Source organism: Sorex fumeus, unplaced genomic scaffold, assembly GCF_029834395.1.
Source record: "Sorex fumeus unplaced genomic scaffold, SorFum_2.1 ptg000034l, whole genome shotgun sequence".
Lineage (NCBI taxonomy): Eukaryota > Metazoa > Chordata > Mammalia > Eulipotyphla > Soricidae > Sorex > Sorex fumeus.
This window is the reverse complement of record NW_026606091.1, coordinates 16,741,400-16,885,578: the sequence shown is the minus strand read 5'-3', so window position 1 is coordinate 16,885,578 and position 144,179 is coordinate 16,741,400.

The window sequence follows — 144,179 nt, the reverse complement described above, 5'->3', positions numbered from 1 at the left end:
ATCAATGATTCACCAGACATTTTACATAAGTTCCAACTGGTAAGTGAAAGCAAGACTCATTTATTTGCTTAATATATGTTTTTGATTGCCATTATTTTTTTTGTTCGTTTGTTTGTTTTATTAGTGAAACACCATGAGGTACAGTTGTAGACTTACAAGTTGTTGTGCTTGGGTTTCAGTTATACAATGATAGAGTACCCATCCCACCACCAGTGCCCATTCTCCACCCCCACCAATCCCAGTATCCCTCTCATCCCCCCATCCCCCATCCCACCCTGCCTCTGTGGCAGGGCACTCCCTTTTGTTCTATCTCTCCTTTTGGGTGCTGTGGTCTGCAGAAGAGACATTGGGTGGCAATCATGTTCAGTCCATAGACTACTTTCAGCAGGCATCTCCCATTCTGGGCAGACCTTCCCAGCACCCTTTATTTGGTGCTCCCTTCTCTATCTGAGCTGCCTTTACCCCTAGAGTGTGCGACTGGCCTCTAAGCCATGGAGTGAACAACCAGGTATTTATCACAGCTGTTCTTGGGTAAAGGTAAAGGCCCTCCCGTTGATCGTCGATTTGCTCGAGCGGGCCCAGTAACGTCTCCATTGGAGACTTTGTTGTTACTGTGTCTGGCATATCAAATACTCTCGGTAGCTTGCCGGGCTCTCCGAGAGGGGAGGAGGAATCGAACTCGGGTCGGCCATGTTGGCCGCTTGTAAGGCGAACGCCCTACCCGCTGTGCTTATTTTGTTACTTTATGTTACCCAGATGATTGCAATCTTTCTATATCTGTTTCTCTCTTTCTGACTCATTTTGCTTAGCATAATATTTTCCATGTAGTACCACTCATATGTAAATTTCATGACTTCATTTTTTCAAACAGCTACATAGTACTCCATTACATAGATGTACCAAACTTTCTTTAACCAGTCATCTGTTCTCAGGCACTCAGGTTTTTTTCCATATTCTAGCTATTGTAAACAGTGCTGCAATGAACAAACAAATGCAGATGTCGCTTCGACTATACTTTTTTGCCTCTCCGGGGTATATTCCCAGGAGTGTTATTGCTGGGTCAAATGGGAGCTCAATTTCTAATTTTTTGAGAATCGTCCATTCTGTTTTCCAAAAGGGTTGAACCAGTCGGCATTCCCACCAGCAGTGAAGGAGGGTCCCTTTCTCGCCACATCCGGGCCAGCACAGGTTGCTTTTTTTCTTTTGGATGTGGGTCAGTCTCTGTGGTGTGAAATGATATCTCATTGTTGTTTTGATCTGCATCTCCCTGATGATTAATGATGTAGAGTTTTCTCATGTGCCTGTTAGCCATTCAGATTTCTTCTTTGAGAAAGTCTCTGTTCATTTCGTTGCCCCACTTTTTGATGGGGTTGGATAAATACCCAAAAGTCCATGGCTTTCCTATACGCAAATAGCGAGAGAGAGAAAATGACATGAAGAAAACAATCCCATTCACAATCATATGCCAGAAAATCAACTACCTAGGAATTAGTTTAACTAAAGAAGTAAAGTACCTGTACAAAGAAAACTATAAAACGCTGCTTCTTGAAATAAAAGAGGATGCCAGGAAATGGAAAAATATCTCCAGTTCATGGATCAGGAGAAATAATATTGTCAAAATGGCAGTACTTCCCAAAGCACTGTATAAATTCAATGCGATCTCTATTAGGATGCCCATGACATTCTTCAAAGAAATGGAGCAAACACTCCTGAAATTTATATGGAACAATAAGCCCCCTAGAATAGCTAAAGCAGTTCTTGGGAAAAAGAAAATGGGAGGAATTTACCTCTTGAACCTCAAACTCTACTACAAAGCAGTAATAATTAAAACAGCATGGTACTGGAACAAAGGCAGAGCTGCAGACCCATGGAACAGGGGTGAATATACTGACATCTCCCCTCAAACATATGATCATATAATCTTTGATAAAGGAGCAAGAAATACGAAGGGAAATCCTTTTTAACAAATGGTGCTGGCAAAACTGGATGACTACATGCACAAAACTGGGCTTAGATCTCTGCCTAAGACCATGTACAAAAGTAAGATCAGAATGGATCAAAGACCTCAACATCAGACTGGAATCCATAAGATACATTGAAGACAAAGTTGGCAAAACCCTCCATGACATTGAAGCTAATGGTATCTTCAAAGATGTTACCCCACTGGACAAGCAAGTGAAAACAGAGATAGACAAATGGGACTATCTTAAACTAAGAAGCTTCTGCACCTCAAAAGAAACAGTGACCAAAATGCAAAGACAGTCTACAGAATGGGAAAGGATATTTTCCAAATACACATCTGACAAGGGGTTGATATCAAGGATATACAAAGTACTGGTTGAACTCCACAAGAAGAAAACAGCCATTAACTTTTATCACTTATTTTCAATGTAAGTGTAAATGGAGATACAAGGGAAGAATATTGTTGCTTTATGCATTGAATGAGGAGCTATGGGAATCAGATAGTACAGCTGGTAAGGCACTTGCCTTGTATGACTGGCCAGTGCTAAAACTAGCACTGCTTATGGACAGCCAAGCTCTGCCAAGATGACCGTTGAGCACAGAGCAGAAATAAGTCCTGAGCACAGTAGGGTGTGTCCCTCAAACCAGAAAACCAAACAACAAGAAGAAACCAACAGAAGTGAGGGAAAGAGGGCTTGCCCTTAAAGATTGGTCACATCTATTTTTTCCAGGAAGTTCATACATATGGCATAGAATTAATGTAGTACAGAATAAATCAGCTGATTCTAAGAGAATGTGAAGCCATAGGGACAAAAAGTGGACTCAGAACTATTTTCATTGTTGGACAGAAATCAAAGTGAGTGACAAAAAAAATTCTATTGTTGTCTCTGCTCTGTTTCCACCAAGGAGCAAGTGCAGACAACTTGTCAGTAGTAATTCATGTAGGATTCTCAATTTTATTATTCCCTGGGATATTGAGTTTTTGTATTATTGTACCTTTAGAGTCAATCAGATACTATTGCTGCTTCTTAATTTCTTACCTGGAATTTCATGTTATGGAGCTAAAAGCAGCAACCCAGGTTTCTTTTCCTATAAAAGATTATAGAATGAGAAATTCTATGATCTTACTGGGGAAAGGAGATCTTCAAATCCTTATTTTTGTAGAACACAGCAATAGCTGTGTCACTAGTCTTTCTAGAGCTAATCAACTACATACAAATAGGCTTTCTTAGTGGAGATCTGTATTTTTCTGTATATGTTCATACTCTGTAAGAATCTTATTTTTACATTTCTCTTAACTCATTCAGTGAGTTTCTAAAGGTATCACAGGGCGAGTATGATACATATTTTTAATTTACCACAGGTATCTGTCTTTCTTTACTTCCTGTGGTCTGAAATAAATATAATGGAAGCTATTGTGAAGAACTGATTATATTGACAGCCACATTTAATTGTGTCTCTCTTCTTTGCCCTGAAACACTGTAGGTTGTCATTTTTCCTTTTCAAGTGGTTAAGTATCTTGTTTTGTTCAAAGGAACCCATACAAACACTTGGGCAATTTTGTTTCTTTCCTGTTCCCCTTTCTTCATGTAAAAACTTATTCTGATTCATTTTCTAGAGAAGTAGAGACCATGCAGCATGAAACCCATTCTGCACAGCTGAGGTAATTCTAGAGACTCAACACCCCAGAATGCACATTTTCCAGACCAGAATTGGTTGATTTTAGCTAATCTCAGTGAAGCAAATGTGAACTCAGTGAACCTGAAGGCTCTTGGACCAAAAACTAATTTTTTTAAATACAGATTTTGTGATTGCTTGTTGCATTATGGTAGGAATCGTTATCTAATCTACCTGTACCATTAATCTTTTGGATTAATTGTGAGTCTGATTCATACTACTCTTTCCTTTCAGAATCTCTTACTGTCACCCAAGTAGTAAAAATATCTATTGTTTCATCTACCCCTGCAAGAACTGCTACCTTGTGCTGTCATTGTTGCATGTTATCTAGTAGACTAAATACTAAAAACTATCTCAAAAATAAAAGTATAGGGAACTCCTTGAGATGTACCAGTTTTTCATTCTTATCTTTAGCTTTACCAAATCTTAAAGCACCACAAACACAGAACAGCAGAAGATGCCTCATATTTGTGGAGATTAAAACTCTGAAACCCAGCTGTCATTGAGTATATAATGGTTGGAGAATTCTAGGGTGCACCTGTTTTTATGTCTTTCACTTAGATTCTGTAACTGTTGACAAATTCTTGGTATTTGTGTTTTGCAGGTTCTTAACTTCAATTTTTGTCTCTGTTATCCCGTGATGTTTTCTTTTCCTGTTTTCACATCATCTTATAAAAACAATAGTCCCGCTAAATTGAAGACACACTTTACTCCAGCGTGACCCCATTTAAAATAATCACAACAACAAACCTCATTTCTAAATAAGATCACAATCTGAGAGTCTAGGATAGGATTTTGATTTATCTTTTTTGGGGAGACAGTTACATTAGTAAAACCATTGATTTGTTAATGTTTTAAAAAAATCTGTTTCATAAGTAAACATTGTGTCCATAATTTTTGTTTTGTTTTGTTTGTCTAATCAAATAAAAATAACTTGGAAAATTTTTCTCTTTTATAAAATAGCTTATTTGAGATAAAGACAATCTATAATATATTTTTTGGTCATATTCAACTATCAAACTTCTTGAGCCAACTCTGTTTTCTGTTTTCTTATGCCAAAGTTCCAGACTCCCAGAAGTAAAGCAAATATTGACCTGAAAACACGTTGTCCAAATAGCCCAACATTGTAAGCCTCTGTTATCAGTTATGAAATGATTTCAGTGCCACAATACCATATGCCAGCAAAGTCCACTCCTGCAAAGGGGTCCTTCCAAACAGGCAGCCTCAGATCAGTTTGGTGGTGCTTTTAAACCTCACCTGAAAAAGGATGTGTGTTAACCCCTTTTTATGACTGAATGAATGGCTGTCTTTACTTACTACATATCGTTTCTACAACCATGTGTTTAGAGCCTAGATTCTCTCAGTACAATTATACTTTGGTCAGGGAAAATTTTTAAGACTCTTTTTATGTCAAGACAATGCCAACAGAGTGTTGATTTCAAGCAGAGAGATCAGCTTAGGTTCCTATGGAAGGGGAAGGAGTGTTATCCAACCCCATCAGCCTGACAGATCTCAGAGTCAGGCCTGGGCCCAGAGGGTCTGTAGCTTCAGCCTTACTGATTGCTTTGTTTTCTGGTTTTATTTTTCTTCAACAGAGGTAGGACCATGTGTTTTAGACGGAAACTTTTAAAAAGTTACTTTTCACTGTCCATTGTCTAGAGAGAAGCTTGGTGAGGAAGGAGTATCCTATACTATAAACATAACGCTGCTTTCAACTTTTTAATATGTTTCTCTTTAATAAACCTTCAAATTTAATACAAACTGTGAGTTACTGTGTTATTGATAGTTTAGTTTTAGAAATATAATATTTCAATACAAATCACATGACCAGGGTAACCCCACCCCCTCAGTGCTCCCTTATTCTGTTCCCACTCCTAACTCCTCCCCATTCCTGTGCCAGTCAAATTGACAGGCATATTACAAAGTTTTAGCGGTTGTACCTTAGATCTCATGTTTTCAGTTTTGTTGAATCTATGTTTTGGATATATGGCTTTACCACTCATCCATAAAAGGTAAAGGTAAAGGTAAAGGCCCTCCCGTTGATCGTCAATTTGCTCGAGCGGGCCCAGTAACGTCTCCATTGGAGACTTTGTTGTTACTGTGTCTGGCATATCGAATACTCTTGGTAGCTTGCTGGACTCTCCGAGAGGGGCGGAGGAATCGAACTCGGGTCGGCCATGTTGGCCGCTTGTAAGGCGAACGCCCTACCCGCTGTGCTATCGCTCCAGCCCACTCATCCATATCATCAGTATAATTGAAATCCTGATGCCTGTTTAATCATTACTTCTCGTTCTCTTCTCCCCGCTTGATTTCTTCCTCTCCCTATCCTTCTCCTCTCTAAAAACTGGGGTCAAAGATGATCTAGGTATCCCTCCCTTTACTATAATGTATTTCCTCAGCCAAAATCTGGTATACCAAGATAAATGAGATCCTCCTGTGGTGTTTTATGTTAAATTATTTGCATGTGTTGAACAATCCTTGCATCCTTGGGATGAATCCACTAGAACTGGGCGTATGGTTATTTTGATATGTTGTTGGATTTGAATAGCAAAGATTTTGTTAAGGATTTTTGCACCAAAATTTATCAGGGAGGTTGGTCTGAAATTTTTTTTTGAAAGTGTCTCTGTCTACTTTGGATATTACTGTAATATCAGAGCTTCAGAGAAGCTGTTAAGAAAGATTTTATATTTTAGAAGAGCTTAAGGAATATAAGCAGTAAATCTTATTTGAGGTTTTGATAGACCTCACCAGTGAATCCATCTGGACTGGGACTTTTTTTCTTGGGAAATATTCTTTAATTACTCTTTCGATTTCCTAACTAGAGATTGTCCTGTTTAGACATTCCTTATTCTCCTCATTTAGCTCTGGGAGATTACATGACTAAAAATCTATCCATTTCCTCTAGGTTCTACAGCTTAAAAGCATAAAGTTGTTTATTGTGACCTTTTATTATACTTTGAATTTCTGAAGGATATATTATAATTTCTCCCCTTTCATCTCTGATTTAATTTGAATATTTTCTCTTTTTTTCCTCCTGAGTCTAGCTAAAGGTTTGTCTATCTTGTTAATTTTTTCATAGAACCAGCTCTTGGTTTTAACTATTATTTGCATTTCTTTTTTAATTCCTATTCTATTGATTTCTGTTCTAGTTTTTATTATTTCCATCTTTCTATTACTTTTTAAATTTGTTTGCTGATCCTTCTTAGATTTTTGAGATGTGTGTTTAGGTTGTTGATTTGGGTCTTTCCTTCTTTTTAAATGTAGGCATGCATTGCTATGAATTTCCCCCTTCGTACAGCTTTTGCTGTATCCCATAGATTCTGGTAGCTTGTGTCTTCATTCTCATTAGTTTCAAAAAATATTTTTGTTTCTTCCTGGATTTCTTCTTGAATACACTTGTTGTTCAGTGGTGTTTTGTTCAACTTCCAAGTGCTGTAAGTTTTTCCCATTTTCTTTCTTTGGTTATTTTCTAATTTCATTATATTGTGGTCTAAGAAGACAACTTTTAAAATTTCTATATTTGTAAATTTATGTATGTTTGAGTTATCCACTGCTATGCTATATATCCTGGAGAATTTTAAGAGTATATTCAAGAAGAATGTGTATTCTTGATTTGGGGAGATGCAGAGTCCTGTATACATACAACAATCCCAGTTCTTTTGGCTCCTTGTTTATGGATTTTATCTTGTAACTGATAGTCTGTCTAGTTGATCTGTCTGGGGGGAAAATGGTGAGTTGAAGTATCTCACTAGTATCCTGTTTCTTTAGGTTTGTGAGCAGAAATTTTATGAACTTTGCTGAGCCTTAATTTGATCAAAATGTTGATGCCAGAATTTCTTGATCTATTATTTCCTTGATCAGGAAGTGTCTATCATTATCTCTAATTATGTCCTTTAATGTATTTTGGTCTGGTAAAATTATAGCTGTTCAAGAGATTTTTTTTTTGCCTTCCATTAACTTGTATGATTGTTTTTCCATCTTTCAACTCTAAGTCTATATTCATCCTGTGAGTTTAGGTGTGCTTCTTGTAGGCATCAAATGGTTGGATTTTCTTTCCTGATCCATCAGCTTCTCTGTGTTTTTTATAGAGGCGTTTAGTTCTGAGACTATTGACCGATAGGAGTGTGTTGCCGTGTTGCAGTTCTTTTTGCAAGTGTCTATTATAAGCAGCCTTTTAGTAATTCTTGCTGGATTGGTTTAGTTGTTGCAAGGGCTGCCTCCTGTTTTTTGTCTGATATGATTCTTATCTGTCCTTTAGTCTAAATGATAGTTTTGCAGGGTAGTTCACTCTAGGCTCAGAGTTCATTTTCAGTCAGTACTTTGAGTGTAACATTCCACACTTTCCTGGCTTGTTAGATGTCATATAGAGGTTCTGTTGCAGTTCTTAATGTTGTTTACCTTATATTTGAGGATCTTTTTTCTCTTGTTCCTTTAAGTAGTCTGTCTTTTCTTTTGATTTTACCATTTTGATTACTATGTGTCTTGATGCTCTTTTATTTGAGTCTATTTTGTTTGGTATTCTTTGGGCCTCTTGACTCTGTGCAGGAGATATCAGGATAAAGATATCAGGAAATTCTCAGGTATTTCCTCCACCAGCTTTAATTCCCATTTCTACTTTTCCTCTCCTTTTGGTATTTCTTTATTTTTTTAAAAAATTTATTTATTGAATCACTATGAGAACAGTTACAAAGCTTTGATGTTTGAGTCTCGGTCATACAATGATCAAACACCAATCCCATCACCAGTGCACATTTTCCACCACCCAAAACCCCAGTATACCCTCCATTCCAACCCTATCCCTGCCTGTGTGGCAGATAATTTTCACATTACTCTCTCTCTACTTTGATTGCATTCAATATTTCAACACCAATCCCACCATTATTATTTGAAAATTTCCCCCGACACTCAGACCTTCCAAAAAGGCAATGCTATACAATTTTTTTTGTACTGGTGGTTTTGAATAGCATATGATGTCACGTGGCCCGGAGAGCACCCGCACTGTCTTGGAATTCTAAAATTATAATAATTAGGGTCTGGAGAGATCTCTGCCAAGAGCTTCTCGGTTCTGAGATTCATATGTGTATCTCTGAGATCATGGCCATTAAGGAGCTTAATAAGTAGCTGTTGGCTGTTTGTTAGAGTCATCTCAGGGTCCCTTGTGGCAGGGAAGGAGAAGGGCTGGCTCCTCCCCTATCCCATGAGACTGGGCATTAGCTGTTACTGCTGCCCCATACTTGGGTTTTCCAATGAGTTCTGGAAGATGGAGGCTGCTGGAATTCAGGATTCCTGAGGGACAGGTGAAGGGATGGAATCTGCTCCCATCTGGAGTGGCCCGGTGAAAGTGACCTAATACAAAGTCCACAGGCATTTCTGTCAAGAGTCGCTCAGTTCTGAGATTAGTTTTATGTGTCTCTGGGCTCCTTCTGGTATTTCTTTTTTTTTTTTTAAATAATTTATTTCTTTATTGAATCACTGTGGGAAAAGTTACAGAACTTTCAGGTTTAGGTCTCAGTCATGTAAGTATCAAACACATTTCCCTTTACCAATACTTATTTTTAACTGTGAACTCCAACAGAACCCCACCTCCCACCCCTCCCAATTTCTGTGAGGCAGATGAGTTCTAGTTAATACTCTATCTACTTTGACTAGATACATTGTTTCAATAGAAGATGCACAATTATTGTTTAGAGTTTACGACCCCCCCCCAATCAGATATGCTGAAACAGCGTTGTGAAATGATTTGCTTTCTACAGCTTGGTTTAAGAATAAAGTGATGTCGCGCGGCCACAATAGCGGCTGCGCGGTTTTGGATTTCTGCTGTTTTACTTATTAACCCTGGAACTATTTCTATTAAAAGTTAGATAGTTAAGAGATTGGTTTCTGTGCTCTGGAGTCGTGGCCGTGCCAGAGAGCCGCTCGTGGGGGGCAGCTGGTGACCTCGGTCGGGCGTGAAGGACGGCCCAGAATGCCCCCCTTCCCATGAGGCCCCTGCCGCCCCCTGCCCCCGGCTCAAACCTGCTGTCCACAAGGCTCCCATGCAGCCGTCATCTTTCTTTCCAGAGAGGAGCAGGCGAGCGGGACAACACCCTTTCCCCTCCGGGCAGGCTTGATGGCGCGGTTTAACACATAGTCCATTTGCTTTTCTGCTCCAAGCGGGTGGCTCTCTGTGCTAAGTCCTTGTGCCTCCGGGTTCGTGGCCGTGCCAGAGAGCCGCTCGTGGGGGGCAGCTGGTGTCCTCAGTCAGGCGTGAAGGACGGCCCAGAACGCCCCCCTTCCCATGAGGCCCCTGCCGCCCCCTGCCCCTGGCTCAAACCTGCTGTCCACAAGGCTCCCTTGCGGCCGTCATCTTTCTTTCCAGAGAGGAGCGGGCGTCCTTCTGGTATTTCTATGATTTGAAGATTATTTGTCTTGTTATTATTGTCACAAATCTTATATTCTATTATATTCTATTTCTTTTTTTTTTTTTTTTGCTTTTTGGGTCACACCCGGCGATACCCAGGAGTTACTCCTGGTTTATGCACTCAGGAATTACTCCTGGTGGTGCTCGGGGAACCATATGGGATGCTGGGAATCGAACCTAGGTAAGCTGCGTGCAAGGCAAACACCTTACCTGCTGTGTTATTGCTCCAAACCCCACTATTTCATTTTTTTCTTGTTTTTTTTTTTCACTTTGTTATTGGTAGTGGCTAGTATTTTGTCTTCGATATCACTAATACAGTTTCCTGCATGTTGAATTCTTCTGTGACTTGCTACTTATTTTTTAACTCCTTTAATTTCATTTGGAATTATCAAATATGGAATTCCATATGGCTTCTCAGATATATTGGATAAGTTCATCTTTAGGTTGGTTGAATTTTTCTCCCACTGACTGCTTTAGTTCCATGGCCACTGTATGAAGCATTTATATTGAACTCCTTATTGATAAGCCTTAAGGGCTTATTTGAATTCAATGACCTGCCAGAACTTCTGTTTCTGTCTGCCAGAATAGGTGGAATACTTAGTTTTACCATTATTCCTAAAGATTTGTGGCTCCTACAATTTGAACTACATTGTTAGATATCTGAGGTCTGATCTAATTTGTTATTTTCTAGCAGCAGTACATTTCATAATCTAACACTGTCCTCCCGTTGTTCATCGATTTGCTCGAGCAGGCCCAGTAATGTCTCCATTTTTTTGAGACTTGTTGTTACTGTGTTTGGCATCTTGAATACGTCACAAGTAGCTTGCCAGGCTCTGTTGTGCAGACGAGATACTCTTGGTAGCTTGCCGGGCTCTCCGAGAGGGGCGGAGGAATCGAACCCGGCTAGGCCGGGCTGGCTGCATTGCTCCAGCTTCATAGCACAGCGGGTAGGGCATTTACCTTGGACGCTGCTGACCCGGGTTCGAATTCCAGCATTCCATATTGTCCCCTAAGCACCACCAGGAGTAATTCCTGAGTGAAAAGCCAAAAATAATCCCTGAGCACCACTGGGTGTGACCCAAAAAGCAAAATTATGCATAATCTAACATAATTAACTTAATTATGTCTAACAATGTTAGAGCCCTTAGATGCACATAACTGGTCATATAGTTCAGTATCTAATATTTCATTTGTAAAGAGGTGTTGAAATAGTCATATATGAGTAAATATATTAGTCTCAAGTATACCCCCGGAATTGGTGGTGGCCACACAGTTTTGGATTTGAGAGAAGTTTGGTAGGGCTTTCTCCATCTGGGGGACCCAGGAAGAAATCACAGATAGTGCAAGAGTCATGAGATGGGATGGTAGCTGTAGTTCTTGAAGTACCTGGATCTAACTTTTTAATATGTTTTTATAATTCTGTCTACTAAGAGTGAGGAAAGATTCTGTAGGGGCTAAGATTACCTGAAGGATAACTCTAGTGACAAATATGTATTATACTCAAAATTGCCTTTTACCTATGATTTTAGCCTATTGTCATTGTGTCTGGTAACTAATTCTTTCTTTAGGATGAGTTATTTCCAATGAGACTTATTAGTGGGCCTGTCTCTCAGTGACTCTCTTAGGGGGATTGTAGTTAAGGTACTTCAAGTTTTTTCTTCCACTTATGAATTTGGCCAAATATATGCCTCAAAATAGGATTAACAAAATTAGAGTTTAAACCATTTACCATTCTCAAAAGTCACCCTGTTCATTGAGAAGAAAGATAAATAGCTCATCAATAATCAAATAATAATTTCCCCATAATTAACCTAAATGCAAACAAGACACTGCTGCACTGTCCTCCGTTGTTCATCCGTTGTAACAATCTTAAAAGAGAAACTAAAAATATTTTTATGGCACTTGTCCAAAGGTTTTATCTGGAAAAATTTTGGGATTCATTATGTTAAAACGTACTTTAAGTAATGAAGTCTATATGTTATATCTTGTGTCAGAAACAACACCCAGATTTAATGACTTTAAGCCATAATCATTTATTTTGCTCACAGCACTACAATTTGGATAGAGCCCAAATTTCCTTTCAGGTTTGTTTCTATGTGTTGTACCTTGAGTAATCTCAATCAAAGAATGGAGAAATTACTTATACGTTGGCCCAGGTGACTTTCTGACCAGTTGGTGATCATCAGCTGGAAGTTCAGTTTGTATTATGGACAAGGACCCTTAGTTTTTCTCTACATAGTAATCTTCATTTACTGGCTTCTTCATTACACAGGGGCTGAGTTTCCAAGAATGAGTATGAGAACAAGACAAAAATGCCTGGCATTTTTGTGACCTCCCCCTAAAGTTATCAAGGGTCTCACTATGTTCTACTTGTAGTTACAGAGGCCTTTTGTTTTAGTGGATGGGCAATGTATCTATTTGTTGTTGTTGTTTGGACCACACCTCCATAATGGTTAGGACATATTCCTGGATCTATTCAGGGTTCACTCCTGGTGAGGATCAGGGACCATATAAAGTGCCAAGGGTTGAATCTTGAAAGGCCACATGCAAGGCAAGTTCCTAACCCATGGCACTATCTCTCAGGCCCTATCTCTACTTAAGGGGGGAAGTGACAGTGTTTCAGAAGAGCATGTAGAATGACAGATATTTCTCTCTACTTTGGAAAAATCATCTGTGTAATATAGTTCTAAGAGACAGATGATTTAAGATTAAAATTAGTAATCTACAAGTCCACATACATCAGTATATTATGTTATTCAAAGCAGTTTTTTCAGTTTTCATTTTTCATGAAGGAAAGGTAAAGATCTATGAGTTCACTTAGTAACCAATAAAAGGGTTGGGTTTTAAAACTGGAACATGATTAAGATTTCCCCCAAGGGTCTTATGGAACCCAGAGAATAAAATGAGCAAGACAAATCAAAAGGCGTTTGGTAAAGAAAGCAATAATGTGTCAAAGAAATCCACCACAGACTCCTTTTCCAAAGATTCAAGTGACTTCAACTTGAGGCTGTGGAATTCAGGTTTTATTACTTGGTCAGTACCTGCTATGTGGTTGTGAAAGGGGGCAGGTAGATTAAGACATTCAAATTAAAGGGAGGTCATGAAGGTTCCAGGTTTCCACATAAAAAAAAATGGGTATCCGTGATGGTGGAAAATGGGCACTGGTGGAGGGATGGGCATTTGATCATTGTACAATTGAAACCCAAGCACAAAAATGAGATACCATAAATTTAATTATAGAGTTGATAAAAACCAAGTACCTTTAGTATGTTTTGTTTCTTTTCTTCTATTGAAACTGCCTTGGGAAACAATGTGGAAAACCACTGTGAATCAAAGAGATTAAACACAACATTTCATAGATTCAAAGTGCTCATCTAATAAGAGTGCAGATCCATTTCTCCTTTTGTGAGTTTGAATTATTTCAACAATGAAGGACACATTTATTAGACCAGCAAATTTAGATTGTCATGTATTCTAAAAAATGAGCAGATAACCCCGTCCCCCCTGCATGCATATGTTCAAAAGAATAAACAAACAAAAGGTTATATACTTTTCTCTTTCTCTTGTGCCCAAACATTCATTTTATGTCATGGAATTTGGGGGATTTTAGCTCAACTCTGACATTTTAAATTTGACTTTAATTAACTACCTGCTTTGAAATGTGTATTGTTATTTGCAAAAATCAAGTCCCCTTTGGAAAGTTGAAGAGAAAATAAGCCCAAGAATTAAAACTTGAAATACTCCATGTTCATCATGTGGAGTAGCAATTATAACCATTACTTGAAAAGCAGTATTCAAATTAGATTTCATCTTAATGTTTATCAACCAGGGTTAGTATTCCCAATGGCTTTCACCTGTCCCCCAAGACATTTTGGATTGACAGAACTTTGTATGTGTGATTGGACATGTGCTCTATTGGCCAGAGATCTTGCTAAATACCCTAAAATACACAAGATAACCTCTAAAACAAAATTTATTTCGTCTAAAATGTCTAAAATTCACTCAAAAAGTGCTGAGATTGAGAAACTCTGGTTTTAGTTCAGACAGAAGAAATCTTCCTGTATAGCTGTTATGAAAGACTTTGTCTCATTTATTGTTGCCAAAGCACAAAATAAGGCCCATATATATATATATATATATATATATATATATATATATATATATGGTTGTATTCTTTTTTCCCACTGTTTCTACACTCACAGCTGGATAGTATCATTAACTTAATATATATATTATAGACACAAAAGAATTAACCAAAATTAAACAAACACAAAAAATGAGATATAAACATGAAATTAAAAAGTTTTTATAGGCTTATGAATAAGCATGCCTTTTTACTTATTTTTTTCCTTATATCCCTTTATTGGGCTGGAGCGATAGCACAGCGGGTAGGGCATTTTCCTTGCACATGGCGGACCCAGGTTGATTCCTCTGCCCCTCTTGGAGAGCTCGGCAAGCACCAAGAGTATCCTGTCCGCATGGCAGAGTCTGGCAAGCTCCCTGTGATATATTCAATATGCCAAAAACAGAAACAATAAGTCTCACAATGGAGACATTACTAGTGCTTGCTCAAGCAAATCAATGAACAGTGCTACAGTGCTACATCCCTTTACTGCTATTGTTTTTGTTGTTATATTGACTAAGGGTCACACACATGGTTGCTAGTGGTGATGGCTGCTTTCTTTTTTTTTTTTCCTTTTTTTTTTATAATTTATTTATTTATTGAATCACTGTGGGAAAAGTTACAGAACTTTCAGGTTTAGGTCTCAGTCATGTAAATATCAAACACATTTCCCTTTACCAATACTTATTTTTAACCCCGAACCCCAATAGACCCCCACCTCCCACCCCTCCCAATTCTTTGTGAGGCAGATGAGTTCTAGTTAATACTCTATCTACTTTGACTAGATAGATTGTTTCGATAGAAGATGCACAATTATTGTTTAGAGTTTACGACCCACCCCCCACAATCAGATATGCTGAAACACCGTTGTGAAATGATTTGCTTTCTACAACTTGGTTTAAGAATAAAATGATGTCGCGCGGCCGATAGCGGCCGCGCGGTTTTGAATTTCTACTATTTTACTTATTGACCCTGGAAGAATTTCTATTAAAAGTTAGATAGTTAAGAGATTGGTTTCTGTGCCCTGGAGTCGTGGCCGTGCCAGAGAGCTGCTCGTGGGGGGCAGCTGGCGACCTCGGTGGGGCGTGGGGGACGGCCCACAAAGCCCCCCTTCCCATGAGGTCCCCGCCGTTCCCGCCGAGCCCGGCTCAAACCTGCTATCCACAAGGCTCCCGTGCGGCCGCCATCTTTCTTTCCAGAGAGGAGCGGGCGGGCCGGTCAACACCCTTTCCCCTCCGGGCAGGCTTGGTGGTGCGGTTTAACACATAGTCCATTTGCTTTTCTGCTCCAAGTGGCTGGTACTCTGTGCTAAGTCCTTGTGCCTCCGGGGCCGTGGCCGTGCCGGAGAGCCGCTCGTGGGGGGCAGCTGGCGACCTCGGTGGGGCATGGGGGACGGCCCACAAAGCCCCTCTTCCCATGAGGTCCCCGCCGTTCCCGCCGAGCCCGGCTCAAACCTGCTGTCCACAAGGCTCCCGTGCGGCCGCCATCTTTCTTTCCAGAGAGGAGCGGGCGGGCCGGTCAACACCCTTTCCCCTCCGGGCAGGCTTGGTGGCGTGGTTTAACACATAGTCCATTTGCTTTTCTGCTCCAAGCGGCTGGTTCTCTGTGCTAGGTCCTTGTGCCTCCGGGGCTGTGGCCGTGCCGGAGAGCCGCTCGTGGGGGGCAGCTGGCGACCTCGGTGGGGCGTGGGGGATGGCCCACAAAGCCCCCCTTCCCATGAGGTCCCCGCCGCTCCCGCCGAGCCCGGCTCAAACCTGCTGTCCACAAGGCTCCCGTGCGGATGGCTGCTTTCTTTAGTTGTGGTACTTGTACACACTTGGTCATTGGGTGCCAGAGATTACACAATTGGGGTACCTGGGATTATAGCAACAGTGTTAGGGATTACACTTAGCTTTATGGGCTGGTGACAGAGATCAAATTTGTTTGGTTGACCTTATGCCCACAGGGAAGGTATTCCTTTTATTTATCGGAAAAATTTTTTATATATTTTTGTTGTATCTGCCTGGAACAATAGCGCAGCGGTGTTCGCCTTACAAGTGGTCAACATGGCCGACCCAAGTTCGATTCCTCCGCCCCTCTCGGAGAGCCCGGCAAGCTACCGAGAGTATTCGAAATGCCAGACACAGTAACAACAAAGTCTCCAATGGAGACGTTACTGGGCCCGCTTGAGCAAATCGATGATCAACGGGAGGGCCTTTACCTTTGCCTGGAGCAATAGCACAGTGGGTAGGGTATTTGCCTTGCATGCAGCTGATCCCGGCTGGATTCCTCTATCCTTCTTGGAGAGCCCGGCAAGCTACCAAGAATATCACACCCACATGGCAGAGCCTGGCAAGCTCCCCATGGCATATTCAGTATGCCAAAAAGACTTATAATGGAGACATTACTGGTGCCCACATGAACAAATCCATGGACAGTGCTACAGTACAGTGCTTTGTTTTATCTAATCTTCCAAATACCTAGCATGGAATGTAAAGGGCTTGTATATATAAAATTAACATGATTTCAAAATATTATTCATGAACAGCTTTGTTAGCCTCATCTTTGCATATTTTAATATTATAACAATATAACAATATATAACATGTAGCAAATATTACAATATTGTCACAAAATTTCATTTTTTAATTTTTTAAATGAATCACCATGAGAAATAGTTGAAATCTTACATGATTGAGTTTCATTCATAAAATGATTGAACACCTATCCCTCTACCACTTTACATTTTGCACCACCTATGTCCTCAGTTGCCTGAGGCATGCGCCAAACCACGCTGGTGAATTAGCTCAAGAGTTTTCGAAGACAGGCGTTTTTTTGTGGCTATCTCTCTCTTGGCATTCCTTGCACATTCATGGAGGTGCTGAACCAGTTGATCGTATTCCTCGTCAATGTTGTCAACAATGGTATCTTCCCATGTTGCTGCAATAATGCCAAAGAGTTCCCAGTTGGTGGTCATTCTGAGAGTTCTCTTTTTGAACTTTGTAGCCCTTTCTCCCTGCACTGTGAAGTAGAATTTTGCACGAAGGAGATGGTGTTTCGATCCCATTCGAAATTTTGGGATAACAGCAATATCAGTCAGGCCAAGACCCTCGATTGAATATGATGTGGTCTATTTCATTGTGGAATCGTCCACCAGGAGACTCCCATGTCCATCGTTTAGATTCTGCCTTCTGGAACTGTGAGTTACCATGGATGGTCCTGGTCGACATGATGAACTGAGACAGTCTCTCACCCTGTTCATTCCATTCTAGGTCATGGGTCCCGATGTGAAGTTCTTCAGCTGATCTTCTCGGTCCTATCTTGGCATTAAAATCACCCACAATGATCTTGTAGAAGGTGTGGTCTTCTTTATAGAACTTCTCCAGCTCCATGTAGAACTTCTCGATTTCTCTTTCATCATAATGAGATGTTGGTGCGTAGACAACGAAGATAGAAACTGCAGGCAGTGAGCCACATCTATTCAAATGTAAACGTCCGATTTGGGTTGTTAGGCATTCGAATGAATCAATGCTCATGGCCAAGTTTCTTTTGACAAGGACACCGACGCCTCCAACACCTCTTTTATCACATGCTCCGAGGAACAATTCCTCTCCAGTGTTGAAAACGGCATGGTGAGATTCCTGCTTTTGTCTCGGTCAGACCAATGATGTCGTACTTGATCTTTTTTAGCTTGTACCATCAGGTCCTCGATGGATGCATCTGATGCTAGTGTACGTGCATTGAAAATGCAGATGATCATTTTTGTCTTTCTTCATTGTGGCAACCTAGTTCGGCCTTGAGATTTTGTCGCATGGTTTGGCGCATGCCTCAGGCAACCGCAAGCTAACTTCCGAGCTTGCAAAGCAGTGCAGAGATGTGATTAAGGAAGACCTCAAAGAGAGAAGAACAGAAGTACTGGTAGATGTGGCAGAAGCTGGGAAAAGTATTCGTAACACCCGCCTGTCCTTCGCCAACTACAAGACCAAGATGACTGCCCTCCGCCATCCTGATGGATCCATCACATCCTCCAGAACGGCAATGGAGAAGATTATCCATGACTTCTACTCAAATCTCTTCGACAGCCATGTCCACTTGCCGACATACCAAATTCCACAGGATGGATATGTCATTCCCTACATTCTCCCTTCCGTAATCCAACACGTCATTTCGTCCGTAAAGAAACAAACAGCACCTGGCCCAGACAAGGTCAGACCTGAACACCTGAAGAAGCTGCCGTCAGTACTCATCAATACACTGGCTCGGCTCTTCACTCGCTACCTGTCTGAATGCAAGGTTCCGTCCCAATGGAAAACCAGCAGGACCGTACTACTGTTCAAGAAGGGAGACATCCATGACATTGGCAACTATCGCCCGATCTGCCTATTGTCTGTCATCTACAAGTTGTTCACTCGAGTCATCCTAAATAGGATTGGCAGAACACTAGATGAAGGACAACCATGCGAGCAAGCTGGGTTCTGCAAGGGGTTCAGCACCATCGACCATATCCACACGATAACCAAGCTCATTGAGGTTTCTCGGGAGTTCAAGATGCCGCTCTGTTTAACGTTCATTGATTTAAAGAAGACCTTTGATTCTGTTGAGACGGAAGCAGTCATTGAAGCCCTAGCAAATCAGGGCATTCAAGCCCAATACATCAGGATCCTCCGTGAGCTGTATTGCGGATTCACTACCAGGATCTCACCATTCTACAAAGAAGTGATCGCTGATGTCAAGAGAGGGGTGCGGCATGGTGATACCATTTCACTGAAACTCTTCAGTGCCACCCTCGAGAACATCATGCGACGACAGGAATGGGAAGGAATGGGAGTGAAGATGGATGGTCGGCAACTACACCACCTTCGCTTTGCTGATGACATTGTTTTAATAACACCAAACATCAGCCAAGTGGCACAAATGCTGGCCGACTTTGACCATGAGTGTGGAAAGGTAGGACTACAGCTGAATCTTACGAAGACAATGTTTATGAGAAACAGCCTCGTTCCTGACGCCCCATTCGCTCTCAATGGAACGACCATCTCCGAATGCAACAGCTATGTGTACCTAGGTAGAGAGGTCAACATGACAAATGACCTGGCACCCGAGCTGCGCAGGAGGAAGAGAGCGGCTTGGATCGCCTTCAAGAACGTCGAAGAAATAGCTAAGAGGACGAAGAACCTCCGGCTCCGGGCACATCTCTTTGATTCCACTGTTCTTCCTGCATTAACATATGCCTCAGAGACCTCGGATGCCGGGAATCAAACCCAGGTAGGCCGCATGCAAAGCAAATGCCCTGTCCGCTGTGCTATTGCTTCGGTCCCCTACATCCCAATATTCTTAATACTGAGTCACTTCCCTAGGCTCCTGGCTTACTCCATTTTATTTTATTTGTTTTATAGGAGCATATTTTAATATTATAACAATATGGGCTGGAGTGGTAGCACAGAGGTAGGGCATTTGCCTAGTGTGCAGCCAGCCCCACGGAGCCGGGTTCGATTCCTCCACCCCTCTCGGAGAGCCTGGCAAGCGACTGAGAGTATCTCGCCCGCATGGCAAAGACTGGCAAGCTACCCATGACGTATTCAATATGCCAAACAGAGTAACAACAAGTCTCAAAATGGAGATGTTACTGGGCCCGCTCGAGCAAATCAATGAACAATGGGAGGACAGTGTTTGTTTGTTTGTTGTTATTATATATTGTTATAATATAATATTATAATATAACAGTATATTATAATATTGTAACAATATATAACTACAAGTAGTGCTTGAAGGCCCAGCTGTTACTCCCTGTGATAAGGAGTGCAACAGCTTAGAGGCAGGGGATATAATGCTGCTTAGACCCAGCATTGCTGGAGGCTGCGAAGATCACACCCAAAGGTAGTGCTACTATAAAGCACCAGGCTTTGACCTGTAGCATCAAGCATGCAGTATTTGTACCACACCACTTTGAACAATCATCCATGGCTGATGTTCTGTTGCTTTTTTTCCCTTTCTCTTCATCGTTTTTTACAATCTCCTCATGATTTCACATTCCAAAATTGTCTTATATACTGATATGAAGAAAGAATCATTCTTTTTTTTTCCTTTTTGGGTCACACCTGGTGATGCACAGGGTTTACTCCTTGCTCATGCACTCAGGAATTACTCCAGGCGGTGCTCAGGGGACCATATGGTATGCTGGGAATTGAACCCCGGGTTGGCCACATGCAAGACAAATGCCCTACCCGCCATGCTATCACTCCAGCTCCAGAAAGAATCATTCTTAGAGTGTTGAAAACCTCCTTAAGACATCTGATTGCCTAAGATTCTTTGATCTATCAGACGGAGATTAAAATTTTTGTAATCTTTCTAATCCCCCATTCCATCCTTGCGCTGAGTTTTTTCTCTTTCAATAGGATTGCACTACTTCATTTATTATTTGCTCAGAACACTCAGTTTTCTGTGTAAACCTAATTTGTTTGAATAATTGAACTTTGAGGTAATAAATTCCTTGACCAATATTTATGCTACAAAATTGATTTGATTAGTATAAAATATATACTGTTCCAGAAAATATTGGACATCATTTATCAAAATAATTTTTGGGGATATATTAGCTATCTGCACATGCTTATGGGCTCTTCATGGTGGTGGAGTCAGAGGATCAAACCCAATCATGCAAGACATGTGCCCTTTGTATTTTTAATCTGATCTCTCAAAACACTTTTAAATATTATATTGCTATTTTGACTACATATCCAAGTAGTCACATTGATCATATTCCAAACAGATTCGTGAATGTTTGTTTGATCTTTGAATATTGATAGCCTCTCCATCTATCTCTATTTTAGAGACAGAAACAGTGCAGTCAAATGTTATTAGGAAGCTCATTTCTATATAGATTCCCCTCCCCACCTTTCTAAAACTATGTATGTTTGTTTAGTAGTTGGAGAACTTTATTTCAGAAACTTGGAAAACTATACTAAATATGTCAAACCCATAACTCACTCTCAAAATATTGTGCCCCATTTAGTGAAATAAAATTGTTATCACTGTAACTGTCTTCCCATTGTTCATCGATTTTGCCCAAGTGGGCCCAGGAACATCTCTATTTTGAGATTTCTTGTTACTGTATTTGGCATATCAAATAAGTCATGGGTAGCTTGCCAGGCTTTGCCATGTGGACAAGATACTCTTGGTAGCTTGCCAGGCTCTCTGAGAGGGGTGGAGGAATCGAACTCGGGTCAGACAGGCTAGCCGCATGCAAGCCGAATGCTCTACCACTGTGCTATTGCTCCAGCCTATATTGGTTAAGTTCTGGATCATAGGAAACCAAAAAAGATCAGTTATTACTTTGTAGTAATAATTTTAATGGTTAAAATGGTAGAAAATAATTTATTTTCTATTTATCCTGAACTTTAGAGATGGGATATTTGGCAAGACTCCCAGAACACTCACCTTATCACCCTGAGAAGAACAATAAGATTCTGTGCTGTAGATCCTTTATTGAATTTAAAGGTCAGCAACAGACTTACTGTCCTGCTGAAGTTGAGGAACCACCTCTGCAAGCAAGAATTTTCTCATTTTAGAACCTCCTTTACATAAAGCCTTCTGTTGACTCTAATCAGAACTTTAATTTATTCAGAGATAAGGCAAAGGGAGATCTCAACTTCTCTGATGAGAGGGATCTGAAGAAATTAGGAGTGAGCAAGAAAATATCAGAGTGTCAGCACTACACACATTTCCTAATGGATAAGATCTTTGCTTTTGTTATTTTAATTTTCTCTTCATGGAATCAGATAGACTACGTGCCTTCAATAATGATCATGCAAAATTGCTAACCTTCTAGTTCTCCTCACAAGTTCCTAACATTATTTATTTTTTCTTTTTTAAAATTTATTTTTATTAAAACACTGTGATTTACAAAATTGTTCATAATACAGTTGTTTCAGGCATAGAGTGTTCCAACACCATCAGTGTGACCTTTCCTCCACCATTGTCCCCAGTTTCCCTTCCAACCCCATCCCCTTAGGCACATAACAAATTTACTTCATGTTGCTTGTTCCAACAAACCTTAAAGGAATGGCAAATAGAATGATTAGAAAATAAATTAGTGAAAAACAATTTGTGATTGCTATATTATTTTAACCCATATAAATAAGGAAATTTAAACCATTTAATACAATATAGTAAAATGCCCATTTTTCATGCACATAAGAGTTTTCTTAAAGGTAACATAACTTGTTTTTTTATTATTTAATTATTTTTTTATTAGTGAAACAACATAAGGTACAGTTATAGACTTACAAATTTTTGTGCTTGGGTTTCAGTTACACAATCCCCATCCCTCCACCAGTGCCCAACCTCCACCACCACGGGTCCCAGCATCCCTCCCACCCCCCATCCCCCCATCCCACTCTGCCTCTGTGGCATGGCATTCCCTTTTGTTATCTCTCTCTCCTTTTGGGTTCTGTGGTTTGCAAGAGAGACATTGAGTGGCAATCATGTTTGGTCTATAGTCTACTTTCAGCATGCTCTCCCACCCTGGGAGGATCCTCCCTTTATTTGGTGCTCTCTTCTCTATCTGAGCTTCCTTTACCCCTAGCATGTGTGGCTGGCCTCCAAGTCATGGAGCAAAATTCCTGGTACCTATCTCGGCCACTCCTGGGTGTTAGTCTCCCATTTTGCCTAACATTATATTTAAATTCCATTTGGCTCCAAAGGAAAGCCTGCTTCACATTCATTCATTTATTACCCATATTTATGTAAGCATATATAAAAGATAGTGGATATGTGAGAAATAAAGGGTATGTTAACAGCACAGTAGCTTCTGGTAGCATAAAATTCCATTGGAAATACTTGACACAGTGAGAAAATATATATAGGATAAATATAGAAAATAAATATAGTTTCAATATGGTCATATAAGAGCAATGGCTGCACATAGAAAGAACTGATGATAAAAATTTCAGGTGTTTGGAAAGCTGCATGAAGGAGGCCCTTGCTCTGGATCTTGAGGCATAAGAAGCAGAGAATTAGTCAAATGAGATGAGAAAAGCTTTTCAATTCATGTCAAATGCATATGTGATGATCTGGAAAAGACAAATAGCAGATACTTTCTTAAATTATTACTTCTGACTTTCATCCAGGGATTCAGGATTAATAAAATTAAGCAGGATATAGAATCAAATAGACTTGTTCAGAAAAATGGACTTCATCTTACAGAAGCCATATTTCTTCTCTGTTATATTAAGACATCTTCTTTTGGCCAAATGCACTTCTCATCATAGAATGGTTCCCTAGAAAGCAGAGAGAGAGAGATATTGTGAGGGTCTGGAGAGTAGAGAAAGTAAGAGAAAGGTAAGGTTTTTTTCTTATAGAAAGAAGGAAGAGTAAGTCAAGAAAGAAGATTGTGATGTGGCTATTATTGTTAAGAAAGCATGAGGGATAGACCCAAAGAGCACATCTGTCTCCTTGAACAACTCCTCTCAGTTCTGGAAATGGGAGAACTGTGGTACAACCAACAAAATAGGAAAAGGTAAACCTCTAAATATTTAAAGAAGAAAAAATTTCACCCACATCACCTATATGTATGGTATAGTAGTTTTTCTGTGAGACTGGAAATGATTAGAAATCCAGCAACAGTAATAAGACTCCTGTCACATGAAATTTCCTTGGGTTGATTGCAGAATCTATTTGAAAGTAACTTATGTAGCACTGTAGCACTGTACTTTCATTGTTCATCGATTTTTCTAGAGTGGGTCCAGTAACGTCTCCATTGTGAGAGTTGTTGTTACTCTGTTTGGCGTATTGAATACGTCACGGGTAGCTTGCCAGGCTTTGCCACATGGGCAAGATACTCTCAGTAGCTTGCCGGTTCTCCGAGAGGGGCAGAGGAATCGAACCTGGGTTGGCTGGGCAGGCCGCTTGCAAGACAAATGCCCTACTGCTGTGCTATGAAAAATAATGGAGGCAGACAGAAAAATAACGGAGGCAGACAGAAAGAGGATTGTTTTTCATACATTGAAGCAAAAATTAAACACCAGTGGTATGGGAGGGAGTATGTGTGTGCATGTATTTATATGTGAATAAATACACCTATTCATATGTCAGTGTGTATGAGTTGTACATTTTATACCATAAGCTTATAGAATAACTAACTATTCATTCAAAGTGTGTACAGATTCATTAATCAAGATAGTAAAGTTTTTGAAATAAGTTTGAGAGAGAGAGAGAAAGAGAGAGTGAGTGAGAGAATTAGCAAGAAGAGAGAAAAAGGAGATCAAGTATAGAGAAATTAAGTTTATCATTTCTCTGAGCAGGCTGATTGTTGTAAATTTCCATTCAAAGAACAACATTCCATTCTAAGAGAATTATCAGATGCTTATCCAACCCAAAAGTGCATAAAGTCAGTTTTTCTGGTAGAATTAAGCAATGAAAAATTGTGATATTTAACAAATTTGGCTGAGCAATAGTTGACTTTCAAAATTGCCATCGAGAAGGGAAGAAAAAGGAGAAGATTAATGAAAGGAGCAATGAAATGGAGTTTTGAAGCTTGGGTATTTTTTTTTTCTGCAGCATTTTGTACTTGCTGTGTGATCTCAAGTAAGTTAATAAAGTTCTGTGCCTGGTATTCTCTCTCTGAAATATGGTCAGTAATGTCTCACAGAAATTAGTAGAGTTCTTTTAAGAGTTTAAAAACCATATTGAATTTCCAAGATGACAAAGATTTTTGACTGTTATTTACTATTTAGCATCCTAATAAGCTGTCTTTACTTTTATTGATTACACAAGACCAGGTTGTTCATTTGTAGTCCATTTCTCCTTTTTTTCAATCTCTTAGTTTAATGACTTCTAAGTTGTTATCTCCATTTTTTCTCAGTTCCCAGTCCTATCTCTTTTTGAAGCTTAACCCAAGAGAATTTCTGACTCTTCAATGCTGTCTGCACTCTAATTTCACTGGGGTAGCCAATATATTGATGGGCAGGGGAGCAGGCACAATCTTATCATTGCATATTTTTGTACCACTTGTTCCTTTTATGCTAAATATGTCTTCTTTGATTAAAGAACTTCCCCTAGTTTTCCTTTGGCTGCTTGCATTTTTCCATGCTTTTTATTCAAACTCTTGATTAGGGAAATAAAAAGCCATTGAGGACCAATGAGGACCAACCAGCAGATATGAAAAAAATTCTGCAAAAGGAAGTTGTGTGTGTGTGTGTGAGAGAGAGAGAGAGAGAGAGAGAGAGAGAGAGAGAGAGAGAGAGAGAGAGAGAAAGAGAGAGAAGGAGAGAGAGGTAGAGAGAGGTAGAGAGAGAAGTGAGAGAGGGAGCAAGGGAGGAAGGGAGAGAGGTAGAGAGAGATAGAGGGAGAGGGAGGAGAAGGGAGAGAGAGAGAGAGAGAGGGAAAATGGCTAAAAATATTCACAGTCACTTCCCATAGGTGGGGTTAGGATTAGGACAGATTATTTTCTAGTGTAGCTTTGAGGAAACAGTTGTCTTCTTCGCATTATCCTCATGCACCATCAACTTTAAATAAAACAATATAATACTGCTTCCCATCCTTTGTATACTACAATATACAAACTATAATCTTTTTCACCATACCTTGATACTTTTGGCATCCTTGTTATATTAATAATAACTTCATCTTTCGGATCATGAATTTTTTCTTCTGTCACTTGATTCTGAAGCAATTTTGTCTTCTGGGCTCTCTCACTTAAAGTGAAAGCTATTCAAAGGGAAGGACACTTTTCAAATAACTTTTTTTCTAATCTATAAAAACAACAGCCTCAGCTACAACAACAACACTACTATTTTCTGGTTTGTGATAAGAAAGGAAATGAAAGTAAAAGTAGTCAGCCTGGTTATCATTCATACTCTATAGGATCAATGACACTTTGCAGTAGTATTAACTAAGTCAGTGCACATATATTAATGGGTTCCACCCATTGGCTGCTGCTGAATTCAATGACAGCAATTGTTTGCTTTAACCACAATTGTACTACATTCTCAAAAAGAAATTAATGACTTTTTACGAGCTCTTTAGGCCATTTGCTTTAGAGTGCGCTTTGCAAAAAGAACATCTTCCTTAGTCAATTTTTATGCATCCAGACACCAATCTAACTTGCATTGCTTTCACAATAATGTATATGGAGAACATAGCCAAAGCCACTTAATTCTTACTTTAGTTCAACTTCCACATAGATTAACCTGAAAGATAAATATTGACTAAAGCAAGGACTTGCTGCCTTCATGTTTTGATTTGTAAAATGAGTGTCTCCTTGAAATCTACTGATATAGCTTCCATAAAAACTTGTTTTGTGCTTTCTTTATTTTCATTTGTAATCCAATTTCCAATTGCTACTAGAACTTAATTTCGTGTCTATGCATAACTTGAAACTGTAGGGATTGGAAAGCTGAGACTAAGTTATGGGAGCCTTCACTGTAAACAGTGATGAAAGAGCTGTGCAATCTCCTGGTGGCAGCTTGCCCTCTTGATACCTGTGTTTGGTGGTCTCCATTCACTCACCCACTCGGGACGGCCCATGCCATAGGCAGGTGAAAGAGGAAACGAGGCCGCCAGGCTGGTTAGTAATCATTTGCCATTTATTCCATTCTCCCCCATGCTAGTCTCACACTGCCCTTCATTCCAGTCTCCTCCTCTCCTCCTATCTCTCCCGGTCATCTCTCCATCCTCCCTCTCGCATCCCCATCTCTCCATGTGCCTGCAACTGCATTCTTCCCCTACGTTAATCTCCCTATGTCCCCCTTGTTAAACTTTCTGCACTCCATCTTGCTGCCCTGGTCTCTCTCTCTCTCTCTCTCTCTCTCTCTCTCTCTCTCTCTCTCTGTGTGTGTGTCTCTCTCTCTGTCTCTCTCTCCACTCATAGGAGGTAGACACACCCACATCTCAGGTTAGGAAGCACATTAACATAGCAAAGCCCTTCATTATTACCCATCAGGCTCAAGGGCAGAAATACCACCAGTGAGTATTTCTGCTCTCCTTAGTCCAATAGGGCGTCTGCCTTGCATGCAGCCAACATGGCCGACCCGAGTTCGATTCCTCTGCCCCTCTCGGAGAGCCCGGCAAGCTACCGAGAGTATTCGATATGCCAGACACAGTAACAACAAAGTCTCCAATGGAGACGTTACTGGGCCCGCTCGAGCAAATCGACGATCAACGGGAGGGCCTTTACTTTTACTTTACTTTAGTCCAATAACTTAATTAACATCTTAATTCCACTTCTTAATGTTAGTTATTTTGTATGGATACAGTAAGAGATACAATGAGCTTGTAGGGTAGCTCTCCTGGGGACATCTCGCTATAGATCTTAGACTACGGTGCTCAGGCCAGATTAAACTTTCCAAATCCTAGCAGGATCCTAATCCAGCTGTTACTTTTTGGATCATGACAGAATTTGTCCATGACCATGCTCTTAATTTATAGTTAAATACTATGGTGCTTTGGCCTAGGCCCATTTCGATGCCAGGGTAGCTCACTGCTTGCCCTGGGCCCATCCTGTTCCTTGTCCGGACTCTGCTTTGGGGATGCTAGGAAGTAAGGGCAACTGAGGTTAAGTTGAGAGAACAGATGCCCAGGAGATAATATTATCTGGAGTCAATTAACTCCCAGGTTACAGAAGCATAGCATTAGCTGTCTTCCTTTGTCCATATAAAAAGGACATTGCCCTGAATTAACTATGGAAAGGATTTAAGGAGAAGAGGAAAGCAACATGTACAAGTTAACAGAGACAAAGAAAGAGGTTACAAATAAACACAGAGGAATGGGAGCACTTTGATGGGAGTAACACTATATACCAAAGTTCCCTGTGGAAAGGTTGAAATGACAAACAAATGTTATCCTTCAAGGTATGAGGAAGCAGATAAACATTAATGATGAGGTAAGCCTTAATCTGTGTATTTTTGAATTAGGGGACCCGTAGCATTCAAGTTAAATCATAGATACTATTTCAGCCAAGCATGCCTCAGAACTGCAGAAAATAAGAAATGATAACTTAAAAAAACATTTCCAACAACCCTTAGCTAGATGCTTAACCTCTTTTAGTAAATTTTGTTAAAAAATTTCTTTAACTGAGTGCTAAAAGGAGATGAAGTGTCTGCCTCAGAGGTAGGATGGGGCAGGAGGAGGGAAACTGGGAAAATTGGAAGGGAATGTACACTGGTGAAGGGATATAGGTGTTGGAAGAGTGTATGACTGAAATCCAATTCAACAACTTTGTAACTGTGTATCTCATGGTGATTCAATTAAAATAAGGATTCTTTATTCCTGCATGTACATTTCCACTGATGTATATTACTCTTATCCCTTTTTCACATTTAATGATATAGTGGTATTGCTACTCTTCTTTATTTTAAGTTGAAATCTGTTCTTTGCATGGTGGCCAAAAAATAAAGAAAATGTACATTTTAATGTCCTATTTATTGGCAGCAGGCTATTGAAAGCTCAACTCTTTCTATGAATATTCTTAATACTTTAGGATACATATAAAAATGATAGCTCTAATAGTGGTGAAAAACTCAAATCAGGACTTTAAAGGAATTGTACTTAATATATTTTATGGGCGTAAAAATACTTTGTGGAATTGTATCATATCTTTATTTCTGTACTCCATGCACAATTTAATAGCTGCAAACATATCTAGAAAAACCACAAAGCTAGGTTGCTTAGGATATGGTTCAGTAGTGGCATCTTTGTCTTGCATTTTGGAGCCCTGGGTTTGAATCGCTTCACCAACAAAACCCAACCAAAACCAAAAGTACCTCACAAAACCAAGAATCTTTGAAAAAACGACAAAAGGATCATTTGTTAATGTGAGCATTATTGCTCACATGTGAGGTTAATGTGAGGTTGTTGTATTATATATGTGAACTTCATAGTTGACAGATTGGTGACCTCAGTTGGTGCAGAGAAAGAGACGGAGACAAATAAAAGTGAAGGAAATAGGATAAATTTATTGAAGAGCGGTCCCAGAAGGAGCTCTGTGAAACTCCGATGAGGCTGGGGAAGAGCCTCACCCTGGAAGAGAAGAAGCAGGGTTTTTAAGTTATCTTGGACGGGAAAAGGAAATAGAGACCAGTGGAACCATTGACCTGGTCTCCCTTCTGTTATTTGGTGATGGGACAAGGATGGGGGTGAAGCTTAGTATGTGGCCTAGTGGCTTCCTGACAGCAGATGGGCGCCACAAGTTCTGTCTTCTGCGCTGAGGCCAGAGTGATTAGGGAATGTCACTCTTTCATCTACCAGCCGCCATTCATTCCAAAGTAAACCTTAGAGTATTTTTTTTCTTTTTTTTGGTTGTTGTTATTGTTTTTGGATTCCATTTGGCAGTTCTCCTATCTCTGTCCACAGGATCTCTTCTGGTGGAGGTCAGGGTATTATTTGGGATTTGAGGAACTCAAACCAGCGTCGGCCACATGTAACACAAGAGTCTTATCTCCTGCACTTCTATCTGGTAGTTTTGACATCTCTTTACATCTGAACCGCTCCTCCTAGGAGGGAAGGTATGTAAACTACAATGAGTGGCAGTTCATTATCCAGTCTTGGCAGAAACTTCTGTTTCTGTCCCCAGGGATTCTCTTCTCAGGTACAAACTTGAAGAGAGTGCTTCAGGCTTAAAGAGGCCAAGTTCCATTTCTCATAAGCCATCAGGAGAGGCAATTGTGTTGGAGTCAAAGGTGAAAGAATAAGGCAAAATAGGTGTCCTGGTTTGAGGGGTTACTAAAATGCCTGCTGTTTGAAATCCTGTGACTATAAGGGTAATAAAACTCAATCTTGTCAAACATATTGAAGATATTGAACCAAGGCTTCCCTCTCTCTAGGTTTCTATCTCCTTGACCGTAAAATTCGTAGGTGGTATTGAGTTGGAATCGAAAATTCTTTTCAGCTCTTACAAACCTCAGAATCTAAGCTTGGTGGCGAATCTGAGTTCAAAATCAGGATTGAGGTGAGAGTGGTGGGAGAGACACTGTGCTGTCATCAAAAACCGCTGTAAGATCCTTTTTGAAAAATTTCACCCTGAACATGAAAGTGATTTTCTTTCTCAAACACTGGCTCAGCTTCAGACCAAAGCACTTCCTCCCAGTATATAGGGTGGCAGGAGCAGTTTGTGGCAGACTAAAGTGAATACTTTATGTTTAGGTGGGATTGAACACATGTAAGGTAACTGTAACTTTGATAGAAAGTGTTTCAGGGGGAGTTGCAGAAGAGATGAAAGCACACATTTGTATAGCATAAGCTTATAGAGTGTGTTTCAGAGGTACCATTACTCAAAGGAGCCATCTACACATAAAACAAAACCCCTGTATGCTGCACAGTTGGACCTTAGTGATATTCAAAATTACTTAATGACCATGAATGACAAAAATCACTGATTCTCTTGTGTGATGGGTTTATTTATTGTTATGAAATTTTATTATTTTATTGATCTCCAGTTACCTGACCCCAAATGTATGTTTTAATCTGCTTGTTTAGCATTTTTATTCATAGTCATCAATAGTTTTAAGTAGTCAAATATTTCAGTCAGAGGGGACCATCCACATACATCACAAGTATATCACCAATAGAAAAGAATTTTGTAAAAAGAAAACATGTCTCATGTCATTTGATAAAGGAATAGTTAATGTTAAGAAAAAGAGAAAGAAATGTAAATAATTCCAAACAAATCATGTTCATTGTGAGAGATATAGTTGAGGAAGTACTATACTATATTAGATTTAAATAATATTATGCTTTCAAACTAAGATATGGACAATGAAAATGAAAAGGAAAACATTGATTAAGAAGATATTTAAGAAATGAAATTCGGTGAACCTAGTAATGTGATCAAAGGAGGAAAGGGGAGAGAGGAGATATTATTTCCTAAGACTTTTTGGCTTGGGGACTTGAAAGATGGTTTAATGATTGGTAAGTAGAGGGTCCTGAGTTCAAACCCTGATATTACCACATATGATTGTACAGTCCCACTGTTTGAGATGCCTGGTGAGAATGGCTCTCAAACTTGTGCAGTGACTTGAAAAGTACCCAGAACAAGGCTTAGTTCTTGATTTTGCATCCTGGTGTTTCATTCGTGCTTCGGCAATCCTGACCACATCAGGGTCAGAGTCCCTAATAAGAACATTTTAACTTTGACTTCTCTCTTATAGCTTTGACTTCTCTCTTTTAGCTTTGACTTCTCTCTTTCCCTCTTTCACAGGGAACAAGAGACACAAATCTGGGTTAAATGTGTTGTCCTGCAATAGCCAAAGTCATCCTCAGATTGACTGGTTCCAAGGAGGTAGAAAGTCATTATACACATAAAGCTTTTACTTCTAAGCTTTTTTTCTTCAATATTAGTTTCATGTGTTTCTTCTTTTTGTTTTAATGTGGATCTCAGATAGGGAAAAGGAATGCCTCACCAGGTTGCTGTGTGACACCCTAGCGACGGATCCTTCAGATTTCGGCTCAATGCTGACCATAAGATTTGGCTGGGAACAGCACAGGGGTAGAGATAAAGAAGACAGTTTCATAGTAAAGTTCTAAACATGGAGGCTTGTTTGTTGCAGGGGAAAATTATACATTAAAGCAGGTGTTCTTGTGAGAAAGAGAGGAGGGAGTCTTCCCAACTTCTGAGTTAGAGGTCCCAAGGCAATAACCAGGGGGAATGAGAGATTTGTCAACATTAGGTATAAGTGCAGGAGGTCAGCTTGGGCACAATTTTTTAATGACCATCCCTTCTCATCTTTTGTTTCACTTTAGAGATTCTATACCTAGTCCTTTAATAGTTTCACAAAGAGGTCTTATAATTACTCTAAATTGTAATTCAAAAAAATTTTGGTTTTTTGTTTGTTCTTAAATCTTAGGAGGATATAACTCCAGTCTATTTTTTTTTAGGGGAGAGGCTCAGAGAATCTTCATTTTCTTGGGGTGATTTTGTATCCTAAATATTTTGCCGCTTGTGAGATTAGAGTTTTGTCTGGAGATACAATCCTCACTGCTTACGTTAAATTAATGATCATTTTGTATAATACTTATTGATGGGGTTAGAGAGGAGCAAATATTTTATTAATAGACAACTGAACCTCATTCTAATTGGAGTTATATTAGTTTTCTCTTCAAGTCCAGTGATTATAGGTGTGGACTTTCCCAAAAAGCATCCTTTGAATATAACACCATAAACCAAGATACTACTGTGGTTTATGCCAGTGAGCTATAATGGTTTGCCATTAGTGGATGTGTGGATGCCTTGGAATCATTCATAACATGGAGACCTTGTTCCCTGTGGAATTCTCCACTAGGTTGGATAATGGGGAAAATTGGGCATTGCATGGTGATTGGCAGGGTACAAATTATCTATAGAAAATAAATCTTATAATGAGAAGTTAGAGTTGTCATAGGGATTTGGGACATATAGAATATTAGTAACAGTGGGTAAATAGATAGGATCTATCAGGAAAGTAATTGAAGTTACTCTGAAGTATTTTCTTGTGATATCCTAAACTAGAAGTCCATAGTTGCTATCTCAAACTAGATGCTCCACTACTTCTAAGATGTGAGGGAATATGAGGTGGTTTATTTTTTTTTCTTTTTGAGTAACACCCGGCGATGCTTAGGGGTTACTCCTGGCTTTGCACTAAGAAATCACTCCTGGAGGTGCTTGGGGACCATATGGGATGCTGGGAATCGAACCTGGGTTGACTGCGTGCAAGGCAAACGCCCTACCAGCTGTGCTATTGCTCCAGCTCCAATATGAGGTGTTTTAATGGTTATAGAAGTTATTTGCACCAGGGAAGGTAAATACATCAGGTCCTTTATAACATGGAAAGTGTGAATCCTAAGACATTTGTGATCTCTTCCCATAATGAGAATAGGACATTCTAGAACATATGAAAAAAAGAACATATGAAAAAAATTAGGTTTGAGCATATTGTCAACTGAGAGATTGAGTAAAATGTTTAATTTTGGAATTCACTTTAATACCTATTATCAATCAGATCACGTTGTAAAAGGGCCCACTATACTTCACTATGTTCAATTAATACAGAATAAATGGTACTAGTATCATGGAGAAATGTAATAGTTGCACCTGCTGCATTGAGGATTACATAGGCTCTTTCAAGGTAATAAGGAATTTCCTTGGAATTAGAGGTCTAGAATTCTGCAGTCCTCTATGGCTGAGACTATGTGAAATGTTGGGTCCTTATGACCTTTGGTGAATTTAAAAATAATCCCTTTTCCAGTGTCCTCCTTATTTACAAGAGTACTTCTTATTTTACCATTGTTTGGTAGAAGGTTTTATAATAAAATAACGTTTAGGCTAATGACCAGAATTTCTACATTTTAAATGGAATTTTCTTCTGTATATTAACCGCTGGGTGAATCTCTCCCAGGCATGTCACCCTCCATAGCTAGGACAAGTAATTGACCCTATCTAGCCCATTTATCTCTCTCTGTTTTGGGGACTTAAGGCCTGCATTCCCAGAAGTAATTTTTGGAATTTATCCTAGCACTAGGACATATAAAGTAATGAAATGTTGTCCCTGAAGAGATTCACTCTCCTGAGTTTTGGTCAATGTGAATTTTCTGAAGGCCTCTGCTAAGCAGTCCTTGTAAGAGAGTTGGATTTTTGTTTTTATCCTGGGTGATTTTCTTAACCTTTTTTATAATTAACTGGGTTTTAGATGCAACATTTCATCGCTTCCCTAAGGAAAAAACAAGATTATGTGGTTTCAGAGTTCTAAATCTTTTCAACCTGTTTGATTCTGAAGGATAGGGTTGGTAGGCAGATAGCTGAAATGGTGTATTTGAGCTGGAGGTATCAGTTGAGGATGCAGGAGAGAAAGGGATAGAAGTACGATAGTGGAAATCATTAGTCACTTTTTAACAAAGTTTTGGCCATAAATGGAGAAAGTTGTCTAATAAGTAAGGTTTCGTGAACCTTCTCTGGATGAAAATCACCCCAAAGTGAAAAAAGACAAGATCCATACAGATGAGGCTTCTCAGCAAGCATCAACAAAGTTTGAGCATTGCTTTGTTTTCTGAAAAATAGGTCTAACTGTAAGATCATTAAGAAATCCCTTCTTAGGCCAAAGTTATCATCTAGAAGTTCACTTGCAGCCATACCATTTGCTTATTATTATTATTTTTGAAGGTTGTTGTATGTTGTTGTATTTCATTCTGGAGCCATTTAAGCCCATACATAAAAGAACACAAGCATGTATGTTAAAACCAAACAAATGTGTGCTACTTTTGGTACGTAAGTGGCGAGAGAATTAGCAGCTGTGCACTACAGGAAATTCTGGTGTGGTTCTTTTCTGGGAGCTTTGTTTTAGTCTCTGGGTCTTGGCCATTGATGAGATTACATGGTGCGGGGGGCAGTTTGTGGGTGTGACTGCCAAGCTACTGGAAAACTGGGGAGCTGGGAGGAGGAGTCCCAGTCCTGATCCAAGAGGGCTTGGAAATCTCAGTCACAGGGCCCACATTCCTGAGTTTTTCTGCCGGATCCTATTTGGGTTAGGCTTGTGCGAGCATGTGGAGAGTGGCCTTGAGTTTGGCTGTGGCTGGGTTCTGGAGGTTTTCAGCTGTCAGGGCTCTGCTTGGGGTGGGGAGGGAAACAACCCACTCCACTCTGAGGTGCCCTCGTGAAGACAGCCTGACGCAGGGTCAGGGCATTCTGCCACTGTAGCTTATTTTTAATTTTTACATTTTAAATATAAATGTAATTTTATATTTAAAATTTTATTAAAATTATAAGATGAGTTAAAATTATTTAAGTATTTTAATAAAATTTATTTTAAAATAACTTATTAAATATCTTTAAACTTTTAAAACAATTATTATTAAAATAGAAAAGTATTATAGTTTAAATCATGTGTTTACTATGATAACAATGTAACAATGAAGGGTCTCATTCTCCTAACTCTGAAAGAGCCTTGAATATAGCACTTTTTTAAAATCTCAGGCCTAGGATGAAGGAGACGTTACTGGGGCCTGCTCGAGGCAATCGACGAATAACAGGATGGTTGTGATTGTGATTGTGATGTTTACTATAGTGTTAATGTTTATGGTTTTGATGTATGTAGTTATTATACTTCATCACCACAAAGAGTCAAGACTCCTCACCAATGTCCTTTGTTGCTTTCAGTCCTCCTTATCTTCCCTGAACTTCCTTCCATCTTCAAATAATCACAGTTATTATATTCAGGGCCAAAGTTTTGTTTCTTTTGAAGCACTCTATTATTTTTTTCATTTTTCTGTGTATCACAGATGAATAAGATTGTCCAAAATTTTCTTTCTTCCTCTAACTTAGCTCATTTGACACAATACCTTCCTGTTCCATTCACGTTGCGATGAGCTGCATGATTTTATCTTTTCTTTTTTTTTTTCTTTTTTTTCCCTTTATTTTATTTTATTTTTTTTAAAGTTGTAGATTTACAATTTTTTGTGCTTTGGTTTCAATTATACAATGATCAGATACCCATCCCTCCACCAGTGCCCATTTTCCACCACCATGGATAATATCCCTCCCACCCCCATCCCCCCATCCTCCCTGTCTCTGTGGCAGGGCAATCCCCTGTGTTCTCTCTCTCCTTTTGGGTGTTGTGGTCTGCAAAAGAGGCATTGAGTGGCAAACATGTTCAGTCCATAGTCTACTTTCGACATGCATCTCCCCTCCTGGGAGGATCCTCCAAACATCCTTTATTTGGTGCTCCGTTCTCTATCTGAACAGCCCTTTCCTCTAGGATACCCGGCTGGCCTCTAAGTTATGGAGTAATCCTCCTGGTGCTGATCTCAGCTATTCTTGGGTATTAATCTCATACTTTGTTACTTTATATCCCCCAGTTGAATGCAATCTTTCTATGTCTATCCCTCTCTGACTCATTTCGCTTAGCATGATACTTTCCATATTGTACCACTTGTATGTAAAGTTCATGACTTCATCTTTTCTAAGAGCTACATAGTACTCCATTGTGTAGATGTACCAAAGTTTCTTTAACCAGTCATCTGTTCTTGGGCATTCAGGTTTCTTCCAGTTTCTGGCTATTGTAAAGAGTGCTGCAATGAACAAACAAGTGCAGATGTCACTTCGACTATACATTTTTGCCTCTCTGGGATATATTCCCAGGAGTGGTATTGCTGGGTCAAATGGGAGCTCAATTTCTAATTTTTTGAGAATCGTCCATACTGTTTTCCAGAAGGGCTGAACCAGTGGACATTCCCACCAACAGTGAAGGAGTGTCCCTTTCTCGCCACATCCACGCCAGCATCGGTTGCTTTTGTTCTTTTGAATGTGGGCCAGTCTCTGAGGTGTGAGATGGTATCTCATTGTGGTTTTGATCTGCATCTCCCTGATGATTAATGATGTAGAGCATTTTCTCATGTGCTTTTTTGCCATTCGGATTTCTTCTTTGAGAAAGTTTCTGTTCATTTCATTGCCCCATTTTTGGATGGGGTTGGATGTTTTCTTCTTGTGGAGTTTAACCAGTATTTTGTATATCCTGGATATCAACCCCTTGTCAGATGTGTATTCGGTGAATATCCTTTCCCATTCTGTAGACTGTCTTTGTATTTTGGTCACTGTTTCTTTGGAGGTGCAGAAGCTTCTTAGTTTAAGATAGTCCCATTTATCTATCTCTGTTTTCACTTGCTCGGCCAGTGGCGTGGCATCTTTGAAGATACCATTAGCTTCAATGTCATGGAGGGTTTTGCCAACTTTATCTTCAATGTACCTTATGGTTTCTGGTCTGATGTTGAGGTCTTTAATCCATTTTGATCTTACTTTTGTACATGGTGTTAGGCAGAGTTCTGAGCCTATTTTTTTGCATGTAGCCGTCCAGTGATGCCAACACAATTTATTAAAGAGGCTTTCCTTACTCCACTTCACATTACTTGCACCTTTATCAAAGATTAGATGAGCATATGATTGAGGAGAGATGTCAGTGTATTCAACCCTGTTCCATTGGTCTGCAGTTCTGCCTTTGTTCCAGTACCATGCTGTTTTAATTATTACTGCTTTGTAGTACAGTTTGAAGTTCGGGAGGTTGATTCCTCCCATTTTCTTTTTCCCAAGACTTGCTTTAGCTATTCGTGGGGGCTTATTGTTCCATATAAATTTCAAGAGTGTTTGCTCCATTTCTTTGAAGAATGTCATGGGTATCCTTATAGGTATTGCATTGAATTTATACAATGCTTTCGGTAGTATTGCCATTTTGACAATGTTAAGTCTCCCGACCCATGAGCAGGGGATATCTTTCCATTTCCTCATGTCCTCTTTTATTTCCTGAAGTAGCGTTTTGTAGTTTTCTTTGTGCAGGTCCTTTACTTCCTTAGTTAAGCTGATTCCTAGGTACTTGATTTTCTGGGGCACAATTGTGAATGGGATTGTTTTTTCATGTTGCTTTCTTCTCGCTCACTGTTTGCGTATAGGAAAGCCATGGACTTTTGGGTATTGATTTTATAACCTGCAACTTTACTATACGAGTCTATTGTTTCTAGGAGTTTTTTGGTGGAAGTTATTGGGTTCTCTAAGTAGAGTATCATATCATCTGCGAATAGTGAGAGCTTGATTTCTTCCTTTCCTACCTGAATGCCCTTAATATCTTTTTCCTGCCTAATCGCTATTGCAAGTACTTCCAGTACTATATTGAACAGCATTGGAGAAAGTGGGCATCCCTGTCTCGTCCCTGATCTTAGAGGGAAGGCTCTCAGTTTTTCCCCGTTGAGGATGATGCTTGCTGTAGGCTTGTGGTAGATGGCTTTAATTATGTTGAGGAAGGTCCCCTCTATACCCATTTTGGCTAGGGTTTTCATCAGAAAGGGGTGCTGGATCTTATCAAATGCTTTCTCTGCATCTATTGATATGATCATATGCTTTTTATCTTTTCTTTTGTTGATATGGTGGATTATGTTGATTGATTTCCGAATGTTAAACCATCCTTGCATCCCTGGGATGAATCCTACTTGGTCATGGTGTATGATCTTTTTAATGAGTAGTTGGATTCTATTTGCTAGTAGTTTGTTGAGGATCTTTGCATCTGTGTTCATCAGGGATATCGGCCTGTAATTCTCTTTCTTTGTGGTATCTCTGTCTGCTTTTGGTATCAGTGTGATATTTGCTTCGTAGAAACTGTTTGGAAGTGTTTTTGATATTTCAATTTCGTGGAAAAGCTTAAAGAGCATTGGGAGTAAGTCCTCTTTAAAGATTTGGAAGAATTCACTAGTGAATCCATCCGGGCCAGGACTTTTGTGCTTGGGGAGACTTTTTATTACCATTTCAATTTCCTTGATGGTGATAGGTCTGTTCAGGTATTCCAGGTCTTCTTGGTTCAGCCTTGGGAGTCTGTAGGAGTCTAGGAATTTATCCATTTCCTCGAGGTTTTGATGTTCCGTGGCATAAAGCTTCTCAAAGTACTCCCTGAGGATCCTCTGAATTTCTGTGGTTTCTGTTGTAATGACCCCCTTTTCATTTCTGATTCGGTTTATTAGGGTTTTCTCTCTCCCTTTCTTTGTGAGTTTTGCTAGAGGCTTATCGATCTTGTTAATTTTCTCGAAGACCAGCTCTTGGTTTCATTGATCTTTCGGATTGTTTTTTGGGTTTCCATCTCGTTAATCTCTGCTCTGAGTTTTATTATTTCCTTTCTCCTGTTCGGGTTGTGCTCCTTTTTTTGGTCCTTCTCCAAGCTCTTAAGCTGTGAGGTTAGGTTACTTATGTGTGCTCGCTCCTCCTTCCTGAGGAATGCTTGTAGAGCTATAAACTTTCCTCTTAACACAGCCTTTACTGTGTCCCATAAGTTTTGGTAACTCGTGTTCTCATTTTCATTCGTTTCTAGGAATCTTTTGATTTCCTCTTTGATTTCCTGTCTAATCCACTCGTTGTTCAATAGTGCACTGTTTAATTTCCAGGTGTTTGATTTAGTTTTCTGTTTTTGTGTGTGATTTACTTCTAATTTCAGCGCATTATGGTCTGAGAAGATTGTTGATACAATCTCTACCTTCTTAATTTTATGGAGGCATGTTTTGTGGCTCAGCATGTGGTCTATCTTGGAGAATGTTCCATGGACGCTTGAGAAGAATGTGTATTCAGCTTTTTGTGGATGAAGTGTCCTGTATATATCTACTAAGTCCCTTTCTTCCATTGTTTCCCTCAAATGAAGTATGTCCTTGCTAAGCTTGAGTCTGGTTGATCTATCAAGAGGTGACAAAGCAGTGTTGAAGTCTCCCACTAGTATTGTGTTGCTATTGATGTCTTTTTCCAAATCTATGAGTAGTTGTTTTAAGTACTTTGCTGGTCTCTCATTAGGTGCATATACATTTATTATTGTAAGTTCTTCCTGTTGTACAGATCCTCTGATCAATAAGAAATGGCCTTCACTGTCTCTTATGACCTTCCTCACTCTGAAATCGATGTGGTCTGATATAAGGATGGCTACCCCAGCTTTTTTATGGGAGCTGTTTGCCTGTAGGATTGTTTTCCAGCCTTTGACTCTGAGTCTGTGTTTGCTTTGACTATTGAGATGCGTTTCTTCCAGGCAGCAGAATGTTGGGTTCAATTTTCTAATCCATCCTGCCACTCTATGTCTTTTAATTGGTGCGTTTAGCCCATTGACATTGAGAGAGATTATTGTTATGGGATTTTGTCCCATTGTTATGTTAAAATTTGGTGTATTTGAGGGGCCTTTCGTGCCTTAAAGTAGCCCATTTAGTTGTTCTTGTAACCATGGTTTTGAGTCTATTAAGTTCCTGAGCTGTTGTTTGTCTGTGAAACTGTGTGTTGTTCCTTCTATTATGAATGAGAGTCTTGCTGGGAAAAGTATTTTTGGGGAGGCATTTATTTCATTGAGTTTTTTTACTATGTCCCACCACTGTTTTCGGGCCATGAGGGTTTCATCAGAAAAATCAGCTGTGAATTTTAAGGATGCTCCTTTGTAAGAGATTTCTTTCTTCGATCTTGCTGCTTTCAGAATTTTGTCTCTGTCTAAGGTTTTGGTCATTTTGATCAGAATGTGTCTTGGGGTATTTGTATTCGGATTTCTTCTAGCTGGTACCCTTCCGGCCTCCTGAATGTGGTCACAAGTTTTCTCCAGCTCTGGAAATGTTGTAGCAATGATTTCTTTGACAGTTTCTTCTTCATCGAGGTTTTCTTCCTGTCCCTCTGGGACTCCAATAATTCTTATGTTACCCCTCTTGGCTTCATCACGATCTTCTCTTGCCATCTGTTCCCGAATTGTGAGTCTCTTTTCCATTTTCTGCTCTTTTCTGGCGAGTCTCTGAACTTCATCTTCGAGCTCACTGATTCTGTTCTCAGCCGCTCTTACTCTGCTGCTGAGGCCTTCCACTGAGCTTTTCAATTCGCCTACGAGATTTTTCAGGTCTGACATTTCTGATTGCATTTTCCTCATTTCTGCCTTCAGATCCTCTTGTCTTCTATTGGCATTGGTTTCCATTGTTTCTTTTAATTCCCTAAGCATCCTAAGTAGCTCCCTTCTGAATTTCTTGTCAGAGAGGTTGTCTAACACTACAGTACTGTTGGTGTCATCTGGGCTAGACTCTTCAATATGAAAGTTTGGTGGGCTTTTGCGTTGCTTTACCATTGTGAGAGGTGTGGTTTAGTCCTTCACGTTCAGTGTTACTATTCTGCTTGATATGCAGTGTGAGTTAAGATAGGCTTATGAGTTATTGGCAACTGTGTTTCTAGTGGCTGAGCTAAAATAGAGAAGTTTCCATCTAAGAAGTTAGCTTATGGTTCCTATGGCATATGTAGTGGGAAAATATTTCGCGGCCGCTAATGCGGCCGCGGCTCCGGAAAGAGTCCCTGGCACTGGGCGAGGAGTTGGGAATGTCTCCTGTTTGGAATTGGAGCCGTTCAGCTTTGTTGCCCAGAGCCGTTCAGCTCTGTGCCCGTCCCACGCAGATCAGGGGTTGAAAACCGGCTGTCTAGGGGCTGTTTCTAGCTGCGCGTGCCCAGAGAGGAACCCAGGCCCTTGGGGGCGTGCTGTACCTGTTGGAATTCGATTTTATCTTTTCTTATGGCACTATGCTGTATGATTTTTTTTGAAGAAAAGGCGTCCACATTAAAAGGAATGAAAAAATTCTCATGAGAGAGAAGTGTGGTGCAGGGACAGTGTACCTTTCTGTCATTCTTGAAAGGAGTAGTTTTCCTCATGTTGCAATTTTTTTGACGGAGGCTGTGCAGGTAGTTGTATCTGTTTCCTGTTAAAGTGAAGTTGTTAGTTGTGTGCAGTAACTTATTCCCTTAGGTGCTTTCTTGAGGGGACTCCCCTCGTCCACGGGTCTTTGTTTTGTTTTATTTTTATTTTTCTACATTCAGTTTGTATGCCTGGAGTGTCTCCAGGAGCTTTGGTCAGGAATGAGAGTGGGTGTTCAGAGGTAGGTCTCTGAGATACCTAAATAACAAAGATCTGCCCTTTAACCCTGCTTCAGTCAAATCCTCCAACAATGAACAGTAAGCTTGGCAAATACAATCTGGTTATTCTTTGTGTGAACATTTTTTAACGTTCTGCAGAGTGTACATGAAGAGAGGAAATAAAAACTGAATAATCTTTTAAGAAATGTAAATAGAAGAAGTAGTTTTCTAGATAGTAAAGATACAATGTTCTGGACATATTTATTATCATAGACCTATTTATTTCTCAACTGTGTGTTGGAAAAGGATCCAGGGTAAACATGTAGGAGACATATTGAGGGAACTGGACTGAAATTAAGGAGTGTTTGAGAAAGGGTCTTTGCTGGAGATAAGAAAAATTTCTTTGCAATACAGATATTCAGAAGCCATCATATGTGGTCCTTCACCCACTTTCAGCACACATCTTCCATCCAGAATGATTGTCATAGTGGTTCCTTATTTATCCAAGTACTCTCTACCCCAGCCCTTTAAGCAGGACTCCAATCATGGACCAATCCTCCTGATATTTGTTTCTACTGTTCTCAGGTGTTAGTCTCTATCACTATCACTATTACCCCATTGTTCATGTCTCCATTTGTCCCTGACATGTGCTAGTGTAGCCTGACAGGGGCTATTTCAGGGTCAGGGGAAGGAGGACCATCATTGTTACTGTTTTTGGCATATCGAGTACATCACTGGTAACTTGCCAGGATCTGCCGAATGGGCAGGAAACTCTCAGCTTGCCGGGCTCTTTGAGAGGGATGGAGGCTTTTGGGGTAGCCTCTAATTACCTTTACAGGTGTTTCCAGTCAGGCATATATGCGGGCAAGATACTCTCGGTAACCTGCTAGGTTCTCTGAGAGTGACGACTAGAGCTTAGTTTTATAGTCTCTGGATCTTGGCCATTGATGGGGTTACACAGCAGTTGATGGGTGTAACTGTCTAGCTACTGTAAGATGGGGGATCTGGGTGGAGGATGCCCAGTCCGAAACTGAGCAGGCTTGGAGATCTCAGACCCGGGTCCTGCACACCTGGGTTCCTCTGCTGGTTCCTTCATGTGTGAGGCTCATCCTAGAAGGTGGAGAGTGGTCTTAGCATGGCTGTGGCTGGGTCCCAGAGGTCTTCAGCTGTCGGAGCTCTGTTTGGGGAGAAGAGGGAAACTCAACCTGCCTCCCTCCAAGGGGCCCTGGTGAAGACAGCCAGGCATGGTGGAAGGAGACTTTGCAAGACTTTCTGAGAGCTTGGTTTTATAGTCTCTGGATCTTGGCCATTGATGAGGTTACACGGCAGTTGATGGGTGTTATGTCTCATACTATGATTTTTTTATATCCCTCAAGTGAGTGCAGTCATACTACATCTGTCACTCTCTTTCTGAATCACTTCACTTGGCATGATTTTATCTATGTACATCCATTTATAAGTGAACTTCATGACTTCATTTTTTTTCTGACATCGATATAGTATTCTATTTGTAGTATAGTTTCTTTAACCAGTCATCTGTTTTTGAGCACTCGGGTTGTTTCCAGATTCTGGCTATTGTGAACAGTGCTGCAATGAACATATAGGTGCAGGTGTCATTTCTACTGTGTCTTTTTGCATCCTCGGGATATATTCCCAGAATTAATATTGCAAATCATATAGAAGCTCAATTTCCAGTTTTTGAAGGAATGCCCATATTGTTTTCCAAAAATGTTGGACTAGTTGCCATTCCCACCAACAATAAAAGAGAGTACCTTTTTCCCCACATTCGCCCACCAGCACTGGTTGGTTGTTCATGTACTTTTTGATGTGTGCCAGTTTCTGTGGTGTTAGATGATATCTCATTGGTGTTTTGATTTGCTTCTCCCTGATGATTAGTGATGTAGAGTGTTTTTTCATGTATCTTTTGGCAATTTGAATTTCTTTTTTGAGGAAATTTATGCGGTTTGGAGGAGTATTTCTTGTTAGTTCTATTAGTGCCTTATATAGCTTGAATATTAACCCCTTATCTGATGGGTTTTGGGTAAATAATTATTCCCATTCCATGTAGAAAAGTGCCTGCCATATAGGCAGGCTAGGGTGGGGTTGGTGGGAGGGATACTGAGGATATTGGAGGTGGGAAATATACTGGATGGTTGTTGGAATATTGTACGACTGAAACCCAATAAGCAGAAGGGATCACTGTCACTGTCCTCCCGTTGTTCATTGATTTGCTCGAGCGGGCCCAGTAACATCTCCATTTTGAGACTTGTTGTTACTGTGTTTGGCATATTGAATACATCACGGGTAGCTTGCCAGACTTTGCCATGCGAGTGAGATACTCTCAATAGCTTGCCGGGCTCTTTGAGAGGAGCAGAGGAATTGAACCCGGCTCGACTGGGCTGGCTGTGCACAAGGCAAACGCCCTACCATTGTGCTATCACTCCACCCCGAGCAGAAGGGATAACAATCTAAAAGTGTGGATGCCTGCTCATATCCCTTCAAGGATGAATGAATTAGGAAAAAAAATTCTAACCTGCAGTCATATTTTACTTAGAAAAGCTTAATTTAGGAAAAAAATGTATTTTATACATCCAAGACTTTCCAACAAAACATTTTTCAGGTTAGATGGTTAGATACTTGATTATTATCAGCTTCTATCGCTACTCTTTCCTACAAATTTTATTCTCTAAGGGCTGAAAAGCTAGTGGCACATTTGCCATATTTTCATATAGCTAAGATTCTGATTGTAGGTAATTTTTAAATTAAGTGAACTAGTATGATATTTTGGAGGTATAAATAGAGGAAATTTTTTTTCAGCTGGAAATCAAGTTCATAAGGGTTTAGAAGCAATTGTATTGTCCAGATACTATATTCTTCTATTTTCTTCACTGTTTTTTTTTGCTTTATTGGTCACACCCAGTGATTCTTAGGGGTTACTCCTTGTTTTGCACTCAGGAATCACTCCTGGCGGGGCTCGGGAGAGCATATGGGATACTGGGAATTGAACCCGGGTCAGCCGCGTGCAAGGCAAATGCCCTATCCTCTGTGGTATTGCTCCAGCCCCATCACTATGTATTTTTATCTTTCATAGAATCTCTGACTCTATGAAGGGTGAAACTAAATGATCGCATGCAGACATAACCTCCCTATTTATGGACTGTTGTTATGTAGATTTTCTTCAACTTTGCTAAGGGGTGTATACTGACTGGATTTGATGTTTTCTACTCTTCCACCATTTTTTTCTCTCTCTTTTTTTTTGTTTTTAAAGCATCCTCAGAAGTGCTCAGTATTCAGGGATAACTCCTGGTGGTGCTCCAGGAATAACTAATACAATACAATACCAGGAATCAAACTGGAGTTGGCTGCATGCAAAACAAGTGCCTTATCTCTCTGCTATCTCTTCATTCCCACATCTTTGTTTGTTTGCTTTAACCAGACATGGTGGTACTTGGAAGCTACTTCTATTTCTATTCTGGGGAATAGGGGGTTTGCTCCCAGTGGTTTTTGGAAAACCAAAATGACAGTTTGGAACTCAGTCTTCCTTGTATTCAAAGCATGTACTTAGTCTATAGAAATATATCTCTGACCTCCAACATTTCTGTATATATTAAATTTACTGCATTAAATCCTTTTTTTAGTTTGAAGTGCCTAGAGTGATTTCTACTTCAAATATTAAATATTGATTTCTGTTTCTTATATTGAGCCCTTTTTGGCATATTATCTAAAGCTTTCTATTTTGCTATCTTGAACTTTGTGGACTCAGTGTTACTAAAGCACGATCACTCAGTTGTTTGTGACCAATAAATATCAGAATGTAAATGACTGTAGTCAGTAAGTACATTTTAAGTTCATCTTATTATTTGTTTTTTATGAAAAAATTGTAGAAAAAAAGCAGTGTATTAATTTATATTTTGGCACAAGCTCCTGATCTCGTTGTGAATGCATACTTTGAATATCACTGGTTTACTCAAATGCCACAGACCACATATTCTGTATTCCTTGAGGATTTAAAACTGATTCCTATTTTGTTTTTATTGATAATTGCAATTTTACCCCAGGGAACATATGTTTCCTGGGGTTGCATTATTCATCAGTAATGGAAATTTTTTTTTCAAAAATTATGTGAATTTTCTTAAATCTTTTTTTGTTTCTTCTTTGGAAATAATTCTCTTAAAGGTAATTACATCTTTCATTAACAGAGCAGTGTATGCTTATGATAAATTAAAAGTTTCAGCACTTTCATTAAAGTTTAAGCAAAAAATAGTAGAAAAAGTAAAAATTCCTTGATCTTTCTCCAACTTCTTAATCAACTTTTCTGGAGTAACCATTGACATTAAAAAGTTATCTAATTTCTGGTGTAAATAGTCTTAATTGAGCCTTATAATTATATGTTCCTGACCAAAGGTGGATATTATAAACTTGTGTATTGTATGCCATTGCAATTCAATCACAATGATTTTTTTAGTAACCAAATATAACCAAGTGGATTTGATCTTCATGCTATTATCATGGGATGGAGATTCAATTTTAAAATGGAGTTCACCTATTCTTTAGCAGTGCCTAACAGAGTTCTCTCTTCATAATTCATATAGTCTCAACAATGTGTTACATAACTTGATTTAACTGTATTCTTGTTATTCAAAGGCATGCTTTATATAATTCCTGCAGAGATATCTGTGAAAGAAGAGCTGAGATTTTAATGGAACTATCATTCCATAGGAGACCAACTTGCTTCTAAATGTATTCTAAATTAATACCTCTATTTAGACATGTTGTTATACAATTTTTAGGAAGTAGGGCCTTACTTTGTGGTGCTCAGGGATTAGTCTTGGCCTTATACTCAGGGGTGATCCCTGGTTTTACTTGGGCAATCACTTATAATGCTGAGGATATAACTGATTTTGGCACCATGCAAGGCAAGCACCTTAACATTGTACTTTCTCTCTGGCCCAAGTTATTTCACTGATTCAGTTTTATTCTCTATCAAAGGGTGGGTTGGACATTGAAGACAAATACCTCAATGGTGAAGGGAACCAGTGCTACAAAAATTATAGAGTAAAAGAGTAATGTTGAGTCTTAGTAACTACCTATAACTGAGTGCCATATTTCAATTAGAAATGATATTGAAAATATACATTTGAGATCTTATGACAGAGAACCCTGGCTTACTTAACTCTTCTGTTTACTGCAGAATATACATGTGTCCTTTTCATTTTCAGAGACTGATTAAAAATGGTTTATTGATGTATAGATATACAATAAAATTAAACCCATTAAAGTATGCAATCTAGTCAAAAATTGTTTGTACATTTACAAAACCATTTCCACAATCCCACTTTAGAATATAGCTCCTGCTCCCCATTTATACCTCGTAGCTGTTCAGTCACATTCTGCTCCTTACTCATCACCAGGATGGCACTAATCTACTTTCTGTTCTTTTGAATTTGTCTTTTCAGAGGATGTGCTTTAGGACCTTTTTGTCATTCCAATTCACACAAGGGTTGGGAGAATGTACGGGACCAGATTTATGAGTATACCGGCACCTCAATTGCTCTTGGCTTCCCAGTGATGGAAAGCAGTCTCTGGCTAGCTTTACTGAGAACCCCCTCTTCTAATGAAGAGAAATAAGACTGATAGTAAATGAGCTGGGGAACTATATTAGTGAGGGTTCATTTAGGACACATAGGACAGTCCATTTATTTAAAGAGAAAGAATTGAACATAAATAATTATTTGCAGAGCATTAAAAATTAGGCAAAGATTCCTATTACAGAAGGAGGCTGTAGCTATCAGAATTGAGACCGGAAAACACAGGGGAAATGTTGTAGTTATTGAAACTTAGAAGTTTTGACAATAGTCTTTGAGTCTGGGACTTAAGCTTCTGAGGAGAGGGTAGTGGCAAACTAGTCCTTTTGTTTTGAGAGATTTTGATAGAATAGATTCTGCAAAGGTTAAATAGCAAACTGGTTTCAACTGAATTGTTTCTGCTACTGGAACAACTGCTGCTTCTGAGATTGAAAAGGGTTGCTAGGATGATGCTGATGATAACAGGAAACCAAAAGGAATTGAAATGTTTCCTTCTTCTGCAGATGTTCATTTTCTTTCTAATGCCTCTTATTGACAGAGTTTAACAGGGAGCAGAAGATAAAGCAGTAAGGTGGTTCAGAGGGTCCCAGAGTAACACTAGTTTCTTAAATCCAGATAGGTCTGATTTTAAAAGTTATTTTCTACACTACTACTAGCCTACTACCACTACTCCACACATAATTTTATATTTTTATTCTACATCATTTTTCAAATTCCAGACACATGTACAATTCTGTGCTTAGAATGCCTTGTTCTTTTATGTGCTGGAGCGATAGCACAGCGGTAAGACTTTTGTCTTGTGCGCAGGCCCTTCTCGGAGGGCCTTGCAAGCTACTGAGAGTATCTTGCTTGCACGGCAAAGCCTGGTAAGCTACCCATGAACACAGTAACAACAAGTTTCAAAATGGAGATGTTACTGGGCCCGCTGGAGCAAATCGATGCACAACGTGTTTGTTTGTCATCCTACATCATTTTTTGAATTCCAGACACATGTACAATTCTGTTTAGAATGCCTCAGTTTTCCACAAATTCAGGCATTGGGAGCCATAATATATTGTTTTTATTCTTCAGAGGCACAAATTTTTTTTCATATACTTCTTCCTTGGAAAATCGACAGTGGGTAGGGCGTTTCCCTTGCATCCAGCTGACCCGGGTTCGATTCCTTTGTCCCTATTGGAGAGTCTGGCAAGCTACCGAGAGTATTCCACCCACACAGCAAAGCCTGGCAAGTTACCCCTGACTTATTTGATATGCCATAAACAGTAACAACAAGTCTTACAATGGAGACATTTCTGGTGCCCACTTGAGCAAATCAATGAACAATGGAAGGACAGTGTTACAGTGCTGTTTCTTCCCTAGACTTTCATAAAAAAGTTCATGCCTGAATCAGGCTCTCGTTCATATGAGTTAACATTTTTCTCCATAACTCTATTTTCACTAATGATTTCCAGCTATTTTATTAAGGTTTTGGTTTGCTTGGGGCCACACTTACAGTGTTCAGGACTTACTCCTGGTTCTGTTCTCAGGGGCTCAGGGACCTTATGGATTGCTGAGAATAGAACCTGGGTTGGCTGAATGCAAGGCAAAAACGCCTTACTCACTGTACTATCTCTCCAGCACAGATTTCCAGCAACTTTAGACAATCCAAAAGAAGCAAAACTGATGCCTCTTTAATGTCATCAATTAAAAGAATTTTTCTGAGCGAGTTTAGATGACAGATCCTTGTATATGGTAGAAGAGGAATACTCCTCTTCAACATAGTACCTTTTGTATGTGAAGATAGAACACAGGGCAGTCTCCTATCTCTATACTAGAAACTTCAATTTCTTTTAAATTAAAATCATCTGGTTTTCCCCATAAATACTTTTCTTTTTTTCTATGTATTTTCCACATAGAGCCATCACTGTCACTGTCCTCCCATTGTTTATTGATTTGCTCGAGTGGGCCCGGTAACATCTCCATTGTGACAATTGTTACTGTGTTTGGCACATCAAATACGTCACGGGTAGCTTGCCAGGATTTGCCGTGAGTGCGAGATACTCTCGGTAGCTTGCCCGACTCTCTAAGAGGGGTGGAGGAATCGAACTCGGGTCGGCCATGTTGGCTGCGTGCAAGGCAAACACCCTACCCACTGTGCTATAGCTCCAGCCCCAGCCATATAGAGTTAATCTCTATAACATATTGTTTTGTAAAAGATAGAACATATGGCATTAACAGCCATGATCCAGACTCATAAATGAATCTTGGAAGAAAGCAGTATGCTGCAGAGATGCCTTCTCACCCCAGGTCAGGCTGATTTTATGGGGGCACCACAGAGGGGGGCAGGTGTGTTCCTCCACTTGCCTCAAATGAACCAGATAGCTGCTAACCTCCAGAACACAATCACCGCCATGCTCACACTAACCCTCAGAGGCTCACTTCAACTCCCCATGCATGAGATTAAAACTGCTGAAAACCCAGGTATGTGGGAGTTGTGACTGGTATCTCTAGGCTTCTGGAGTCAGGAATGGGCCTCTCCCTCACTGCTGCTTTCCTGGCAGTCATGAACTGCCTCTGGCCACTATTTAAGCTCTAATATTAATGGCCATGACCCAGACTAACAAAGGAGTATCGGAGGAAAGCAGCACATTGCAGAGATGCCTCCAGACCCCCAAATCACCATCCAGATTAAAAAAGTTAACTCCAGTTCTAGCACTCTATGAAAAGATTTTAGAATTCAGGAACATTTTATATAACTATGCCACTGATATACCAAGGTAGCACATCACATTTGATGGCAGAAGGTAAAAGACAACTAATCTTGATTTATATTATATATATGTAATATATACACACATGTACAAATATATGTACAGGAGTGATAGCACAGAGGGTAGGGTGTTTGCCTTGCATGCAGCTGGCCTGGTCTGCCAAGGTTCGATTCCTCCGCCCCTCTCGAAGAGGCCGGCAAGCTACAGAGAGAGAGTATACAATCTCACCAACACTGCAAAGCCTGGCACGCTACCCGAGACATATTCGATATGCCAAAGACATTAACAATAAGTCTCACAATGAAGACGTTACTGAGACAGCTCGAGCAAATTGATGAATAACGGGAGGACAGTGAAGTGCTATGTATATGTAGATATATGTATATGTATGTATTAGCACACAAAACTCAAACACTAACAACATGCTAATGATCTTTAATTTAGGGTCTTAATGGCTCCAAGATGAGATAAAACAATTTTCACATACTTTCCTCTAAGAAAACATTTTTGGATCATTTTTAATAAATTCATAACAAGCAAAACAAAATAAATTAGCTAGCATTTGCCTTTGGGGCAGGCTCGGGTGGTGGTGGGAAAACTTGAAATAATGGTGGTGGGAAGGTGTAATGGTCTTGGGATTGGTGTTGAAATATTGAATGTAATTAATTACAGTGAACAACTCTTTGAAAATAAAATATATTTTTTAAAAGAAGGTATGAAAACCCATAGGGTTCCTATGAAGGTTTTCAATAACCTGAATGCCCAGCTGAGTGGTGCTAGTTATTGACCACATATATGCATGAATAAATTATTAGAATTTTTGTTAATTTGAAAAAAACTTACATTTCCTACTTTTCTGCTTTATTTTTTCTAGGAATACTGGAATTTAACAATCAAATCCAAAGTGAACATGTGTGCATGTGTGTGTATGTGTGTGTGTATGTGTGTGCATGTGTGAGCACGTGTGCGTATGTTTTGGTTGCTGTGGTAGAGAGTCTAAACTTGCTTTGTTTGTTTATTTTATAAAGTTCATTTTTCAACTTTGTCATTGGTTTGAAAAGCCATTGTCAAAACGTTTGACTTAAAATAGTTGAAAGGAGCAATTTTCAGCAAAAAAGGAACAAAAAGGCAATCAAGAACATTTAAAAAGCAGCAAAGTACTAGACTAGATATTTCACCCCAGAAAATACACTTATGAATTGCCAATAAATATATGATAAGTTGCTTAACATTATTTGTCACTAGGGAATGCAAAGCAAACCACAGTGGTATATCATTTTATATTTGGTAGGACAGTTATAATAAAAAATTTTTTTAAAGGAAACTATTGTTGGCAAGATACTACCAAATTGCAACAGTTGTAGTGGTGGGAATGTAAAATGGTGCAGCTGCTATATAAGATAGCTTGGTAATGTCTAAGTAAATGCAACATATAATTACTATATGATCCAGTAGTCTCACTTCTATATATATATATATCCAATATATATCTAGGTATATATCCAATATATTTGAAAGCATGTTACCAAAACCCACTTGAATGTTTATAGAAGCAATAGTTATAATATTTTTAAAAATAGAGCAATGGAAATGATAAGAAAATGAAACTTATGAGTTTGAATGAGAATGGATATATAAACAATGTAAACATTAGGCTACATAAAAGAATCCATATACCAAGAATACCTATCTTGTGTTATTTCATTCTATGTCCAGAGTAGGAAAATACATAAAGACAGAAAGATTAGTAGTTGCTAGGGCATGAGAGAGGGGAAAAGAAATTCAAAACTGCCTGCTTAATAGATCCATAGATTCTTGTGGAATGATAATAATATTTTTGAAATTAGTGATGAATGTTGCATTACATGTGACTGCACCAAATGTCACTGAATTGTTCAATTTCAGATTGTCAACATGGTAAATTTTATGTTCTAAAATTTTTTTTGTCTTGATTATAGACAATTATTTGGCAGGAAATACATATAGGTGAAAGGTATTTAAGAAAAGAGGGGGTAACTTGAGGAATGAAAGGAAAAGCCAAGAATGTAATGGATCCATTAATTATGAAGCAGTAAGAAAAAAGAAATTTCTCTAGCTGTAATTCTTTTCAAAAATCATCAACTAAGAGTATTTTTTTCATTATAATTTTAATGATGGAAAGCAAAGAGTAACACAAAACATTCATATTCCAAGCAAGGATTATTTTTTTTTAACCTTTTTTTTTTTATTAGTGAAGCACCATGAGGTACAGTTGTAGATTTACAAATCTTTGTGCTTGAGTTTCGGTCATACAATGATAAAATACCCATCCCTCCACCAGTGCCCATTTCCCCCCACCCCCCCTCCCACCCTGCCTCTGTGGCAGGGCGTTCCCCTTTGTTCTCTCTCTCCTTTTGGGTGTTGTGGTCTGCAAAAGAGGCATTGAGTGGCAATCAGCAAGGATTATTTTTAATTAAAAATGAAAACCCACAGGGAAAATAGGCAGATTTATTTTATCTTGAAAAATATCCAAAAATATCTGGACATAGAATGAAATAACACAAAATATCCAAATTATCCAAAAATGGCTATTAAGGATAATCTGCTTTTACTAGCAATAATTAAATAATTCCCCATGTAGCATTGTAGCACTGTCCTCCCCTTGTTCATAGATTTGCTTGAGCGGGCCCAGTAACGTCTCCATCGTGAGACTTGTTGTTACTGTGTTTGGCATATGGAATACGTCACGGGGAGCTTGCCAGGCTTTGCTGTGCAGGCAAGATACTCTCCACAGCTTGCTGGGCTCTTCGAGAGGGGCGGAGGAATTGAACCTGGCTCGGCCCGGCTGGCTGTGTGCAAGGCAAACGCCCTACCGCTGTGCTATCGCTCCAGCCCCAATTCCCCATATTCCATTATTTTATATTATATTGGTGTCATCAGTGTGTATTTCTTTGCTGTGAGGTTTTTTCCTTCCTACATGATTTTACCCATAATTTTACCCATGCAGATTCACAAGTAAGAATTAATGTGAACATGGAAATCTGTCCTTCAGGTGATGTTTCCAGTGTCACTATGGCTAGTGGTTTAAAGAGAGGTAAGGGTTGTGTCTTTCTGAACCCAGCTCATTACGGGACTGAGTCACCATTTGCACAAACTGTTAAGCATTCAGTGAACCAATGGAATTGAGTCATGTTGGAGGAATGGCTAGAGGGCGGGAGTCTTATGGTCATAGAGTATTTGTTCTCATTTTAGGATCGAACATAGTAGTATTGAATCTTTAAGATCTGGGTCTACATCTGAGGTCTTTTAGTTTATTCCAAAATCAGGAAATCCAAGCATTCTTGTACTTACATTCAATGATCCTAGTATTTATTTATGTATATAAAACACTAATACACACATATGTGGTACTCAGTGATTACTGCAAGCTCTATGCTCAGTTATCACTTCTAGTGGTTCTGAGGGGTACCAATTATGGAACCAGGGTCAGCTGTGTAGAAGGCAAGACCTCACCCTACCTGCTATAGCCTGGTCATGGAATTTTCTAAATTGCTAATACTTTATAATTATGACAGAAGTAAAACAATATTGGTTTATTTACTCTAAGCTATAGAAGATTTCTGTTTGCCCCCCACCCCGCTTATTACTTTTCTGATAAGGAGGAGGGCTTTGAAGAATTTCAAACTTTACAATCTTAACCCTTCTTTCTTGCTATCAGAGATCATTGACAAATATTTAAAGATGATCTCAGATTAGCATTAAAAAAATTCCTCAGTTCTCTTTGATTCATGACTTGACAGTTCAAATAGCCCTCAGATATTAAAAGTTTCAATCTCAAGGTATGCTTTCAGAAGTTTTTCTTTGTATAGTTTTGTTTTCTAAAAAATGGCTAATATGATACTAAAATCATCATTGAAAAAATGAATAAGCAAGCCAAATCAAATAAATGACTCACACACATAATATATTTATATACATATAATATATATATATATATATATGATAATTCCCTTTCTAGTGCAATCCATGTCCACCTCCAATGATTGGCTTGGGCAATAGAGAACATAGAATTTAAGGATGCTTGTGTTATTGTGGACTAGAGTTATTATCACCTCACCCTCAACTTTCCTAAAAAATCATATTGGGCAGAAGGTTGTAATTATAGGAAAGATGAATAATTTGAGAAAGCATGGGTAATACGAAAAGCTGGTTCAAGGTATAGGCTGATTCAGTTCTGAACTCTGCCAAACTGGTGGATTCCTAGTTGACTAGGGAAAAAAATAACACAAAACAGAAATGGAAAATTAAGCAATCTGTGCTTAGGATTTTTAAAAAAATTTTTTTCTATTTTTTTGTTAACTCATGGGCATGTCAATGGGTTTTTACAGTACTTTTACAGTCCTTAAATATTCCAAGAAAATTTGTCTTTCTCAGAAATAATTGAACAAAAGGGAAAAATTTTAATGATAATTTTTATTTTCTCACCCTATATTCTAGAGAAGACTAATTGATATGAAATTAATAATTGAAATTGTCCCTCCCCTTTATAAATATCATATTTTAAAGTGGGAATATTAAATTTTAAACTAGTCACCGTCACAGTCCTCCCGTTGTTCATCAATTTGCTCGAGCAGGCCCAGTAACGTCTCCATCATGAGACTTATTGTTACTGTGTTTGGCATATTGAATACATCGCGGGAAGCATGCCAAGCTCTGCCGAGCAGGCAAGATACTCTTGGTAGCTTGCTGGGCTCTCCGACAGGGGCGGAGGAATTGAACTCGGGTTGGCCATGTTGGCTGTGTGTGAAAGGCAAACCCCCTACCACTGTGTTATCGCTCCAGCCCAAATTTTAAACTAATTTTAATTTAAATATACGTGTTAGTCTTTGTAGTTAAATAGGACTATATGACAAAAATTAGATAAATAAAGTAATGTGTGGCATCCACTGTCCACTGTCCTCCCATTGCTGATCGATTTGCTCGAGTGGGCTCAGTAATGTCTCCATTTTGAGACTTGTTCTTACTGTGTTTGGCATATTGAATACGTCACAGGGAGCTTGCCAGGCTTTGCTGTGCCGGCGAGATACTCTTGGTAGCTTGCCTGGCTCTCCAAGAGGGGCGGAGAAATCGAAACCGGCTCGGCCGGGCCAGCCGCATGTGTGGCATAAAAATAAGAAAATATAACTTTCATGTCAATTTGCTTCCTTCTTATTTCTGCCTTTTCCTGCAATCAAAATATGGTAAAAGGATTTCTAACAGTTGTTTGGACTTAAATACAAGGGCCAAATAAAGGGGATAACAGAGGAGAGTGTGAGTTTGCTCCTTGACCATTTTGTGGAACTACCCAAGCTCTGCCTGACTTTTTGTTTTCAAATCTGACCCGGTGGTACTCAGGACGTACTCTTGGCTCTTATGCTGAGGATCACTCCCCATGTTTCTTGGAGACGCATATTATATGCTTTGGATTAAACTGGGTAAGTCAAATGACTTAACTCCTGTGTTATCTCTCCTGCTTTCCAAAATAAGCTTAATTTTCTTCAAACCATTCACATTTTGATTTTTATATTATTTATAGTGAAACAAATTATAATTAATTCATCCCCCAATAATAATTCTATATTGAAGATCTAGGTTTCATAATGTCCTTTTTTTGTTCCATAACATTATATTCTTTTTTTTTAAATTTTTTTTATTAGTGAAACACCATGAGGTACAGTTGTAGATTTACAATTTTTTGTGCTTGGGTTTCTATTATACAATGATCAGATACCCATTCCTCCACCAGTGCCCATTTTCCACCACCATGGATAATATCCCCCCATCCCCATCCCCCCAATCCCCCCCGTCTCTGTGGCAGGGCAATCCCCTGTGTTCTCTCTCTCCTTTTGGGTGTTGTGGTCTGCAAAAGAGGCATTGAGTGGCAAACATGTTCAGTCCATAGTCCACTTTCGACATGCATCTCCCCTCCTGGGAGGATCCTCCAAACACCCTTTATTTGGTGTTCCCTTCTCTATCTGAGCTGCCCTTTCCTCTAGAATGCCCGACTGGCCACTAAGCTATGGAGTAATCCTCCTGGTGCTGATCTCAGCTATTCTTGGGTATTAATCTCATATTTTGCTACTTTATATCCCCCAGATGAATGCAATCTTTCTATATAACATTATATTCTTATACATTTGTTAATAAAGACATATTGAATCTTTACTACACAGAAATATTTGCTCTTGACCATAGTCAATGGTTAGAAAAATAAACAGACTCTACATTTGAAACTTACACTGTAGTGAAAAGTATGTATTATAAGTAACATGTGAGAAATAAACTTTCATTTTCTACTTCTACTGCCTTTTCTCTTCTGGTAACTGCATGTACTCTTTCTTGAATTTGTGACTTAAAACTAGGATGACACATAACTTCATCATTTGCTGAGATATAAGCTCCTTGGCACACACAACTTTCAAAATAAGAATTCTGACTCTGGCTTCCTATTTTTCATTCTATGTAAGATTTTTAGAAAATCCTACAAAAAATTTCAATTTTAGCAGTCAGTGTTTAACCAACTTGAGGACTGTTTTCCCTAGTTTAGTGAGGTGTGTAAGTACACTCACAAATGTGTTAGAGTTTCTTTGCTATCTTTTTGATTTAATAACTGTGAGGTTTTGTTTTTGTTTTCACCCTGTTTGGCTAAAAAGCATTTGTTCTTTAATTGCTTTTTTAATGGTTCTCAACAATTTTATGGCTTTTATAATTGGCTATTACCTAACCCACATGTTGTCAGAATGATGGCCCAAGATCACTCTTTCACTAGAGCAGATGCTATGGCTCTTTAGCCATTTTTAACTCTACTGGAATGTGTGTGTGGGTCATTAAAACCATGGGAAATCAGAAAAATGACATTTCTGCCCAAGATTTTGATTTCTTGCTTTGTTTACACTCACAGATGCTGTAATTTTAGATCCACATAGGTAACTTTCCCTCATGTTTTTGGCTTACTCCTTCACTGATCCATCCTTTAATCTCAGTTTTGCTTTACTTATTACTTTCTCATTTATGTTACATCCCTTTCTATTCTTTTGGTGCTGCCTATGATTATGATTTTTTTCATCTTGACTGACTAGTAGCAAGGCATCAAAGGCATGGCTTCTTTTGACCAACTTCCTGCTTTGCTATTACCTGCACTCACTGCAAAAACAGTATTTTGATAGACAACACATTTTTGTGTGGCATCGTGCTTTTAGCCATAGTACATTTTTGTCATTGTATTATTATATTTGTATTCAATTTTTGAAATTTTTTTATCACATTCAGGATTATTTCAGAGACTTGGTTATGACTTAGTGAGCAAAATCTAAAGAATATTCTTTTCCAAAAGGAAGATGCTAGTGATAAGGAGCAATATTTTAGCCATGAAAGCCTCCTTAAGGAGCTCATTTAGAGTTCAGAGACAAGCAATGGTTTATTGACTTAAAAAGTTCAGTCCCAGCTAAAGCATATTGAAAGTAGCAGTGGCATGGGCTCACTAAATTCTAGAAATGATAAATCTCAGTTATTGACACAAACATTAAGTATCTTGATATTTAGAGTCACTGTCTAGTAGTATTGCTAAATTTGTGTTTCTCATGACAAGATATTGAGAAATACATGGAATTTATGGCATGTTAGGGTGATGCGATAAGTTATTTACTATTGATACATGTTATAAAAACTGTTAGAAAATTGTTTAAAAATCTAAAATTAGAACAGATCTGTGCAAGTTTACTGGAAAATGTTCACTAGGCTGTAGCAATTCTTGCAAAATATCAACCTTTCCCTTAGTGTTAGGGCTGGAGTGATAGCACAGCGGTAGGGCGTTTTCCTTGCACGCAGCCAACATGGCCGACCCGAGTTTGATTCCTCCACCCCTCTCGGAGGGCCCGGCAAGCTACCGAGAGTATCTCGCCCGCATGGCAGAGCCTGGCAAGCTCCCCGTGACGTATTTGATATGCCAAACACAGTAACAACAAAGTCTCCAATGGAGATGTTACTGGGCCCGCTCGAGCAAATCAATGAACAACGGGAGGGCCTTTTTTTTTTTTTTTAAAGTGTTAAGGGTTCTTAGTTTTTGCCTTCTTGAATTTGTATAAGGGGGTCTTAGAGATAGTGACTTGGTATCCTAAATAGAAAATCTAAACTGTGTTTTTATTTAAGAAGTTCTCTGTGTACACACAACTTCAATTGTTTTAGATCTTATTGAAACATAAATAAGCAGAAGAGAAGCAAGTGGTTATGAAAATTCATTTTTGGGACATATTTACATAGCAAATGAGGAGACAGTTTGCAAATAAGAAGGTTCTAGTATATCTAGCATATTTTCAAGGTAATAATACTGTTAGATTTTCTGCAAGAATTTAATTTTGTTTCTTCATTTTTATATTATCTTTTTTATTGCTCTTACCTACTCATGATAGATCATATGCTCCAGCACCTTCACATGCCTAATCATTTTTAATTAAATGCAATATGCTGTGAATCAAATTTACTATATATAGTAACTGTAACTTTGTGCATTCTTATGATAAGTTAGCTAATTTAAAAAAATCATTTTGATCACAAAATGATCGAAAAAAAGAACAATCTTTAGTTTTCTTCCTGTACTGAGATACTAAACGTTGGAATGTTCTTCCCAAAGGCTATGAATTATAAAGATCTTCAAGTTTGACCTCTGAGAACAGTGACTTCTGCTTGTGTGTGAACTCTCTAGATTTCTAGATTCCTCCTTCCATACTTTGTGTGATCTTTCCCATTGCCTCAGATAGTTTCTTCACTTGTGTTGGTGGGGAAGTGTCTGGGGAGGTGAGATTTGATAAAGTTTGCACAGGAGTCTGCACAGTGTTGACACTAACGTGTGGCCAGCATTACTAAAGCAGTTATCAAGTTGCACCCAAGACTCATTTCTTACACAGGGAGAACTTGTTCTTGTCATTTATATTTTTTTTTTTTGAAGAACTAAGACTAAGACGTACTCTTTCTGGGAAAGGAAGACATTAGTCCAGACTTCAGTGTGGTTCCAGATTCTAATCTGTATTTGAAAAATAATTTTCAGGAGAAGACATAGTTTTACGGAGGGGAAATAAGACACTTACAAGATCTTCTCCAGAAAGGGAAGATGCCCATAAACTAATAGAAAGAGGCCACACTGCTTATTAGAATTACCGGCATCTCCTAAAGTGGTGTCCTGTAAAAGAAAAAAAAAATTACAGCATGGAGTTGCTTCTTCAGGGAAGTTGATTATATAGAGTTCTTTCCCAAAATATGTTGGCTTGGGCTATCTGTGCAGATAAGAGTTGTTAGTAGGATATTCTTTAAAAAAAATTTTTTTTGGTGGTGCCAGTGATCAAACAGAGCAATTAGATGGGGTTACTTTTTTTTTCTGCTGCTGTTGAGATCTTAAGAGATATCATCTAACATTATATCTTTCCCAAATTTTAGTTTTTATTTTGCAATAACATTGATTTTTAATAGTATACAGTTTTATATAAATTTTAGGGGTACAATGCTATGTACAGACCATGCCCACCGCTGAAGTGTCAATACTTTTTCACTCTTCTGTTTGGCCATTCAGCCCACTTTCTCCACTCTTGGTAACTTTAGTTTTGTGGTCAGAGTCTAAGGATTTGTTTACACTATTTTTCATCTCTTCCTTTGTTTTCTTGGAGCGATAGCACAGCGGGTAGGGCGTCCGCCTTACAAGCGGCTAACATGGCCGACCCGAGTTCGATTCCTCCGCCCCTCTCGGAGAGCCCGGCAAGCTACCGAGAGTATTCGATATGCCAGACACAGTAACAACAAAGTCTCCAGTGGAGACGTTACTGGGCCCGCTCGAGCAAATCGACGATCAACGGGAGGGCCTTTACCTTTTACCTTACCTTTGTTTTCTTATAAAGCACAGATAAGTGGAATCATCCAGTATTTCTCTTTCTCTGGTCTAACCAGTTGGATTTTGCACGATCTCTCCAACTTTATCACTGTTATCATAAAAGTCATAATTTCATTTTTTCTCTGGTTACTGAGTGGTTTTCATTGTGTGTATACATCACATTTTCTTTATCCACTCATTTGTCTTTGGGTCTTTAGGTTGTTTCCAGATCTTGGTTATTGTAAAAAGCACTGCAGTGAACATAGATGCACATCTGTCTCTTCAAATGAGTGTTTTTCTGTTCTTTAAATAGATATGTAGGAATAGAAATATTGATTCCAATGATAGTTCTATTTTAAGTTGTTAAATCACTATACAATTTTTCTTAAGGGTCATACCAGTTTATGTTCCCAACAATGTTTTTTCCCCACAGATCAGCCTTCTGTTTCTGATCTTTCATTTTCTTTTTATTTGGGAGGGGGGAGGGCTTACACCCAGTACTGCTCAGGGCTTACTCCTGGCTCTGTGCACAGGGATCACTCCTGGAAGGGCTTAGGGGACCATATGGAGTGCTGGGAATTGAATCCAGGTCAACTACATGTGAAGCAAGGAAACTGCCCACTGAATATACCTCTCTAACCCCCATCTTTTACCTTTTAGATGTGGACTGTTCTCAAAGGCATAAAATGTTTTGTTTTATTTTTTTCTTTATTTTGTTGTTGAGCCACACTCTGATGTGAGCAACCCAAGGTGTGCCTCTCCCCTCAACACATTTGCAAAATAAACAATCCCACTCTCATTAGATAGAGAGAAGCTTGCCTTGCATGCAGCTGACCCAGATTTGCTCCTGGCACCACATATGGTTTCCCAAATATTCCAGGAGTGATATCCGAATGTGGAGTGAGGAATAACCACTGAGCACACCGTAGTGTGTACCAAAAACCGAATGAATAAAAAATTAAACAGAACATTAAATTTTTGTTGGAGGCATCACATCTGATAGTGTTCAGAGCTACTCCTATTTAAGAGTCACTCCTTGCAATGCTTGGGGGACCATGTGGTGTTGAAGATTGAATCCAAATCTCCTGCATATGAAGCATACAGTCAGCAAATTGAGCTATCTCTCCAACACCAAGATTTTAATTTTTCTTTGAATTCTTTCGGCTGAACACCATACCATATAGAATAGGGATTATTTTCCTAAGGCTCCCTACTTACTTTACACTTAGGGAAGCAAGGGCCCTAGAGGACCTACAACTAAAGGACCTACTCCTTCATCCAGTTAGTTATTGGCAGAGTTAAGACTCACACTTTGATCTTGAAGTTGTCTATTATTTTTTTTCCTGCACTACACACTAAACATATTCATATCTTTCATTGTTTCATTTCTTTCTCCCTTTGTTTCTTTTTCAACACATTCTATATTTCGGTTAGCTTAGAAATCAGTTTAGAAAAATAATTAGTATATGATTTAATCAGTGCCATTTTTCTTTCTTTTCTACAAATACTTAAGAGGAACTTATATGTACACACTATATTAAGTACTGAGGGGAAAGAAATAAAAGTGCAGTCATAAGATTGTTTTCAGAGCTAACAGTCTTATAGTAAAGATGACCATTTGAGGAAACAGTTGATGCAAAGATTGTGTTATAATTGGAATAATTGCTATAAAGGAGCTGTGCAGGCACTCTAAGATATTATAGCAAGGATACCTGCATGATTTTAGTGGTTTACTGTGTCAGAAAAAGCACTTAGATTTATAAAATATAATTCAGTTTGATTTCAAGGTCACCTGAAAGACTCCTAAGCCTCCAAATTCTTCCCTCTTCTGCTTATTTATATGGGGATTTAAAGGATTGATGTGTCAGTTCGATTTTTCTAATGTATATTTAAATAAAAATCTATTAAAGTTTTAAAATTCATTTGTGGATTTCCTAAATGACCTCATATGCCACCATTAGCTCACCCATCAAACTGCAAACATTGTACTCTAGGCATTGACAGCTTCTCTGTTATTTTGAAGTCATGAAATGGAGCTTTCCAACACAGCAAGGCTGTGCCATTCATTCTAAAACAATAAGGATAAAGGAAGGGTACAAGTTAAAAGAGAGAAGTGGGAAAGATCTGAGTGATTTGGGAATTGAAGTTATAAAATGATATAAGAGACATAAGGAATAATGATGAACTCAGATCCACTCTTGTGGGGAAATAAGCTGATTATCTGGAAAACTAGACTGATAGTATGTAACTTAATTTTCTTACCATAACACTATAACACTATCCTCCCATTGTTCATCGATTTGCTCTAGTGGGCCCAGTAACGTCTCCATTTTTTTGAGACTTGTTGTTACTGTGTTTGGTATATTTAATACGTCATGGGTAGCTTGTCAGGCTTTGCTGTATGGGCAAGATACTCTTGGTGGCTTGCCGAGCTCTCCGAGAGGGGTGGAGGAATCGAACCCGGCTCAGCCAGGTTGGCTGTGTGCAAGGCAAACGCCCTACCGCTGTGCTATATAGCCCTATAAATATTTCATTAATCAGTAATTTGGATGAAGATAATATGTTGGATAACACTGGGTTGTCCTTGTTGCTCCTGCAGGGAGCTTAAAATTTATTGAGCTATTCCCACAATAGTGCAACTGAGGTACATCCAATTAATTGCACCAGGCACTAATAATCCTAAATTACTTTTTCTCTTTTCTTTATGTCATTTGTATGTTTTTATATGGACACATAACAGTGGTGTGGATATGATGAATTCTGAGAAACTCTGATTTTAGCAATGGCCATTTCTGCTTTAGTTTTGTGGAAGACTGCATTGATTTCAATGAGAGAACCACGTGGTTCCACTCTGAGAGTAAAATGTGAGACAGTGGCATATCTCAGCAAATATGTACTTCAAATAATAACAGGTGATTTTTCCAAACTAGATCTCCCTGTGTGATACAACACTGCATTTACACCCAACGAAGTTTCCCCCATTGATCTTTGGAGATTTCAATGTAGTCCATGACTACTGTTTTGTCATATTGAATACATCTTGGGTAGCTTGCCAGGCTTTGACGTGTGGGCTGGATACTCTTGGTAGCTTGCTGGGCTCTCAGAGAGAGGCAGAGGAATCGAATCCCGGTTAGAAATAAACTATTAAAAAAATAAAAAAAAATCAATTTGAATGTACATTTCTGTTATTTACAGCTTAAAGCATGCTGAAGGATACCGCTCATAACATATTATTAATTTATTTATTTACAAATGGTCCTTCTCCCGTTTGATTATGAATTAAGGAAGGTATTCATCATTATGTCTCCAGTGTTTTCCACAAGTTATCACATGGTAGGTGCTTGATAATTGCATTTGGTGCCAGTGACACAAAAATAATTAAAACATAATCATTGTCCTCAAGGAGCTAGTAGAGGCAATTAATATAATTAGGTAATCTCTATAATAGATACAAGTGGAAAATGCTATGGGCATAGAGGAAAATGTATAAATATTAATGCGTCTTTGAAAATATAAGTAGAAATCAGAAGTGTCTTGAGAGAAGTATATGTTTAAAATATATTTATTTAATTTCTATAGAAATTAAGAAACAAAAATTGGCTGAATTAAGTTGTATGTCTAAGTAAGTAATTTAGAATTGGAGTTAGAAGCTGAAAGCATGGTTGAAATCTGTGAGACTGGACAAAAGGCACCTTTCAGAACAAAATATATTTTAGTTACACTTATTTAAAAACCTCAACAGAATTTATAACTTTTAGTAGGAGGAAACAGAAATTTAATTCCTAGTAACACCAAAAATGTAATAATGTATCTCCACATTCCTTTAAACTAAAGAATATCTGACCATGAGAACCAGAAGAGTTGGAAGTGTCCGCTATGTTGATCAGTGTGTCCTTAGCACCCACCTAAATGCACAATGAAAATAGCTTCACATTTAACTTTCATTCAGTTCTCTGAGTGCAGTGAGAATGGAAACATTACATCCAGGATCAAGGGTTGCTATTTTCTGGAAGATAATCATGTTAAATGAAGTAAGACAGAATAAGAAGGAAAAACAGACTGATTTAGAGTCACTGGATAAGAAAATGCAATGGTTTGAAGAAGGGATGCCTATATCACCCTTGCCCCTTGAATATCTGGAGAAGGAAAGAAATAGAATGAAGGGGAAAGGGAGATGAGATTGATGGGAAGCAAAGGGGTAAGAGGCCAAGGGGATTCATGTACATCCAAGGTGTTAAGGAATAATAGAGCTAAATATTCAAGACACAGAGTCAGCAACATTGAAATCATGAGATTCTAACTTGAATAACCAAACTTTAAAGGTGCCTGTCAAGATGGCAGGCTGGGCCTGGCCTGGGAACTGGGAGTTAGGGAAGGGGGAGAAAGGGGTGGAGGCAGAGAGGGAATCTGAGAATACTGGTGGAGGGAAGGTGAAACTGGTGATTGGATGGGTGATGGAACACTGTATGCAAAAAACCCAACTATGAATAACTTTGTAACTCGTGATGCTTTATAAAATAAAATTTGGAAGAAAAAAACGTGGGAAGGAGACTCCTGTAATGCCAACAAAAGAAGATGCCTATTCTCATTAGAGCTAAGTACCTGTATCTTGTCCCCTAAATTAAGTCACTTGGATTGATTGACTTAACCCAGCTCCAGCTTGTTGAACTAGCATTTCCTATTTTTTTAAACAATAGTTCTTCATTTTTATGGTTTAGATGTACATAGTTACTGCACCTCACCATCACTTCAATGCTCAATGTCCCTACGTTAATAATAGACCACTTCATCAGAGACCACCCTCCCCAGTCCCTCTTTTCTTTGATGTTCTTGTACAGAGCCAAGATTTTGTAATTCTTTGCTATTGTATTTTCTTGTTTTGTGTCTTCATATGACATAGCTGAGTGAGATCCTCTATTCTTTGTCTTTCTACCTCTGACTTATTTCACTTAACATGATACCCTCCAGTTCAAGGTGTCACACACTGTGAGATTTCCTTTTTTATTACAAATCTTTCTTAGATTTTTAAAACTCAACTTTAAGATTTTTATATTTTTCTGTTTCTTCTGTTACTCAGTCTTTCTCACTATGGATTGCTTATTTCTTTCTTGAATCATTTTTTTTCCAGAAAATGAAACCAAATCTTTCTTTAGGAAGTAATATTTTGATTTTATCAGACAAAGAGGAAGTTGGGTAAAAGAACCCGAAATTACATGTATATGGTTTAAGTGACAGAGCAAGACCTCTTAATTTCAGTTTTTTTCCAGACTATAGTGAAGAAGAAGCATTTAAAAGATGCTTTAAAATGTCTATGGAATATTTGGAGAGTCTGCAACCAAGTTGGTTCAGTTAAATCACATTTATTTGATTCCTACAACTGCTTTAGCTCACATGGTTAAGCTATATAGTCAGCAAATAAATCAGTTCACTTGAGTCACTCCTTCTGTCTTTATAACTTAAACAATATGGTAGGGGGCAGTGATCAGGGCAAACAGCAAACATGTACAAGATCACTCCAAATAAAATATTAACTAATGCAGATATACTGTGTAAGTGGCTTGATGCATGGTAAATTGCATTTGCAGTTGGCCAAATGGAAAGTGATATATGCTGGGCACAAGAATAATAAATACAAGGAACAATCAATTGAACTGAACTAAAGTGGTATGGTTTTGAAAGACGACTTAGAATTATATCTTCCAAACATGGTTTAAAAAAAGGACTCAATTAAAAAGTAAATTGGAAAACTATAAAGTAGCTGACACAAATACAAGGTTAAGTTTATGGGAGTTATAAATGCTAAACAGGCTCCCTCCACAATTCCAATTTCTGCCCACTCTCTGATTCTTCTTGTGCCTTCCATTTCTTTTTATGAGTATTATTACTCAACGGAAGAACAATCAGTTATATCAAGCCATTTATTGTAAAGTTTGTGTCAATAACTTTTATTGAAATAGGACAAAAACAGAGGCGTTTATGTCCACAAGCATGCATAAATAGGAAAGAAAAGCAAATTATTATGCTATCAGGGTGCTAGGAGGAATCTTTGAACTGAAGAGGAAAAAAGGAAAAACTCTCCCTGTGGAGAGAACAGAATGTGCTTCATTTCAATATCTATTACAATTATGAAAGAGCTAGAGCATCCATGGCTTTGAACAGTCTTTGTGAAGAGAGCTTTGTGTCAGTGCCTTGGTTATGATTTTCAGGCCTTGAGGCTGGTAGTTCAATAACTAGCAGGAATAGTCAGAGCTTTGGGGATGGAGAGTGAAGTGAGGGGTAAGAACCAGGCTGCTCTATCCAGGGTGATCATAAGAAACCCTTAAGGGGATTTTTATTTTAAATATAGATTTTTTAATACACTCATGGAATCTGAACCTCCTGGGGCATAAAGGGGAGGAAGATACTAAATTAAGTTTCAGGGCTTGGCAATTATAAACATATAATTAATATCATACTTTGGTGCCTGAAATGCTGTGACTGGAGGGGCATAGAAACTGGAGGAAGAATGATATGGGAGATAAAAGTCTCTACTGGCGTGTGTATACCCTACCAGTTACAAACTCTTCTATACAGGGGAGTGTTCATTGTTTTGGATCTGCAGATACCCAGGCAGTGTCTGGCTCTTGTATTGTTGATTCGGTCACTTCCAATTCACAATCAAGTAAATTCGTTCTAATCACAAACCTGTTAAGCTGGCTTCATCCTATTTTAAATAGCCAGAAAAAAATAGTTGATGTTAATATCCAATGTAAGTAATACTGAACAACAATTAACAATCAAATTAGCATAGCTTAAAGGATAACAATTATCCATATTCTCTTAAGCAGAGCACAAAAAGAAAAGCAGGGCAGGAGCTGAGACTTCATTCCTGTTGCTCTGGAGTCCTCAGGATGCTGTTCTGTCACCCCTTATCTGGTCATCTCCTTCTTTGGGGTCACTTTGTCCTCTCTTTTCTAGAAGGGATAGGTAGGAGTTTGATCAGAACTCCTTTTTGATGAACTGTGGACAGAGCAAGTGACTTTCTTTTGAGACGTTGGATTTTTTTCCTACATCATATGCGCTTTATCTAGTCCCGTATGTTGATCTGCATAGGACTAGCTATTTACATAAAAAATAAATGTCAATTTCAGCTGATTTGGAGCAAAACACACCTGCAAATTAAGTCCTTTTACTGTTCAGTACATTTTTCTGTCATCCTCTTTGTTCTTCTGCTTCACATCCACTACACTTGAAGTCCTATTCAACTTGCTAAAAGCTATGACTTTACATTAAATCTTCACATTAAATCAATATCTACATCTATATTTTTTGAAACTGGAAACAATTATATGATTGAATTGTAACAGTCTAATTTACAAACATGGGGATGTGATTTTCAATTTTTCCCTGTTGGTAAGTTTCTTTTGTTTACATTTCTTCCTTGGTTCTAATAGGCTTTTAAATATTCCCAAATAGAAAACAACGACCTCCAGCTCCTAATCTAGTAATGATTATAGATTTTTTTATAATGATAATCAATCTCATGAAGGCAGTGCAGAAACAAATTCAGTAATAATCATTAAATATGCCTTATATGGGTTCACTTTAGAATATATTGAAAGTCCAGGCCCATGCTTATTTTAAAATGACTGAATTATCTAGGAGAAACTAGTGTTACTTATTATTTGTAGCATTTGAGGTAATATGCACTTTTCATGATGAGTGCCAGCAAGTGTCAAACTCCTGCAAACCTTCAACAGGTTTGTAAAGCTGTGAGTATTTCTGGTAAAAGGTTAGTTATACAATCTTTGAATTTTCTGAATTAAGTAGTTGGAATACCATAAGTTTATAGAAGGAGAGGAATCTTGTACTCCAGGTCATTTCTCTTAGTAGAAATAGACATCTGAGATTCCTAGAGCACTGATGATGAAGAATACAATGAAGGAAGAGCCCATTCAATATAGGACATCCTGGAGGAAATGCCCACTGAGATGTTGAGACAGGGAAGTACTCTCTAATATGGGAAGACCCAGTGTTGGTATCTGGATCTGAAGGTAGAACTCAGCAACTTGAAAGGTATCAAATGCTAATATATATATGTATATGTATATATGCAATTTAAATATAAAATATTCCATGTTTTCCCATACATACCTGACTTTCTTTCCTTGAGGGATAAAATTACATTTTTTTTTTGTGGGACATTCATCTGGTGGTGCTTGGGGCTTACTCCTAGCTCTGTGCTCAGGGATGACTACTTCCGGGATACCAGGGACTGAACATTGGTCATCTGCATGTGAGATAGGGACCAGCCCTCTGTACCATCTCTGGTCCCTAAAATTACATTCTAAACAAAACAATAACAGCTACCACTCAAGAAAAAAAACCTCATTAAAATATTATGCAAATTGCCTGATACATATAAGGATTAGACCTTTTCCTCAGAGTTTAAAGGGAGGAAGTTATTGCATTGAGATGATAAGAGGATGAGGAGGAGGAAGATGGATCAGGAAATCAGCATGTACATAAAAAGGAGGAGATTGGATGCGGAAAACGAAAGCCAGAGAAGTCTTTAGAAAATGCAAGTTTATCATTTTATTTGCTCTTCCCCACATGACTTGAAACCTCATGTCTGTCCTGTCCAAGTGAAATATCTACGGAAATATAAAACAAACCAAAAAAGAAATGCATTCTATCTAAACACTCTAAACACTACCTAAACATTCAACTAAATTCTAATAATTACATTAACAATTAAAAATAATATTTTAGAGCATATTTTAATGAACCAAATGTAGCCATCGTATGATTTTAAAACAAACCAACATAAAATTATAAAAGTGATATTTTGCATATTTTTATATTAAAAAGCATCAATGTATATTACAGTGCAACATCTCTCAATTTAAACACCACATTTTAAGTACATTATAAGACATTGGTTAGTCACTATCATGTTATCAGCATAGTGGTTTGTGATTGGCTTTAGGATAAAATCCAAATTCTTTGACCTGGTTCAGTGCCTGAACCTCTTTTATTTGTTGTTTTATTTTGTTTTGTTTTGTTTGGCTAGGCACAGTGGTGCTCAAAGTGGTGCTCAAAGTGGTGCTCAAATTCTGGGGATTGAAGTTTGGTCAATGATGTGTAAGGCAAATGCCCTACCCACTGTACTATCGCTCTGGTTCCCTTAATAAATATTTTTTATCTTTCAAACAATAAAAATTAATTTGGTGGAAATTAGTGTCTTTTTAATTATCAAGACACCAAGAATTCTATTAGGACTTCTTATTTGTTTTGTTGTTGTTGTTGTTGTTTTTGCTTTTTGGTTCACACCCAGCGATGCTCAGGGGTTACTCCTGGTGATGCTCAGGAGACGATATGGGATGCGGGGGATTGAACTTGGCTTTGTCATGTGCTAGGCAAATGCCCTAACAGCTACACTATTGCTCTGGCCCAAGGACTTCTTATTTGACTGCAATATTTCCTTTTTTTTAATTGAAACACGTCCCCTTTGATTTCTGAGAAATCACAAAATGCAGGGTGTGTTTCCCCGAAAACTGACTTTGAGACTTATAGTGATCTCTGTCAGTGTGCAGGATTAATTAGGGAATGTTCTTGTTATTGGCACTGAGAAGGAAAGGAAGGAATGGAACAAGATGGAATGGAACAAAAAGTAAGGCTCCATGAATACTGTGGCTAACCCCAAGGAGAACAGACCCTTTGGAGATGTCTTGGGTTATGGGGAATGGTGTGGTTTTTAGGCCCTCTTGGATGTTATTACCATGTGATGCGGCTGCCCCCAGCCCCTCCTGTTAGAAGGTGGGGAATGAGCTTTTTAAGTTCTGAAGCAGGCGCATCAAACTTCAGGTTTCCTCAATTATACTCAGTTTTTGCAAATCTTTTTAATATCTTGTGTTTTTCTAACCACATCTAAATATTCACATTCTCCTCAGTTTTAGATTCTGATTTATTTCCTCTTAATTTTCCCCCTTCTGGCAGTATATTTAAGAATTAGGACTTTTATTTACTTGTTGGAGTCAAAGTTCATTTTAGATGATAAGTGAAATATATCAGAGCAGTTTTTTTTAAAATAGTTCTCTTACTGCAAATAATTAGAATATAAATATTATACTGAACATGAGACCTCACAGAGAGTGCTTTAGAAGAGATTAAAGTAGGTATTTAAGTAAATATCTTGGGGTTTTTTCTAGAAAAATTACTAAGTAAATAAAGTCCATAGAAGAGTTAGACAGATATGGCAAGTATTGGGACTCAGTTTAAACCTTTTATTTTATTCCTGAACTGGCTTAACCCATTGATATACTGACAGTGTCATTTATATGTTCAGCTTTAACCTCTGCTTGGCGTTCAGACTCTTATAGCTGACTGCCCGCTTTGACAGCTCTTCTAGGATATCTCACAACCTCCTTAACTTTATTATGTACAAACTGAACTTAAGCTTCCTTTCCTTAAACTTTTTTCCAGTCTTAGCCACTTCACAATGACCTTTTTGTTCAAGTAGTAAGTAGATGTGAAGACTTCCTCAATCCTTCTTCCCTAACGCCCCCCCCCCCCACACTTTAAGCCTGTACCTATAATCAAAAAGAATTACTTTAATTTCAATTTTCAGTACATTGATTGCATCTTTAATCATAAATATCTGTTACTACCATTTATTTTAGGCAATGATAATTTATTGATATCATTCTTTTTTTCCCTCATCCAGGTGTGTGGGACACAGGGTTGAGATCTCCAAGCCTGCTCGGATTGGGACTGGGCCTCCTCCACCCAGATCCTCCACCCTCCAACTGCCCCTGGCCCTGTGTAATCCCATCAATGGCCAAGGTACAGAGGCTATAAATACAAGGTCCCAGAAGCTTATTGTCTGATTCTCTTATTGTCTAGTTCTCGCTTATTGTCTAGTTATTATTGTCTTATTGACTAGTTCTGTCTCTTGGAGAACCCAGCAGAGAGTATCCTGCCCTCATGGCAGAGTCTGGCAAGCTCCCTATGGCATATTTGATATGCCAAAACCCAGTAACGATGATAGGTCTCATTCCCCTGACCCCGAAAGAGCCTCAGATGTGGCACTTACTAAAATCTTAGGGCTAGGACGAATGAAGACATTACTGGTACCCACTTGAGCAAATTGAGCAATGGGGTAACAGTGATACAGTAATCCTTTTTTTCAATTAATGTAAAATTGATTTACAAGTTAGTTTGTCTTTTAATGTTACAATGCATCACACCACACCACCACCCAGTGTTAGTAGCCCTGTATCATAGTTGAATGTGTGTCTCAACCCTTTCGATTTGCTCCATGCTGCCTTATATTTCACAATCTCAATTCAGAGGGCATAGTCAAAAGTCATATTTTTATTGCGCTTTGTTTCTTTATATACCTTTATTTCTTTATATACTTCATTTAAGTGAGGTCATCCAGTACTGACTTTCTCCTGAATGATTTGCCAAACATCCCCCCCCTTCAGTTCTATTAATTCTGTGACTGAAGGCAAGATTCTATCTTTTATAGTACCTGAATAGCTTTATATTGAATATTTATACCATATCTTTATCCCCTCATCTGACCTTGGGCACTTGGGTTATTTCCTAATCTTAAAGGTAAAGGCCCTCCCGTTGATCGTCGATTTGCTCGAGCGGGCCCAGTAAAGTCTCCATTGGAGACTTTGTTGTTACTGTGTTTGGCATATCAAATACTCTCAGTAGCTTGCCGGGCTCTCTGAGAGGGGCGGAGGAATCGAACTTGGGTCGACCATGTTGGCCGCTTGTAAGGCGAACGCCCTACCACTGTGCTATCACTCCAGCCCATTTCCTAATCTTAATCAATGTAAATAGTAGTGCAGTGAGCAAAGGTGTACATTTGGCTTTTTTGAAATTAGTGTTTTTGTGTTATAGAAATACTTAGAATTATTGAATTTTATGAGAATCATATTTTTAAATTTTTTGAGTATTTTGTACTACTTTCTCATAGAGGCTGAAACAATTTACTTTCCCACATATTCAAGAATGATGGTTTCCTTATTTTCACACCCTTCCAGCACTTGTTGATTGTGGTGTTTTTGCTTTAATAAATTACAATAAAAGCCATTCTGGAAACCAAAATTAAGGACATATTTGAAAGAAAAGAGAGATATTCAAGCCGAGATCAGTACCAGGAGGATTACTCCATAGTTTAGAGGCCAGCCGGGCAATCTAGGGGAAAGGGCAGATGAGATAGAGAAGGGAGCACCAAATAAAGGGTGTTTGGAGGATCCTCCCAGCAGGGGAGATGCATGTTGAAAGTGGACTATGGAATGAACATGATTGCCACTCAATGCCTCTTTTTCAGACCACAACACCCAAAAGGAGAGAGAGAACGAAAGGGAATGCCCTGTCACAGAGGCAGGGTTGGATGGGGGGGATGGGTGTGGGAGGGATACTGGGATCCATGGTGGTGGAAAATGGGCACTGGTGGAGGGATGGGTATTTGATCATTGTATAATCTAAACCCAAGCACAAAAATTTGTAAATCTACAACTGTACCTCATGGTGTTTCATTAATAAAAATTTAAATAAAAAGATATTCAAAGTAATATAAACTTACATCAGGAAACCAGAAATATATTAAGTAACCAATCTGACCACACATCTAAAGGTCACTGTCACTATCCTCCTATTGTTCATTGATTTGCTCCAGTGGGCCCAGTAATGTCTCCACTTTGAAACCTGTTGTTACTGTGTTTGGCATATTGAACCCGTCTAAAGGTACTAGAAAAAAAGTAAAGGAAAATTACATCTGTACAAGTACAGAAATAATGCAGTTAAGAGCAGAAAAAATAAAATAGAAAATCGAAAGGCTATAAAAAGGTTAAGAGATTTTTGTTAAAGGATAGCCAAACTGGCAAATTCTTAGTTATGCTCTTGAAGTAAAAAATAAAGAAAAAAATCTTAATAAATATAATCAAAAATGAAAGGGGAGAATTACAACAGACATGAAAGAAATGCAAAAGACTCATAAAAGATTGCTATGTGCAGGTTTATACCACTAACTAGGAGAAGTTATACCACTAACTAGGGAAGACACTACTCCCACTACCCAGCCGTTGCCACACTCCAGGACGCTTTCCGGACCAGTGCGGCCGCTTTGCGGCTGCGCGACACATCATAAGACACTAAATACCCATCTTCTGGAATTGTCATACCGTATTTGATAGGGTTCAAATATGGTAACACCTACAAGGGTGATTAGAGGTCGTCCCAAAAGCCTCTATCCCTCTCAGAAAGACTGGCAAGCTACCGAGAGTATTCCGCCTGCACGGAAGAGCCTGGCAAGCTATCCATTGTGTATTCGATATGCCAAAACCAGTAACTACAACTGTTCTCATTCACCTGACCCTGAAGGCTTCACCGACATGGCAGCACTGAGAAGGATGAGAAAGGAGAGGCCGACAAAATCTCAAGGCCGACCTAGGCTGCCACAACAAAGGAAGACAAAAATGTTCGTCTGTACTTTCAATGCACGTACGCTAGCATCAGATGCATCCATCGAGGATCTGATGGTACAAGCGCGAATGATCAAGTACGACATCATTGGTCTGACCGAGACAAGAAGGCACGAATCTCACCATGCTGTTTTCGACACTGGAGAAGAATTGTTCCTCGGAACATGTGATAAAAGAGGTGTTGGAGGCATCGGTGTCCTTGTCAACACAAACTTGGCCAAGAGCATTGATTCATTCGAATGCCTAACAACCCGAATCGGACATTTACATTTGAATAGATGTGGCTCACTGCCTGCAGTTTCTATCTTCGTTGTCTATGCACCAACATCTCATTATGATGAAAGAGAAATTGAGAAGCTCTACATGGAGCTGGAGAAGTTCTATAAAGAAGACCACACCTTCTACAAGATCATTGTGGGTGATTTTAATGCCAAGATAGGACTGAGAAGATCAGCTGAAGAACTTCACATCGGGACCCATGGCCTAGAATGGAACGAACAGGGTGACAGACTGTCTGAGTTCATCATGTCGATCAAGACCATTCATGGTAACTCACAGTTCCAGAAGGCAGAATCTAAACGATGGACATGGGAGTCTCCCGGTGGACGATTCCACAACGAAATAGACCACATCATATTCAATCGACGGTTTTGCCTGACTGATGTCGCTGTTGTCCCAAAATTTCGAATGGGATGGGACCACCGTCTCCTTCGTGCAAAATTCTACTTCACAGAGCGGGGAGAAAGGGCTGCAAAGTTCAAAAGGAGAACTCCCAGAATGAACACCAACTGGGAACTCTTTGGTACTATTGCGGCAACATGGGAAGATGCCATTGTTGACAACATTGACGAGGAATACGATCGACTGGTTCAGCACCTCCATGAACGTGCGAGGAATGCCGAGAGAGATAGCCACAAAAAATCGCCTATCTTCGAAAACTCTTGAGCTAATTTGCCAGCGTGGTTTGGCGCATGCCTCAGGCAACCGCAAGCTAACGTCCGAGCTCGCAAAGCAGTGCAGAGATGAGATCAAAGAAGACCTCAAAGAGAGAAGAGCAGAAGTACTGGTAGATGCCGCAGAAGCCGGGAAAAGTATTCATAACGCCCGCCTGTCCTTCGCCAACTATAAGACCAAGATTACTGCCCTCCGACATCCTGATGGATCCATCACATCCTCCAGAATGGCAATGGAGAAGATTATCCATGACTTCTACTCAAATCTCTTCGATAGCCATGTCCACTTGCCGACATACCAAATTCCACAGGATGGATATGTCATTCCCAACATTCTCCCTTCCAAAATACGACACGCCATTTTGTCGGTAAAGAAACAAACAGCACCCGGCCCAGACAAGGTCAGACCTGAACACCTGAAGAACCTGCCATCAGTACTCATCAATACACTGGCTCGGCTCTTCACTCGCTACCTGTCTGAATGCAAGGTTCCGTCCCAATGGAAAACCAGCAGGACTGTACTACTGTTCAAGAAGGGAGACATCCATGACATTGGCAACTATCGCCCGATCTGCCTATTGTCTGTCATCTACAAGTTGTTCACTCGAGTCATCCTAAATAGGATTGGCAGAACACTAGATGAAGGACAACCATGCGAGCAAGCCGCGTTCCGCAAGGGATTCAGCACCATCGACCATATCCACACAATAACCAAGCTCATTGACGTTTCTTGGGAGTTCAAGATGCCGCTCTGTTTAAAGTTCATTGATTTAAAGAAGACCTTTGATTCTGTTGAGATGGAAGCAGTCATTGAAGCCCTAGCCAATCAGAGCATTCAAGCCCAATACATCAGGATCCTCCGTGAGCTGTATTGCGGATTCACTACCAGGATCTCACCATTCTACAAAGAAGTGATCGTTGATGTCAAGAGAGGGGTGCGATAGGGTGATACCATTTCACCGAAACTCTTCAGTGCCACCCTCGAGAACATCATGCGATGACTGGAATGGGAAGGAATGGGAGTGAAGATAGATGGTCGGCAACTACACCACCTCTGCTTTGCTGATGACATTGTTTTAATAACACCAAACATCAGCCAAGTGGCACAAATGCTGGCCGACTTTGACCATGAGTGTGGAAAGGTAGGACTACAGCTGAATCTTACGAAGACAATGTTTATGAGAAACAGCCTCATTCCTGACGCCCCATTCTCTCTCAATGGAACGACCATCTCCAAATGCAACAGCTATGTGTACCTAGGTTGAGAGGTCAACATGACATATGACCTGGCACCTGAGCTGTGCCGGAGGAAGAGAGCGGCTTGGAACGCCTTCAAGAACGTCAAAGAAATAGCTAAGAGGACGAAGAACCTCCGGCTCCAGACACATCTCTTTGATTCCACTGTTCTTCCTGCATTAACATATGCCTCAGAGACCTGGGCCCTACGCAAACAAGATGAGAACGCTATTCAGGTCTCCCAAAGAAGAATAGAAAGAGCTATGCTTGGAATATCATGTTTCACTCAAATGAGAGAACAAATCCGGAGTTCTGACATCTGTCGAAGATCAAGAATCAGGGACGCTGTCTCATTTGTCAAGGTGTCGAAAATCAGATGGGCTGGTCATGTAATCAGATTTAAAGACGACCGCTGGACTAGAGCTGTTACGGACTGGATTCCACGGGATGTCAAAAGACCATGTGGCCTCCCACCTACCAGATGGTCAGACTTCTTCGTGAAGATCATGAACTATCGGTTTGTGGCCCTTCATGTTCCTGGAGTGAACAGATGCCATTGGGCTACACTAGCACGAGACAGGGACAAATGGAGATGTTACTGGTGCCCGCTCGAGCAAATCGACGACTAAGGGGAAGTTAAGTGATTAAGTGATTAAGTGAACTAGGAGAAGTTAGTAGAAATGAACACGTTTATAGAATATACAACCTGTCAAGATTGAATCGGTTAGGTTAGAAAACAAGAAGTAACTGATCACAAGCAAGGAAATTGAAACAGTAATTAAAAGTCTACTTCAGTACTAAAGCCTAGCACTTTGACATTACATGTGTGTTCTACCAACCGTCAAAGAAGGTCTCCTTTTTCTTATCCTCAACCACTTTTAAAATATTGAATAAGGCTCAGAGAGATTGTATAGCAGTTAGAGCATTGGTTTTGCATGTGGCTGACCTGGTTTTGATTTCTAACATTACATATCCCAAAATCCTGCCAATATTAATCTCTCAGCACAGAGCAAGGAGTAAGTCCTGAGCACTGCTGGGTGTGGCCCCAACACAAACAAAAAATTGAATAAAGGGTAATTCTTTCAAGTATTCTTTATGGTACTTGATGATTATAGGGATATCTCACACAAAAAAGAAAATTGCAGACAGTATCTCAGAGGAGCATATACACAAAGATCTTTAGCAAACAAACAAAACTCAACAATACATTAAACAAACCAGTTTATCAATTAATATATCAATAAAAATCATATTATACCAATAGATGTAGAGAAATTTTAGACAAGGTTCAGCATGTATTTGTGATTAGAAACCTAATAGAATGGGGACATAAAACGATACTTTAAATTCAGAAGTAAATAAAATTAAATAGTGAAAACTGAAAAGCTTTGTTCTAATACCAGGCAAAAGGCAAGGATGCCCACTTTACCCCTGTTATTCAATATAGTCTTGGAAATCAGTTACAGAATTGGGAGTGAATTTTTAAAAATATGCTAATTAGAAAAGGAATGAAGCGATTACTTTTACAGATGACAGGATAATACACAACATGGACTGTCTTAAAAAGTCCACTAATACATTTTTTTTAAACTACAGAGTAGTAAACAGTAAAATAGCAGTGTGCAAAAATCAACAAAAATATCTGTTGTATGTTTATATTTAAGCAAAAACTTAGAAGAGGGAAAAAATCAAGAAAAACTATCCCAGTTAGAATTGTTAAATAAAAGGATGAATGCCTAGGATTAAACAAAGGAGAACAAAGCATTCTACATCAAGCCTTTGTCTTCGTGTGAAGACATAGGAGATCTAAGCATTTGGAAAAAGGTACTGGAACTCCAGTGGTGCAATTGGTTAGCGTGCAGTGTTTATATGGAAAGGTAGTCTGTGCTCATATACTAAAATGGTCACACTCCCAAACCATTATGCAGATTCGATGCAAGGCCCGTAAAAATTACTGTGACATTCTTTAAGGAAACAAAGCAAATATCACTGAAGTTTAACACACAATAGGCTTCTAATAGCCAGAATATCACTGAAGAAAAAAAAAGATTATGGGAGGCATTTTCTGTAGTTTTCTTTCTGCTTTATGGGCTTCTTTCTTCCTCCTTTCTCCTCCTCCTCCTTCTTTCTTTCTCTTCCTCCTTCCTTCTTCCCTTTTTATTTTAATTCTTTTTTTGGGGGGTATGCTACATCTGACGATACTCAGGGCTTGACTCTTGTGCTCGTGGTCAGTGTAGCAGTGCTTGGGGGACCATTTAAGGTGTTAGGGATTAAACCAGAGCTAGCAGCATGCAAGACAGATGCCTTTGCCCCTTCATTATATCTCTGACTCATTTTTTTGTTTGTTTGTTTAACAAGGTTTTTTTTTTAATTGAATCACTGTGAAATACAGAATTACAAAGCTGTTTATGATTGGGTTTCAGTAGACAATATTCTAGCAGTCATTTCTTCACCAGTGTACATTTTCCACCATTAATGTCCACAGATTTTCTCCTGCTACCCATCCCTACCCACCACACAAGCCTCTATAAGTAGGCACTTTTGTTCTTTCACTCTCTCCTTTTGGGCATTATGGTTTGCAATACAGGTACTGAAAGGTTATCCTCAGTTTTTTTTAAAACTTTAAACTATAATTTAAAATTAATTAAAAGAGTGGTATTGGAATGAAAGTAGAGTCACAAACCAATGCAACAGAATTAAGAGCCCAGAATAAAATCCTCACATAAATGAACAGTTAATTCATGAGGAAGGAGAATGTAGTGGGAAAATATCTTTAACAGATGGTTTTGAGAAAATCAGATAACCACATGCAAATAAAATGAAATTGATTACAATTATCATGCATAAAAGTGAACTCAGATGGATTTAAATGTTAAACCTAAAATATAGTGAATAAAAAATATAGGCAACACTTCTAATATTGACTTTCATGATATCTTTAGAGTGAATTCCACCAGAAAGGAAAATGAGAAAATAAGCCAAAGAGAGAATATCAAAGTAAAGATTCTGCTCAGGTAAGTTAAATTAAAACAAAAATCCTAATAAATGGAAGAACATATTTGTATACCATATATTTGAAATTGTTAGGTATATACAAAATTTATAAATATACTATTCTTAATGTTTTATCATACATCATGCCTCCAACAGCGCAAATGATTTTTAACTATAAAACTTATAATGATATATAACTCTTGAATGATTTCTCATTGCATTTTAAATAAAATTCAAGCCATTTAATATGGTCTTCAAGGCCAATATCATGTGTTTTAGCGATTATCATGTACTTACACTACACTTTTTAAAAATTTAATTTTTTTTTAAATGAATCACTGTGAGGAACCACTCTTCCTCCACATGGACCTTTAATGAAGCTGGCTTTCGTCATGTTTCCATTTTGAACTTAGTGCCTTTGCTTGTGTTATGTCTCCTTGAAATTTTGTTCTTTGGCTTTTTGACGATTGACCCTTTCAGACACTTAAAATGCCCCATTATAAATGTTACCTTTCCGTACTGCTTTTTGCTTGACTGAACAATCTAAAAAAGCTTACTGTTCCTTTCCCTGGGTTGGCCTTGAGTACTATCTGCTATTTATTTAATTTCTAATGCTTGCTATAATTTAAATTATTGAGGGATTGTCTTTCTTTCTTGTTTATTCACAATTTTCTGCTCTAGAATGCAAGTATCATAAGCAATCTCTGTTGTTTACTTGTGAACTTGTGATGCTGACCAGTAGAATGAACTCGACAAATATTTTTAATGAATGGAATGAATAATTTAAAAAATATTCTTTAGTATCTGGTAGGTTTATTTTTCATCTTAATTAAGGTTTTGCAGTTTACTGGTAAAGAGTGAAAAATGTTTTGTCTCATTATTGGCCGTAGAGACAGTCTTATCCCCTTTTTTGTGGCTTTATTATAAGACATTAGTAGAGTTGTGCCGGCTTAAAAGTAGAACAGCAGTAGCATTGACTGATAGGACAGTGTTGATTTTCACAACCTTAACAGACAGTCACTATAACTTGAGATACTGTCTTTTCTTTCCCAGAGCACATAGGTACTCATCATTGTACAGTCAGTTATTATTTAATTATTTAATTATGCCCCTCCTCTTTACTCACTTAGAGTAAAGTAATATGGGTCTATGGACTTTCCTGGGACATAACTCAGCCTAAGCAAGAATGACTCTCATTGATATAATGGCAATTTGGGGGATTAGATGGAGTTTCCTCATTTTACTTATGAGCCCTTGTACTTAGCACAGAAAGATAGGTATATTTCAAGAAATTGATATTTGTCATTTTATTACGAATGGTATCATTTTCCATTATGTAGTCAAATTCATTGCCACTTGCATATAAGTGAACTATTGATTTTCTTCATTTTTATACTTGGCTATCTTCCTAAACTCTTATAAGTTTTAATGACCTTTCAGTTGATTTGTGCAGGATTTCTGGCTAAATCATAAATTCTTCCAAAAGAGACATGGTTGTCATCTTTCAATAATTATACAAGTTATTTCTTTTAACTTAAAATCAAGTCATTTCAATCTTTATAATTTACAGAATAATGTCAGAAAATAATATCAACATTCAAGATCATTGTTTTGTTTCTGATTTAAATGGAAATTTAACCATGTTTAATTGTCAAATTAATATTGATTGATAAGTAGTTTACAACATCAGCCATGACTTCCTATTTTTATACTTTATTAAAATAATTTTCATTCGGATATTTTCAAGTCCTAGGCTGCCTGATTTGAGGCCCCTCGGGTTACAATTTTTCTTTTTTTAGTAAATAAGATTCACCAAGTTTCTTTATAGACAAATATGTTTTTTGCCATTTTTTTTTGCATTTTAACTGGTGGTCCTGCTAGGTTTTTCTTTTTTTCTTAAGATTGTTCAGACTTCTCTGTGTATACTTGATTTTCAAACTTTTCACCACATGAGTTGCCCTCTAGACTTTCTCAAGCTGCCAGTATCTCTTTGAAAAGGCTTAATATTTTCCTTCCTGAAAGGAGTGTATGTGTTTACCTTCGTTCAGAAGCTGTCACTTTCTGGCAGAGGGTGGCAACACATGATTTTCAGGTATCATGGAATCTAGAAAGGGATATATCTCTCAAAAACTTTTCTCCTATAATTCTAAACTCTTGAAAATTAATGCTTTCCCCAACCTAAAACATATGCACTAGGATATAAAGCTTGCTTTAAAGAAGTTGCTGTTAGGAATTTTAATGTTCCTAGCCACAGAATTATAAAACAAAGTCTTGGTTCCAAAATTCAGAATGGGGAAAAATATAACCAGTCATAGGCAATGAATGGTACAAGAACCATTGAGTCCTCCTGAAAGGAGTTTACCTGGAAATTTTGTAGTTTACTCATTTTTTTTGACAATCATAATGTCAAAATTTATGTTGTGGGTTTATTACCATGCACCAAGTAGGCTTTTTCAGAACCTCAGCATTTTATTTTAGGACAAGTACAAACAAGAGGAAGCAAATGTAAGAGTCTTAGTCTCTAGAGACACGTTTCCAGCTGTTGCCTGGGTATTTCTTGTTCAAAGTCCTCCTGGCTACTCCCCTAGGTCCTATGCTTCAAATTATCATGTTGTGCTTTGTTTTGTCCTCAGCATAAGCCAGTGAGACAGCTCTTTTATTCTTAACCCCATTCTAAAGATAAAGCAAAGAATGATCAAGTGCTTTCCTTGAAGGTCATTTAGAGTAGGTGAATAGAGAAGATAGTGTACATTTATTCAAAAGTAAACCCTCAGATCTCAGAAAAAATGATCTGAAAATATGGTAAATTGCAGGCATGCAGCATATGGTCTTCAGTTTATCATGTTTTTCAATTTCCCATTATGTGACCTTTTTGCCGAAGCTTTCCCTTATTGGCTTAGTGATAATTTAGTCATTCTTGCCCCGCTCTGTGTTTCTATAGTACTAGTTCATGCCTAATAAATGGTGTGTTAATAATCACTTGGTAAAACATTCTCCTCAAAGAATTCTGTAAACATCCTCAGGCTGGAAACATGCTTTCTCTGTATTTGTAATCCCATAATTGAGTATAATTCCTCATAATAATAGCAATCATCGTATAATAAATGGTACATATTATGTAAGACTACAATGCATAGTACTCCAAGGCTGTAGCACTGTACTGTCCTCCCATTGTTCATGATTCTCTCGAGGGCACCAGTAATGTCTCACAACAAATTGTGAGACTTGTTACTGTTTTTGGCATATCAAATACGTCAGGGGTAGCTTGCTAGGCTTTGCCGTGTGGGCGACATACTCTTGGTAGCTTGCTGGGCTCTCCAAGGGGAGCAGAGAAATCAAACTTGGGTTGGCGGCGTGCAATGCAAATGCCCTACCTGCTGTGCTATCTCTCCAGCCCACACTAAGGCTATGACATGGAAATGTTTAAGTTCAAAAGCAATTAAACATGAACATAACAGCTCCTCACTCTTTGAATCATGTTGAAGCTTTTTTTTTAACCTACATCCCCTGCCCCACAAATTCAATTATTAATCTAATTTCAGTGTTTCTCAGCTATTTTTGGACTGTAGGTCATCCCGTCATCCCTTTCAAAATAGTTCCTGCTAAGCTTACCAAGTTATCTTTCCACAATATGTGTGATCATAATACCCCCAAGTTTATAATCTTCAATGAAACTTTTCAGTTCCCACGATAAAACTCAAACTCCCAAGATGACAGATAGTGTTCCCCAAGACCTTACCCTTTCTCCCTTTCCGGATTTATGTTTTATTATTCCTTTTTTCATTTTTTTTACTTGCTACTTTGCCCTCTACTTGTGAATTGCAAAAAATGACTTAAGTGGACCACCTATAAGTCATGTATAGTCTTTCCTTTTTTAAAGAAAAAATTGTTTTTTCTTTCTCACCTGCACTATTATTTAACAAGTTTAAGTATAGTTATGAAACACCTGAAGAACTGGCTAAATGCAGAGTATGATTTAGTCAGTCTCTGTTTAGGCCTGACATTCTGCATTTCTAACAATTCCTTGGTAATGCAGATGCTGATAATCTGCAGATTATCCAGATCTGTAATATGTGTTCTTTTTACTTCTTGATTAAGTCTTTCTAAACCTGTACACTAAATATGGCCCTCACTGTTTCCAGGAATGACTAGATGAGTCATCTAAAGAGAAGAGAGCAATGCTCATGATGCTATGTTGTAAAGTTGACCCTGCAAGGAGGCTGCCTGTACCCATTTCCTGGGTCAGCTGTAGCATATTATTGCAAAATTTATGTTTTGACAAGTCAAAAAAATGCTACCAGGGACACACTCTTTTTTTGATGTTTTAGATACTGTTTACAATATTGTAATTATAGGGTTTCATGCATATAGTATTTTAACATCATATCCCCCACCAGTGTCTTTTCCCCTCCATCATTATCTCAGGGTTCCCCCCCTCCCCAAGCCCCACCCCAATCTGCCACTTCCCCATCATTGTAAATTTCATTTTGTAGACCTTTTTTCCAAGTTCTGTTGTCTTTGTTAATTTTTTATTCCCTTACCATATTACTTTATATTGCATATGAGATCATTCTATATCAGACCCTCTCCCTCTGCCCGATTCACTTAGCATGACATCTTCCTGTTCATCTTTTCTTATAATTAAGAAGCATTTCATGGTGGACACACTCCTTTTGAAGGTCCTAGAGTAGAATGATTCCTGTCTTCCCAGTTTCTGGTAATTTCAGAAGCTTCTTGGTTTATGACTATATCACTCCAATTTTTGCCTCTGTGTTTACATTGATTTGTATTCTGTGTATAGTCTTTATGTGTCTGACTCTAACTTTTTTGTCTCACTTTACTAGGATGCATATATGGTCCATCCAAATTAACCAGAAATAACTTACCCTGTATAAAATAAGAATATTTCTTTTCCACATGGAGAAATAGTCATAGTTTCTGTGAGGATTAGGGAGTACATTTTTGTGGGTTACACCCAGCTCACTTACGTTTTGAAGAATAAGAAACCAAAATTTAGAGAATAACACTCACTGGCTTCAACTCACTCAGAGAGCAAGAGGTCATGCCACATTTATAAACTATTAAATTAGCAAGTATTTGTCTATGAAAGTCACTGTGAGGCTCCTGGACTATATGGGTATTGAATGAGAACAGGTAACATTGAGCATCACCATTCACGGATGCTCAGACTTTGGTAGAGAAGTAAGCCAGATACAATTTGCAATAAATAGATTGATATTTAATCCATTTTTATTTATTCTAATGGACCAGAATTCACTTGACTTCCCTTACTCATCGATTTGCTTGAGGGGGTGCCGGTAACGTCTCCATTCATCCCTGTTGCGTTCTAGTGTAGCCCAAAGACGTCTGTTTGTTCTAGGAACACGAAGAGCCTCAAACCGATTATTCAGGCCCTTGACGAAGAAGTCTGACCATCTTGTAGGTGGGTGGCCACACGGTCTTTTGACATCCTGTGGAATCCAGTCAGTAACGGCTCTAGTCCAGTGGTTGTCTCCAAATCTCATTATGTGACCGGCCCATCTGATTTTTGACACCTTGGCAAATGAGACAGCTTTCCTGATTCTTGACTGTCAACGGAGGTCAAGAACTCTGGATTCTTTCTCTCATTTGAGTGAAACGTGATACTCCAAGCATAGCTCTTTCAATTCCTCTTTGGGAGACCCGAATAGCGTTCTAATCCTGTTTTCGTAGGGCCCAGGACTCTGAGGCAAATGTTAATGCGGGAAGAACGGTGGAATCAAAGAGATGGTTTTATGTCCATAAAGGTTTTTATGTCCTCTTAAGCTATTTTTTCAATGCTCTTTGAAGGCGTTCCAAGCCGCTCTCTTCCTCCTGAGCAATTCAGGTGCCAGGACACTCGTCATGTTGACTTCTCAACCTAGGTACACATAACTGTTGCATTCGAAGATGTTCGTCCCATTGAGAGCGAATGGAATGTCAGGAACGAGACTGTTTCTCATAAACATTGTCTTTGTGAGATTCAGCTGGAGTCCGACCTTTCCACACTCATGGTCGTAGTCGGCCAGCATTTGTGCCGCTTGGCTAATGTTTGGTGTTATTAGAACGATGTCACCAGCAAAGCAGAGGTGGAGTAGTTGTTGACCATCTATCTTCACTCCCATTCCTTCCCATTCCAGTCGTCGCATGACATTCTCGAGGGTGGCACTGAAGAGTTTCAGTGAAATGGTATCACCCTGCTGAACCCCTCTCTTGACATGGGTGATCACTTCTTTGTAGAATGGTGAGATCCTGGTAGTGAATCCGTAATACAGCTCACAGAGAATCCTGATGTATTGAGTATGAATGCCCTGATAGGCTAGGGCTTCGATGACTCTTCCATCTCAGCAGAATCAAAGGACTTCTTTAAATCAATGAACGTTAGACAGAGCGGCATCCTGAACTCCTGAGAAACCTCAATGAGCTTGGTTATCATGTGGATATGGTCAATGGTGCTGAATCCTTTGTGGAACCCGGCTTGCTCGCATGGTTGTCCTTCATTTAGTGTTCTGCCAATCCTATTCAGGATGACTCGAGTGAACCAAAATTATGTGGCATTAAAACTTAAAGAAAGTAGAGCAAATTTTCCATATTAAGTTTCACACAGAACAAGCTCTGATAGGGAATTAATCATAGGGAAAGACATGATGAGATTTGATATTTTTCATATTTCATTTCAACAAATATTTTGAAAACACTGTAGCACTGTCCTCCCATTGTTCATCAATTTGCTCGAGTGGGCCCAGTAACATCTCCATCATGAGACTGGTTGTTACTGTGTTTGGCATATCGAATATGTCACGGGTAGCTTACCAGGCTTTGCTGTGTGGGCGAGATATTCTTGGTAGTTTGCCAGGCTCTCCTAGAGGGGCAGAGGAATTGAACCCAGCTCAGCTGGGCTAGCTGCACGTAAGGCAAACGCCCTACCACTGTGCGATCGCTCCAGCCCCCCCTTGAAAACAAAGCAAGTGAATTTTTTTATTTGAGAATATTCTGCCCTATCAATCTAGAAGATAATAGAGGAGAGAAACCCAGGGAAAAAACATGGGAATGGGTGTTGGGATTGCTGAGAATGACAAAATGATGAATTTGAGGTGAGAGAGAAGTGCCATGGTGTGTTTGATTTAAGCAGATTTCTCTAAAGCAGGAACTATATCTCTTCTGAGATTTCTCAGTATAAAATGTTCCACTCCACTCTAAGCAGTGTCTTGGAATCAGTCTGATCAAGACTTTGGTTAAGCCAAAATGAAAGAAATACGAATCTATAGCTATGTCTGGGCCTATTCAGATACCACATCCATTCTGTGTTCCTCAAAACACAGAAATATTTTTTAGTGCAGCATCACTTTCCTCTATCATATATATTTTATGGCAATCCCACATTTTTTTACATCAGATTGTGACATACCTATTAGTAACTATTCTTGGAAAATATCTGTTGGCTGAATCAAACAGAACTATTGTTTATTCTCAATGCCCTGCCTGGGTTTAATCTGAAAAAGGTTAAGCAAAAATATTTACTAAAGGAGATATTTAGTAAACGGAGAAAGATGTTGTCAGGAGAGTAACAGTACTTAGAAGAATTCAGTTAAGAAATGCTGCTGCTGCTGATGATAAGAAAAGCTGTGAACAGGTTGCCAAAGATTTCCTGGGAAATGCCTTTATTTCTATTAAGCCTCTGATGCTCAAAAAGTGTTGTTTACAGTTGTGCTTTGGACTGGACTTTAGAATGTCTGAAAATAACATTCATCTCTTAGACTTCAAACTGAATACTAATGGACTTAAACTTGTTGATTTCTTGCATTGCACCTCTATTCCTAGCAACTGTGACGTACTTTTCATTTCCCTTTAGTATGTTGTTTCTCAAAAACCTTTCCAAATAGTCTGGCAATGGGAGTATTCTCTTCTTCTGGTCTACAGTGAATTGGTTGTAACAAGGACTATATCAAAACTGGGATCACATAAAGATTAGCACAAAAAAGTCTTTTAGGTAGTAGCATGCTCTATAATTAAAAAGTGAGCATTAGAATTCAAATGAAAACAGCAGAATTAGTCATTTTAGACAATTTTCTAGAGAGGAACTCATCAGTTTAAGATCTATAATCTTATCTGGTTGCTTTGCCAATGGAAGGATTTGATTCAAGTTAAATTGAGCAAATCCCCAGGATACTGGCAGACACTTTTCCCAACTTTATTCTTAATCCTTAAAATCAAAGGTTGATAAGAATATTCTGATAAAACGGGTAGTCTTGTTTCACCCCCTAGGAAAAAGTTAATTGTCTCAAAGGATATAAGGAAAGTGGAGGCAATAGGATTCCATTTATAAAACAGGATTGAAAAGAAATGCACAGTTTGATTTTTTTTTTTATTTGCTATTGTTGCTACTATGTTAACAGTCGCTACTTGGCAGAGAGTAAGGGGTAGAAAGAAAGCCTAAGGTTTGTTTTTCAAGAAATCATATAAGAAACAAAAGAAAGCTGTTTTAGTAGACTATAGTGGTTTTGCCAGCAATTATGTTTTGTGAAAAATAAATAATGCATTCTGTTTCCAAAAGGCCCTGACAAACTGTGATAGAAAAAAAAATCAAATCTTTTCCTTTGGTTTTAGGGTGGCAAGTTTCATGATGAAAATAAAGTGAGTCTGTGTTCTCTAAGTAATTTATTAGTGCATCTTGGCACAGCAGCACTAATGGGCTTGCTGCCAGGTATTCTGAGCTGCAGTTTGTCATGTCTGACTCTTTAGTTCTTTCAAGCAATTGAAAAAATGGCCTTCTGCAGGCTGTCAGTGACAGATTCTAGCTCACTCACATAGATAAAGCTCAATTAGCTCCTGGAAAAAACATCTTTTAAAAATGCAATGAGGTGCACCGTGAAAGATAGGTAGACAACAACCCCCCAAACAAAATAAAATGTTGGTGTGAACGTGTCCACAATAAACAAGTGTAGAACTGTTTTAGTGGACAGTCTCCTCTACTGAAAACTATGGAATGTCTGCTTTTAATTACTTGTAGTATTAGGATAGATCTTTGAAGAAGCTTGGTATGATAAGCAAATCTAAAGAGTTAGCTTGTCATCTCTTCATTCATTCACTCATGATTAAAGTCCATCTTTCAAATCCTACATTGAATTCTGGTCCAAAATAGAGGTATTAAAGTAGCTTGTCACTGATTGTATGTAGCCTGCAAATAAGTAGTCTAATTCACATAGTATTTTTTTAAAAAATTGAGGTATAATTGAAATGCAGTACTAATTTCAGACATACTCTATAAGAGCATTGGTATATATAATGATGATATGTAATTGATATTTGTATATACTGTGAAATGATCATCTTGAGAAGTCATCTATTATCACTGTAGCAAGACTCTTCTTACTTTGTGATGAAAATATAAAGATTTACTCTCTGAGCAACTTATAAATATGCAATATAATATCATCTTGTATAGTCATCATGCTATACATTACATCATCATGTATTTTTTATTTATTACTCGAAGTTATTGCTTTTTGACACCCTTTACAAATTTCATCCAACACCCCTGCCTCTATCGTACAATATATTTTTCTTGTTTTTGTTTGTTTTTTAGATTCCACATATAAACGAGATTGTATGTCTTGTTATATATGTCATGTTTCACTTAGCATAATGCCATCAAGGAGCATACCTGTTGTCTTATGTTTTTTTTTATTCATTTTGCTGATGGTTTCCTTAGAATGCAGAAGCCTTCTTGTCTAATATAAATATACTTATTTTGCTATAGTTGTTTATATTTTGTAGTCAGATCCCCTGAAAAAAATCATTGTAAGACTTATGTCAAGAAGTTTACCACCTATGTTTTTATTCTAGAAATGGAAATATTCTTTTCTTTCTATGATGCAATAATATTTCATTGTATATGTAACACAATTTCTATACACATTCTTATGTAGATAGATATTGTGGTTGTTTCCATCAGTTATTACAAATAATGTTTCAGTAAAAATAGGGGTGCATTCATCTTTTCAAGTCAAGATTTTTTTTTCTTCAAATACCCAGAGGTGGAATTGACAGATTATATGGTAGCTGTATTTTAATTTTTTGATCCTCTCCCATACTGTTTCTTTTACTGGCTACACCAATCTGTATTCCCAACAACACTGTACATGGGTTTTCTTGTACCCATAACATCTTGGTTATTCCTTATCTCCTTAATGAATAACTATCTCCTTAATGAATAACTATCCTAATGTCTCTGAGATGCCATTTTATTGTGCTTTTTATTTTTCTTTTGCTGATAGTGATGTTAGAACAAACTCAAGATATTGAACATCTCTTTTTGTGTGCCAACCTGCCATATATGTGTATTTTTTAAAAAAGTGTATATTCAGATATTCTGACCGACTTAAATTAAATCATTATTATTTTATGTTATTAAGCTACATGAGTTCTTGAAATAGTTTGGATATTAACCCCTAGGCTATACAGATATTTTCTCTAATTCACTAATCTATCTTTTCATTTTGTTGATGGTTACCTTAGTTATTCAGAAGACTTCTACCTTGATATAACTTATTTTGTTATAGTGTTCATATTTTCGAGTCAGACCCCCCCACTCCCAAATCATTGTATGATTAATATCAAGTAGTTTACATTTTTATTCTAAAAGTTTTATGTTAGGTCTTACACTCAAGAATTAATATGTTTTGAATCAATTTTTCAATATTCTGTAAGACAGGGTTCAGTTTTGCATGAGGCCTTCCAGGTTCCCCAACATCATTTGTTAGAGTTTTCCCACTGCATATTCTTACTTTTTCTGTTGCTAATCATTCTATGCTTACAAGTTTACATCTGACATGATTTTGTTCCATTGCTCTGGGTTTTTTTTATCAGTATGTTGATGATTTGCTTATTATGGCTTTGTGACAAAATCCAAAGTCAGGTATCATGATACTTTAGATTTGTTCACTTTGGTTCCATACTAATTTTAAGAATATTTATTCCATTTCTGTAAAAATTGTTGGATTTTTGAAATACAGATAAACTTCTACCTGTAAATAGGTTTGGCTAGGATGAACATTTTAACAATATTAACTTCCAATTCATGAGCATAGAATTAATTTTTAATTTTTATTTTATTTCAAAATATTTATTTCTATCAGTTTAGTTTTGTTATGATAACTACAATAGTGCTAATATATATGGTATTGATATTTATAGCTCCATAACCACCAAAGTACCCACAACTCCCACCATTGTCCCTTTGAAACTGGAATTTCTTTATATTTGTGCATCAATTATTCCACCAATATATTCTAATTTCTGTGTTCATGTTTTTCATCATGTCAGTTAAATCTGTTCCTGGGGTGGGTCTGAGAGATATTATAGGGTTTAAAGTACCTGCATTAAATGAGACTGTACCCATTTCAATCCCTGGACTCCCGTATGGTCTTCTGAGCACAGCCATGAATGACCCCTGAGATCAGTTGTGTTTCCCACCCCCCCAAATCTATTCCTAGATATTTTATTCTATGTTATGTAATTGGAAATAGGGTGCATTTTTAAATTTCTCTTTCTGTGGCTTATTATTGATTGGAGGTGCAAGGATTTTTGTATGTTTTATATGTGAAGCTTTGTGTTTTGCGACCATCCCTATCTATATTTATGATATATTCCCATCCCAGTGCTCAAGGCTCACTCCAGGTCCATGCAGGTACAGGGATAGAACCCAAGTTTTCTGCATGAAAATTATGCACTTCAGTTCTCACAAGTATTTCCTCAATGAAATTTTCTAAACTTATTTATTAATTCTAATAGCTTTTTTAGAGTAAAACAGTCACCATTTACTTGTCTTGTTGGGCAAGTTACTCGATTGCCAGGAATTATGTTATGTGTGTGTGTAGATTTTTCTGCACGTGTACCATTCACTGCATCTCACAGCCAATTATAAAGGTATACAGACATTTTTTGTTTGTTTAAAAGGCCTGACAGATACTGGGATATCTTTATTTTAAATAATTTTAAGTACAAAAACATTTCTAAGCAAAGCAGCAGGTCTTCGCAAATACTGGTCTGTATACAAATGATAAAAAAAAATCACTATTTGCATGTAAATCAGTAAGCTTAATGGTGGATCTCAGATCTCTGGAGAACTAACATAAAGCTACGAATAAATTAAATTTTTCTTGCAAAGGCTAATAAAAATGACTCTAGAAAACCAGATTCTTTGAAGTAATCTCTTCTACCACCATTTGGTTTAACATATATTCCTGTAACTCTCACATGTGTTCATACTTTTCAAAAAGTAGGTTTCATAACTAATTTTATTGGTTCAACATTCTTTATGTACTTAAAAAACAAACTTCCAGTCCTCTGACTCATCCCTCATACCCAGGTCAATCCAATTTTTACCTCTCATTCATCTAGCTAGCAGTAGCTCCAAGACTGCTTTTTAGACATTACTAAATGAATAGAGCCCTTTGTTGAGGTTAGTGCATCCTGAAATTACATTTATTTTTAATAATTACAGGTGGATCTTTAACGTGCTTGCTTAACATAATTTTTTTGACTTTTCTCCCCAGCAATAGTTTATTTATTTATTTATTTATTTATTTGTGAAACACTATGAGGTACAGTTGTAGACTTACAAACTTTCGTGCTTGGGTTTCAGTTATACAATGATTGAGTACCCATCCCTCCACCAGTGCCCATTCTTCACCACCAGTGATCCCAGTAGCCTCACACTCGCCCACCCCAACACCCCACCCCACCCTGCCTCTGTGGCAGGGCATTCCCTTTTGCTCTCTCTTTCCTTTAGGGTGTTTTAGTTTGCAATAGAGGTATTGAGGAGTAGCCACCGTGTTTGGTGTATAGTCTACTTTCAGCACACATCATGCATCCCGAGCGAGTCCTCCAAATATCCTTTACTTGGTGTTCCCTTCTCTATCTGAGCTGCCTTTTTCCTTTGCATGTGCTGCCATCTTCCAATATGTGTAGCCGACCTCCTGGTACTTATCTCAATTATTCTTGGGTGTTCCACTCCCATTCTGTTACTTTATGTTCCCTAGATGAGTGCAGTCTTTCTATGTCTGTCCCTCTTTTTCTGACTCATTTCACTTAACATGATACTTTCCATGTAGAACCACTTGTATGTAAATTTCATGACTTCACCTTTTCTAACAGCTACATAGTATTCCGTAGTGTAGATGTACCAAAGTTTCTTTAACCAGTCATCTGTTCTTGGGCACAGGGTTTTATCCAAATTTTGGCTATTATGAACAGTGCTGCAATGAACATAGAAGTGCAGATGTCATTTTTACTGTACTTTTTTGCCTTTCTGGGATATATTGCCAGGAGAGGTACTGCTGGGTCAAATGGGAGCTCAATTTCTAATTTTTTGAGAATTGTCCATACTGTTTTCCAAAAGGGCTGAACCAGTCTGCATTCCCACCAGCAGTGAAGGAGGGTCCCTTTCTCGCCACATCTGTTCCAACACCAGTTGCTTTTGTTCTTTTGGATGTGGGCCAGTCTCTGTGGTGTTAGATGATATCTCATTGTTGTTTTGATCTACATCTCCCTGATGATTAATGATGTAGCGCATTTTCTCATGTGCCTTTTAGGCATTCAGATTTCTTCTTTGGAAAACTTTCTGTTCATTTCATCACCCCATTTTTTGATGGGGTCAGATGTTTTCTTCTTATGGAGTTCAACCAGTGCTTTGTATATCCTTGATATCAACCCCATACTGGATGTGTATTGGGCGAATATCCTTTCCCATTATGTAGACTGTCTTTGTATTTTGGTCACTATTTCTTTTGAGGTTCAGAAGCTTCTTAGTTTAAGCTAGTCCCATTTGTGTATCTCTGTTTTCACTTGCTTGAAAAATGGCATGTCATCTTTGAAGATACTGTTAGCTTTAATGTCATGGAGGGTTTTTGCCAACTTTGTCTTTAATGTACCTTATGGATTCTGGTCTGATGTTGAGGTCATTAATCCATTTAGATCTTACTTTTGTACATGGTGTTAGGAATAGATCTGAGTTCATTTTTTTTGCATGCAGCTGTCCAGTTTTGCCAGCACAATTTGATAAAGAGGCTTTCCTTGCTCCACTTCACTTTGCTTGCCCCCTTATCAAAGATTAGATGATCATATACTTGGGGAGAGATGTCAGTATATTCAACCATGTTCCATTGGTCTGCAGCTCTGCCTTTGTTCCAGTAGCATGCTGTTTTAATTGTTGATGCTTTGTAGTAGAGTTTGAAGTTAGGGAGGTTGATTCCTCCCATTTTCTTTTCCCCAAGAATTGCTTTAATCATTCGTGGGGGCTTATTGTTCCATATAAATTTCAGGAGTGTTTGCTCCATTTCTTTGAAGAATGTCATGGTTATCGTAATAGGGATCACATTGAATTTGTACAGTGCTTTGGAAAGTATCGCCATTTTGACAATGTTAATTCTCCTGATCCATGAACAGGGGATATTTTTCCATTTTCTCATGTCCTCTTTTATTTCCTGAAGTAGCATTTTATAGTTTTCTTTGTACAGGTCCTTTACTTCCTTAGTTAAGCTGATTCCTAGTACTTGATTTTCTGGGACACAATTGTGAACGGGATTGTTTTCTTCATGTCACTTTTTTCTCTCTCAATATTTGCATATAGGAAAGCCATGGACTTTTGGGTACTGATTTTATAGCCTGGAACTTTACTACAGAAGACTATTGTTTCTAGGAGTTTCTTGGTAGAGGTTTTAGGGTTCTCTAAGTATAGTATCATATCATCTGCCAACAGGGAGAGCTTGATTTCTTCCTTTTTCTACCAAAATGCCCTTAATATCTTTTTCTTTCCTAATAACTATTGCCAGTACTTTCAGTACTATATTGAACAGCAGTGGAGAGAGTGGGCATCCTTTTCTCCTCCCTGATCTTAAAGGGAAGACTCTTAGTTTTTTCCCCCATTGTGGATGATGCTTGCCATAGACTTGTGGTAGATGGCTTTAACTATATTGAGGAAAATTCCCTCTATCCCCATTTTGGCAAGGATTTTCATCATAAACGGGTGCTGGCTCTTGTCAAATGTGTTCTCTGCATCTATTGGTATGATCATTTTTTTTTATCTTTTTAATTGATATTATGGATTATGTAGATTGATTTCCTAATGTTAAAACATCATTGCATCCTCTGGATGAATCCAACTTGGTCATGGTGTATGATCTTTTTGATGAGTTGTTGAATTCTATTTGCTAGTATTTTGTTGAGAATCTTCACATCCATGTTCATCAGGGATATTGACCTACTGTTTTCTTTTCTTGTGGTGTCCTTTTTCCCTTTTGGTACTAGAGATATATGAGCTTCTTATAAACTGGGAGAATTTCTGTTTCTTCAATTTTCTGGAAAAGTTTAAGAAAGACTGGCAGTAGGTCCTCTCTAAATGTTTGGAAAAATTTGCTAGTAAATCCATCTGGACATGGGCTTTTGTTTTTGGGAAGACTTTGCTTACAGTTTCAATTTTCTTGATATTAATGGGACTATTCAGGTATTCCAGATCTTATTGATTCAGCCTTGGGCAATTATAAAAATCCAGGAATTTATCCATTTCTTCTAGGTTCTCTTGTTTCGTGGTATACAGACTTTCAAAGTAGTTTATGATCATCTTCTGAATTTCTTTGGTTTCTGTTGTGATATCTCCTTCTCATTTCTGATTCGGTTCATTAGGGTTCTCTCTCTCTTTTTTGTGAGTCTTGCTAGTAGTTTATCTATTTTGTTTATTTTCTCAAAGAACCAGCTCTTGGTTTCATTGATCTTTCAGATTGTTTTTTGGGTATCATGTTTTGATTTCTGCTCTAAGTTTTATTATTTCTTTCCTGCTGCCTGGTTTGGGCTCCTTTTCTTGGTCCTTTTCTAAGATATTGAGCTGTGAAGTCAACTTGTTTATGTGGGCCCTTTCTTCCTTCCTGAGAAATGCTTGCAGAGCTATTAATTTTCTCCTTAACATGGCTTTAGCTGCATTCCATAGGTTCTGGTAGCTCATGTCTTCATTCTCATTTGCTTCCAGGCATCTTTTGAATTCTTCCTTGATTTGTTTCCTGTCCCACTCATTGTTCAACATTGAGCTGTTTAATTTCCATATTTTTTATTTGGTTTTCTGCATTTGAACATGCTTAACTTCTGTCTTCAGAACATTGTGGTCTGAGAAGATAGCTGATACAATATCTATCTTCCTGATTCTGTTGAGGTATGCTTTGTGGCCCAGAACATGGTCTATTCAGAAAAATGTTCCATGTGCTCTGGAAAATAATTTTTATTCTTTTTTGGGGGAGTATAAAATCCTGTATAGATCTATTAGCCCTCTTTCTTCTATTTCTTCCTTCAGAGCCATTATTTTCTTGCCGAGTTTTAACCTTTTAAGTCTATGCAGCGGTAATAAGGCAGTGTTGAAGTCTCCAATACTATTGTTTTGCTTGAAATGTCCTTTTAAGGTTATTAGCAGTTGTTGTAGGTATTTGATTGGTCCCTCATTGGGTGCGTATACATTTAGGAGTGTGATTTCTTCCTGCCGCACATATCCCCTGATTAATAAAAATGGCCTTCACTGTCCCTTCTAATCTTTTTCAACCTGAAATCTATTTTGTCCTATACTAGTAAGGCCACTTCAGCTTTTTTGAGGGGGTTGTTTGCTTGCAAGGTTGTTTTCCATTCTTTGACTTTGAGTCTGTGTTTGTTCTGATTGTTCAGATGTGTTTCTTGTAGGTAGAAGAATGTTGGGTTCTGTCTCTGAATCCATTTTGCCACTCTGTGTCTCTTAATTGGTGAATTTAGACCATTGACATTGAGAGAGATTATTGTTAAGGGGTTTTGTGTCATCTTTCTGTAAGGGTTTGTTGTACTGATAGGGGTTTATCTTGTCTTAGAGTAGCCCCTTTTAGGTTTGGTTTTGAGTCTAAATTCTGGAAATGAAACTTTTTATTTGTTCTGTGATGTGCCTAAAGAATTTAAAAGAGAGAGGGACAGTAGATAAATTAATTGGTGCAGTAATAATCTTGAGAAGAGTTTGAGGGAAAGTTTGTAATCTCAGGTGAACGAGAAAATATTTGTCTCCCACAATAAAAGTTCACAAGTGATTTAAGGATAGGGTGGTTTCATTAGAGGTAAAAATAGGAAGAAATTATTCTCTTCACCATGGTGTCTTTCAGCTTGCTTCACTAATTTCTGCACTTGCCTTTGATATGGATAGGTACCTAGTTTGAGCTTTCTGTGCTCTCTACAAGTGATTCTAAGAGCCTCCTATATAAACAATATTTGAGATTCACATTAAAAATAGAGTCTCTTAGAGCATTCAGCCGAAGAGAAGGACAACATGGAGGGCGGGATCCACAGATCCTGAAGGAAAAAAAAAACAGGTTCCAAAAAGAGCCGAGATCATCGGGAAGTCCCAGAGGGGGTAGGTACCACATCCCGCCTCCCCCAGATGGAAGCCCGGTGACCAGAAGCCTCTACAAGCACAGCTCGAGTATGCGGGAACTAGGACTTTTCCTCAAAACCGCGCGGCCGCGTGACATCTCTCTATATACAAAGTAAATCATGGGAAGTAAACCACCCAACGTTTCTCTCTGAAAATCATAGTTAAGTTTGGAGCACGGCCACAGCCCAGAAACACAAGGACTTAATGCATAACCCAGCAGCTTGGAGCAGAAAAGTGAACGGGCTATGCGTTAATCCAGGTCATCATGTCTGTCCGGAGGGGAAAGGGTGTTGCCCCATTCGCCCTCTCTTCTCTGGAAAGAAGGATGGCGGCCGCATGGGGGCCTTGTGGACAGCAGGTATGAGCCAGGGGTGTGGGGGCGACTAAAACCTCATGGGAAGGGGGGCGTTCTGGTCCGTCCTTCACGCCCTACCGAGGCCACCAGTTGCCCCCCACGAGCGGCTCTCCAGCATGGCCACAGCCCCAGAAACACAAGGATTTAATGCAGAACCCAGCAGCTTGGAGCAGAAAAGTGAACGGACTATGCGTTAATTCAGGCCATCAAGTCTGCTGGAGGGGAAAGGGTGTTGCCCCATTCGCCCTCTCCTCTCTGGAAAGAAAGATGGCGGCCTCATGGGAGCCTTGTGGACAGCAGGCATGAGCTGGAGGTGTGGGGGCGACTAAAACCTCATGGGTAGGGGGGCGTTCCGGTCCGTCCTTCACGCCCTACCGAGGTCACCAGTTGCCCCCCACGAGCGGCTCTCCAGCACGGCCAGAGCCCCAGAAGCACAAGGACTTAATGCAGAACCCAGCAGCTTGGAGCAGAAAAGTGAAAGGACTATGCGTTAATCCAGGCCATCAAGTCTACCAGAGGGGAAAGGGTGTTGCCCTATTCACCCTCTCTTCTCTGGAAAGAAGGATGGCGGCCGCATGGGAGCCTTGTGGACAGCAGGTATGAGCCGGGGGTGTGGGGGCAACTAAAACCTCATGGGAAGGGGGGCGTTCCAGTCCGTCCTTCACGCCCTACTGAGGTCACCAGTTGCCCCCCATGAGTGGCTCTCCAGAACGGCCACAGCCCCAGAAGCACAAGGACTTAATGCAGAACCCAGCAGCTTGGAGCAGAAAAGTGAAAGGACTATGCATTAATCCAGGCCATCATGTCTGCCCGGAGGGGAAAGGGTGTTGGTCCCTTCGCCCTCCTCCCTCTGGAAAGAAAGATGGCGGCCACATGGGAGCCTTGTGGACAGCAGGTATGAGCCGGGGGTGTGGGGGCGACTAAAACCTCATGGGAAGAGGGGCGTTCCTGTCTGTCCTTCACGCCCTACCGAGGTCACCAGTTGCTCCCCATGAGCGGCTCTCCAGCACGGCTATGGCCCCAGAAGCACAAGGACTTAATGCAGAACCCAGCAGCTTGGAGCAGAAAAGTGAACGGACTATGCGTTAATCCAGGCCATCATGTCTGCCCGGAGGGGAAAGGGTGTTGCCCCAGTCGCCTTCTCCTTTCTGGAAAGAAAGATGGTGGCCGCATGAGAGCCTTGTGGACAGCAGGTATGAGCCGGGGGAGTGGTGGCGACTAAAACCTCATGGGAAGGGGGGCGTTTCGGTCCGCCCTTCACGCCCTACCGAGGCCACCAGTTGCCCCCCCCACGAGTGGCTCTCCAGCACGGCCACGACTCCAGAGCACAGAAACCAATTTCTTAACTATCTGACTTTCAGTAGAAATACTTCCAGGGTCAATAAGTAAAATAGCAGAAATCCAAAACCAACATTTAATTCTTGAACCCAGCTGTAGAAAGCAAATCAATTCACAATGCTTTTTCAGCATGTCTGATTTGGGGGGGGTAAACTCTAAATAATAGTGGTGAATCTTTTATTGAAACAATGAATCTAATCAAAGCAGATAGAGTGTTAACTAGAATTCATCTGCCCCACAGGAACTGGGAGGGGTGGGGGGTGGGGTTTTATTGGGGTTCTTCATGGTAAAAAATAAGTATTGGTAAAGGGAAATGTGTTTGATATTTGCATGACTGAGACCTAAACCTGAAATCTTTGTAACCTTCCCCATGGTGATTCAATAAATAAATAAATAAATAAATAAATAAAAATACATAATTGATAAAAAAATAGAGTCTCTTAGATCACTATCCTAAGAGTGATCTAAGAGTAAAGGAATAAAATAAAATTAAAGTGCACATATTTAAGACATTCTTTTGTAAATTGAAGTCATTAGAATCAATGTTGTCAAAGGTGTTGGGAGGATCCTCCCAGGATGGGAGAAGCATGCTGAAACTAGACTATAGACCAAACATGATTGTCACCCATTGCCTCTTTTTCAAACCACAACACCCAATAAGAGAGAGAGAACAAAAGGGAATGCCCTGCCATAGAGGCAGAGTGGGATGGGGGGGATGGCGGGGTGGGAGGGATACTGGGATCCGTGGTGGTGGGAAATGGGCACTGGTGGAGGGATGGGTATTTGGTCATTGTATAATTGAAACCCAAAAACAAAAATTTGTAAGTCTACAACTGTACCTCATAATGTCGCACTAATAAAAAAAAACAAAAAAACCTAAATAGACTTTTCATTTTAAAATATATTGAAGTCATACCTTCACAAATGGTATTGTTTGGACACTATATAGGGATATATTTTTGTGCTAATTATATTACCTTACACTTGGTGGTTACATTTCCTCTGCAAGCATAGTTAAATAAAATTATCCTTTGTAAAAGGAGACTAAGTGTCTGTTGCTGACTAAGGCCAAATTTTTGATTTGGATATAAAATTCACTATATTTTATGAACTAATTTGTTCTCTGTACAAGTGGTTGGACTTGATAGCTATATTTGTTTTTGGCAACTCTAAATTATAATTACATGAAATAGTTCTAGAGTTAGAATTCAATTGGCACAAAGCCTAAATGAATTAATAAAAATGGTATTTTCCCCTGGATACTATTCTCTAACTTATGAAGGTCACTGGCTAAGAATAATCTGTTTTATGTGATATAATAGTTATGATAATCTCTCACATTTGCATGGTGTTTTAGAGTTTACAAATACTACTAAGATATGGTATGTTCTTTAATTTTTTTCAGTCACTCTGTGTAATGGGAAAATTAAAGCACAGAGCCTGAGTTGTATTACAAATGATTTTAGGACAAGGAGGAAACTCTTGCTATTTACTGTGCCAGATTTCTTTTAGACTATTATGTCATGTCTAAAAGTATAATATAAAGCCAGTCACCTGTTAAAACATCCTTAAAAGTTTTATTCTAAATAGGTATTACGCCTTGTCCAAATAAACTTTCAAGGAACACTAATCACAACATTTAAATTATCTCAAGGAGCCAAGACCATATTATACCAAACTATACCTGTGTCCACTCACATAACCCTGTGAACATAATCATTCATTACCTTATTTGATGGGAAGTTGCACAATTTGCACTGTTGGTGTAAGGTTTTTAATTCTTTCCTTATAGCTGTTTTCAATACTCCCTAGGTTCCTATTTTTTATATATAGCAAATAATTTTGGGGGGTATACCCAGCTGTGGTCAGGGATTACTCCTGGCTCTGAGTTTATGGTTGACTCCTGTTTCTGGTTTGGGGACCATCTGGGATGCCAGGAATTGAACCTGTTTTGGCCACGTATAAAGAAAATGACTTGCCCTCTGCACTACCTCTCTAGTCTTATAGCAGATAATCTTTTAAAAATAAACCAACCAAATCTGCCATATTCGTTAATATCTCCATTAATTGTTTGTTCAACTACCTTACACAATTTCAGGACACATGGCTCTTTCTAAATCATCTTCTAGACATTTGGAATAATCCAAATTTCTTGGAAATATTGAAGCTTCTCTTGGATTTGATGGTTGAACTTATCTTTAACAAGTATGTTTGTGAAGTTTAATATTTGAATTATTATTTGAGACTGGGAACAAATATCCAAATGAAAACTTCAATTATAGTCATGATAAAAATCTTAACTTGAACAGTACCTAATTGCTGACTGTATGACCTGTAAACATTGACCAAGATGTCATCTTTCTTACCCTGACCATCCAGAAAATACTGCCTGCTGTTCAAATTTGATTATAGTTTTAATTTCAAAGCAAAAAGTTCTTTACAATTGAATTTTGGACTCAGGTAATCCTTGAAAATTTCTGAACTACCTGTAAATAACTTTGTGACTTTTTAAAAAGTAACCTTAGTTTCATCATCCATAAAATGGTTTGTTTTGAGAACAGAGATCATGCATTTATTATGCATTGAGAATATGCCAGACACATTTCGTAAGTATAAGGACATGGTAAGTAATTGTTCCTATTATTCTATGAGGGATGAAATTAGAATTTTATGTTTATTAGAGCCTAACAAATATGAATTGATTCTTCTTTAAGAAATAGTATTGAAGTAAAAACAGTTTGAAAAGACATAAGACAGACAAGTTAAGTTGAGATACACATCAGAGGGCATCCTGTCAGGTGGATTATGAAATTGCATGGAATCACAGGATCCAGGGTAGAAGAGGGAATCAAAACCAGATTGGGACACAGTAGAGGGATGAGATAATGTAGAAATTATAGGGAGGTGATGAGATGGATGTGAGTTGGCATTCTAGCTCCTAACACCTACAAATATGACTTTCTGAATAATCAACTTTCCTCCATTGTTAAATTTGAAATTATTGTGAATTGCAGAGTTGTTGTGAGATTTTGCAAAAATGTATACAAAGTACTTCTTATACGCATATACCCAATAAGTGGTAGCTCTGAAATCAACTTTTAAAATTTTCACTAATTTTGCTGTGGATCTGCTTCTGTTCAGAGAATTGAAAAGTATATATGAGGGTTTTCAAATTCCTCTGAATTTGAGCCTCTGAATCCTGGGATAATCACTGTGGAACTCTATTGCTTTAAATAGAGTGTCACTTGCTATTGACCCTGAGACAGAAAGGACATGTAAGGAATAAAAGTAGAGTGGTGGAAGAGGTGGTAGAGGAACTAGGACATACCTTGCATGCAACTGACCCTGGTTAAGCTCTTGGAACCACTTACTCCCCTGATCACAGCTAAAACTATTACATTGAACCACCAGTTCGATTGACTGAGAGTGGGTAGAAATGATCTCCTGAGTCAACTAAGTACTGCCTTGGAGGTCCAACTTCACACAAAAAAATAAAAAGGTAAGTGAAGACTTTGTATTTCATACATGTATATACATTAGTATATATAAATACATACTAATATATATACACATGCCATATATACATAGTTAATATCAGTGTATCATTATCAATACTTATATAACTAGCATTTATTAGATTTTATTATGCACATAGTAACATGAGTTACATAGTAACTGGACTGGAGCAATAGCACAGCAGGTAGTAATCACTCCACCTTGCACGCAGCCCACCTGGGTTCGATTCCTCCATTCCTCTCAGAGAACCCGGCAAGTTACCGTGAGTATCTTGCCCGCACGGCAAAGCCTGGTGAGCTACCTGTGATGTATTCCATATGCCAAACACAGTCTCACAATGTTACTGAGCAAATGTCACTTGAGCAAATCGATGAACAATGGGAGGACAGTGACAGTGACAGTGACAGTGGCAGTTACAAAGTAACACGTGCTACATAGTAACAGGACTAGAGTGATAGTAATTGGCTAATTGAGTAGTAATTGCTCCACCTTGTACTTGGTCGACCCAGGTTTGATTCCTCTGCCCCTCTCGGAGAGCCCGGCAAGCTACCAAGAGTATCCCACCCGCACGGCAGAGCCTGGCAAGCTCTCCATGGCATATTCGACATGCCCAAAACAGCAACAAGTCTCACAATGGTGAGATGTTACTGGTGCTCACTCAAGCAATTCGATGAACAACAGGAAGACAGTGCTACAGTGCTACATAGTAAGAAGCTAATTTATTTACATGAATTATTTTTTATTTTTTTCTCATAATAATTCTTATACAATTTATATAAAACAAAGAAACACAGAGAAGTTTCCTAATTTGTCACCGGTCACACAGATTCTAAGAATGCAAAGCTAGGTAAGAAGATTCTAGAGACTTTTATCTAAAGCATTTTTGGTCATAAAAATTTTTTGGTTCAAAAGAACCATCCATTACTTTGTTAGGACTGTAGCAAAGAATTCTAACTGCTTAAATTTCCGGAGTCAGCAACCTTTTTTTGCCAGGGAAAGCTGTTCTTTGGATGTCAGGAAGCAAATGAGCTTATAGATCTCTCCCTGTCTGGGATGTATATTTATTGTACAGTAGGAAGTAATCTAAATTATTCACATTTTATATTTAATGGAAATTTTAGCTTCTGTAAATCTGAGATTTCAGGACTAGAGTTATGTGTAATAAAGTTCTTATAAAATTCATTTAAAAGATTAATGATAGAAGCATTGGTAGAAAATTAAATTTGGGTATTTTATTTTCTCAAGTTTCCTGGATCTTCCAATTTCATTTGTAGAAATTGTCTTTGTGACAAAATCTTCTCTTTATGCTTCATAGACAAAGCCAAGAGCAAAGTGTCTTTCTCTTCTGGTCCTATGGGTGCAGGATTTTCTTTTGAGGAGAGATTAGTTAATTCTTAGAACAGTTTTTTCCCCTAAGATTTCTTTATAAATTCTCTTTCAAACTTAGAATAAAACATCCTGGGGTGAAATCTACTCTCCACCACATATTAGCTAAATGAATTGATGTAAACCATGAGATGAATTCAGTCTCTGTTTCTTCAGCTGCAAAATTGGGATAATGAATCTTATCTCAGAGGTGGTCACTAGAAATAAATAAATACTGATTGGGAATGAAAATGGAACTTGAAACACAAATGGAAATGTAGAGAAACAAACTCAACTAGTCATTGGTCTTGTGAAATCAGGTAATGGTTGATAGATTTAACACATGGAGAGTTTACCAGACAGTTTAACTTCCTCCAAAATAAAGGGGGGCTAGAGTGATAGCAAAGTGGGTAGGGCGTTTGTCTTGCATGCGACCGAGCCGGGTTCAATTCCCAGCATCCCATATGGTCCCCCGAGCACCACAAGGACTAATTCCTGAGTACAGAACCAGGAGTAACCCCTGTGCATCGCTGGGTGTGACCCAAAAAGCAAACAAAACAAAACAAAACAAAAACAAAAAGAAACAAAATAAAGGTGAGGGCTAGGAAGAGTTCTGAATCCTGGAGTAGTACCTTCTGTGCACTGATGTTCCCCACCACAAGTAGAATAGAGAATACCCACATGAAGCCCCCTGAAAAAAGGTAATATGTAGCTTTTAAAGTACTTTGTTTCATTTAACATCAATTAGATTCTTCATCTAAAATCTGCTGATGACCTATACAGCACATGGTCTTCAGATTTGGTTATGGTTCATATGGAACCCCTGAAGTTATTGAGAGCCCTATCATATTTCCAGTGGAAATGTTTTTCCAGTTAAAGAACTTTTAATTGTGCAGCCTTTTCCTCAAACCCAACCTGATCGAAGACTATTTGTAAACAGTTTAAGATGTAAAAGGCCAGCTGTTCCAGTTGGGTAGGGACAGGGAAGTTGAAAGCTTAAAAACATGCAACATTACTCCTTGTCTTTTTTACTTTAATGATAGTGATTCCATGCAGTACATTGGGCACACCACAGACTGGTTACAAATAGATTTTATTGATCAAAAATATTAGCGGAACTTTGGGGAATTATTCTGATGCTGTTTTGAAAGAACATAGCCTGTATATAGCTTCATTTGTAGAGTTGTTCACATCACTGACATTCATTGCCATTAGTGAGTAGCTTTTCTATTTTGGTCAGCTTCACTAGGGAGTATAACAATAGAGCACAAAGTGGTGCCTGAACTCTTCTGGTACTTGAGAAGGGTTGGCAGGGCAACGGGATAGAGCCATTCTCATCGGACTCTGGATATCAGCATAGTCATAAATGCATTGTCAAACCTGAGAAAGAAGAGTCGCTTTCATTAATCCTGTGCCTTTGATGATGAAGGAGCACAAAACATGCTGTCCACATTGTTTCCTCAACCCACAAAGACATATTATTAAGCCACAAAGTCTCATCAAACCTCGTCTTCTTTGCTTCTCTATTAAACATCCAGTGACTGCATGGAATGAATTTGAATGCTGTTATTTGCCGGTTGCTAGGTTTCCCCCATCTTGTTGCTATCTCTCATTTCCCCCCTTGCTTTTTGCTCTTGCTCTGTTTCCTTTGTTAGTGTACCTGATGAATATTTGTAAACCTTGTGTCAGATTTACAGGAACCTGGGTTACCTTTCAAGCTCTACAACAATAGAAACCGCGGAAATTAATCTACATTCTCTCCCCCAAAGCTAAGGAAAAATGTCTGTAACTGGACCAGATGTTCCCCACTGAAAGTGAACTGGCTGTCATGAATCATAATATGATGATTAAAAGTAAACCAACCTCTCCCAGTGCTCCCTAAATTTGCTTTTTCTGCCAAAGTCCCACATCACACCTCCTTGCCTCGGAACTGAGTGTTGTTGCTTCTGCTTCAAAATAAAAGATGATCTCATCTCTCTCCCCCTCTACATTTTTTTCTAACTTTATTTTCCTTCAATTAAATATGTATTTTTTTAAAGAGAAGAAAATTCTTAGTTCTACATAGTTTCTAGCCTTTCTCCCCCTGCTTCCTACTGGGCATCCACCTACCAGTTATTCTCTTTTTGGTGATTCAATTTGCTCTCTTCTCTTTCTCTGATTTTGACTCTCTCTCAATACTAAGCTGAAAAATGTGTGTGTGATTATAAATATAAAAATGCATATTTTGGTCCTGTCACATTAAAACAAGTTGATCACTTATCATTTCATTACCAATCTTTTTGAGATGAAAGCTACCTGTGCTGATTCACTTTCTTTTTTTTTTTTTTTTGGGTCACACCTGACGATGCACAGGGGTTACTCCTGGCTCTGCACTCAGGAGTTACTCCTGGTGGTGCTCAGGGGACCATATGGGATGCTGGGAATCAAACCCGGTTGGCCGCATGCAAGACAAACGTCTTACCCGCTGTGCTATCTCTCCAGTCCCATGATTCACTTTCTTACCTCCTGGCCAGTCTTCTGTGTAAGATGTGCAACCCCTCTACTATGTAAAATCTGCTTATCAGGGTCATACAATTAGCTCCTGTTTACTTGTCTGTTCCTTCTCTGCCCATCCTTTCCTTCTTAACCAAACTTACACAATTTTTGTAGTATCTGGAATTTTAAACCACTTTTCTAGTTCCTTTTTGAGAAATCGGTTTTGCCACTCAAAGTATATCATTACATTGGTCAGGAACCTGTAAGGTAACAGATGACACTCCCAAGCAGTATAACTAAAGGCATAAAGTAGATACTGTTTCAGAGGTGTGATTAAGGTAAGAGAATATTATAAAGAATGGTGTATCTTCCTGGAGTAGCAATATCCTGGAACATCCATAACTTCCTCTTTATCCCCAAGGCCTGCTGGACAGGGAGGCATATTGATTCACAGTTGCGAAACTATAGGACAGAGTCTGACAGTGGGTTATAGATTTAGGACAAATATGGCTAACCCGGGTACTTCATGTGGAAGTCATAGGAGATTGCACACTCCAACTCTCTACTTGTTCTCATTGCCTAGAAATCATCATGAAGCCACACTCATCTAGAAGACAGGGTAGGCTGCAGTTCTATGCCCTTCCTAGAAAGTAGCCTCCCTGAACACAGACCATAGTAATGAAATAAAGTCACTTAATTGACACAATAAAAATTCTTTGCAGACAATCGCCATCATGTCGACTCATACACCAGCTCTGCTTTACGAAACTCCTACTACAACTCCCAGGAGATGCACGCTGAGCAGCTAACCTTCATGGATTCACCAGTCCCTGTAGCTGAAAACGGAGTGCTCAAAGAAGTTGGTCAGGTCGAACACCTGCCCAACTGGAAGCTCTGAGAACAACACCCTCACCCACCACCCTGCCAAGGAATCAACTCCACCACTCACAAATATTCTCTGAGAGACACCAACATAAGAATATTTCCAGCTACCCGATGTCCAGGCTAAGAAGTCTGGTGTTTTTTTTTGTTTGTTTGTTTTTTTAAACACCTCCCACACTTCTGGAAGCCTCAGAAGCCACGCCCACCTTCCACAACCACTACCGAATTGACTCTCTGGCCCAGATCATAATCTCTCCTCCACTTGATACCTCCTCAAGCAACAAACAGCTTAATAAATCCGTTGACAGGGACTTAACAACCCTGTGATCACATAGAACAATGTTCACATAAATTAATTTTCTAGATCTGTTGATTTTAATATTGCAACTTTGTTATCTACCCAATTTTAATTCAAGAATTGTATCAATAGGTATGGCTTTTTCTACATCAAAATAAAATGTAAAATAGTCTTAGAGAAGCATGCATCAGAATATAATGAAGAATTATATAATCTCCAGGGTGGCTAGGGGGAGGGGTCTTAGGCAGCTCCCCCAGCCAGGGAGGCCCGGGTCATGAGGCAGATGGAGGAGGAAATAAGGGCCAAACCGGTTGATTGATCAGATACCATTTATTCCATTCTTCCCATGTGCCTGCCCCAGTCTTCCTAAGCGCCCCCGCCTCTAGTCTCACACTGCCCCATTCCCATCTCCTCCAGTCTCTCCCACTCATCTCTCCTTGCTGCATCTTGCAGCCTGGGCTCTCTCCACGTGCCAGCTCCTGTATTCTTTTATATCCTTCTCCCTCTGTTCCCCTGGCTAGTCTCTTCATGCAAAATCAACATAAGAAAATAAACATATGCCCTTCCTTTGCTCATGGGCATAATACCACTTAAGGGTGTTCCTCTTCTTCTTAGTCAAATAACTTAATTAACATCTTAATTAACATCTTAATTCTACTTCTTAATATTAGTTATTTTTGTATGGACACAGTAAAAGATACATTGAGGCTTGTAGGGCGGCTCTCCTGGGAACATCTTCCACAGACTCAGACTACAGTGCTCAGACCAGATTAATATTTCCTAACCTTGGCAGGGTCCAAATCTAGTTATTGCTCTCTGGATCATGACAGAATTTGTCCTTGACAAAGCTCTTAGAGTTAAGCATTATGGCACTTTGGCCAGACCCATTTGGATGCCAGGATAGTACATAGCTCACCGCTTGCCCTGGATCCATCCAGTCTTTCATCAGGACCCTGCTTTTGGGGTGCTAGGAAATAAGGGGAACTGAGGCTTAAGTCGAGAAAAAAGATGCCCAGGATGTAAATATTATTGAGTCAATTAACTCTCACATCTCCTTGTGCCCATACAAAAAGGACATTGCTCTGAATAAACTATGCAAAGGACTTAAAGAGAAGAGAAAAACAATATTTACAAATCAACAGAGCATGAAGAAGTTACAAATAAACACAGAAGAATGGGAGCACTGTGATGGGAGCAACCCAATAAACCTAAACTCCCTATGTGCAAGTCAGAAAGTTCAAACCAATGTTATCCTACAAACAATGAAACCACAAATGCCATTGTACAATTTGTCTTACCATTAGCATGAGAGTTCAATGCAGTACACTACCTAGTTTCTCTTTTATAACAACCTTCGGCCCTAAAATATCTCTCTCTTTTTTTTTTGCTAAGTTGTTGACAAGCTATTTATAGTTTGTCTAGCATTTTGTTGTTGTTTTCAATGGAAGAATCCATGAGTATATCTGAGAATATAATATCAACATTAATAATATTATCAACATTAATTAATAATAATATCAATCTGTCATGATCCAGAGAGCAATATATAATAAAACTATTTTTCAAAATGTTTTCTATGTGCCTACTTAATATGTAAAATAAGATTTTTACTTTCTTTTCCTCTTCCTTCTCCTCATCCTCCTCCTCCTCCTGCTCCTTCCTCTTCTTCCTTCTTCTTCCACTTCTGGTGGTGCTTAGGGAGTGATATGCAGTGCTGGGGGATTGAACCCAGGTCAGACACATGCAAGACAAATGCCGTACTCCTGTACTCTTTCTTCCCGTACTCTTTGAAACATGAATCTATTTATTTTTGGTGTGAGTTCATTTCAGGTTGTTCACAGCCCTGCTGCGTCTGAGACCATCACAGCTACACTTGGTAGTGCTGGCAGTGGTAAATGTGGTGGCTAGAATACACGGCATATCTTCTACCACCTGAATCACGTTCCGTACTTTTAATTTTACTCATTTTTTGGGTGGGGGGTGCATTAACCAGTGGTGTTTTGGGACTTTCATGGGCTGAATTCTCAGTGGTCACCCTTGGCATTGCTTAGCTGACCATGTGGTACAGTGATCGAATCTTGGCCTCCTGCATGCAAAGCATGCACTAAATTCATTGAACTCTCTGGCCTTTTTAGTCTTACAGGACATAGAGGAAGCTCTTGATATTTTAAAGATGGCATAAAGAGATAAATAAGAGATATATACTTAAAGTGCATCGATCTTAACAATTATGCCTGTAACATTATGAGGTTCTGTATATGAGAAATGCTTTTTTTTATCTCATCTCTCTCTCTCTCTGCTGTTTCTACTAATAGTGCAATTTCATTTATATAATGGATATTGCTCTGTAATTATAACTAAAATCTCCACACCATTCTGTTTTTCTCCCTATATTCTCTTCTTTCTTTGGGGATACCACTGCCCTGCTCTTATTAAACTAGGTGCTTTGTTCAGGTAATGAGACTCTCTTGCTTTGTATACTGGTCATTTCTCTATGATTTCTGAGAGTAGATTTCTATCTTAAAGGTCCAGCATGGAATGTTTAATTTTTAGTTTCATTGTAGAGGCTATTGGTTGAGTGTCTCAGAACTCAGGCTAAGGCTTATGAACTCTAAATGTCCTTTCATTCCTCCTTACACTCTTGCAACTGCTTTTTCTACTATGCTCATTGATAAATACTAACACGGCCTTTTTATTTAATACACAGTCAATTTCCTAACATACAGAGAAGTGGAGTTATTTAGAAAGAAGTCTGGGTATACTTATTAGCAGGATTGTTATAATCCTGTGTTCCTATTTGATGTCATCCTTTTTCTGTGATCTCTGTATAACTAATCTTTTATTTCTTATGAGCTTTATTTTTACAAGCCTAAATAACTTGCACTAAAAGATAAATCCAGCTTCACTTCACTATTTTATCTATTTCCACCAATTCTAAGATTAATTAATCTTAATTAATTAATTAATCCTAATATTATCTCAGAGGTTGAAGTTTTTCCTAATTATTTCTTTATTCCTGTCTTACATCTGGTCAGTGACCAGTTCCTGCCACTTTCCCCCTTAAATAGCTATAAAATTGTACTTTTTAAAATCCACTTTCACTCAACTCTCTTATAGTCTTTTTGCAGTTCTTGTGAATTTCTACAAAAAAACTCACCAACTAGTCTCTCTGCTTCTGTGGGCCTTCACCCTATTGACTCCTAACTGGTCTGTCAGATGAGTGTAGTATGCTCAGAGCAATCTTTCCAAAATGCAAAGCAGGTCACTTTACTGTTCTATTCAAATGCCTGAGGTAGAGCTATTCTGAAAGTGTGTTCTTTCCTACCTCAACAGGCATTTGGTATTAGCATGTATACTTTCAGCTGCAGCAAGTTACTAGGAACATCCCATTTCATTCCCAGTGATTCCTTGTCTCTGGAATTCTTGGATTAATTCATGGTGTTCACTGACTTTTGTCCTGGTTCTTTGCATGTTTTAACTATTCCTCAAATAATTACCTTAGAATTAAGTTTGCAAAAATTTAAGCCAATCTGATCATAGATTTATTTATTATGTGCACAAGCCTACATAAATATTCAAGAGTCCTTAATAATGAAAATTTTATTTCTTTATACAAAGACTTATTTCTTTATTAGGATGTATTATTTCCTCAACTATATAACTTTAAATTTATCACTATTAACCCATTTCTCTTCAAAGAAAACAAATCTTTATTATGTTTTACCTATGTTCTTCACAAAGGTGGAATGTGTTGGGCATTACTTCTAGTATGCTTTAAGAAAATACTTTCTCTAGCTGAGACCAACACCAGGAGGATGACTCCATAGCTTAGAGGCCAGCCGGGTATTCTAGGGGAAAGGGCAGTTCAGATAGAGAAGGGAGCACCAAATAAAGGGTGTTTGGAGGATCCTCCCAGGAGGGGAGATGCATGTTGAAAGTAGACTATGGACTGAACATGTTTGCCACTCAATGCCTCTTTTTCAGACCACAACACCCAAAAGGAGAGAGAGAACAAAAGGGAATGCCCTGCCACAGAGGCAGGGTGGGATGGGGGGGATGGGGGGTGGGAGGGATATTATCCATGGTGGTGGAAAATGGTCACTGGTGGAGGGATGGGTATTTGATCATTGTATAATCGAAACCCAAGCACAAAAATTTGTAAATCTACAACTGTATCTCATGGTGTTTCACTAATAAAAAAAAAAAGTGAATGGGAAATATCCAGAGTAGGTAACTTTATGGAGACAAAATAGATTGGTGGTTCCCTAGCTCTGGGGGTTCAGCCTGGAAAGAAAATGGGGCTATTACTAATAAGTACAATGACTATGATGTTTCCTAATGGGTGCTGGAATGTCCTAAAATTGGTTGTAGCTATACTTGCAAAAATTTGAAAATACAAATAAATGAATAACTCACACTGTAAAAAAAAATACTTTCTCCTAGCTAACCCTGAGCCTACTTATAAAACATTCTCTAATCTAAAATAAATGAGTATTCATTTTTTGTTGTTCTTTTGAATCTCCAAATTTACTTCTTGAAAATGTTTCATTTCTTCATACTTCTACCTGTTTCATCCCTAATCCAAATGCTTCTTATCAGTATACTCTTGATTTCTCTTTCTCTTTTTCTTTCTTCATTCTTAGCAAATTGAGGTCTTATTTCATTTCTAGACCAACTACAGGTGGTCAGTAGAAGGCAGAGATACCAGTGTTAGGTTTGGATAAGAAGACTATGAGAATAAAAACCCTTATTGTGTATCCATGGTTACATAGACATTCAAGTGAATTTTAAAATATTTTGATTGTGAGGGAATAGAAAACTGTCCATGCAGTTGAAGAAGAGAAAATAATAGAGAAAAGAAAGAACAATAACTCTATCTAGATAAGCCACTCATTAGAAATTTTCAAAGTATTTTGAATATGTTTTCTAATCTGTGAATTTGAATAAACATACCCTACTCTCAATGCCCATTTTGGTTTTACGTGCTGAAGACCACTTGCTTCCATTTGTAAACAAAAATTGTCAATCTGACCACTTCCTAAAATGTCAGATATACTTTAGATTAAATATATACTCACAAAATTTATACTTTTGAATTCCAAGCCAGGGTGAAATTTAATCGCAGAGTTATAAACCCTCCAAGCAAGGGTTTATCTGGAATTGCCTATATAACCCCATGTTCAGCAATGCAAATGACACTGCTATAATAAAAGAAATAAGAAAGCTTTCAATATGTTGTCTACAAACCTGAACACATTGAAAGTGATTTATGAGCAAGCCAACTAAACATTTAAATGCCTTTCCTAGCAATGGTATATTTTTCAATACAACAAGTGCTCTCATACATGATTTTGTATTCCACGGCAGCACTGCTCCTGACAATATAAGCCCTTTCTGATAGGGTAACATTTCCAATCCAAGATTAAAATCTTAGAAACTTGTCAACAGAAAAGGATGATAATATGAGTGAAACTGCAGCTATCAAAGAAAAATGCCTTGCAAGTAATTTCTATAATGGTCAACTTCTAGTAATTTTCTCTTCCCCTTCACTCTTAAGCAAAGGGGTTGGCCTGAAGGTCATTTTAATATTTTGAATAAGTACAGTTACAGAGAGGAAATTCATGAATACAGAAAAATGTGAGCCATTAAATACCACAAAAATCAACTTTTTACTTTGTGATTTTTATTTCCATTTCTAATACAGCCTATGGGGAATATTTTGCTTTGATGAATAGAGGCTTAGGCAATAAGTTGACAATAAACCCTTGAACTTCATGAGGCACTAAAAATTAGAGGATCAGAATCTTCAGTTTTCTTGAGTATATTTCCATAATTTTTCTGTTACTTTATTTAATATTCCACTAGTTCGGAGATTAGAACTGAATGACCTCCTAGGTCTTTTCTATTTTTTTCTTCCTCTTTTTTGTTTAGGATACGGTTGATCTCTCTAATCTCTGACGTGCCCTCAGCTATACTGCAGGTAAATTGGGGTGATTCTCAGTTTTACCAGCTGCATAGGATGGAGTATTAAAATGCTTTTGTGGGCCAAAGAGCATATCTGACAAAGCTAAAATCATTTGTACAATTTTATTACTGTGATTTTTCTAAAACATTTATTCCCATCCTATACCACAGTAGATTGAATGAATTTTAAATTCTAATTTCTTATATTCCTTTTGATTAGGCATTGCTTGTCTCCTAATGTTCTTTTCCCTCCCTGAATACACATAATTTTTCTTGGTATTTATTTGAGAACATTGAATAAAAATGTATTGCATACACGCACATACACCCATTCTCTTTTCCTCAAAAAACCACATTTTCACATATTTAAAGAAGTATCAGTCACTGCATAATTATTAGCCATATACTGCTCTTCACCCACATACCCCTGTGCTGTGGCTAGTGGGATGCACTACTAAAATAGACATGCACTTGTTTCAGATCACCCGAGGTCTGATAAAGCTAGATGTGTCCATCAGCCATTATATTTCAGAGATAATATTAGGAGAGTGATAACCAGAGGGAAATGGAGACTCAGACAGAATCAATGTACCCAGTGACAGATTTCAGGGACATTCTCCTGTAGCAATGCTTCTTGAGGTATGGTTTCTGGGTGGCCCTGCATCATCACCTGGACATCTGTAATAAAGGCACATCCTCATGCTCCATCTCAGAGTTACATCACTTGTATCACTTGTGTCATTTGTCATCCCGTTGCTCATCGATATGCTCGAGCGGGCGCCAGTAATGTCTCCATTATTCCCTTTTGTGTGCTAGTGTCGCCCATTGATGTCTGCTAGCTCCAGGATCACGAAGTGAGGCCCGTTATTGTTACTGTTTTTGGCATATTGAATACGCCACGGGTAGCTTGCCAGGCTCTGCCATGAGGGCAGGATACTCTTAGTAGCTTGCTGGGCTCTCCGAGAGGGAAGGAGAAATCAAACCCTAATCAGCTAAGTGCAAGGCAAACGCCCTACCTGCTGTGCTGTCGCTCCAAGCCCCAGAGCTGCATGCAGAATAAGAACTCTAGGGATCGGTTTTCTGTCCATTTTATAATAAACCAGACTGGTGATTCTGACACATACTCAAGTTTACTAACCACTTGACACAGAAGACATAATAACTTTGTAAAGGAAAAGACTAATTACTATCAGGATCTTTTACATAATTGATACATTCCTCTTGATTATTAAGTCCTCCAAGATCTTGCATTGTTTTGTCTCTGTTGCTTATACTTTATCTATCCTGTGTACATTTAAATGGCTTAAAGGCAAAAGGCAGAAAATGAATTACTTTAGTTACACAAAACAAAACAACATTATTAACAGCAGGAACAACATATTTCCTTTGAAATGAAATAGACTGACTAGACTACATTAACCTGATGAGAGTGCCGGAAAGCTAGCCTGGAGAGTACCAACAATTTTGGAGCATTTTGGGGGATATTTCTGGCAGACAATGGAAAATTCAAGTTTCTATTTTGATCTTTATAAGATTTACCATCGTTTTACCCTAGACACTTTTTTCCAAAGAAATGGAGGGAGATGGAAGAAGAAAAAATGAACTAGACAATAAAAGCTGAGCTATCTAGATTATGCTTTCTTTATAATAATATATATATATTTAAATTTATTTATTTATTGAATCACTGTGGGAAAAATTACAAAGCTTTCAAGTTTAGGTCTCAGTCATGCAAATATCAATCACAATTCCCTTTACCAATACTTATTTTTCACCATGAAGAACCCCAGTAAGCCCCCCCCAATCCCCCCCAGTGTCTGTGGGGTAGATGAATTCTAGTTAACACTCTGTCTACTTTGACTAGCTTCATTGTTTTGATAAAAGTTGCACCATTATTATTTAGACTTTACCCCTTCCCCCCAAACTCAGCCATGCTGAAAAAGCATTGTGAAATGATCTGCTTTCTACAGCTGGGTTCAAGAATTAATTCTTTAATTAATTAAAGAATTAAATCGCGGCCGCGCGGTTTTGGATTTCTGCTATTTTATTTATTAACCCTGCAAGTATTTCTACTGAGAGTCAGATAATTAAGAGATTGGTCTCTGTGCTTCTGGGGCCGTGGCCGTGCCGGAGAGCTGCTCGTGGGGGGCAACTGGTGACCTAGGTCGGGGTGAAGGATGGGCCGGAGTGCCCCCTGTCCCATGAGGTTTCAGTTGCGTCCCAACCCGGCTCATACCTGCTCTCCACCAGGCTCCCATGCTGCCACCATCTTTCTTTACAGAGAGGAGAGGGCGAATGGGGCAACACCCTTTCCCCTCCGGGCAGGCAAGATTGCGTGGATTAATGCTTAGTCCATTTGTTTTTCTGCTCCAAGCGGCTGGATTTCTGTATTAAGTCCTTGTGCTTCTCGGGTTGTGGCCATGCCGGAGAGCCGTTGGTGGGGGGCAACTGGTGACCTTGGTCGGGTGTGAAGGATGGGCCGGAGCGCCCCCCGTCCCACGAGGTTTCAGTCGCGCCCCCATCCCCGGCTCAGACCTGCTCTCCACCAGGCTCCCATGTGGCCACCATCTTTCTTTTATAATAATATATTTTAAATAGCTTTGTAGCACTGTAGCACTGTCCTCCTGTTGTTCATTGATTTGCTTGAGCAGGTACTAGTAGTCTCACAATTTTTTGCGAGACTTGTTACTGTTCTTGGTATATTGAATACATCACAGGTAGCATGCCAGGCTTTGTATGCGGGCGAGATACTCTCAGTAGCTAGCCGTGCTCTCCTATAGGGGCAGAGGATATTTTAAACAAAAAGATAAAATATATTTATAGGTAAGAACATACAGTTTGGGGAGAGGCATGTTTCTGGTGGTCCTTAGGTATTGCACCAGGAATCCCACATGCAAAGCATGCACTGCAGCCCTTTACAGGAACCCTTATTTTTATGTGTATATAAAACTATTTTTTTTAAGGCCACTTTTATTTATTTATTTTTTTTATTAGTGAAACATCATGAGGTACAGTTGTAGATTTACAATTTTTTGTGCTTGGGTTTGATTATACAATGATCAGATACCCATCCCTCCACCAGTGCCCATTTTCCACCACCATGGATAATATCTCCCCCACCCCCATCCCCCTATCCCCCCCTGCCTCTGTGGCAGGGCAATCCCCTGTGTTCTCTCTCTCCTTTTGGGTGTTGTGGTCTGCAAAAGAGGCATTGAGTGGCAAACATGTTCAGTCCATAGTCCACTTTCGACATGCATCTCCCCTCCCTCCTGGGAGGGACCTCCAAACACCCTTTGTTTGGTGTTCCCTTCTCTATCTGAGCTGCCCTTTCCTCTAGAATGCCCAACTGGCCACTAAGCTATGGAGTAATCCTCCTGGTGCTGATCTCAGCTATTCTTGGGTATTAATCTCATATTTTGTTACTTTATATCCCCCAGATGAATGCAATCTTTCTATGTCTATCCCTCTCTTTCTGACTCATTTTGCTTAGCATGATACTTTCCATGTTGTACCACTTGTATGTAAATTTCATGACTTCATCTTTTCTAAGAGCTACATAGTACTCCATTGTGTAGATGTACCAAAGTTTCTTTAGCCAGTCATCTGTTCTTGGGCATTCAGGTTTCTTCCAGTTTCTGGCTATTGTAAAGAGTGCTGCAATGAACAAACAAGTGCAGATGTCACTTCGACTATACATTTTTGCCTCTCTGGGATATATTCCCAGGACTGGTATTGCTGGGTCAAATGGGAGCTCAATTTCTAATTTTTTGAGAATCGTCCATACTGTTTTCCAGAAGGGCTGAACCAGTCGACATTCCCACCAACAGTGAAGGAGTGTCCCTTTCTCGCCACATCTGCGCCAGCATCGGTTGCTTTTGTTCTTTTGAATGTGGGCCAGTCTCTGAGGTGTGAGATGGTATCTCATTGTGGTTTTGATCTGCATCTCCCTGATGATTAATGATGTAGAGCATCTTCTCATGTGCTTTTTTGCCATTCGGATTTCTTCTTTGAGAAAGTTTCTGTTCATTTCATTGCCCCATTTTTGGATGGGGTTGGATGTTTTCTTCTTGTGGAGTTTAACCAGTATTTTGTATATCCTGGATATCAACCCCTTGTCAGATGTGTATTCGGCGAATATCCTTTCCCATTCTGTAGACTGTCTTTGTATTTTGGTCACTGTTTCTTTGGAGGTGCAGAAGCTTCTTAGTTTAAGATAGTCCCATTTATCTATCTCTGTTTTCACTTGCTCGGCCAGTGGCGTGGCATCTTTGAAGATACCATTAGCTTCAATGTCATGGAGGGTTTTGCCAACTTTGTCTTCAATGTACCTTATGGTTTCTGGTCTGATGTTGAGGTCTTTAATCCATTTTGATCTTACTTTTGTACACGGTGTTAGGCAGAGTTCTGAGCCCATTTTTTTGCATGTAGCCGTCCAGTGATGCCAGCACAATTTGTTAAAGAGGCTTTCCTTACTCCACTTCACATTACTTGCACCTTTATCAAAGATTAGATGATCATATGATTGAGGGGATAAAACTATTTTTAAATTGTTCAATTTTTATGTGTAAGAATCAACTATATAAAACTAATTTTGAACTGATATATGCAAAACTATTTGAAAGCTATGTGTGCATCTTGATTAAAGAAAAAAAACTCAAAATTTGTTCCCATACAACAATAACGGGAGTTTTAAAAATTTCATGAATATGCTATGTTGTTTTGTCATTTTATGATGTTTTTAATAATCTAGTGTACTTTACAATGACTAAAATATGTCATGTCACAAATCATTCCCTTAAATATGATTAAAAATCTAGTGGGTCTTTAAATCTTTAGATATTTCTTTATTGGAACAAAGCAAAACAACTTACAAAATTAGGCCAAAACAAACTACTGAATTCTGACTGCAGAACTAACAAGTTATTGGAGATGGAGAGGGGGTTCAGTGGACTTTGGGGCAGTATCATTAATCCTCTTGTGAGGGGTATAGAGTGGTAATAAATATTTGAAGGAGCATGAACCTACATTTCCAAAGTATATAAAAAGTTGTAAGCCAGCATTACCTTAGCACTGTAGCACTGTCCTCCCTTTCTTCATTGATTTGCTTGAGCGGGCCCAGTAAGGTCTCCATTGGGAGACTTTTTGTTACTGTGTGTGGCATATTGAATATGTTACAGGTAGCTTTCCAGGCTTGGCCCTGTGGGTGAGATACTCTCGGTAGCTTGCAGGGCTCTCTGAGACGGGTGGAGGAATAGAGCCGGGCCGGCCACGCCAGTCGTGTGCAAGGCAAACGCCCTACTGCTGTGCTATCGCTCTAGCCCTAGCATTTTTTTTTTTTAAATTTTTATCAGTGAAACACCATGGGGTAAAGTTGTAGACTTACAAATTTTTGTGCTTGGGTTTCAATTATACAGTGATCAATTACACATCCCTCCACCAGTGCCCATTTTCCAACACCACGGATCCCAGTATCCCTCCCACCCCCACCCCCCCATCCCACTATGCCTCTGTGTCAGGGCATTCCCTTTTGTTCTCTCTCTTTTGGGGTGTTGTGGTTTAAAAAAGAGGCATTGAGTGACAGTCATGTTTGGTCTATAGTCTACTTTCAGCATGCTTCTCCCATCCTGGGAGGATCCTCCCAACACTCTTTATTTGGTGCTCCCTTCTCTATCTGAGCTGCCTTTTCCCCTAGCGTTTGCGGCTGTCCTCAAAGCCATGGAGTAATCCTCCTGGTACTTATCTCGGCTATTCTTGGGTGTTAGACTCCTATTTTGTTACTTTATGTTCCCCAGATGAATGAAATATTTCTATATCTATCCCTCTCTTTCTGACTCATTTCACTTAGCATGATGCTTTCCATGTAGTGCCACTTGTATGTAAATTTCATGACTTCATCTTTTCTAACAGCTGTATAGTACTCCATTGTGTAGATGTACCTAAGACATCTACACAGACATCTATTCTCGGGCACTCATCTATTCTCGGGCACATCTACACAGACATCTATTCTCGGGCACTCAGGTTTTTTCCAGATTCTGGCTATTGTAAAGAGTTCCAGCCCTAGCATTTAAAAAAAATACTAAATAATGAATGCAAAGATCATACCCAGGCTATTTACAAAAGAAGGATAATCATGATAGGATTAATCCGAGGTTCTCATTTTGGAATTTCCTTGAAGATTTTACAATAGCATACTTTTAAGGCAGATGAAAGCAATATGTAAGTAGAAAAACTTCCAGTAATTCAAGTACCTATTATTGTTCTTCAGAAGTATATTCCTTCTACATAAAGGTAAGGTAAAAAGTAAAGGCCCTCCCGTTGTTCATCGATTTGCTCCAGCGGGCCCAGTAACATCTTCATTGGAGACTTTGTTGTTACTGTGTTTGGCATGTTGAATACGTCACGGGGAGCTTGCCAGGCTCTGCCGTGTGGGCGAGATACTCTCAGTAGCTTGCCAGGATCTCTGAGAGGGGCGGAGGAATCGAATAAACCAAGGAAAATTAGTTAGTAACCAGAAATTTACTTAGTTAACCTCGAATCACATGAACAATAAAAAATACTTTACACTGTCTGTTTTCACAAGTTATATCTAATGTTCTGCATTTGCTTTTCTGACCTTAGGTTATAGATTTCTAATTTCTGTTATTTACTTTTTTTCTTTTAATAATAAATTGAAAGAAACACTTAATATAATATTAGTATATAAATATAAAAATATTTTTCTGGTGAATCTAAATTTCTATCTAGTAGTATATTTGTGTACATTTAAATGTATTATACACACGTGTATTTATATATATCCGACTGAATGATAATAAATTTTTTAAATTTTCTGCTGTTGAAGCAGATCTGATTGGCTTCAGGGTCTTGTGGAACTGTAATAAGAATATCACATTGACCATCATATGTCTTCAGTATGAAGGCTTTTTTCCTCCCAGAGCGCATAACCCTCTTGCAGGTAAACTGAAAGTATGTCTCCTAGCAGGACAGGCTGACTCTAATAGAACCAAGAGTCCTACAGTACTGTATTCTGTACCCCATAACTATTTCCTGGTTATACTCTATGCAAATAAAGGATGGTGAAATAGGCCGATCCAATTACTGGTTTGGTTCTTTGATATGATTTCATGGTATAGTAAAAGGGACCCTTATGATTGTGTTCTTTCCATTAGAGTAAAATAATTTGACTCTATTTCTCCTTTAAGTCTCATTCTCATCTAATATTACAATACCTAATAAAATTTTAGAAAAATTATGTATTATCTTATTGTAATATTTTGATGATATTGAATTTTAGTTCATTTTTATGTTTTTAAAATATTTACTTTGTTTTTACTGTTCAAAATATAGCAAATTTTCTTGAAAGAAATGGACACTTTTTTTGTTAGTTATATATTATATTAGCACTCATTGACTGCTTCTCCCAGAAGGGAGCATCAAATGAGGCTCCCATAACCATGCCATTGGACTCTGCGCCAGGCTGTTTTCACTCAAGATGCCACAGAGTGGGGCGGGTGAGAGCCTTCCACGCCCCCCCCCCAAGGGACCCAGCCCTGGCAGCTGACCTCCACTCACTACCCAACCACCACCACACTCCAGGCTGCTTTTCAACGCATCATAAGACACACCCTACCCATTTTCCATAATTGCCACACAATATTTGATGGGGTTCAAACTCTCTCTCTCTCTCTCTCTCTCTCTCTATATATATATATATATATATATATATATAATCTTGGAGAGCCTGACAAACTACCAAGAAATCCCGCCCACACAGGCAGAGCCTGGCAAGCTCCCCATGGCATATTCGATATGCCAAAAACAGTGATGATAATGGGTCTCATTCCCCTGACCCTTAATGAGCCTCCAATCGCTGGGAAAGATGAGTAAGGAGAGGCTGCTAAAATCTTAGGGATGGGAGGAATGTAGACATTGCTGGTGCCTGCTTGAGTTAATTGAGGAACAACAGGATGACAGTGATACAGTGATACAGTGATATTGTATTAAAACTCTTGTTAATGAATTGTGCTTAATAGTTTTAGCCCAAGTCTTCAGGATACTTTATATTTAATAGTAACAGTAGTAGATGCCATGGAAGAAATTAATTGTTTTTCACGGGCAATTTCCCTTTTCCAGTAATAGACCTAATCCTTGGGAATAGACATTATAGTTGGATATTTACCACCTAGAATATGGATTATATTTACTAAAAAAAGTTGTATTAATATATTATTTGCATAATTTTATATTTATTTTAATACAGTTAGTTTAATATATTATTAAATTTTAACATATAATTAAAACAAAATATTATGAATGCATAGTATTAAATCTATTTTTAATTTTTTTGCCTCATCTTGCAGAATTATTTAAATTCTGATTATCTCTTATACACTTTATTTTATCATATCCAGTTATACTCAGGGTTTACTCCTAGATCTATGCTCTGGGAGTCATGGTGGGGCTTCCATGATGATATGTAGTTCCAGGTATTGAACCAGTGTTGGCAATGTGCAAGACAATTACCTTACCCACTGTACTATCTCTTTGACCCCTTCTTTCTTCACTGTCACTGTTACTGTCCTCCCGGTGTTCATCGATTTGCTGGAGCAGGCCCAGTAATATTGTGAGACTTGTTACAGTGTTTGGCATATAGAATACATCACAGGTAGCTTGCTAAGCTTTGCCACGCAGGCGAAATAAATACTCTTGGTAGCTTGACAGGATATCCAAGAGGAGCAGAGGAATTGAACTAGGGTCAGCATGTTGGCCATGTGAAAGGCAAACACCCTACCTGCTGTGCTATTGCTCCAGACCCCCTTCTTTCTTACACTCATATAATACTTGCTACCTTGACCCCAAACTTTGTTTTCATGCGTCCCATCTGTTGTAACTATATCACCACCTAATTTAGTTATATCTCTCACATACATGTAAGTCATTTTATTTCTTTGTAGAAAATGGTTAACTGGTTATCCAGAATTTTTGTCTTCTCATACTCTAGTTACCCCTTCTCTAAAGCTGCATAAACTTATTTGCAGGATTTTTTTTAACTTGCCATCTTTTCTTTCTTTTATGAGTTTGAAACTATTGTTTCTTCTAGATCTCCTTATCTTAGATAGCCTGGATAACCCAAGCACATCATTCAACCCAAGATATCTTTGTCCTGTAAACTGATTCTGATCTCCTTTGTATTTATTTCCCTACAATAATGAAAACAACTTATGGATATATATATAACTCATAAATAAAACATGTGGCTAGGACACACCCAGAAGAGTCTTTAGATTATGCTATTGCTGAATGTGAAACAAACAAAAAGTATAGCTACATTTATTTTACTTTTCTTAAAAATGATTTGACACCCAAATGGCAACATGTTTGGACTAGGTAAATTTGGGTGAATACGAGTGTTGTGTCTCATTTTCCCTGTACTTTACACATCTTTACTCTATCATGGTTTAAAATACATTTGAAAAAATACAGCAGTTTATAATTGAATTATGAAGCCAAATTACATGTTCATTGTATGTCTCAGGTTTTTAGTCACTTTAAATGAATGGTATAAATCTCAGGTTTACTTAGGCACTTTTGAAAATCAAAGAACACAATAGATCACTTGAAGGTTTCTACTTCTAACTCAGGTTTCTATATTCTCTGTGCCATTGAAACAGTAGTTCTTGACATAGAATGTAGCATTAAGAGACTGGAGAAAAATTAATAAAATTAAGACATTTTGAACTGAAGAGAGTACAGGGATTAAGGTGTTTATCTTGCGTGCAGCCAACCTGTTGGCTCCCTGCACCGTATATGATTCCCTGAGTACTATTAGGAGTGATCTGAGGAAAGAGCCAGGGGTTATCCCTGAGCACTGTCCCAGGTATGACCCAGAAGCTAACAAAATTGAAAATGCGTAGTTGAATTTACTATGACTTGTCAATTAATTACTTCTGGGCACTAATGTTCTATTGACTACAATTTTGTGCAATCTTAATACCATTCAGTCTGCTTTTCCCTAGGCTTGCCCTCCAGAGTATAGTGAAAGAATTCGTCAAAAGCTTTTTCTGAAATCTAGGTACAGTATTTCTACTCTATTTCACTGATCTCCCAGTGTAGTCACTCTGAAAGTAGGAAATGAGGTTAGTTTGACAGGAGTACTCTTAGTGAGTTCATGCTGAGTTTATCACTTCCTTTTCTAAGTGCTCAGAAGCTACTGTTTAAGAAAAAAAATTTGTTCAAGAATGTTGCCTTGGATCGATGTCAAGCTCAGTGCTCTGTAGTTCACAAACGCACGTCCTCCTCACCGCATGTTTTTATAAATCCAAATGACACATGCCTATATCCAATTTTCCTGGAGCGTTTTCCACTGCAGGTTTCCTCAGCTACAAACTGGTGTTTTAGTCCATCTGTAAATTCTGAGTATCTATGTAGAGACACATGTCTGAATCAAGAGATGAGGGTTCGTTTGGTGCCACACATTTTCATCTCCTCTTCTTAAAATTCATCTATCATCTTCTTTCAAGGGGAATAGAACATTGATTAGTTCAAACTGTAGGTGAAATTCTGTTTGGTTTAGTGGTCAATATCAAAGCAAATCAGGTCAAGAGAACAAACTGTTATTGACAGGTTTAAAGTATGTACTGCAATGTGCTGGGTGCTTAGAGCATACAATAAAATAAAGATAAAACCCTGCTCTTATAAATTTAGTGGTCAAGTTGAGGAAAAATAAGATTTTTTTAATGCCAAAATCCATAGAGTTCAATTTGGAAGCAAATTTGAACTTCAAGGAATAGAATGCTTGTCGTAAAAAAGAATTTGAAAATAACATTCATTGAATACTACCAAAATGCCATGTAGATACTCTAGAACTACTTAAAATTTTCCCTCATTTTAGTTCCCTGATGTCACCTGATCCTACTTTAATTTCGTCAATGAAGAAGAAATGAAGATTCTGGATATTGTAAAAATCTCCTTTACTCCCCCAGGAATGTCACTGATATATCTTTTCAGATATCATCCTTTTTTTCTGATTGTCCATTTCTTAGAACTGGTCTCCAAACTTATTTCCTCAGGGAGGGAGAAAACAGGGAAAAGTTGAAAGTGTTCAAGCCAAAATTCCCATTAGTGGCATATACGGAATGTGGAGAACTTTCATAGGCAAATAGCTTTTATTTTTCCCTTAGCACATGTAAGAAATAAAAATGTGGAGTCAAATACCATATAAACCGGATTATGTGATAGGCTGTAATTTATAGAGAAAAATAAAAATAATGAATTTATGATGAAAAATAAATCCAGGCTTAAATCAGGGAATATTTCATAGAGGCAAAATTTAATTCAGGGTCCTGAAATGGCCAAAAAAAGGAAGGTTCTCTTTTAAGCATTGCAATATAGTCGTAGTGTTAATACAGTGGCCAGAGATTGTTAGCAAATACTGTACCCAGGTCTGTATTAAGGTAAGTCTTCATTTGGCATAAAATCTCTATTTAAATTGAAATTTTGATGTGACCACAGAGGTAAGGGTTCTACTGCTAAGCCAGACATGCTTGTTATTGTTTAGAGCCTTTCCAAATAAAGTATATTGGAAAGCAGAGCAGCTTGAAGAGTTAAGCCTAATACAGAGAATAGGCACACCTTGGTTCTCAGGATCTTTCTGACTTTCTATCTCAGATGAAATAAATTCCTATTATTGGTCACCTTCTTTGTGCCAAATATGCTATTAAGAGGTTTGTTTGCCTTAACTCTACCCTCTCGCACAAGATTAGTGTAAGAGAACACTATTCTTATTTTATACGTGACAAACTGAACTTGCTAAAGGGTCATATAACAACTAAATGGCAGACTCATGATTTAACTTAGGATGCATCGAATTTCAAAACTGTTCCCTTTTTATTGCACGACACTGTCAAGAACAAAACAAATCCAGAATGGGCATGGGGCTTTTTCTTCTTGTCCTTATAAAAAATGTCCTACCTGAAAGGCAGAAATTCATGCCATCATGCCATCTTTCAAACAAAAAGTCAGGTGGAAGTCAGGTTTATTAAATATACTTTTTTTCTTTTATATGTTATAGAATAAGTGCAGTACAACCATTTCATTCTATTGCCATGTACACACAAAATGTATTTCACAGAGACATTCCTTCTCTTCTGGAGTTAATAATATCAGAAAATTGAAATCTGCAAAGATAATTCTTAGCTACCTGATTATTTACTGCATGAGAACAATGCTTGGGGAATGTCTGGCCCTTGGCTGAACTGGATTTTCTAGTTATTAAGTCAACAGGTACTGCAAAATGAGGTCTTTGAACTAAAGGCCAATTTTAGTGCAAGGATAAAATGTGAAGCAATAGATAGTTTAGGAAAGGACATGCTATATGGCAATACAGTGTCCCTGCAAGCAACAGATTCATATTGCTGAGCCAGGTCTCTTTCAAAATGGTCTGTCTGCTAATCCGATCAGAACTATGAGCTCTAAATTAAAGTAGAAAAGGAACAGCAGAAAGACAAAAACACCCATAACCTATAGAATGAAGGTCTCAGGAGAGAGCATGCAGGAGCACTAAGCTGCTTTTTCTATTTGTTTTTACTGAATTCCATTTCTTTAATTTTTTTATTTTATTAAAAACCGGTGGTTTATAAAGTTATTGATAGTTGAGTTTTAGGTATGCAATATTTCAACACCATTTCCACCACAAGTGTCAGCTTTCCTCCGCTAGTGTTTCCACACTCCTTCCTACCCCTCATTCCTCCATTCCCAATACCATCTTGGTATGCACATTTCAGAGTTCTGTGGTTGCAGTTACTATCTCATTCTTAAGTGTTGTTGAGTCTGTGCTTTGAATATAAGCTATGCCACGCACCAACATCACCAGTATACATGAAACCCCTGCCCTTTCCCCCCACCTGCCATTGCTTCCGTTCCTCTTGATTGTATTTCTTTACAGGGATTTGGAATACATGGTGGAAGAACTTGGATTAAATTTGTAGATGGGTGGGCTGGAGAGACAGTACAGCGGGTAGGGCATTTGCCTTGCATACTGCTGACCCGAGTTTGATTCCCAGCATCCCATATGGTTCTCTGAGCACCGCCAGGAATAATTCCTGAATGCAAATCCAGGAGTGGAAATCCCGAGCATCGCCAGGCATGACCCAAAAAGCAAAAAAAAAATGTAGATGGGTAGATGGATGAGTGGATATTAGATTTACAGAGGACAACCAACTGTGGAAACCAGTGATTCATGAATACTTATCTATTACATAAAGTATTCTTCTCTCTGTATATATATTAAAGGGCAATAATAAGTCCAGACCATTTCCCAGCTGGAAGAAATTTCGATAAGAATACACAGGTAGAAACAAAGGCCAGGAAGATTAGTTCATTGTTGATAGCTTGCCTCAGGTGCTGGGGGAGAGGGTAGTTGGTATAGAGAAGGGACCACTATGAAATGATGTTTGGAAGTGATTGCCCTGGATGGTAGATGCGTGCTAAAAGTGGGTAAAAGACCAAACATGATGGTCTCTCAGTATCTGTATTGCAAAGCATAATACCCAAAAACAGAGAGAGAGAAAGTACAAAGTGTCTGCCACAGAGGCAGGCTGGTGGCGGAGTAGGGGTTGGGGTGGGGTTGACGTGGTGAGGAGGATGGCGGAAGGGATACTGAGGATATTGGTGGTGGGAACTGTATACTGATGAAGGAATGGATGTTGGAACATTGTATGAATGAAACCGATCATGAACAGTTTTGTAACTGTGTATCTCACAGTGATTCAATTTTTTTGATAACTTGACTTCCCGTTAATCATCGATTTGCTCGAGTGGGTGCCAGTAACATCTCCATTTGTCCCTGTCACGTGCTAGTGTAGCCCAAGGGTGTCTGTTCGCTCTAGGAACACGAAGAGCCTCAAACCAATTCTTCATGATCTTAATGAAGAAGTCTGACCATCTAGTAGGTGGGCGGCCATGCGGTCTTTTGGCATCCCGTGCAATCCAGTTGGTAACAGCTCTAGTCCAGCGATCATCTTTAAATCTCATTACGTGACCAGCCCATCTGATTTTTGACACCTTGGCAAACGAGACAGCGTCCGTGATTCTTGATCTATGACAGAGGTTGGAACTCCGGATTCTTTCTTTCATTTGAGTGAAATGTGATATTCCAAGCATAGCTCTTTCAATTCCTCTTTGGGAACCGAATAGCGTTCTCATCCTGTTTGCATAGAGTTCAGGTCTCTGAGGCGTATGTTAATGCAGAAGAACAATGGAATCAAAGAGATGTGCCCGGAGCTGGAGGTTCTTCGTCCTCTTAGCTATTTCTTCGACGCTCTTGAAGGCGTTCCAAGCTGCTCTCTTCCTCCTGCGCAGCTCGGGTGCCAAGTCATTTGTCATGTTGACTTCTCTACCTAGGTACACATGGCTGTTGCATTCGGAGATAGTCGTTCAGTTGAGAGCGAATGGGGCGTCAGGAATGAGGCTGTTTCTCATAAACATTGTCTTCATAAGATTCAGCTGTAGTCCAACCTTTCCATACTCACGGTCAAAGTCGGCCAGCATTTGTGCCGCTTGGCTGATGTTTGGTGTTATTAAAACAATGTCATAAGCAAAGCGGAGGTGTTGTAGTTGCTGACCATCTACCTTCACTCCCATTCCTTCCCATTCCAGTTGTCGCATGATGTTTTCGAGGGTGGCACTGAAGAGTTTTGGTGAAATGGTATCACCCTACCGAACCCCTCTCTTGATATTAATGATTACTTCTTTGTAGAATGGTGAGATCCTGGTAGTGAATCTGCAATACAGCTCACGGAGAATCTTGATGCATTGAGCTCAAATGCCCTGATTGGCTAGGGGTTCAATAACCGCTTCTGTCTCAACAGAATCAAAGGCTTTCTTTAAATCAATGAACGTTAGACAGAGCGGCATCTTGAACTCCCGAGAAACCTCAATGAGCTTGGTTATAGTGTGGATATGGTCGATGTTGCTGAATCCTTTGGGGAACCTGGCTTGCTCACATGGTTGTCCTTCATCTAGTGTTCTGCCAGTCCTATTTAGGATGACTCGAGTGAACAACTTGTAGATGACAGACAATAGGCAGATCGGGCGATAGTTGCCAATGTCATTGATGTCTCCCTTATTGAACAGTCCTGCTGGTTTTCCATTGGAACGGAACTTTGCATTCAGACAGGTAGCGTGTGAAGTGCCGAGCCAGTGTATTGATGAGTACAGACGGCAGGTTCTTCAAGTGTTCAGGTCTGACCTTATCTGGGCTGGATGCTGTTCGTTTCTTTACTGACGAAATGGCATGTCAGATTTCAGAAGGGAGAACATTGGGAACGACATATCCATCCTGTGGAATTTGGTATGTTGGCAAGTGGACATTGCTATCGAAGAGATTTGAGTAGAAGTCATGGATAATCTTCTCCATTGCCGTTCTGGAGGATTTGATAGATCCATCAGGACGTCGGAGGACAGTCATCTTGGTCTTGTAGTTGGCGAAGGACAGGCGGGCATTACGAATATTTTTCCCGGCTTCTGCTCTTCTTTCTTTGAGGTCTTCCTTGATCGCATCTCTGCACTGCTTTGCGAGCTAGGACATTCGCTTGCGGTTGCCTGAGGCATGCGCCAAACCACGTTGGCGAATAATCTCAAGAGTTTTCGAAGACAGGCATTTTTCTTGTGGCTATCTCTCTCTTGGTGTTCCTCACACAATCGTGGAGGTGCTGAACCAGTCGATGATATTCCTCGTCAATGTTGTCAACAATGGCATCTTCCCATGTTGCTGCAATAGTGCCAAAGAGCTCCCAGTTGGTGGTAGTTCTGGGAGTTCTCTTTTTAAACTTTACAGCCCTTTCTCCCTGCTCTGTGAAGTAGAATTTTGCACGAAGGAGAAGGTGGTCTGATCCCCTTTGGATTTTTGGGACAACAGTGACATCGGTCAGGCAAAACCGTCAATTGAATATGATGTGGTCTATTTCTTTGTGGAATCGTCCACCCGGAGACTCTCGTGTCCTACTTTTAGATTCGGCCTTCTGGAACTGTGAGTTACCATGGATGGTCTTGGTTGACATGATGAACTCAGTCTCTCACCCTGTTCTTTCCATTCTAGGCCATGGGTCCCGATGTGAAGTTCTTCAGCTGATCTTCTCGGTCCTATCTTGGCATTAAAATCACCCACAGTGATCTTGTAGAAGGTGTGGTCTTCTTTATAGAACTTCTCCAGTTTCTTGTAGAACTTTTCAATTTCTCCTTCATCATAATTAGATGTTGGTGCATAGACAACGCAGATGCATTTAGATTTTTTTTTAAAAAAGAATATATGTATGACATGATCTCTCTCAATACAAGAATAATGCACTGTAGCATTTACACTGGAACTCATCTACTTTTTGCCCAATCTATTCCTTGACCGATTTTATCTGTTGATTTGAATACTTGTTGCTTGAATACGATTTAAATCCATAAACCTCCATAACAGGTATTATAAAACAAAATATTGATGACTGGAATCGCACATAGAGGGTCCACTATTCATTGGTTCATTCATTTATTCACAAATAATTGTAGAATTTCTATATATTGGAGGCAATTCTAGGCGCTGGGCATATATATCAAGTTAAACACTTGTTTTGAAGACTTGTGAAAAAGTAATTAATAGAATGAGGTTAGTGCCATACATCTCAGAAAGTTATAGTTAGCGCAAAGGAGTTTAGGGTTAGTTGTATGCAGAAAAGCTTCATAGCTAAGATTTTAGGTCGACTTAGGAATCAGACTCACTGAATTCATGTCCTGGTTCTGCCAATTTTGAGCTGACTAAACTTGGACAAATTACCTAATGTTCAATGGCCTTAATAAAATGTGGGACAGGCAATTATCTGATTGGGTTCTTGTGTCTCGTATGCTGATGTGAGTAGAGTGGTTGGTATAGTAGCTGCATTTAGATATTCAGAAAATGTTAGATTTTGTTGTTAGTATTGTTACTATTTTGCTATCCTTATTTTTAAACACATAATAAAGTTTCTTAGGGAATGTATTTTATCTGAGAGCCGATAGTAAGTAGTAAGTTGTCACTGTTAGAGGGCCAGTAGTTGGAGAATAGTGAGTAGGGAGGGATGAAGAAGACTTTTCAGAAGAGCAAGAGTGTGCAAATCCTGAAGTGTTGAAGGACACAGTGTGTTTGAGGGGAGTCTGTCTTTCCCTTCTTTTTGGGAAGAATTTGTGCTCCAAGAACTTTATTTAGTTCTATTACAATAATTCTACATTATAGTCGTTTAGATGGAGGTTTTTTCTAGTTTCTTCATTTGGTGAGTAATTTCATTCCTCCTATTTATTCATTTAAGCTAAAGCAATCTTTAAAGTGATGTCTCTTGGCTCCTTACGCCCACTTATTTTTATCGTTTTCTGTCTCTGCACTGCCCACTTACTTGCATCTTTTTCTGTCTCTGCACTGCAGTATAATGTTGGGTAGATGTGCCTTTCCTCCCAGTAGGATACAAAATACCAGTTTTATATGAAGATTCCTAAAACATTAAAAATAGAGCATTCATAATATTCTTTTTGGGAGTATTTTATCTCCAAATAAGATTTCAGGGTATTTACTCAAAAAATATAAAAGCATCAATTTAAAGATATATGATAAATGAGGAGAAAGACAAAGTCTATGAATTTTACTCTTGTGGCATATAAAGAAAATAAAAAGCTGAACTAAATAAAACACAAGGAAACTTTTTGAATATAAGACCAATTAATTAGTGGTTACCAGGAGGGAGGGATGAGGGGAAAAGGTGGGTAATTTGGACAAAGTGAACAAATATATGGTGAGGGTGCCAAAGTGTTAGTACAACTGGCAGGGCAATTGTCTTGTATGCTGCCAACCTAGATTTGATTCCTAGCACCCCATATGGTCCCTCAAGGCTACTAGGAGTGATTCCTTAGCACAGAGCCAAGATTATGTCCTGGTCACCACCAGGTATGTCTCCCAAAACCAAAAATAAATTAAAAAAACATGAAAAACAAAACAAATGGATGGTGAATGACAGAACTGGCATTTAAGTAGTAAATTTAGTATAGTAAATTCACATGCTGAATTTCAGTGATGTACACCTGAAACTTGTATAATGTTATAGTGCAATGTTACTTCAATTAAAAAAACTTTATTTTTACCTGCCTTATGCCATTGCCTCAAATTTTGTAATGGTCCTTTCATTTCCTTTGACAGGCAAAATATTTTATGGTTCCCTCTTATGTATATTTTCTTCATAGCAGTAGCAGGTGTTCTCAGTGGCCTTTATCAGATGAAATCTGAAAGTACAGTTTTGTGGATGTAGCTTAGACAGAAACATGGATTCTGGACTTATCACATTTTAAAACTGTGTATCTTTAAGCAAAAAGACAGGTGGTTGAAAATATGCATTCTGTGTCAAGGCAGGCCTGCAAGGATAATTCTTAATAATGTGACCTTAGACAGTTCTCTGAGACCTCTGGACTCTCACTTTTCTCATTTATACAATGTGAACAATAATGATGCCAGTGATAGAACTCAGTAAGATAAAAAGAATTTATTAGTCAATGTTATACATCAGCTTGACTAGACTGTGGTGCCCAGTTATCTATTTGGCCAAAAACTAGTCTTATGATAATATAGGGAAGTACTTTAAGATTTGAAGACTTGGAGAAAAGCAGGTTATCTTTCATATTGTCGGTGGGTTTCTTCCAAATCAGATGAAGTCCTTAAGAATAGAGATAAGTTAGAAAGCCAGTTCAGCCTCAAAACTGCAGCATAGAAGTCCTACCTGGGTTTACTATGCACAGATCTTAGATTCAAAATCTGACACCAATTCTCATCTGAATTTCCAACCACTGGTCTGCTCTTTAGATTTCTGATTTTCCAAATTGCGTAGGAATTAATTAAAAAATTAAATAGTTCTATAGACCTGAACTTACATAAGGGTGCAGTGGGAGGGACCTTTGGAGGGAAGAGGGATCTCTGGTAATGGAAGTGGTGTTGGAATGATGTTTGCATGAAAAGTATGAATAACAGTTTTGTGAATTCAAATACCTCAATTAAAATGGTTTTAAATATAAAAATCTCTTCTCTGTCTCTGTTTGTATTTACCTATTTATCTGTACATATCTGTATGCTTCTATGATAAACTTACATATACATACATGTAATAAACTATTCATATACATGCACACATATTTTATTGGCTTTTCCCTAGAGAAGTGACTTAATACAGAGAATAAAGCACTTGGAATACTTCCAAGTACATAGGTCTCTATTAATATGAACAAGTATTGTTATTAAACTTTCTGTGCCTCAGATCCTCATTTATATGATGAGACTATTGAGTCAGCAATCTCTTGTGTATTATCCAACTCCATACTCAAAAAACTTAATGCAGAGTCCTATATCATAAAAGCTATTTTTAGGACAAGGGAAAACAAATTAAATTGCCTAAATTCTTTTTCCATTGCTTTTACTGATTTTATTGCAGTTCTATTTATACACAGCTACTGATTTTAAATTTCATTATGTATGTGCTTAAATGTATGTCCAGTATATTCTTGATAAATAGAATATGAGAGAAATTTTTCATCTCCCCAATGATTTTCACATTCAAAGAGAGCCACTGCTCTTGTTTTTTATATCACAGTCTAGGAATTGCTGGCCCAGTGGGAAAATTCAAGAAAAGAAAGAGGTTGGGAAGGAACTCTCATTCTTTGGGAAACTCAGTGCTCTCTACTAGCAGATTTCATAAGGGAAAATGTAAAGGGAGATGGGAATTATGAAAGTAAAAAGGTTCTCAACTTGTGAACTTGCTTTTTGCCTTTGTTATTGTTGTGTTTTTGTTTTTATTTTTTGTAAAAGGAAACAGGAGAACTTTTACTTTGGTAATTAATATAAAGCATTTGTTTCTCAGAAATCTTAATATTTATATTAGCATAGCCCTTCCTCCACTGATTACTTTCTCTGTAATACTGTACCCCATTTTCGCTTTATTTTGATTAACAAAGTTTATTGCCTCCTCCTATGTATTGGTCAATTTGCTGTTGCTTTTTTTTAAATTCCCTCTAGAAATAAAGTCTATGGGAACAGACGACTGTATTTAGTGGTCTATTCTGAAAATCTTGAACTGATCATATAAACTCAATGAATATGTTTGGATGTTTTTGGATAAGTAGGAATACCTGAAAACAAAATTTTAATTCTCTGCTCTCTGCCACACTAATAATTATTTTTTCCTGTACTAAGGTAAACTTCATGATTGTATTCTTTCTTTTTCTTTAAATGACCGAGGTCTTGGTGAACCAGCATGTTTTATCCTCACTCAACAGAATTGAAGAACTGAAATTCTCTGGGGATTGTGAATGACTTTATCTCTGGTTCATGCTATGGGTATGTTAAAGTCACTGGTTTTGTGTCTTCTTGTTATAATGTATAATTATTTTTGGAATTACATCCTCATTTACTTTGACAGTCATGGAATTTATAATATAAGTGGGCTCATATCCCAGGTAAACCCTCAGCGTGTTTTTGTCCTCATTTTCCCATGCACTTCAGAGAGTAGTAAATGAAATAGATATGCCGAAATCTAGTAGAATGTAAACTCACTGAGGTTCATGCTGTAAAACAAAGGAGAAAACCTATAAAAGGAAAACTTTATTTTCTGAAATTATATTAGGTATGCATGTGATTTCACCTATTCCTCATATCAGTCTTGAAAGTTTTACATTAATACTCCATTTTAAAGATGAAAAAAATTTAAGCTCAGAAATGTACTTAAGTTTCCTAAGGTCAACAAGTGACTTGTTTTAGAATTTACTTGAACATTTGTAGACTCCATTATGTCTTTACATTGTCACATGAATTGGAAGAGAGCTACTTTTCCTAATCCATCAGTATGAATTACAGAGAATGACTTTATCTGGGCAGTTAGAGCACAGAAAGTATAAGGCTTGGCCAGCACATAAGGAAAGAAAAAGATGTACCTTGCTCTGCATAAGGTTACTAGGCCAGGGGAAAGAGTTGACTAGCAGTGTTTGTGCTGTCTTCCACCTCTTTTTACCTCTCAGCTGATGCAAGTTGAGTATAGCCCTCAACAAGGCAAAAAATTCCCCTAAAAACCTCAAGTGATTCAGCAACACTTTCAAATTGAGTATCATATTTATAGTGCACTTTACGGGAAGTGATGATGTGAAAGAAATCAGAGTTGTATCTTCACAGAAGAGTGGTTGAAGTTATTCCTATAATCGTTGCTAGTTCTTGTATTTTCAGAAGTAATAGCCTCTTCTGAAAATAAAAGAACTAGATTATGGGTAAGAAAGAGCATTGTTATTTCTGGACTCTCTTTGACCATAGTGATGTGAAAAACATTTGGTTATTAGACAAAAATGCATCTCAACACTAAGATGTGCTCCTTTCGTTCTTTTGTTTATACAGTTTAAAAAATATATATTTTATTTAGATTTTAGAGTCTGTCCAGGAAGATTTTCATGGATGTGCTTCTAGCCATGAATCTTGTTAACCATTCCATAATTTATCTTAAAATATCATAAGAGAGAGAATTGATGCTATTTTGAACAAACGCCCAAGATATCTAAACCACCATTGGTTGATCATCTATGCTTTTCCTGCCATTATCTATTTAAATATTCCAAGAAAAACAACACCCACCCAGCCTGCATGCCCTGTTAGGGTACATCTAAAATGTTCATCCAGTTCTTACAAAGGGAAAATGCTGTTCCAAATCTCCAGTGAAGCTCCAGCTTCTCCATGATCATGGTATTGCCATTAACCTATATACTATATCCTATATAGACTAAAAATCATTTTGCAGTTTTTACTGCCCTGGTTAATGATGGGTTTCTTAACCGAATTATGTGTGGAGGGTGCTGATTTTGAAAGACAAATTTTGTGTCTTATAAATGAATATGAGGGGATGGAGAGTTAGTAGGTAGGGCTCTTGCTTGCACCCTGCCAACCTGGGTTCAAGCTCCAAGACTTCATATGCTCCCCTGAGAGGCACCAGGAGTCCTAACACCATCAAGATAAACCCTGAGCACCAACAATGTGGCCCTAAAACAAACAAAAAAAATAGAAAGTAGAAATGCAAGAACATTTACAAATGAATATGAGGTTTAAAGATGGCATAATAAGCTCCTCTATACCAACTACATAGAGTTTAAGAAAAGGTTAACAGTCTTTTTGAGGTTTTCTAGATGCCTCCACTACTCGTTACTCCCATGTCCTCTTTACTCACAGGCAACTGCTACCTAAATTTTATCTTGCTCTTTCTTTTAATAAAAAGTTTAAATATAGTTGCCTACAATAGTCCTAAGACTTATGTTGTTGAGTTTTACCCTTTAGAAGTGGTAAGCAAATTGAATGCAGGAGATGTGCTTTTATGGTTTATTTCACTTATTTCTAGTCAACCGTGTGTGTTCTTAAGCTTTATCCAGTGTCATTTTTTTATTGTGTAGATTATGCCTACTACAGCTTATTTATAGATATGAGTTGGTAGCCATTTAGGATGCTTTTAGTGTTTTGCTACATCCTACAATGCTACAATAAGTATGCTTGCCTATGGCTCTTGGTGCTCATGTGCAACAGTTTCTCTGGGGTACATACCCAGGAGTGGAATTGCTGTAGCACACAGTATTTGCATCCTTCGTCCTTCATCATCTAGATAATACCTAATTAGTCGCTAGGGTGCTATTTGACAATTGACATTTCAAACAGTGCCTATAAATGTTTTATTTCTCCCAGACTTGTCAACTCTTGATTTGTCAGATTGTTTTCCCACTTCGATGCATTTGAAATGTCATTTCATAGTGACATGAGCTAGTTTTTTCACAATTATATGAGATTAAAGCATTTAAGATATATTTATTGACCATTTTATTTCCTTTTTTGTGACTAGAAAGAAACCTAAATTTATAATTTGTTTAAGGATTGTTTTTGTATTTTCTGACTACTAGTTTTTTGTTATTTATATGTGCTGCAAATTTCTTTTTCCAGTTGTGTGTAGTTGACTATTTTTTAAAAGATTTATTTAAATGTTTTAAGAACATAGGTATTTTTAAAATTTAAAATAACCTATTTTATTCTTTCCCCCACCCCCAGTGTAGTTAGTATTTTTGTTTGTTTTTGGGTCAGACCAGTAACTCTCAGGGTATACACCTCACCCTGTGCTTGGAGATTGCTTCTGGTGGTGCTCAGGGTACCATATGCAATTTTCAGAGACTGATAGAGGATTGTTCACATCCAAGACAAATTCCTAAACCCCTGTACTATCTGAACTATATAGTTTGTATTGAAAAAATACTTGCTTCATGCATTTTTATTTTACACAGCAGTATTAAATTTTTTTCAACTATTTTAGTGTACAATTTTTAATATGATAATCCAGTTATCTCAATATCTCTAACAAGTTCATTACTTCCTTATTAATCTATATTTTTTCTGTTAGACATCAAGTTAGTTAATACTAATTCTGTACATGTTCCCCACTCATCAATTGTCTTATCCGTCAGTTTTAACATGTTTTAATTTTATATGTTCATATTGTGTTTTTATGTTTATGGCTTGGTTTTTGGGCCATTCCTGGCTGTGCTCAGGGCTTATTTATGGCTCTATACTCAGGAATTACTCCTACCATAGTGTTTAAGGACATAAGGGATGCAGAGAATTGAAATTGGGTCAGCCATATGCAAGGCAAGTGTCCTACCTGCTACCCTAACTCTCCAGGCCCTGTATTTGTTTAATATTGGTTGGTTTTCCTTTGGGAGTTTTTCTTTGCTTTTAAATATAAACTTCACTATCAACATTTTAAGGTTCACTAAAATCACCATTTTTTTAGAATTGTTTTGGATTTATAGCTAAATTCCAGGGGAGTTGACATTCTTTTATTGTTGAGTACTTGTCAATGAAAATTATATACCTCTCATACCTCAAAGAAAATGACATACCTTACTTTAATATCTCTCAATAAAGTTTCATAATTTCCAGAATCTTACCCATATACACTCTTTAAGTTATTCAGAATTTATTTCCACTACATTATCTATTATCAGAATAATCTTTTAAAATTGAAACTATACTTTAAAACTTCTTATGGATAAAATAAACAAAATTAATTCTTGTTATTTATTCTTAAATCAATCAACTTGCTTATACATTGTTTTATGCTTGCAGTATGAAAAATAGTAAACTCCTTTTTTTCAACTCATATCTTTATCTTCTATAATTTACTATCTAGGGCTTGGGGTGCAATGATGAATAGGAGTGGTCAAAATCTTGCTGTGGACAAGAAGTGGATTATCTTCTTGATCTTCAAAGTAAACCTTCACCACCTTGCTATTCAGGATAATATTTATTGTAAACATTTCATAGATAACTTTGTTATTAATGGATGCTAAGTTACAACAAGTGCATTTTTAATATCACCTCAAAATATTTAATGTGATAAGTAACATTAATTTATTTTCTTATGTTGAAAAAAACATTTCTGAGATAAACCCAACTTGGTTTAAATGTATTAGCTTATTTAAACCCTGATGGATTTGGCTTGCTACATTTAGGATTTATTTTTTATTCTAGGCACATTATTTAGAATTTTATTATTCTTTATTGTTTTAGTCAGATTTTAGAACCAAAGTTATGGTAACTTAATAAAGTGAGTTTATTTAATTGAAATTTTAAAACGTGATTGAATTACTTGATTGTTTTGTATTATCCATGAGCAAATTTTTGATGTGGGCTTTTTCTTTGTGGTCCAATTTTAAGGTACTATTTGACCTTTAGACACTATAAGCTTACTAAGATTTAAAAACAAATTTTTTCAATTGAGTTTGGTATAAGTATATTAAATCAGAATTTTCCTCCCTCACCAAAGTTTTCATATTTATTAGCATTATATTGTTCATATTTTTATTTTATTATCTTTTAAATTCTTGTAGCATCTGTAGTTTTATATTTATTTGTTCATAATATTGCTTATTTTCTCATTTTCTTTTCCTTCTTGTCAAAAGTTGGTCTATTGTATTACCCTTTAGCTAACAGCTTTTCAGTGTGTTGTCTTCTACTTTATTTATTCCTGCTATTATCTTTATTATTTTCTGCTTTATACTTTATTTGCTTTATTTCTGTACTCCCTTCTGGTATTTCATGCTTGATATTTACTTAGGTTATTATTAAGCATTCTATTTTTTAATATTAGCATTTAAATGAATATATATTTTATTACTCAAAAGCTTCTTAAGTTTTGAAGTTTGATATTTATTGTCATCACTCAGTTATATTATTTTATTTCAGTAATTCTTCTTTGATCCATTAATTCTAAAAATATTTTTAATTCCCCCAAATTTAAATATTTTATTCTTTTTGTTATTAATTTATAACTTAAATAATGACCAGAGGATATGATAAATCCTCTATTCACAGAAAGATAACAAAATCTACTAAAAGATAAAAACTTATTATTTCAACCTTCAATATTTGTTAAAGTTGCATAATGGGTAAGGTATGAGATCAATTTTTGATAGATCTGCTCAAGCCTGGAAAGGATCTGTGTTTTGTAGATTTTAGGTGAAGTATTCAGATCAGACTTGTTAATTCTGTTTTCAAAACTGCTAAATTTCCACGGAATTTTGTCTTCCTAGAAAAATTACTTGGGTATTAGTAGTAGTTGAAACATCTCACTCTAGTGTCACATTTCTCTATTTCTTTTTGTAATCTGTCAGCATTTGTTTAACATATATTAAGGTAGTTTTATCCAAGGGCTAGAAAGAGTCTGGGTTGGAGCGACAGCACAGCAGGTAGGACGTTTGCCCTGCACGTGGCTGACCAGGTTCGATTCTTCCACCCCTCTCAGAGAGCCTGGCAAGCTACTGAGAGTATCCCACCCTCAAGGCAGAGTCTGGCAAGCTCCCTGTGGTGTATTTAATATGCCAAAAACAGTAACAACAGGTCTCACAATGGAGACATTACTGGGGCCTGCTCGAGCAAATCGCTGAACAACAGGAGGACTACAGTGCTACAGTGCTAGAGAGAGTTCAGCAGGTAAGGCACCTGCTCAGTCTTGCCTTGAGGTTGAGTTCCAACCTCAGTTTAATCCCTGGCACTTTATATATATGGTCCCCGGACACTGGCAGGTGTTCTTCCTGAACACGGAGTCAGAAATAACCTCGGTACACTGCTGGGTGTGACTCAAAAACAGCACCCCAAACAAAGGTGGTTTATCATAAATGAAAATTTAGAATTATAATATTTGGTTCTGAACTTTTTATAACTCGGTGGCATTGAGTACGTATTTTATCTACAGTTGCTAATGTTGATTAGCGATATTTTGTAATCAGTGTTTACTTTGACATTAATATGCATACACCAACTCTCTTTTCACATATTTTTATTTCAGTCTTTGGTAACATTTTTTGTTATATGTCTTATAAATAGCAGATAGGTGAACCAGATAATTCATCTAACAATTTACCATGGTAGTGCCATTTTCTTTAACCACAAAAGAATATTTTATGTGTGTTAATTTTTATGTTCTATGTTTAGAAAATCCCTTATATTTCTTCCTTTCTTCTATTATTCCTGGAATCCTTGAAGTTTTATTGAGAATCCCTTCACTTCTGCTTGTAGAGCTTCTTTTGGAATTTTTTTGTTGTCTGGTGTCACTATTGCTGTGAGGTTCTATCATGGTAACTGATCTATATTTTTTTCTAAATATAATTTTATTGTCTTTTATTTTGGGCTGGAGTGATAGCACAGTGGGTAGGGCATTTGCCTTGCAAGTGGCCAACATGGCCGACCCAAGTTCTATTCTTCCACTGCTCTCGGAGAGCCCAGTAAGCTACCGAGAGTATCTTGCCCACACGGCAAAGCCTGGCAAACTACCCGTGACGTATTTGATATGCCAAACACAGTAACAATTGTCACAATGGAGACGTTACTGGGCCCGCTCAATCAAATCAATGAACAATGAGAGGACAGTGACAGTGACAGTGAAATCATGATGTATGTAGGTGTGGTTTTCATTTTACATATTCTTCTGAGGTGGGTGGGATGATCTGTTGACATTTTTGAGTCTGTGTTTTGATAGCTTCATTCATTCTTGAAAATTATCTAGCATTTTGGGAAAGCAAGCATTCTTTGTTTTTTTCCCTTGAAACTTGGGTTAAGTATATATTAAACTATTCTGTTTTTAGTGATTATTAATTTCTCTTTCAAATTTTATATATAGCTTTGTCTTTTTTAAGTATTCTAAAAAATGTTAATTCTATTTTAGAAACCCACTCTATTTTCAATCTTGTCTAAGTTAACATTTAGTTACCCATTGCTGTGCTTTTCAATTGCTACAAGGTTATAGGATAAAACTACAAATTTTTATCTCACAGTTTCTGAAAGTTAGGAGTTAAGGAGCCGGTAAGAAGTGTTATTTGACTCAGGACCACTTATTGCTGTTAAGATGTAGACCATTAATACAGTAATCTGAAGTTGTTGTGGAATGTACTTCAGACTCACTGTTGTGTGTAAGAGACTTCAGTTCCTCATTGTATAGAAGATTTACGCTAGAAATATAAAATGATGATGATGAAAAAGGAAAAGAGGGGAAGAAGACAAGTCACTCTTTTATAAATTAATCTTTCATTTTAGGGTCAGGTGGCCATATCCAGTGATGCTCAGGGGCTAATTTTGGCTCTGTGCTCTGTGCTCAAGGGTTGGAGCAATAGCACAGTGGTAGGGTGTTTGCCTTGCGCACAGGCGGCCTGGCCGAGCCGGGTTCGATTCTTCCAGTCCTCTCTGAGAGCCCGGCAAGCTACTGAAAGTATTTCGCCTGCACAGCAAAGACTGGCAAGCTACTCGTGAAGTGTTCAATATGTCAAACACAGTAACAAAAGTCTCACAATGGAGATGTTACTGGGCCCACTCGAGCAAATCGATGAACAATGGGAGGACAGTGCTACAGTGCTTAAGAGCCACCCCTGGTGGTCCATGTAATACTGTGACATTGAACAAGGCCTCCTGCAATCCAGGCATGTACCTAGTCTGCTGAGCTATCTCTTTGACCTAATCTTCAAGTCAAATCTCTTTAAACCTCTTTAAAACCTAATCTTAAAATTAACTATCACTTGTGTCATATTCTATTGCTTATAAAAAGCAATTCGGGAATTCAGAAGATTTAACAATTCAGAAGATTTAATTGTTAAATCTTCTAGGATTGTTTTATACAAGGGTATGATTACCAGTACAAAAGATTGTTTGGGCTCTTCTCAGAGTCTGGTTACCACAGAAATGCACATTTTGAGCTTTTAAGAGAAACTATTATTATTTTTTCTTTACTTCTGGATATCTGGTGTTTCAAATAAGCTTACTTATTTTCTCATATTTCTAATTTATTATTATTTTAAAGGCACTGTCCTCCCATTGTTCATTGATTTGCTTGAGTGGGCCCAGTAACGTCTCCATTGTGACAATTGTTACTGTGTTTGGCATATCGAATACGCCACGGGTAGCTTGCCAGGCTTTGCCGTGTGGGCGAGATACTCTCAGTAGCTTGCCGGGCTCTCCAAGAGGGGCCGAGGAATCGAACTTGGGTCAGCCATGTTGGCCACTTGCAAGGCAAACGCCCTACCCACTGTGCTATCACTCCAGCCTTTTATTATTTTAAATATATCAAATACACTTATTCTGTATTTTTTATCAAGTACAAGGATTTTGTTATAAATTTGCTGCCTGTTTTTTTCTGCGGGTTGTCACTCAGAGTTTATTGATCCAAGTTTGTCTATTTTGTTATGTGGTTTTTTCTTAGAACTTCAGCTGTTCAGATTCCTTTATAATAGATTTTTTTTCAGAGAAGACTTGCATTTTATTCTGTTAGGTGGCGGGTGGGGGGAGCACTTTTAGCCCAGGACCAGTTTAAATGCCTGGCTTGCTGGGTTTTGGTGTCACAGAATATAAATTTCCACTGCAGAAATTATAAAGATTAATCTATGTTTACAAATAATGAGGGAGAATTTTCATTTACTCAGTATAAAATTGTTATAAGCCATTTTCCTTCCACTTTCTTGAACTAGGTTCGTTTCTTGATTACTCTCACTCTACAGTCAATTGCATTATGAATTACAATTTCTCCTGTGGTGGAGGGAGGCTACATCCATTGGTGTTCAGGGAATTATGTGGTACTGGGGATTGAACTGGGAGCTCCACTATGCATTTCAGTCTTTTGAACCATTGCCCAGTTTATTCAATTTTTGTATTTTTTTTTTTGTTTATTTGCCTTGCGGAGAGGGTAAGTAATACCTCACATATGCAAGTCCTCTATTTGATGTTCCACAACACCTGTCTCCTATGAATTGTAATTTCAGGCAGAAGAATCTTTTGTTAAATTGTGCAAACTGCAGCTCTGGGTTCATATGCAGCAATGTGCTCAGTTATTCACTGCCTTTTCCTTCTAATTTTTTCTTGGCTTTTGTTTTTCAGTGTAACTTTATCTCAACAATGTGTTTAAAAGATAACTTGAAGAGAATTTTTTGATTATTGTGGTTTACAATCGGATTTTTTGTTTGATTTTTGTTTGTTTTTTTCTGCAGTGATGAGGATCAAGCCCTGGGCCTCAAATATGCACCACAAATGCTTATATGCTGAGCTGGATCCTTGACTTAAATAGTGTTAATGTTTATGCTTTGATGTACAAAGTAAAAAATGTATTTTTAAAAACATATTTTATCAGAAACTTTTTTTGTTTGCTTTTTGTTTGTTTTGCTTTTGGTGTCATACCTGGCAGTGCTCAGGACTTATTCCTGGCTCCATGATCAAGGATCATTCCTGGCAAGTTCATGGACCATGTGGGGTGCCAGAAATAGAACATGGTTAGACTCACACAAGGCAAAAGTCCTATCCACTGTACTATTGCTCTGTCCCATCTGGAATTTTCTGATTATTATCAGCTAAAAGTGTTAGTCAAGGAACACCTTTCTCACTTTTGGAAGTGTTTTTTCTCCCCATAACTTTCCAAATTCTGTTGGTTTTATTACAGCATAAAATCTAGAATTGGAATAGAGTGAAAACCTGCATGCCATCCTTTAACTGTTTTAGAAGATCATCTTTCAGAACAATATGTAAATAGTATTCTCTTATTTTCTGATTTTCTCTGAGGATATTGAAAAAGAATGGTCATACTTTTTGAGCTGGTAAACATTTTACTGCAGAATTTTCTGGTCTTGAAGACTCTTAGCTTCTTTATTTTAGTATGCTTAAGAAATTTAGAATAAACTCTGAATGAATGGGAGCATAAACTATCATTCTTTCCAAATATAGGAGGATGGGTTAATTATGACAAAAAACCTTTTAAGTCTGTGGTTTCTTATTTATTCTTGATGTTTTACTTTTTTTCCCTTGCTTTATCTTTCACATTAAATATCTCATTTTAAATTTTGTTACCTAATTGATTTAATGATTAAGAAAATGTTCCTGATATTCAACCTAAATTTTTCTTCCTAATTTATTACCATTACTCTTGGTTAAATTCTAAATAACTAGGATTGATGAGCCACTGAGAAATAATTAATTGATCGCTAAAGTATCATGGTATTTTCCAACTCCACAGTGATTTTGTCTTACTTTTAGAAATCAAACAGTAAACTTCATTGAAGACTGTTTGCTTATTATTATTTCTGGATATGTCTCCTGGACAGTTACTTTTAATATTTTTTCAAATACTGTGACATGTAGATATGAACTAATAAAAGTCACAGGTTTCACTTAGGCATTTTCAATTGCTCTGATGTAGTAGATTTGATCACATTTGCAGGAAAAGCTTTCAAACATAAGTGACCTTCCCAGAATCAATCACATTCTGTATGAAAATATATGGAAATTCTTTTAATATTAAATACTTCTCAACTGAGTGTGCTACCCACCTAGGTCCAAAGCTTCCTCACAATGTTTTTCTTTAAGAATTTTTATAATCTACATTTTACCAGAGGTCAGTTCTGCATGGTTTTGTAGCCCGAATGTAATCAAAGCTCTTGAATGAAAATCTATTTATCTATTCTCTGAAAACAGCACAGCTATAACAGAAAAATGTAATAAGTGCTTAGTTATGAACAAAGTGTGCCCTGCTCTTCCTTTTTTTAAAAAGCCACTCCTGGAAGTCTTACTCCTAGCTCTGTGTTAAGGGTTCAGTCCTGCCAGGGTTCAGGGAGTACCAGGGGTTTGCCTTACAGTCAGCCACATGTAAGACAAGCACCCTCCCCACTGGCCCAAAGTGTGCCTATATCATATATAATAGTGAAGAAACATACTCCAAAATCAGAAAAGACATTCCTCAAGAGTCTAGAATCAAGAGGAAATATTCTGGAGCCATTTGCTTGTTAGCTATCATAGAGACTGCTTCAGACAGCAAATACTTTTTGGAAATAGACATGGTTTTATCCTAACAAAGTTTAAGGACTTCTTAAAGGATTTAGAGGTTTAAGTTTTATCTAAATTTAAAGGTTTTAAGTTTTATCTAGATGGTTGAATAGTATTTAGGGGTGGAGAAGTGAAGACAGATGTTAAGGAGATGGCACTTCTAGAATTCACCAAGGCAGGATTTGTTTAGGAAATTGTCAATGGTAGAACAAAGGGTGAGTAGTTGAGGAAGGCAGCATCTAGTTACAGAGCTATGTGGTATGCCAAAATTAGAACTTTTGAATCTTATCTTTAATGAGATGGGGATTTCATCTAGGGGTTTATCTGATGAAAACTTTTTATTTTTTGGCTTTTTGGGTCACGCCCGGCGATGCACATGGGTTACTTCTGGCTCTGCACTCAGGAATTACCCCTGGCGGTGCTCAGGGGACCATATGGGATGCTGGGAATCAAACCCGGGTCGGCCGCATGCAAAGCAAATGCTCTACCCACTGTGCTATTGCTCCAGCCCCTGAATACTTATTTTTGAGGATGAAAATGACATTTTATGTTCTTATTTTAAAAGGCATGAATGAATAAAAAATAATAGATGGTTTTAATTTACCACATTGCAAGTTGGTACAAGGTTCCACATATAAAATTTTGCTTTATTTCTTCTTGCTCAGGTATTTGTAATGTCCTATTCATGAAAGGAAAAAGCCTCTGGTAAGTCCAGCCCCCGATTCTACCAGATAAAAATGCAGCATGACTTGGGAAAAATGAAAAAGAAAACAAG